The sequence below is a fragment of the Echiichthys vipera genome (assembly GCF_963691815.1).
Source record: "Echiichthys vipera genome assembly, chromosome: 10".
In the NCBI taxonomy this organism is placed as follows: domain Eukaryota; kingdom Metazoa; phylum Chordata; class Actinopteri; order Perciformes; family Trachinidae; genus Echiichthys; species Echiichthys vipera.
Window position 1 is genome coordinate 14811982 of NC_139835.1, and position 144179 is coordinate 14956160.

The following is a 144179-nucleotide window of genomic DNA, read 5'->3' on the forward strand; positions in this document are numbered from 1 at the left end:
TGAATATCCTAAAATGTAGACTGTTCAGCACATGTTATCAATCTTTCGTCATTCATAGACATTTTAAAAGTAGTCGATGTAGCACTTTAATAGCATCAGTGCACAAACACTGCCGTTTAAAATCAGGGGGAATGTGAATATTTAAAGTTAGCCTTTTTAATGGTGCTCATACTTGTAATATGAGTATAGATATTTAACAATTTGAGAGGTTAATATATTTTTGGATCTTGATTTATTTAGCACAACTTTTCAAAACACGAAGATTACATTCAAGAGACATTAAGTTAAAAAAAGGACATGCAAAGGAAACCCAGAAAACAAAGAGGGGGCTTGGCATGTTGGGTTCCCTGCAGTTATTTAACATAAAGGAAAACACACACACACACACACACACACACACACACACACACACACACACACACACACACACACACACTCACACTCACACTCACACTCACACTCACACTCACACTCACACTCACACTCACACTCACACACACACACACACACACACACACACACACACACACACACACACACACACACACACACACACACACACACACACACTAAATAGAAACCTATGCAGAACACTTCACTGTTCCACTATCATGTGTTTAGGAATTCACCAGATGTGAATCCCTGGTTCATTCCTCTCCTATGAAAAACAGTGTAGGCGTTTTCCTGGGGACCAATCTAAACGACGCGCGCTTCATGCGTTGAGCAAAACAACGCTACGACGGCCAATCCCGAACAACCTGTCTGTAATGACACGAGGAGCAATCCCAAACTCGTTCATTCAACTATTTCCTAAAAGAAAATGCACACGTAACTGTAGATCACAATTGCACATATTGAATCTTTTTCTTATATCTGGAAACGTATCATTCACGTCTGTGCTACTTTACCAAAGCAGTAATTGAAGATAATATGACAAAAATCCTGCTCGCTCACAGCGTTGTTAAATCCCTGAGACAAGGATGTGTGGTTGGCAGAAGAGTGGGAAACACGTCGGCATGGCTGAGACTCCAAACTGCTAAACATTTTAGTGTGAAGGTAAGAAAACACGAGTGAGTGAACAAGAAAAAAAACGTCGTTGTCAACTGTAAATGCACGAAACAAACTTTCTTAAAGGCTTCCTCTGAAGTGCCGCAGTATGCCTCTGGACGTCAGGCCGACCTCCATAGAAAAATCTGCAGAGTCTGCAATTCCTTGCCTATACACACATGTACAAACATATAAAACGTTGTTAAAGCATTTTTTTTTAAACAGCAAGAGCTACTCTTTCATTCGGCATATACCCATGACAACGAACCACAGTTATTTTAACGTAATCACAACTTTACCAGTTATGGTTAAAAAGGCTCTCACATCAGAAACAGCATGGGGGACGGGAGCAGTGTGAAGCAGTTGGAAAAAGTTGGAACTCAACTGTATTGAAATATAAGTTGGTGTCCGTTGGGCTTTCATTACCCCGAATTGACAGTTGGCACTATGTGATTCAATAAAACATATAAAGTTACTTGTCTTAACTCTGTGCTTGTTTCGTTTAGAAAGACTGCGATAAACGTCCTGATTTTTGAATGCAGTTTTGGGCGGTGACAGACAAGTTAAAGTTAATGCGTAGCAACTCACAAAACATAGAGAACAAAGCCTGTCGATCACTGGTACAATTGCATCATGTCTGAGGTGCGCCCTGATTGCAACATCTGACTTTGAGTGAGGTGCACTTCCACAGAATATAACTGTCTACATCAATGTGTCAGCATTTTCTGTGATTCATTTAAGGGTATGGGTGAGAGAGAAAGTGGTCTAATTACAGACAGACGGACCATATACTGTCATCACAGCAACATTCACATTGTCCTGCGGTTTCTGCATGAAGACCCAGAGGTCTCACTGGTTGCCATCACTCAAAAGTCAAAAAACACATCTATTGCCTTTGGTCTTTTCAAACTTGGGGGAGATTTATCTTGTCTTCTATTTTTTTTTTAATCTCCCAGGCTCAGACTGCCCACCTGGTGTTGGAGGATGGCACCAGGATGAAAGGCTTTTCCTTTGGGCATGAGGGCTCTGTACCCGGGGAACTGGTCTTCAATACTGGCCTGGTGGGGTAAGAAGGAGACATGCTGACATAAGTAGAACTACATCATAAAAAGACAAACTTGAGCAAGTTAGATACCAAATATAAAAATATCACCATCATCATCATGACAACCTTGCATAATAATTTTATTCATTTAGTTTTAAGGTTTTCATAAAGTTTAAACTGCATTATCTCACCTCATAGAGGACTACGAGTTGACATGACAGTGGGCTTCGTCATCACCACATCATGGTATCCTGCTGTTTCCCTGCTTTAGGTATCCTGAGGCCCTGACTGACCCTAGCTACAGAGGTCAGATCCTGACCCTGACCTACCCTATTGTGGGAAACTATGGAGTACCAAACAGCCAGGAGATGGATGAGCTGGGCCTGAGAAAACATTTAGAGTCAGAGCGCATCCAGGTAGGAAACTCTGAAGGCCTTAGTGCTGCAATGTATTGATTACAAATTCCTGCTTTAATCTTGTCAGTCAGTCAGTGCTCCACTCTGGTCCAGACTGAAATATCTCAGGAATTGAGATGCATTGCCATGCCATTTTTACAGACACTCATGAGCCCCAGAGGATGAAACCCGCTGACTTTTGTGACAGCCTTACTTTTCCTCTACCTCCACAATGAGGTTGACATTTATGGTTTTAGGTGAAATGTCTCAACAACTTTTGGCTGCATTGCCATGAACTTTGTTTTAGACATTCATGTCCCCCTGAGGATGAATTATAATCACTTTGACTACGTAATTTTTCATCAACAGTGTCTCCATCCAATTGCCCAGCAGTACTTTGGTTAAACCTGGAGAAAGCAAATTACCTTTGGCAGAACTAGAGAGTATTTCTTTACGGCACTTTTTTACATGAACAAATACTCGTTAGCATGTTGACATAGCTCAAAGCACTGCTAAGCCTCACAGAGTTACCAGCATGGCTGTAGACTCTTGGTTTCGTTGATAGTATGACTCATATAATTATGCAGTCAAAAATGCTCAAACTTCACTGGATTCAGTTTTTCAGTCAAATATTTGCTAGCTTTCTTAAGGGATGGATATATTCTAAATACAGACATGGACTCACTGCTGGTCAGCGTCCAATGGCGTGTTCACACATGTTTAACGGCACAAATTGTATGCTCACCCTCACGCCAATGCGGATGTAAAGAGTAGAAATTGGATCTCAGTCTCCGATGATTTTAAACTGACCTTTTGGGTTTTTGACAACAATATGTGATCTGATTGGCATTTTTTAACTATTCTGCAAACTTTTATAGGCTAAACATTGAATCAAATAATGTCAGATTAATTGATTATGGAAATAATTGTTAGTTGCATGCGTGCGCATAATAACACAAGTTTCTCTGTGTTTAAGTGTTACAGTGAGTATGACACAAAGCTTAGTTCTGAACCAGTGCAGAGATACTTTTAGTTAAACCTTATGTTTAAGGTTGGTGTTGTGCTTTGGTGTTTCTAGGTATCTGGGCTTCTTGTTCAAGACTACAGTCACGAGTACAGCCACTGGAACTCTGTCAAGTCTTTGGGACAATGGCTAAAAGAAGAGAAGGTTTGGATTGAGATGACCGAGTATCTGGTGTTATCTCAGAAAGGAGCGTAGGACTCTGCTGCTGGTGTATTTACAAATGATACTTTCTTCCTTTTTAAAGGTCCCTGCACTGTTTGGAATAGACACCAGAATGCTGACCAAGATAATCAGGGATAAGGTACTGTGCAAGCAAAGGTCTGAACTGCTACATCTTGGATTGGTTGGTGAACTGCTATTTTGCTTGTGGTTGCTCCTCAGGGCACAGCTTTGGGGAAGATCGAATTTGATGGGCAGCCTATTGAGATATCTGACCCCAACCAGAGAAACCTGGTAGCAGAGGTTTCAACTAAGGTAAAAGCTACTAATCATTGTATGTAACATCCCAAAACAGTTGTTCTGCCCATTACACCAGCAGGACCTGATGCACGAGACCCACTCAGATCATATTTGTTATGTCGTCAAATGTTGTTGACTATTACTAGCCTCTCTTTTCTGTGTCCTCATACCTATTAGGAAACCAAAGTTTTTGGAAAAGGAAACCTCATAAAAGTGGTGGCTGTTGATTGCGGTATTAAACATAACATCATTCGCCTGCTTGTTAAGGTAAGAAAAATATAAGAACCAAATAAAAAACATCCTTGTTGTTGAGCGTGCATCCTCATTAGTTAACGCACTTAAAATTATGTTTTTATGATGTGGACCCAAATCACATTTTCTGAGCAGAAAAGAAATCAAGATTGGTTCACATTTTTTTCTGTAACTGAAAAAAGAACGAGTTGGTAATGTTAGTTCTTACAAGCTCCAGAAATTAAAAAAAAAAACATAATTTAGCTTTCCTTTGTCATCAAGCTGAAAGAGTTTCCAGCCTTCTTTATGCTCTGTTTAATGGTTTATTGCAATTTATTTTCATATTAGCTTGTAATTAGTTGTAATACTAAGTCAGGAAAAGCAGCCTGCATACTTCTAATGCAGTAGTCTGTTTTTATTTCTGTTTATAAATTAAATGTTCCCTTCCTTAATTTGCCTTTTTATTGCTCTGTTGATGAGTGTCTGGTCGTCTCATTAGTCAAAATAATTGGTAGTGTAAATAATAGGTAAATTGCATTGGTAACCTTGATTTCTCGCGTGTTGGTCCATAAAAAGTATAAGTAATGATGATGTTGCTTTTTTATGGAGGCTGATGATGGACTTTGTAGGACGAAATGAGACAACTTTTTTACTGCTCTAATTGAATCAAAAATATAATAACCAATATAGCCGTTGTTGTAGAGCTTTTGAGTTTTTAGACTTTTCTAGACTGTTATATTTAGTGAATGTATAGAGATGTTGGCTAGACGGAGCACTACATTCATTGAAACATGGGTTTATTTCATAACACGTGTAACAGCTGTGTTTACAACTTATTTCGGAAGACTTCACATTAACAAGACCATTAAGCAATACATAAGATTACAGACAGTCTCTATATGTTCTAAATGTCTTTAGAGGGGTGCAGAGGTCCACCTCGTACCGTGGGATCAGGACTTGATGAGTCTAGACTACGATGGGCTTTTTATCTCCAATGGACCAGGAGATCCGTCTCTGGCCAAGGAACTCATCCATAATGTCCGCAAGGTAGAACATGATGCTTTTTAAATATTTTGTTGTAGTTTCACAGTGCTGCATGTTGTAGTCTTCTTTGCGACAAAGACCCAGCTAAAATATTACATCCATACGCAGTGTTTTAACAGTAATCTAAATGATTAATTTTCATTTACAGCAAGTACACTTTAGAGAGCCATAGTATTGAAGGACTTTGTTTATTCTTCAAGTTACAATATTGTAGTACACAGCTATCCACAAAATTTCTTTTTTTTTTGTTCCATGACGTATAAATTAAATTTACATTATGATCTACACTGGACCTTACTAAATATTGTTTTAATGTGTTTTGTCCTGTGAAGGTGCTGGACAGTGATCGTCCCCAGCCAGTGTTTGGGATCTGTATGGGTAACCAGATCACTGCTCTGGCTGCAGGAGCTCAGTCATATAAGCTACCTATGGGCAACAGGTGAACTCTTTAATAGCTAAGCATAATTAAGGCACAATATGGACGCTGTTAAAGAAATCCTCGTAAAGATTTAAAGGTGCCCTGTGGGCTTTTTGTGTAAACAAACAAAAGGTATGTTTACATTCAGGGTTATACACCAAACTACATTGTGTGTATCCTTGTGGTGTAACAAACGTGCCGAGTGCATTTCCTTCCTCAGAAAAAATCTCTAAAGTATTTTAAATCAAGCATTGTTTAAAGCCATGTTTAAAAGCTTTCAGTTTTTTCCATGTCTTTGTTGGTGCATTGTAGCATATCTTGGTGTTACTGCCACCAATTGATCAGTGGAGAAGTTTGAAACCATTGGTAGGACTGTGTATCCTATCACCCACATGCTCATGCATGGGATAAAAAACATTAAAATACTATGTTTTCTGCACGCCTGTGGTTCCCCAGAGGCCAGAACCAGCCGGTACTGAATGTGATGACGGCCCAGGCCTTCATTACAGCGCAGAACCACGGCTACGGCATCGACAGCGAGTCCCTGCCTCCAGGGTGGAGCCCGCTTTTCATCAACGCTAATGATGGCACCAATGAGGTTGGTTTCACACTCTAAGAACAACTTGGCATTTAGATATTTTTGTTCTATTGCTTTTGGATAAAAGCATGAGTTTCTGAAACAGACTAAATGTAGTCAAGCAAATAAGATATGCCTATGGTAGACTACAAAGTCTAAAGACCTTAGTTTATAAAACAACAATATATTATAAAATAGACTCAGCAATTTCAGAAATACTAACATGAAATTCAGAATACTGTTGTTTTTAGTTTTCTTATAACTTTGCCTATTTTCCAGGGCATCATGCACGACACTAAACCTGTTTTCACGGCCCAGTTCCACCCGGAGGCTAAAGGCGGTCCCACAGACACAGAGGTAATTAAAGACTTTGATAGTGCTGCATAAAGTACCTGAATGCAAGACTAAAGTTAAGTAAATGTATCTTTAGAGGATGCTACTGTTTCCATTGAAACAGGAAAACATAATTTGTTTATACAACAATAAGTTGGAAGGTATGTCAACCAGATATAGTGGTAAGAAATAATGGAATATATAAGCAGTTACTGCATCACTGGCAATGAAAAGTGTAATAATCTGTGGTCCCAGATGTTTGACTGCACAAGAGCCACAGGTGCCTTTCCTCTTCGCTACAATAAAGCATTGATGGTTCTTTGCGACAGTTCTCGTCTCCAACATGACGGGTAAAGACTGCAGTTCAAGTCCTGGTCAAAGTATGTTGTAACCTCTGTCATATTAACGCACAGTAATAAGACCTGTCCTCTCCACCGAAACATGCCGTTGACAGCTCTGCTGGAGAATTCTTGCCTTCCTCCTGGGTTGCCTTTTGGGGGCATCACAGAAATCTTGCACTGTGCGCATGACAATTATAGCATGGACTTGACTGACGGGAAGAGCAGTACACATATAAAATTAAAAAATCTTTTTTTTTACCTATTTTACTTTTAACACAAAAAAGGGTGCCAGATTGACAACCCAGAAACAAAGAATTGAGTTTTTTGTCATTAAGAAAATAAAGTGTCATATCTGCTTTTCTAAAACTTTACCTTCCGTTGCACCAAAAAATAAAATGTTTCAAATTATAACTATTCAAGTAATATATAAATAACAAAAAAGTAAGTAAAAAAATCTATTCTTACTTCCTTTATAATAACATTTATAAGATGCCATTTTATTTCTCTGTGATTTTTCTGCACATTTTAAAGCAGACACATTCTACAGAAAGTTTCCTAAAAGTGGCAAAGCGACGCCTGAGGGTACAAGGATCTGGTTTTGTTCCAGAAGCCGTTCCACTCTCAAAACCTCGTACCCTCAGGCCTTGGCATTTCTCTTTGTGTTTACAGTTCCTCTTTGATGCCTTCATGTCCCTGATCAAGAAAGGAAAAGATGCAAATATAGTGTCAGTCATGCCTAAGAAACCAAGCACTCCTCCCAGAGCCAAGGTAATGTAAATCACACTGGTTCAGCAGGTTTACGTTTACCTATATAAGCAGCATGTGATATAAGGACTAACACTTTGAGGGTGTAAAATGTTGTCAGAGAATTGATCAAATGGGTAACATTACAAGAAAATACCAGGATGTAATATTTCACACACACCAGACTGCATAAAATCATTATAATGATTTGTAGCGTAAATGACATTGAAAAAACACAGGAAGGAATATTTTTTTCAAGTAGCTAAACAGCTGTTTATTAGTTACTTTTCGAGGAGTTTGACATCAGGGTCACCATATTGAAGACCGTTATGTTCAATGCAAGTCATCCTTTTTGTGTACTGCAGGTGTCAAAGGTGCTCGTACTGGGTTCTGGTGGTCTGTCAATTGGTCAAGCTGGAGAGTTTGACTACTCTGGATCTCAGGCCATCAAGGCCATGAAGGTAAGAGATAACAAGTGTTAATGTATGGTCCAAAAAAGAATATACTATTTAACCATCGTTTAAACTGAAGTATCCAGCTGTTTTAGAAGATTACTGATTTAAAATATTAAACCGTTTTTGACCTGTTTTTTTTTTTTTAAAGACTGTATACAACAATGGACAATAAGGCTCTACCAGTTTCCACTGTACCAGTGAAACCAAAATATCCATACTTAAAATACAGGCGCCATTATTTGACCAAACCAGAGTCTGCACAGTAGGTATCGGGTGGTAGTGTCACGCCATCAAAGTGACTTCCATTCATCTGCTTGACCAGTCGTGAGTCGATCATGGCTGTAGATCATGATGCTTCACCCTTTTTTTATAGCATTGAATAACTAGTTAAAACCAAACTTATGAAAGAAAAATGAACACATATACAAACATCAGCGTGATTTAAAAACTACCTACATCGAAAGAAACCATCTTTGGGAAAAATGTATTTGATTTGTATTTCGACTTTTACATTTTTTTTTAGTTTAGCCCATGTCCCACCCGCTAACATGGAGGGGGCGGGACTTATGACCTATACTGCAGCCAGCCACCAGAGGGTGATCCAGATGCTTTGGTTTCAGTTTTTTGGGAGCCGTCAAGCCGTCTATCGTTGTATACAGTCTATGCTTGCCACTTTGTGACAGTGACAGTTTTGGTCTTTTCATAGATTATTTTACATTTAGAACAAACTTCTTCTTTTATTTTTAAAGAAGAAATTTCATGCATGAACAGATTTGAATAATTTGATATGCATACTGTATGGTACCCATTGTAGTCCATATGGAATTAATAGGCCATTTTCACAGAGGACATTTTGACATGTGCATGTAGAAAAATCTTGGATGTGAACAATAAATTTAGGGTGGCTGAATTCCATTTAGCTGCTTTGGTTTCAGTGCCCTGTGAATGCTTGCTCACTTTCATGGCTTACTGGGATACTTGAATTGAAAAGAGCCATTGTTAATAACACCTGTGCTTTCTCTTCTCTACTGACAAGTCTAAATGTCTACTGTGAAAAAGGTCTTTTGTCAAAAGTAGTATTTTAACGAACAGAATTAAATGCCGGGCAGAACAACCATAGTAGCACATTTAAAATGAAAGACATAGATGTAGTAAAAGTGATACATTTTCTTTATAATGATAATAAACCTTGTGGACATGTTGTAGGAGGAAAACCTGAAGACAGTGCTCATGAACCCAAACATAGCCTCGGTTCAGACCAATGAAGTGGGCACAAAGCAGGCGGACTCGGTCTACTTCCTGCCTGTAACGCCACAATTTGTAACTGAAGTCATCAAAACCGAGCGTCCAGATGGCATACTGCTCTCCATGGGTGGACAGACTGCACTCAACTGCGGTGAGATGTGGGCCAATGTTTGCATCAATGTTCTGTGGGAGGCACTTACACTCGCAGGATTGGAAATAACTTACACCAAAAATGTGAAACTCATGTCACTGTAGGGCTCTTAGGATAAAAGTCATTCACTAAATGGCATTAGCAATCCATGAGACTTATTCCTCTTTTCAACCAACTTGAGATGCTGTTTTGTTTAACACCGGTGTGTTTAACCATGCATATGTGGATTTGTGTCTTGTTCTGTGTTCAGGAGTTGAATTATTCCAGCGTGGTGTCCTGGAGCAGTACGGGGTGAAGGTCCTTGGAACCCCAGTGGAGTCCATCATGGCCACAGAGGACAGACAGCTTTTTGCTGACAAACTGATGGAGATTAATGAGAAGATTGCACCCAGTTTTGCTGTGAAGTCGGTAAGGTCTCGATAACAAGAAAAAACATCTTCCTTTTGTAAACATTGTAAGAAAAATAGCCTGCATTTATATTGTGCATTTCAAGTCTACTGACCACGTAAAGTGATTTTCAAGACATGCCAACATTCACCCATTCACACACACATACTGATGGCAGAGACGACCATGACGTACAGTTTGACACTTTGGAGGAGCCAAGGGTCAAACCAGGAACCTTCCATTACTAGATAGCTGCTCTACATCCTGAGCCATGTTGCTGTGTTGATGTATTCAGTCCATTTTTTTGTGTTTTAAAGTAGTTTTTTAGTGTTCACTAGGGGAAATACAGTATACTATTTCTGTGCATCTTTCAGTTGTCTGATGCCTTGAAAGCGGCAGAGCAGATTGGCTACCCAGTGATGTTACGATCGGCCTATGCCCTTGGAGGTCTGGGATCTGGTCTGTGTGCCAACAAAGAAATTCTGGAGGAAACTGCCCTAAAGGTCAGAATAAATTGTGCAGGAATGGTGGATGCATCTGGGAAAATGTATAATTGTTAATCTTGGTAATTTATTTTCTTTACATTTGATTGATTATGCAGATTAAATCAGTAATTAAAGCATTTTACCCAGACTGTTTCTGACAAACTCTTTTAGATGGATACCTTTACCCATGTTTACAGCATTTACCTGCACAAAGATAAAAGCTTTGAAATTGTTCAGGTATTTTTCTTTGGTGCTCTGCCAAGAGGGGAATAGTTTGCTGTTGCTTAGCAACATTCTCTTTGTGCATGTCCGGTAACCGTCTGAATTGGTTATAATCTGTGATCACAGGCTGCACAATGAGCAGGCTGTGCCAGACTGTTTTGGATTGGCATATTTTCCTTGCTGCTGTTTTCCTCATCTTTCATTCAAAAGTATTTATTTTTTGTCTAATTTGGAAGATTCAGCAGCAAATGTTTCTTCACCCGTTGTGCTCGGCGGCTGTTCCACTGTTTTGTATCAAGTACAGAGCAAATATATATTCCCAAGGTCTTTGTCTTGTCATCTTTGATAAAGATGCACGTATTCCTTTAACCCCATGTCCTCCTTTTCAAAAAGAGTATTATGTTTATCCATTGCCTGTGATCAATCTGAAGGTACATGTTCTTGTTACTGAGTGTTCCAGCAATCCATGTCTCAACAAATTAAAATACACAGTATATGTTGTTCCATAAATTTCTGATTTCAAAGCAAGGGAAGCTGCAAATGAATTGTTTCAGTAAAATTAACAAACACAAAGCACTTTTTTTGTAGTTTATTCAGTGGATTGTAGTTGTTGTGTTTAAAGATCAAACACTGAAAGAATAGCCTGGACAAAATCTATGCAGGCACAAGAACAAACATAACATATTAACACATGTAATTTGATGCAATCCAATACAGTGAACCTGGAAATAAATTCTGCAGCATATGTAACTATGAGCTTTAATGTGTTTTTCATGAGACTGTGAGATATGTTTGTTCAACTTTATGCTAATTGTTAAGGCTGTAATTCATGCATACTTGCATTATATTGTTAAGTATGCTAAAGTTATTTGTCTCTTGGCCATCTGCTTGACTGTCGACATGAAAAATAGTTTCCTTCCTTTGATGACAATTGGGTTTACATTAAGATTCATGGGGGTGGTATGCCACATACTGTATTTTCTGCCGGAAAGAAAATAATGTATTTATTATGTTAAATCATTGGAAAATTGTTTATTAGTTTACATAAACTCACAACAAAATCTTTATTATTTCTACTGAATAATACGCCGTCATTGCCAGAATGTATCACCCAATCAGTTTAAATGCCATTCTATGTGTGTTTTTGAGTACATTCAAACGATGGCTCAATATCAGTCAGTGGGGTGGTGGTGGTGGGGGGGGGGATTTAACGTGCAATGTTTCCCTTACAGCTCATATAGTTTTTTATTGCAGTTACATAATGATTAAGCACACCAATAAGTAGATAGTAATCAAGTGCTCAAATTACACTGACTGTAAGCTTTCCAAATGTAGCACTTACATCACACAGCTATTGTATTAACTTATATTGTACATGTCTTCATGTTATTGTGTCTATTAGCTGTGTAAAGGCTAATGTTGACACACAGCACCTAAACTTGCAATATTCTGTGAATATTGTGCTTTAGGCCCTGGCTATGAGCAGTCAGATCCTGGTGGAGAAGTCTTTGCTGGGCTGGAAGGAGGTGGAGTACGAGGTGGTGAGAGACGTGGCTGATAACTGCGTCACTGTCTGCAACATGGAGAACTTCGATCCACTGGGCATTCACACAGGTACTAAAACATGCACTACATACTGATGTGTTTGCTTCCGACTACCGTGCTATGTTTTGTAGTATGTATCTTGTTTTTTTATTCAGCTGTTTGCTATTCTGTTTTCCTCAATAAAACATACATTCTCTCTCTCTCTCTGCTGAGGCTACTTCAGGGTGAGTATGTTTTCTACCTAGTCTGTTCAGAAGCAGGTTGTTCACGGCCATATTTACACTCCATCCAACAAGGTGTTTTTGACAGCCGTTGTCCTTGTGTTATTTCTTTGTCTTGTTCAAGACTTTAGTGTTTAGTTTTTATAGCAAACACCCATTGTACGGACTGAGACATTTGAAGTTCACCTAAAGGTGGTTTGAGTTGTCTTTACAAACCCAAATGGATAAACAAACAAGTGGGTTTTTTCACAACTTTATGTGACGTTTAAGCTCAAGCCAATTTCAAAGACGGTTAATACCGTTTAAAGGCTCTAAATCCTTCCTCTTCTTCAGGTGACTCCATAGTGGTGGCACCAAGCCAGACATTGTCCAACGAGGAGTACCACATGCTCCGTGAGACAGCCATCAAAGTGGTTCGTCACCTTGGCATTGTAGGCGAATGCAACATCCAATATGCCCTACACCCATCGTCCCTGGAGTACTGCATCATTGAAGTTAATGCCAGGCTCTCCAGGAGCTCCGCTCTGGCATCCAAAGCCACCGGGTGAGAGAATACCTGTATATAAAAGTACAGAATGTGCACACCACTAGTAGGCTGGTAATACAACATGTTGGACAGCAGAATATGCGTTTGATTTTCTTCAATTTTATCAAAATGTTCTTGGAGCTTTTCTGTAGGACAAATCATAGGAGTCAATACAACATCACACCTTTGATCAATATCCTCACTGTGTGATCATCCTAATAATAATCACAAATCATGTTATTTGTTGCATAAACTTCAAACACTAGTTGATTTTGGTCTCCCTGACCCTTGGTCCATATCTCACAGATATCCCTTGGCTTTTGTTGCTGCTAAGCTGGCTTTGGGTATCCCCCTACCGGAGATCAAGAACGCTGTATCAGAAAAGACAACAGCCTGCTTTGAACCAAGTCTAGACTACATCGTAACCAAGATCCCCCGCTGGGACCTCGACCGCTTTCAGGGCATGTCTCATGAAATAGGCAGTGCCATGAAGAGTGTCGGAGAGGTGGGGGAAGGATCCACGGATAAACACTCACTCATTCACTCAGTGTCTCACTCACTCATCCAGTTGCTTAGTGTCTACACTCACACACCCATATTATTTTGTCGCGTATTTCCCTCTTCTGGGTTCAGGTGATGGCAGTTGGTCGGACCTTTGAGGAGAGTGTCCAGAAGGCCCTGAGGATGTGTCATCCTTCAGTGGATGGCTTTGTGCCCCGGCTGCCACTCAAGAAAGCCTGGGCCGACACCCAGGACCTGCAACAGGAGCTGGCTGTGCCCTCCATCACTCGCATCTTCTCCCTTGCCAAGGTAGACTTATCTTTTTATAAAGTAAATAATAAATGACTCATTAAAATCACATTTTGAAGATTGACAGAAATTATCATGAAAAAAACATGAAATGGCCTACCTGCATGCCTAGTTATGAATGCCTAATTGTGTGGGGATTATTGCCCTTTTTAATTAAATAGTTACACAGGAGTTTTAATACTTGAAAAACACACATTGTATAAACTGTGTTTGAGTATCTAACTGACAGAGTGGGCTTTTTAAACATGTGTGGTAGGATGCTTCAAAATCACATCATCTGAAGGGTATTCTTCTAAATCTGTTTTTCTGCTTGTCCAATACAGTCCATTTAGCCTTTCTTTTCCCTCACAGAATTACATATATAGTAGACACTAGACACAGGGTCAAGCTCCATCATCCAGACACAGTAATGCTGCATGAACCATCGCAAGGTCAAAAACATCCAAGTCTAGCACTTACATCCTTTTATCACCAGCTGAAAGAAAAGCAGAATGAGGTCATGTCGATGTCTAAACCTCCAACTGTATGAGCTCGGTGTCCTGACAGTGGAGATGTATTTGTCCCCTTGAATATGGAGTGAGATCACTTAAGACGGCGACAGTATTAGGGAGATTAATGCTCCACATCATATCTCCAAGCATTCAAACGCCAGCTATAATGCCTTAAGGTGGTCAGCACAGTTACTGCTACTGTTAGCTAACCCCTCTGTTTGATTTTTAAACCTTCATGTCTTAGGTACAGGCCATTTGAGACAATATGTTATACTTATGGTGGGACAAAGCATAAAAATGAAGCCAGCCAAGACCATTACACAAACACAACAACAGTTATTCTGACATAAGCTATGATAAGTGTAATTCTCGGGTATGATTTTGTTCTTATATTTTGCAGCTCAGACATCTTCAACACTAGCAAACATCTTGCATAGTGTTTTTTCCCAGCATGTGGAAATGTTGCATCTGGATTTGCTGCTTTAATCACAGAAGACACTGAAACTCTACTGAAAGTCACAGTAATACGCACCTGCAGCTTTGTTAGATGCTCCTTGTTTACAGGGCAAAGTAGGTTTTGCTTCAAGTTTTACAGACCGCTGTGTAAAATCCTTCCACATTACCCTGCAATGATTTCTCTGGTCAGCAATCTAATACAGAAATAATAAAACATATTTACAAGCTGTTGTCAGGGCAGAACCTGTCATATCACAGGTTAATGACACAGACTGGCTTGATGTAATTTTTTTCATAAAAGGCCTATATTTGCAAAGTCATATATTGTCCGTGCAATAGATTTTACTTAAAGGAGTCCTTGAAATGGTAAAGGATGAAAACATTTTTTTTACAGTGACTATTCTGAATGACTGTTCCTATCCACTGTGAAACCTATTGGATGTCCACTTTAAGAATGCTCCGATGAATGACGGTGATGAATAATAAATACAATACTGAGTCTATACCCTGTCTCCACCTATAAGGCCCTCCACAGTGGAATGAGTGTCGATCAGATTCACCAATTGACGGCCATAGACAAGTGGTTCCTCCACAAACTCAACAGGATAACACAGCTGGAGCAGCACCTGGCAAACTTCAACAGGTAACTTTCTGTTACTTTTATAACTCTGTAATGTTCCTGTCGATTCATCTGCCGTTGAATTAAGAATTCAAGTGACGCACATCATTTTTAGCTTTTGCTTAAATGGTACCCCGCCTCCCGTCCAATGTCAGCTGGGATTGGCTCAAGCCCCCTCATGAACCCTGTCGGGGACTAGCGGTTGCAGATGATGGATGGATGGATGGTTTAATGGTAATAATATACTGGTGTGTGTATGTCTTCGTGTTCTATTGTGAGTGTATGCAATGTGTAAAAGTCCCACTTACTATATTGTGTCTGTCTGACTTTCTCCTTCTCTTTGATAATTGAAAAATTTTTGGTCAAGTGGAACTATCTCTTCCAAAATACAGTACATGCATCCCTCCATCCCTCTCTCCATCCATAAAGTTGCAGTCTATTGCGCCACAAGCAAGCTCATGGAGTATTATCATTTTATGGAATATATTGTAATTCTTTTCCCAGTTCCCAAGACTGCTCAGTCACTCACTATTACCTCTTTGCCATGAACAATACATTCTTCTCCTGGTTATCCGTTTCATTAGTTCTGCCTTAGACTTTGTTGGTTTGCAGATTGGTATTATAAATTTGCTACGGATGAATGATTGAATATTTTCTGTAAAGCCTGCAGGGAAATTCTATTCTTATTTTTTGTATTACTGGCAAGTTATGTCAACCATGATTACTAGTTCTTTCTTGAAATGATGGAATATTCTTCAGTAGGAAAATGTTGGTCCTCAAAATGAGATGGACCCCAGTCTCTTCACGTCTCTCTTTCTCTCTCTCGTGGTTCGCCTCCTCTCAGCTGCCTCTCTCACTCTCTCTCTGCCCTCGGGCTCTTATACCTGGGTAGCCACTGTGAATTTTCATGGCTCAGCCACAGGTTACCTGCTGCTTCCTTCTGACTCTGCTGTTTAATAATTAATGGCCGGCCGTCTGGTGGGCGCCCAGCGCATCGCGCTGACACGTGGAAGGCTGTCGTAGTTCCCGCTGTCTTTGGGGCAGGGGACATTGGGATGGGCACACAACAATAGTCTGCTGCCAAACTGCTGGGGCGTAGAGTAGAGTACAGGTGGGCTGCAGTCTCTACTGGTTGGCAGACTCCTTGCTTGTGTGCATAAGAATGTTAGCTCTCCTATGGCTGTAGTAGTTAAGATTTGAGGATATTTATGATGGAGGAGAAAAATCCTTCAAAGTCAGGACATTTTATTTTTCTTCATCTGTACTAGAGTAACATGTACTGTTAGGATTTCTTTTCTTTTTTTCTTTGCAGAAAAAGGTCAAGCTAAGGACAAAACATGTAGGTATGAAGTTTGCTGTTGAGTATTACTAGTATTATTACGTCAATACGTATGTGCATGTTTTTATGTTAGCACAAACAACAATTATTGTTATTGTTGATTGATTTGACAATTTTTCATTCCATTAAGCACATGTGAAGGAGATGGCAAATAAAAAAAAATGCCACTGAGTTTCTGAAGTCCAACATGACTTCTTCCCAAAGATGCAACTACACATGACAAAGAAAAGCTGCAAATCCTCTCATTGATAGAACCAGAGGATGTTTTGTTTTTACATGACTGAAACCGTAGAATGGTTATCAAAATAGATATGACACGATATTCCATATTCTACATTGACACTTTGCTTTAAAATACAGTTCGATTGAATGAATGGACTCACTCTGTTTAAGGACATCCAAAAGTGTCATTCTAATACTTTGGAGCTTCAAAGTTGATTAAGTGGGAAAATTAAGTTTACTTTTAGTATGTGCGTGTGTTTTTGTAATCATATGTGATATCTGTCCCTTTTCTTCACTCTTAATGCAAACACACACACACACACACACACACACACACACACACACACACACACACACACACACACACACACACACACACACACACACACACACACACACACACACACACACACACACACACACACACACACACACACACACACACACACACACACACACGCGTGTGTCTTTCTGGAGTTGCTCGCCAGTTCAGTGCAGAGCAGTGCAAGGATCTGTCTCGGCACACAGTGTCTCGTCATTTAATCCCAGTCTGGGATCATTAAAGTAATTCTATTCTATTCTATTAAGACAATTTGGACTTAAACCCCACTCTGCAGTGACCAAACATCTCATCAGCAGAAAGAATAAAAAGGCTAGACTTGCCTTTGCTGAGGAGCAAGTTGTGATGACAGAGGAGAACTGGTCCAGAGTGCACTTCAGTGATGAGAGTACCTTCAATTTATTTGGGTCTGATGGGAAACCTTATTCTCTGTGTAAGACTGGGGAAAGACTGTACCCAAAGTGTGTAAAGAAGTCTGTTAAATATGTAGGAAGAAGTGTCATGGTTTGGGGGATGTTTTCTGACCCTCTTGTACAGCTACATGGCAGGGGGAATGCATATGTTTGTGAACCTCCTTCGGAAACATGCAATACCTTCACTGCAGTTGTCTCCCAATAAGCTGCAATTTTCATGCAAGTCAATGCCCCTCCCCGTCACATTGCAAAACCAGTTAAGCAGTTCCTTGAAGCTAAGAATATTGAAACAATGAAATGTCCAGCCCAGAGTCAGGATCTAAACCCCATAGAGAATCTCTGGAAAGTCCTTGGCAACAAAGTAATGGCTAAGAAACGCACTACAGTTACTGAAGTGTTGAAGAGACTGCTAGAAGAATGGACCAAGATCAAACCAGAGCAGTGTGAGAAACTGGTGATGCCCTGAGGGCGCAGATATGTTGAAGTCATTTAACACACAAGCCTCTACACTTCCTATTCATTTTTTAACCATATAGCCCTAAGAAAACATTGTTTAAATTTTCTCTTCCCATATAATGGTTACTGTTCTTTAATTTTGCTCACTGTTTTTTTCATAAAATAAAGGTTTTTGTTGAAGCGCCTTGGTTATTTAAAAAAAGAAAAGCCTGCTAGTACTGCAGTGGTATAGCCACGGTGGATATTCTATAAAATTCTGGACAATAAAAAATGACAGTATTTTTAAGAAAAAATCAAGTATTTATTAATCTAATTTTGATCTCCACTGTATGTACATACGTTCATGGCATGCAAGTGATCCCCCTGGCTTTAAACTGGTCTTCCAGAGCAGATCATTGTACGCAAGATGACTAAGCTCTCAGATGAAATGTCTTTCCTTCCTGGGATTTTGACTCAGCTGCTCTCTTCTTTCTTTGTTTCTCGGTTCGCTATTTCACAGCCCGGCCATGTGCAGTGGGAGTTGAAACACACTTGACATTTCCAATATTGTTACGCTACAAGGTCATAAATAATTCAGATGAGCGGGGAGAGCAAGTTCTGGTTTACCAGTAATAAGAATTCATCATTTTGTTTTTTACCTAGCAGTAAAAGAATACTGTGACATTATTGGAAATATGCTTGTTGCTTTCTTAATGGGAGTTACAAGAGGAGATCATTATCAGTTTTATCTTGCATTCATGCGTTTCATTTTAACTTGGCACAAAAACACATAGCAAAGGGAGACATTTAGCTGAGCTCTGTCAAAAGAGCCTTTCACCAACTCCATAAGCTGTCGTATTTACACACTATCCTGTTATTTTAAAGATATAATATGTAATAAGCAAACACACAGCATTCAGAATCGGCCCCTCCTCTCCTCCGGGCTCAGCGCCCAGAGAGAGCGATGGTCGAGTGAGAGAGGACAGAGCAGTGAATCAGAGGAATAAAACTGTATTTTTTTTTAGTGTTACACGGCAGTTACTGTACAATCAAATCCCAGGTGACTTTTGGAAATTTTATCAGTTGGCTTTCAAGAAAACATCAAACAACATGTAACCCATCTTTGTGCTAAACTCAGACTAAAATTTTCTGGAGAAATCCCAAAACACAACGCACTTGATATCGGTCCTTTGTTCTAACTTCTTGTAAAACAGCAAACAAACATATTTCCAAAGATGATCTGAACCTGTTGTATCATTCTGATGTCATGTCATAATTAATTTTCAGCAGATTAACACAAGCAGTGTAGTAAATTGTTGATAAGGCATGTTGTTGATAATTGGTAAAAATAGGCATAAAGGCATAAATCTAAACAAAAAAAAGGATACACGTTTCTTCTGTTCTGTAAGAGGAAATAATCAGAGTTTACTACAGATGGCATATCCCTAATCTGGATTTCTCCCTCGTGCCTTACTCCTTCCGGTCTCATATTTCTCTGCAATAAGCTTGTATTTGCTTTATTTTTTTAGCTACATTAGATACATGTATTTAAAAGAATAACTACTACATAAAAAGCTGTATAATTAATTCGTAGTATTAGAAATAAGTATAATTTAAGCATTTTAAAAAAATTCTCTCTCACTGCCTTCTTTTGCTTATATCAGAGAGTCATACTGTCCCTGTCCCATCATTTTCTGTAAACTACACTTTGCAGTAAGATAAAATGGCATAAAAGGTGACTCTAGGTATTAGAAGTATTTTGTATGGAAACATAAGCTAAGTAAATGTAAATGCAGCAGGTCTAAAATTGTTTGAATGTAAGTAGGAAGCAAATTCAAGTTTTTTGTGTAATAAATTGTTCCAGGTCTAAATTGCCTCTTGATACCTAACTCTATTTCTGCCACCATTTTTCTGTTTAACCTCACAGTTGGCTTTTAGGTTTCATCAATGAAAGTGTGTTTTTAAATGGCTGCACTTGTCAACCTGGTGCTTTGGCACCTCGGTGCCTTGCTTGTCGATGTGTTATTGATCAGTGTGAGGTGATCTGTACTCTGCTGTTCACATTGCTGGGTAGACGAGCCGGTCATGACACACTTCCTGGAATTACCCTCTTACTTCAGTGAACTTGAAAATACACAGATATACGAGAGGGGCCACAGACAGAAAATATTCAATTATAATCTTACCTATCTGTCTTGTCATCTACCTCTCCTTCTTTTTCCTCACTACCACATTCATGTTGGGCATACTGTGCATTAAACTTTAAGCTTAGGGATGATTGACAGACTCTGCTAACCTCTACTTTGCATAATGAATCAAACAGAAAATCTGGCGCTTTTCTTTTGGCATAAAGGAGGATTTGCTTGTTCCAATGCAAATAGTCCTTTTTAAAAACTCCCCTGATTGAACCCCACTTAAAAACCTGACTGTTGGTAAAGTATAGGCTACTGAATGGCGTAGTGAAATCGCTGTATAATTCCCATTACTTATTGTCTTTTCCTGCAGTGGCACAGTACCTAAGGGGTTGCTGCTGAAGGCCAAGCAGGACGGCTTTTCAGACCGGCAGGTTGGTCAGATACTGGGCTCCAGTGAGACAGCAGCCAGAGAGCTGAGACTCACTCACGGCATCAAACCCTGGGTCAAACAGGTGAGCATCACTTGTTGGATTCTTGCAGCTTCCAGCGTAGGCCAGATATCAATGAGCAATATACACACGCTCCTTTGGCCACAAATGTAAAAGAGAGGAGTAAGAATGTATGTAGGGGGCATAAAGGTCAAAGCTACCATCGACTGTGTTTTCACCCTATACAGTATTGACGTGTGTTTGAGGAAATAACGAACAGTCTATCAGTACTGACGTCCTGTAGAATTAAAACAATTTTTTCACCTATTAAAGAAATATTTAGATAATTAACTCAATCATAAAATTGAATTATTTTATATCGGTATATGTATCGACAATGCACTGAGCGACCATTACTTATGCTTTGAAACATTTAAATTTTTTCCCAATTATTTCTTTTTTTTCCCCATTTTTTTTTTTTTACCGGGAGATGCAGATTGGGGTGCAGCTATATCAGGATTTGATGCATTCATTGTTGGTTTTGATCTTTTCCTGAGATATTTATGCTTTATTTAAAAGTAGTAATCCCACAATGGAATATCCATCACAAGTAATAGTGAAATTTACTGTAAACCTGATCATTGCTGTTACTTTGTAAGGGTGTGACGGACAGAGTCACTTTAGTTTTTCACCTTTGACCCAATTTAAACTCTATTTTCTCTGATCCTTCTTCTCAGATTGACACTTTAGCAGCAGAGTATCCAGCCATGACCAACTACCTGTATTGTACCTATCATGGCCAGGTATGTTTTGAGATTTTAATTTTAAAATTATAAATTGTAAGATGGGTGTTTTTGCTTATGGATTATTTATATCCACAAGAGTGCATCATCAGCAATAGATAGTGTAAATTTATCCAATCCATCAGGAGAACGATCTGGACTTTAAAGACCAGGGAATTATGGTCCTTGGTTGTGGGCCCTACCACATTGGTGAGTTCAACAATAACCTTTCATATAATTTCATGCAGTTCAATTCTATTTGTTATGCTGAATTTGGGAAGTCCTTTTTATGGCCAACATACTCAAAGATATCAATTGTTTGATCCACAAGGGAGCAGTGTTGAGTTTGACTGGTGTGCGGTGTCTAGCATCAGAGCTTTGAGACAGATGGGCAAGAAGACAGTGGTGGTCAACCACAACCCTGAGACGGTCAGCACTGACTTTGATGAGTGTGACCGTCTCTACTTTGAGGAGCTGACCCTGGAACGCATCCTGGACATCACCCACCAAGAGGTTAGGGCACACATGTAAACACTGCATTTCTCATTTAGGAAAATTCAAACCAACTATATAAATGACCTATTTACCTCTTACTTTAAAAAAAAATCAGAAATCATTTTGAATTGGTAGAATCCTTGTATGTTTCTACTGAATACCCAATACTGTACAACTAACATTGTTGCACCACTGATATTATCAATGTTCTATACCTACTTTGCTTACACACCGGATTTGTTTGGTTGAATCCAGTCCTGGTGCTGTTTATTTCGGTTGGTGTGAACAAAGCAATCGCACTTGAGTGTGGACCAAAACAACCGGACCAAGAGTCTTTGAGGAGGTGGTATTTCCCCTTAAACCTCTATGTTGATTTATATTAATATATAAACTCATATGTGAACTCAGAAATTGGCTAAGTGTACAACTTTTTCTGCCTTATCGTCTAGGATGGTCTTGGCCACTAAAAGCAGCTAAACAAAGTGGGTGACTTATTATGCAGCTCTATAGGCTTTCCTAGGATTTAAGATCTTATGTTTCTGTATATGTGGGTTTTTATGGTTTTCAAGGTTTGCTGACCACTCTGTAACCCTTGTGGTTGTGCTTGCTAAAGAGGTTTTTGGGGCATGTGTCATCATGTGAGGCTTTTGTGTCATTTTATGAGTGTATTGGGATGTTCTTTAAAAAAAAAAAACCAAGCTTTTCAGTGACAAACTGTGGAAAAGCATTCTACATGCTGTTTTAAAAATACTCATTTGGCAGTTACCATCTGCCAAGTCTGCTAGTATAATGCAGAAACATTATAATACAGTATAATACACAATTCTCCCCTCTAAATTAATGATAATACCAGTGCAAGCTCACATTTCTACCTAAATAACTATTTGTGGTAATTATCATTTGAGATACATGAAACTTGACATTAGACAACCATGATGTATATTTAACCTAATTATATCTAAGATGTAATTTCATATGCATGATAAGACTTTTAAATTATGTATATAATGATACATACCAACTTATTGCCCAATGCTACTCAGTGGTGTGCATGGCACCGAGCTGACGCTTAAGATTGCAAAACATGCTCAAGGGCATGATCGGTGACTATTTCCCTGTTGTTTTCTGTGTATATTTTTGTTGGTATCTGTGTGTTTATGTTTTGTGTTCGCGTACTAATGTCTATTGACTCTACCTGGCAGAGGAATTGTAATCCAGTTAAAGTTGTGATAGGATCAGTGTGATTAAGTGTTTGTTTGTTCAGGATGATAACACCCAAATCAATTTGTGCGTGTGCACGTGCGTGTGCACGTGCGTGTGTGTGTGTGTGTGTGTGTGTGTGGACACTAGAGCTTGGAGATAAACCCTGGACAAGAGCATGCCCATGAATAGTGACTAGATACAACCTGGCATTGCCATGGAAACAGCATAACCTAGACAGGGATACACGCTGTTATTAAAAGAAGCGCACACACACTGTCCCTAGTGATAACTAATCTCATGGCATGACCGAGATCAACTGTTTTTGTCATATTTCACTATGTGATCAGTTGCCAGAATAATTGGATGCAGCCAGAGTTTTCAAGCCTGATAGGCCTGTGGCAGGATGTCCAAGTCTTGAATGATTACCTCCCCTACTCCTCACCCTTTTTCCTGTTTCTATTTCTTATTCTTTTATTTTACCTGCTTTTCAATCCTTTTTTTATCTCACACATTTTGTTTCATCCTCTGCCCTCCAGGTTTGCTCTGGCTGCATTGTGTCAGTCGGCGGCCAGATCCCCAACAACCTGGCTATCCCATTGCACCTCAACGGGGTGAAGATTCTGGGGACGAGCCCCCTGCAGATCGACCGTGCTGAGGAACGTTCCGTCTTCTCCAGCATATTGGATGACCTCAGAGTGGCCCAGGCCCCATGGAGGGCCCTCAGCTCCCTGGTGAGTGGAAACAAATATACAATGGATGGTAAGGGTATTAATTATATATAGTAGCATGATATTTTGTGCTATGTATTGTGACAATATGCTTAAAAAATTATGTGGTACCAAAGTGAGTCAAGTCAAGCCACATCATGCAGCAGAAAAGAGGCAAACGCGTCATAGTATTTCTCTAGTCTCAATACTCTAGATTACTTTAAGCTAAATTCAGTTGCTCTTACCACTCAGGCTTTTGCAGGCTGCTTTTTGGTAATAAACAGTAAAGGCATCACTTCCCTGAGTAACAGTGGGGTTACCAGAGGCCTTATGCTCAGGGTGTTTGGAGAGTGTTAGTTCAGGCAAACAACAGTTGCTTTTAAAATCAAGTCATTTGTGCATATGTATCTACTTTAAGAAAATATGAAGTCTGTACCCTGTCAAAGATGGTACCTTGACATTTTTTGGCAAATGTTATGCCTATGTAGAGTTTTTTGCCCTTACATTTCCATTCAAACTCTGTTAAAATATACACAGAGCATTGAACAAACAATAAAATACAGCAATCATACCAAAACATCTCATGAAGGTATCACGATATCACTGTTAATTGAACAACACAGACGGATTCCTATTGCATGTATTGTGTGCAAAATGGCTTTTTTTGTTTGTTTAATAAAGTAGCTGTACTAGAAATACTGAAAAAAAGCTATTGAGTGGGGTTGCCTCAACGCAGTTCTCACAGACTGCTCCACAATGCATGCGATACCAACTTTTTTTCATGGCCATATGCATTAAAATGCATGCACAGCCGGACCCACTATAAGAACAAACCAAGAAACTCGGATAACAACACACACAGTGGAGTAATGGAGTCCTGAGCAGAAGATTAAGTCACTCTCCCTTTATGTCTTTACATAGCAAATATTTGTTTGCTGCTATTTCAGTGCTCTGAATATTTGGTAAAGCTCATTTGATTCACATTAATTTTATACATATATTAACCAGCCAAGATAGCAACACTAGTGTGGTTATGAATATTTTTCTAGGTGTTTGTGTGGACAGACTTTGTTGCCATCATAGCACCCCAACGGTGCAAGATACAGTTATGAAACTGCATGGTTTGTAGTAGATCAAAATTAAGGCCAAGTTTGAAAATGGGTGTCCAAGCAAGAGGGCTGGAAGTAGGTTGATAAGAAGTAGGAAAGGGGCCATTGCCCCACCACTTTACCCCCCTGGACCGAAATGGTGCCATGGCTGGTCATATCCCATCGCAAGATGGCCTCTAGTTACAAAAATGTATCTTGATTTAATTGTGACCACCTCACATTGATGCCAAACACATATAACACTTTATTAAGTTACAGTCCTAAAACACCTTTCCCTACAGACAAACTTGTATCTTTATCTGGTAGAACTTTTTTTCCCAAAGGGGCATTGTGCATTGTGCCCCATGACCTACTGTCTTGTTTGAGATTTCTCCTGTGTTAAGCCCTCTCAAATAGCTGGGGGCTATATCAGAATGAAGCACTATCAGCTCTGTGTGAACACGTGGAGCACTAAAATGTGTCTCCAGTCAGCGCTGAAATGTCTCTCTTCCATTACCGATTCCCATGTATTCAGTTACCGCTGTGGAGCGAGTAGCCGTTACACACAGATAAGTTCTGTGAGTCTCCAGGGTTTACCTGCGTATTCTATTTCCCTCCTGATCTTTGAGGAAACAGTTTGTTTTTTTATTGGGCTGGAACAACTCAAGTAGAGCCGTTGGGAGATAGCTCTCCGTCTCTGGGAAGCTATTTTGTTTTTGTTCGTGGTATCACACCTGGCGAGTGAACAGTGGGTAATGATAGAAAGAAAGAGACCAGACCTACAGAGAGATGGAGAGGAGAGAAGAGCGATGATGATAATAATGATGATGATGATAAGGAGGACATACAGCCTCTCACTGCTAGACTCCTTCCTCTTTCTTTTCTCAGCTGAATGGAAGAAAAGAAAATCAAAAGGAGATGAATTGAAGTCACTGACCGTTGGAGCACTTATACTATCTTTTTTTCTCTTTTGATTAGTCCTGTTCTTGGAATACATGAGAAAAGTACCCCTTTCATTCTTGAAGCCTTTTTAATGTGTGTAGTTCAATTAAGAATGGGTAAAATGGGCCTTGCTATTTGAGAGGGTTTGTTACAAGGAACAGCAAAAACACACCCTTGATGTGATATTGATTTTTAGTTTTCTGTCTCTAATCATACAGAGTTTACCTTCTGTGATAAATACACGGAGAATTACATACAAATTGAAATCCAGAACAAAGCTCAGGTTAAGCCATTTTTACCGTTATTTTACTATATGTTTTTTAATTTTACTAAATTAGTTTTGCAACTTTTCTGTTACTTCTTGTGTTTGTTAGAATGCTTTTTCTTCTTTATCTACCTCAGTGGTTTGTACTTCAGTAACTTGGAGTCTTGGAGCAATTAAATGTGTTTATATTTCAAAACTTCCCTACTTCTTTGACAGTTTAAAACTTTTTCAATATTTGTCTTGCTTTTACCAAAATTTTAACCACATCATAGTTCTAGTATATTTAAACTGATAATTGTAAAACTGTTGCATAAAACGAAGGTTACGATATTGTTACTCTAATTCCGTAAGCACAGTTGGAGCCCTCTACTGGACTCCAATGCCAATACTCATTCAGCCACTGAAATTTGCATATAGCAAGCAAATCAGGACGTACCGATGTAAGTACAGACCCCAAAGTATATAAGGCAGCACACACCACTGTCTGTTATCCTAGACCCTTTTTTAATGACTGGCACAAGAGCGACAGGGCCCCTCGATAGAGGGCTCTGCCTGTGCTAATAGGAATAGGGTTACACTATCGTAACCTTTGATTTATCTCACACAGGCTCCACCTCTACTGGACTCTATGGGTACAGTGGATGGAGCGTGATGAATGAGTGCCCTGTCACGACATAACATTGACCCAACCACACTGGCTCTGACCGGCTAAAGGCCAGACACATTGGCCCACCTACCCCTGCAGTTGAAGAGCAAGTTACTTGTGTTTTATCTGCCTACCCTATCTGATGGACCAATCACTGCTGAGTGCACGCTTCACTAACTGTAGTGCTTGTGATTTTTCCCGGGAATGTCGCCACAGACACCCAGTTCGTAATACTGCGAATGCAGTTCAAGATTATTACTTTGAAGCCAAAGTGAGACAACACAGTTTAATGCCAAGAGCTCAATGCCACATCATCCAAACTAAACATGCGTGTTATTAAGTGGCATTACTATCATGGTATGACGTACTGTCTTCGTTGATCAAAATTATAAATTAAGCTTACAACATCTGTGCTTTTCTCTCCCTTCACAGGAAGAAGCCTTTGCCTTTGCCAACAAAGTGGGCTATCCCTGTCTCCTACGCCCCTCCTATGTTCTCAGGTAAGTTTTAATACACGTCAGCCAACACACTCTGAAAATGCATTAGAAAAGACTATCATATCGGTAGGCTCTTAATCATGAATGTAGTTGCTGTCTCAGACTATAACATCTTAATCAAAAACAAGCACAAGGTTTTTGTCAAACATTGGTATGAGTTTAATTTGTTCAAATATAGTGCATTAACAAATATAGGAAAAACAGTGCAGGCCTGAATGGCTGAAAGAAAAAAAAAAGCCCTTCTTAATAACTAATTCACAGACTTATTGCTAACTGAGTAAAATACAATGTTAGTTCTGATGATTAATGAACTTTACTCACATTACAACTAATTCGCTCTTACAGTTACACTTATGTCCAGCAGATGTCGTGATGAGACCCTGAATTCAGCAGGGCTTTGTCACTAAATGTAAACTTGTGTATGAGGGAGTTTGGACTCCTATGATTTTTATGCAAGTTGTGGTGTTGTTTTAAAAATGATCATGTCTGTGCTTGTTAGACACTGGGTGTCATGCACTAGGTCACATGAAATTACCAAATATCAAAGAATTTTAATTGAGCAAATGGATATCCATCAGTATTTAAATTTCCCACTTGATTTTGAAGTTGCTATAATCATCCCATTAATAATAGAGTATCTGTAATACAGATTTTATTATTTCATATTTTAATTTCTTTCACTATACACAATACTCAAAACCTCATCCTTCCAAACTATTTAACACACAAGGACTAAGGACTACAGTAGAATAAACTTCTGTAAGATACAACCATCACAGTACATGTTAACTTACACATCATTAGTTATGCAATTCACGTTATCTGAAGAAAAAATGCCACATCGGGTACCTGTGTCAGCTGCATCCGTCTTTCTTCTTCAAAATGAATGACAGAGTTCCCCTAACCCCTCTTGATAATTTGTGGTACTGTGAATTAGGACCCATCTCTTTGTTATATTTTATCTATTAAAACTTCATAGATGGAATTGGGTGGTTTGACCAGGGTCCAGCATGACCCCGATACATTTGTATTTTCAAAAAGCACTAAATTAAACATGAAGAGAAAACAAAGTCATCAAAAACTTGAATGATAGAACACAGCATGTGAGATATGACAAAAAGTATACCTCTGGGGTCTGTGGGTAGCCCAGTCCTTAGCATGAGGGTTAATGAGGAAGATGATCCTCTCCTCTCCTCTGCCTAGGGTGAACTCCCACTGATCTCCCAAAAGCATTTTCTCTTTTCTCGTTTGACATACTTGTTAATGGTTTTTCAATGTTCTTCTCGGCCAACATTATTTTAGACATATGCACAAACTCACACATTTCTACAAACTTCCTAAACCATACAATGCACACACCCAGACACACACCAAAACTATATATTTGCACAAGCAGTCAGACAGTCTTCAAACTCGTTTTTAGTTTTCCCATTTCATGTAAGAAACTCCTTTTAGACGTGAAACGGCTTTTATAATATCAATCCATTGCTTGAACAATTAGAAAGTGTCTAATTTCTTCACAGTTTATAAACGCCGAGTGAAATGCAAAGGCAAAGTACTTCTGAGGAATTCCTGTGCTTGTGAAAATAAGCCTGTGTGGGTGAGAAATTTTCTCATTCGACTGAAGTAATCAACCCAAACATGAAATTACCTCACTCACTTTAATAAATATCAATTCAGTGAATTTATTGTGATCCCATTGTTGTAACTGCTAATACTTTTGCTACTACTACTGCTCTCCTCAAAGCAATTTCAGTCAAGGCTGGGACTGGTCAGGACCAGTCCCAGCCTGGTCAGATGCGTACATGAACTGATGAAGCCTCTTGGATGAGAGGTGAAACGTCTTCCTAGACAAACAACCAGTCCAGTTATTTTTGACTGAAATTGCTTTGAGGATAACTATGACCTGGACGAATGAGAACATTCACAGGCCTACTACTACTGCTGTTTTTTTTTTAACATGGTTGTTTTTGTGTTGGAAGTTGAAATGAAAACAGGATTTGGTGGTGAACAAATGTCACTTCTACTCTTCACTCAAGAAGCTAAATGTGGCCGGCTCCGGCTGTCGCCATCTTGGCAGTGCCTGACTCCACCTAACATCCGGCTAATCTGAAAATGGGAAAAGAGGTTGAGCTTGGATGGAGTTGAGGCGGACCGAATGAAGGCTACAACCTATGCTAGGATGGCAGTCACTTATTATTACCAACACTAGTGCAAAATAAAAACGTTTTACTTTTTAAGCACATCGCATGCAGAATTGTACTAAATACATTTTGTCTAAATGATTGGATTAATTCAAAAATTCAGAGTACTGTCATGCAGAACCTAGGTGGAATCAGAGTCAAGGATTACCTGAATGTAAATGCAACATCAAATGAAGGGTCAGTATACATTTGGGGGTTGGACCTATGTCTGCTCGAAGCAACAGCAGCTAAGCATTAAAGATCCGACCCAAGCCTGTGGCCTTTCTCTGTCCTGTTTCTCTCAACCCCTCATTTTCCAACAGGATAGCACAGCTACCAGTCTTAACTCAAAAACAACAACAACCACAACAAAACTAGCCTAAATCTGTTGTTTTTTTAATGACTATGTTCTGAACTCGTTTTCAGGAGCCTGCAGTGCTTTTCGACCTAAATAGCTGTTTTCTTTCTCTCTCTCGCTCCTTATTTTGACTATTTCTAGGCCCTGTTCCCCGATGGTAATAGTGATGCAACGGGAGAGATAATGAGTGTTTTGAACGATCATTTGAAGCTTGTATGTTGTACTGTTTGCTTGCTTCTCTTCCTCTCATGTGGCCTTTTGTTTTCTCTCTCTCTCTCTCTCTCTCTCTCTTTCTCTCTCTCTTCCTCTCTCCCTCTCTCTCCTGTTTGCATCTTACCAGCGGCTCTGCAATGAACGTTGCGTACGGTGAAGAGGAGATGAAACGCTTCTTGAAGGAGGCCACTCAGGTGTCCCAGGTGAGATCAGTTTTAACTTTGCATGTGCATGACTCCACGTGTAAGAGGCATACAGTATATTGCCTCCATAATCCCATACTGACTTGTAATTTTTACATTTTGTCTTAACATGTTTTGCAGCATGTTAGGACAAGTAAACAATCTCTATCACACTCAATCTTAAGACTCTTTTTCTTGTTGTGTTCTCCCTCTGCTTTCAATTAACTGTTGCTGCCAGCTGTGTTGGCTGTTATTGTGTGTGAATCTTTACTTCACGGAACCCCCGTGAGGCTTTGGGGCATCTGGCCCCTCCAAGGGCCCCTTCCTGGGACTAGAGGCATGCACACACATGCTCAAATCGCACCTTTAAAGCACCAAAGCAAGCCTGTCGATAGTGGTGAATAGTGGTTTTACAGGTTTTAAGTGGTAATGAGGAAATTGTTTTGTGTCACACTCAACTCCTACAACATAAGCACATGGTAATGTCTTTAAAGTATTTGAATAGTGACACATTATTGTTCTTAATTTTTTTTTGGCTCAGTGTTAAAGAAAGTTGGATTCAAAATGACCATCAGATTAAATTGATGACCTTCAGCTTTAATTTAACGCTAAAAATATAATGTCCATGTCAGATGTGCAGGGTAGGAATTGTAGAAATTTTATTAATTAAGGGCATTTAATCTAATTTGACAAATTACAAAAAGTTATCATCATTAAGATATTGTCAAATCCTTTGCAGTAGATGTCAGTTTAAATCCTGTGAACAATAAACATCTACAGGCACTTCCCTTGAGGTGCTTTTCCAGGCCTTGAGCAAGTGAGTCACAGACAGAGTTGGACTGGGTTCAGGTAACAAACCAGGGGAGAATGTTAAACCATTTGCAGGGTTCGTTTGGGTGCTTGAAATCTTTGAAAATGCTTGAGTTTTAATGTTTTGTTTTTAAGGTTTGAAAAGTGTTCGAATTTTTAATAAAGTGCTTGCAAATGTTTGAAATTGTATCTTCAGTTCTTTCACAACAAATAGCTATTAAGTAGAAATTCAATAGGTCAGTGCCTGTAATGAAAAACTTGAAATAATCATTATCAGTATGTATGTATTCATAGAAATGTTATTTTACCGCAGCTGTAATGTGCTGGAAAAGCTTGAAAATGGACCTGAAAAGTGCTTGAATTTGTGCTTGGAAAAGGTGTACGAACCCCGCATTTGATCCTAAACAAAAAGTTGACTTTGAGTCTTTGCTTCATTTCAAATCCATTGTGTTGGAGCACAGAGCCAAGATAACAAGATCTTCCCCAACTAACATTTTCCATCGCTTAAAGACTTCAATACACATAAAAGGCAACCTCCATGTTTTAGGCTAGGTTTATTTTTATTTTGATTCATTGACAGAGCAACATCTGGCTGTCTTTTCCTCCAGGAGCATCCAGTGGTCATCACCAAGTTCATCCGTGGTGCCAGGGAGGTAGAGGTGGATGCTGTGGCCAGATGTGGCAAGGTGATTCTTCACATTTTATTTAGTTATATAAGCTTTTGTCTTACTCTTCTAAATGTCACTGTTTTGCCATCCTGTGTATGTGAAAAACCCTTGCCACTTCAGGTTAATATACAACATGGGCCTGACATATTATTTTCTGCCTGTGAAAATCGTCCAAAGCACAACAAGTAAAAGAGAGTGTGGTTTTATTTAAAATATGACTTGCTAGGAGAGTATACATCTTCTACAAAATGTGACATAATGTTTCACAGGAACTGGAAATCATTATTTGTAGTCTGCTTTTATTCATATTTACACCCTGTTTGACCATATTTTCAAATATATAACAGTAGCATTCTTATTCATCTCTGTAGCCCGGTATTATTCAGTTCTCCATTATTTTTCACTTTAAATGGAGAGGTAGGACAGATATTGAGCCCAGTAGATGAATAAAGTGGAAGTAATCTCATTCATCTTCGGTGAAAAGACATTACTGCCCAGACAGATCTGATTGGGAAAATGGAATACATTAAAACCAAAATGCAGCAAAGTGGTGATACTAAATGAATTTTTCTTTTTAGATTAGATCAGTTCAGGGCATATTAAAATGATTCTTGTTTAACCAACTGTTTTCATATCTGATTGACGTGCACCAGAGATTTGTCTTTTTCTTTGATTTCCATGTCTCGGTGTTCGTCTCTCTCTGTGTTGCTCTTTTATACACACTGTGCATACTGTATAATGCCATATTGTTTAAATCCCAGAGAATTATTAGTAAATGTCAAAATAAAACACAAGAGTGCAGGTTTTGTATTGTCAATTGTTGACACATGAAACCTCCAGTGCACATACACTGACCATGGAAGTGGGAGACATAATGAACAAAATATCGCTCTATCATACAGTAGTCAAAAAAACATTATTATTGTTATATGATTATCATACCTCTTGGAGAGGATCTTAAAACTAGTCTTATTTTACTTCTTTAACACATAGTATTGTGAGTTTTAAATGAAAAACTGCAAGTTACTCATTATAAAGATGCACACAATATTGTATATGTATGTGTACCTTCTCTTTCTCTTTTTTCTGTGGGGTGTTGAAAGGCTTTTTGGGAAAACGTAGGAAATCTGCAAAATAAATAAATGGGACACATGCAGCGGGGATACAGAAAAAGTAAATTGAAAAATTAGTTTTTAACATGATTCCTGAGACACACTAAACCTAGAAGACTGATGAGTCCTGTAAACATTTTCCAGTAACAGTCCCTTAACATGCTGGTTTTGAAAACTTATATAACTGTATAGTTGTTAGCAAGTTGCATTAGGCAACAGAGGTACTTGTACTAGGTACTTGTCCTGAACTCACTGTCTGTTTTTCTATTGTTTAGGCTGTGGGAGTCATTTCAAGGGTGTCGGTTGAAACGTGGGCAAATCCAGTTGTATGGTAGATTTTCTCTCTCGCCTTTCCCTGAATACAGCCCCTTCTTTATCTTCAGTATCACATTAACAAGCTGTCCGTTTATTGAATACCAAACAGGCCTCATTATTCCTGGCTGTGTGTGTGTGTGTGTGTGTGTGTGTGTGTGTGTGTGTGTGTGTGTGTGTGTGTGTGTGTGTGTGTGTGTGTGTGTGTGTGTGTGTGTGTGTGTGTGTGTGTGTGTGTGTGTGTGTGTGTGTGTGTGTGTGTGTGTGTGTGTGTGTGTGTGTGTGTGTGTGTGTGTGTGTGTGTGTGTGTGTGTGTGTGTGTGTGTGTGTGTGTGTGTGTGTGTGTGTGTGTAAAAGTCAGAGATAATACGTATTAATTACAGGCTCTATCTGAAGAGTGCTAATGAATAGCGTGGTTAGCAGCAGTTTAAATGAGCTAATGACACGCCGGCTCATTTACAGACACACATAATCGCACAGAGTTGCTTGGTGATACAAATTTTGACACTGCATATCTGTGTACGTTGTTTCTTTCCTAGTCTGTCAACTAATGCATTGACTTTGTCCCAAACAGGTTTTTAGTCTGACCTGACTGAATTTATTCATTTCCTCCAAACATACAATTCAGCACTTACTGAATAGCACTTAATGTTGACACTGCATTTTTGTAAACTCCTTTTGCACTGTAAAATACTGTAGGTAACGCATCAAGTCTGGAGGAAATTTGCCTCTTAGTCTGAAAAATTCTTATCAGAGAACAGACTGAGGCCACAAAAGTTGAGTTGGCTTGAGTAGGGATTTCTGTCGCTTATTGGAGCTATGACCTGCATGCAAATGCTGTAGGAGTGACATAATCGCTGTGTGTCTTTTTCCAGGTTCTGGTCCATGCCATAACGGAGCATGTGGAAGATGCAGGGGTACACTCAGGAGATGCCACTCTTATGCTGCCTACCCAGACTATTAGCCAGGGAGCACTAGAAAAGGTCAGTTAAGTCACACTCAAACCATACCAATTAAACCATCTTTTTTTAAATATATATAACCCAAGTGATACCAGACTGGAAACAGCAGTTTCACTCATACAGTATGCTGTGTGCATTTTAACGACAATGTACATTATGCAAAACATTGCTCTCCATTTGTGTATATAGAGATATTATGGGATGAAACTGTTCAAGACTGCCTCAAATATTTGATCTGTATGTTCTTTTTTCCATTGCTCTCAGGTTAAGATTGCCACCCAGAAAATTGCGCAAGCATTTGAAATTTCGGGGCCCTTTAACACTCAATTTCTAGTTAAAGGCAATGATGTCATGGTAGGTAATATTTCTCAGGGTATGACTAAATGATAGATGGACATTTTCACACCTGGTTGCAGCAAATGCAATTCACTCACAAATTGAAATTGTTCAGATTTATTTGCAAAGTTGGATGAATTTTATGATCTTATGATTTTAGGCCTTCAGTTTTGATGTTCCAGCTACAGCACACATGTAGGAAATGTGCGTTTATATACTCTGGCCACAGAATGTTTCTGCATTGTTAATTTACATATGCAGAGTGTATGTCTTTAGCCAATGTGTACATTAATTAGCCTGGAAAAATGGATGTCTTTCCGCTTTTTTGAAATGACAGTGTTTGTGTTGCGTGTTCTTTTAGGTGATAGAGTGTAATCTGCGGGCATCACGCTCATTCCCTTTTGTATCAAAAACTATTGGTGTGGACTTTATCAACGTGGCGACCAAAGTAATGGTGGGTGAGCCTTTGGAGGAGGCCAGCCTGCCCTCGCTGGATCAACCCATCATCCCTGTAGACTACGTTGGCATCAAGGTGAGAAGGGAAACTAATAATAATTTAAGCTGAGAACTGAGTAAATAGCTTTCTTCAATATGTATTCATTTTATTTTAATAACTAAATAAAACTTTATTTATAGAGCACATTTTTAAACTCAGGTTACACAGTGCATTACATCAACATAACATTACATTTCAATTGTTTTAGAGCACAGAGAGTGAATGGAATAATTTGATATCCTTATAAATAAGTAAGGACTTTTCTGACTTGTGGCTTAAATTCAAGCATGCTATACAATGGGTTATACCAGTGCAAGCAGCCCTTCCATGCAGTTATAAGATAGAGATAATAATCATGCTGGTCCTTTTCCACAGAAGACATTTTGACGTGTCACAGTAGTACAGTACAGTACAAAAAGGTTTTGCATACCCAAAATCAATTAAATTTTCCCTTTTATTCAGTTTTCAATGTCAGAAGCACCAGTGTAAATAGTAAATTGAATGATGGCTGAACTCAATTTAGTTGCTTCAGTTTCAGGGTCTTGGTATTGTGCATGCTGGCTCACTGCTCACCGAAAAGTCTTACTGGGACATTTCTCTAATGAAAGTACGTTTTCAACCAGAAGTTAGTGAATCAGCACTATGTCAGACTTGGCAGAGCAATAACTATTCGACAATTGTTTTGTGTCTGTGTACGTTCAAACTTTTGCTTCAGGTTTCAAGAGCCACATTATTATTTATTTTTTTCTGAACAGCACTCAAGTTTGCTCGCACTCAGCTTTTGCACTTTTGCACACCAAACATAACGATTCTGAACTCTGGGAAAACAGCCTCACGTCCAGAAAAAAAATCTAGATAACTGGCTGTTGAAGTGTGAAAGCTCTTTAATTATATATATATGTGATAACACTTGTCATTTATATGGTTTCAAAATAAACCACTGTGTATTAAATTTCAATTCAATTCAATTTTATTTATAGTGCCAAATCATATCAAAAGTTATCTCAGGACACTTTACAGAGTAGGTAAAGACCACACTCTATGACTTATTTATGATTTACATAGACCCAACAATTCCCCCATAGAGTACGGTGGAAACGAAAACCTTCCCTATTACAGGCAGGAAGGTCAGACAGACCCAGCTCTATGGAGGACGGACATCTGTCTGCACCGGTTGGGGAGGAAGAGAAAGAGAGAAAAGAAGGACAGATGTAGAGAGAGAGACAAAGACAGACAGACAGACTTCCAGGGATGCAAGCAACCAAAGAGTAACAGTAACTATAATAATATCTATAGTAATGTGAATGTGACTTAAATGTTATGGCAGTTAATACAGAAGAATAGTAGAAACAAGCACAGCTAAGGTGATAGGATATGAAAATGATAAGAATTATGGTGGCAAACATGATCAATGATGAGTAGTGGCAATAGCTACAAAGCATTTTCTTTCTTCTGTCAAGACAATTAAGAAATGCCTCCATAGGGAAAACACCTCTTTAATGTTGCTGTCTATAGTAGGTTAAACATGAAAAATAACACTTAATCACACAGGGCATTTATGGGATTCTCTTAAAGATAAAACAGGTATTTCCTACTGGCCTTACAAGTAAAACATCCATTGATGATAGGATAATAGTCTTATAACATACAATGTGTTTTAAGGGTTTTTTATATGGTGATTCGTTTACAAAATGTTCTCAGTTAATACAGGATCATGTCATTATTAAAGATTTAAGAATAAGAATTAATTGCAACAAACACAATAGCAGGTTAAAAGTAATAGCTGCTTATTATATAAAAGTGACTTTAAAAGGTGTCTTACATGTGCTAATTACCCTGTCTTTGAACTTGTTACTGTGTGATGTATTGGGTACGGTTGAAAAAGAGTTCCTATGTAAAGAGCCCTACATGTATGATATCTAAATAGATACTGCAGAGTTCTTTAGTAAGGCTTCCATCGGATAACATAACAAAGACATTATAGTGGGTGCAGCAGGTTCTTTCTCATACAGGCCGGGGGGCTTACTTCTTAGATTGGGTATGAGAGAGTTTAGGTGTCGCCAGCTGTTCCAAAGCTATTTTTTTCTGAAGTAATTTCCCCCTCTAATTACAACAGAGCTGCTGTAACAATGGTTGTAGTTTGGAGCCAATCACGCAGGTATAATCCCCCACTCTTCCCCACCACCTAAAGTTTTCAATTTCTAGTCTGCAGAGTGGCGAGGAATATTAATCAGAGCTCTGAATACTCCAGGCACAAGACTTAAAAGGCTTCCGGAGTTTACTTGGAGTCTATGATACAGACTTCATAAATTGCCACAGTACATGAAAATTGTTTATCGAAGTGGTGCCAGTTTCTTTCTTTCTGTTTGACACATTATTGCTGCCTCAATCAAGTTCCCACTGTAAAAACACTGTGACATCTGAAACCATTATCCAGCCGTAGTAGCCTAAAGTGTGTGCCATCAAAATATACTCTCTCAGCCTTCATTCACAATGTCCTCACTGTATCATCGCAAGGCACAAGTCATCCAGAGACCATCTTCATTTGTCTCTCGCTCCCTCTCATCCTCACTCTGTTGCTCTTGCTGTCTTTTCTCTCTCCCTGACAGTCTCTCATTTGAGGCCATGTTTTCTTTTCACTAACAAGTCCCTATTGTGTAATTTCCATCTCCATATACAAACTCATAGGAACAATATCCGTTGTATTAATGATACTAAAAGGAAGAGCAGCATGAAAACAGCATTTGAAGTAGGAGGAAGAGTATTTGGAGGTTTGGTATCAGAAGTGCTCATTTATTGGCTGACGTGTTGCATGATTTGTCTTCTTGACCATGGCATGCAGGATATCATGGTGACTTCTGAGACACATTCCTGTGAGCCCAATTTATAGAGAAAACGTTCATGTTAACGGCACCCAAGTGTTACCTTAACAAAAACTTGTTGACATAGAAATATCCGTTAGTTAATATGTTCATTGACTTAATGTACTGGTTAATGTTAAATATTGTCACTGCATTTGAGTGTGGTTACTGACCATTGTGCACTATTACCATATCTCACGTAGTTTTCTCAGCACACGTCTGCTCCAACAATTTTTTTTGACATGATGTACTGAGAAACGTTGCTCGCATGTGCGCCTCGAATTTAGGTAGCAATCTTCGATAACACTCTTCTTCTCCAAGGAGAATAATCGGAGTCATTTGACAGAATAACTTTTTTCCATCTTTAAATGGGTCACTACATAAAAAAATGTCTTTGCTTTAATCCAGTTTTGACATCTGTTCAACTTTTTGAGGTATTGGTTAAAGTCTTAGCCTTTTTTCAAACTTATTTCAGATGTTCAGCCTGCTACTGTACAGTGGGAATGCTCATAGTGGAGTCACCCTCTCTATCCACTTTGTGTGGTTATGTGAACAAAAAAAGAGAAACACTTAAAATGCTCTCCATTACGATTTCCACTCTTTACTCGTAAATTAAAAATTAAAACACTACTACTAACTAAGTAACCAACTTTACTAGTACTAGCTCTAATTCCAGCTTCAGTTCTACTGTTCGTCTTTGACACTAATGCAACTGCTGCAAGTACTAGGGCTGAGTATTCAACCAAAAAACATCTTTATCCACTGCAATTCTACCAAATCTTCAACTGGAAGTGGTTGATGGGAAAAAATCTCTTAAATTATCTTAAGTTATCTTAGATTATCCAAATGGTCCACAGTGCCCTAATTTCACTTTACCTGATAGCATTGTGTGTACATTAGAGCGTGTTGTCCACAGGGCAGTGTTTTTTTTTTTTAATCATTATTCTTTGCAACGAGAGAGTAGTGTATTTACACTCTGCTTCTGTACAAATACCACCAGTGACATGGCGCTCAGCGTCTATTCTGCGCTCCTCACGGTCACTGTTTTTACCCAGCTACCCAATCACAGTCGATAAGGGGGAGGACAAATAGGCTACCACAAAGACAAACTGTCACATCCTACATTAACAAGTGCTGAACACAAACAACAACTATTGAGGAGAAATGCTAGCTGCTGGACAGTATATATCTTTATATACTGTATATCTGTTCTCTTTCACTACGTGCTTCAGCCTTCCCCTTCATCCAGAGAAGGCACTTAACCTTGTACCAAAATGTATACATCCGTGGATATTCTAATTACCTTGCACAGCAGCGGCATTCTTGTGATATCACAAGATCACATGAGAATTGCCGGATCAAGGCATCTTAGCTGAAAAAAAAATGCTGCTCCTCGAAAGCTCTCTGGGAATCTCTGCTGGGCTTTTTCAGCTGGGATGAAATGCGTTATTGGACACAGCCTTATGAATGTAACACTAGCGACCAACTAATCGACCAGAAGACCTCAGCCCTACCAAGTACAAAAGATATTTTTGGCTATTTCATCACTACTAGAAATGCAGTCAAGTACAGAGAGTTGTTGTTAGGTAGACAATATACTGTCTTGTATCATCGCATTGGTGTAAACTGGCAGCTTTCTGAACAGACAGGCTTTATCGGTGCCAAAGGAACCTACATGATGCACACTAGCAACTTACCAAGCTGAACTTCCTATCCACTAGCTATTTACACCCTCGAATACACGCCAAAAACACTAGCAACCACATAGCATTGAGTACATAGAAACTTGACAGTAATCACCCAGCAATATCTTAGTAATGACCTACAGCAGCCCTATCAAATCTCTTGTAATGCCCTGCAACACCATTTAGCACTTTATAGCACACATATTCCACGTGAGTTCTTAGATAACCAGCCTTTCGCATTTGTTGTCATCAGTAAAAAAAAAAAAAAAAACGTGTGAATTGTCATTCAAAAATCTGTAAGTACTAATGTAGCTTTTCATTTCTATTTAGCTGATAAAGGCATTTACACAGGTGCCAGTTCGGCCACTAACAAGGTCCGTAGTGAGCGACTATGGTGTGTGGAAATGTCTTACTATATTCATTTCCTTCTCCACTGGAGCTCAGCTGGTACCCCAAGATAATATTGTTCATGTTGTGGAGCTTCACAATTCTACTGTGTGTGTGTCTGTGTGTGTGTGTGTGTGTGTGTGTGTGTGTGTGTGTGTGTGTGTGTGTGTGTGTGTGTGTGTGTGTGTGTGTGTGTGTGTGTGTGTGTGTGTGTGTGTGTGTGTGTGTGTGTGTGTGTGTGTGTGTGTGTGTGTGTGTGTGTGTGTGTGTGTGTGTGTGTGTGTGTGTGTGTGTGTGTGTGTGTGTGTGTGTGTGTGTGTGTGTGTGTGTGTGTGTGTGTGTGTGTGTGTGTGTGTGTGTGTGTGTGTGTGTGTGTGTGTGTGTGTGTGTGTGTGTGTGTGTGTGTGTGTGTGTGTGTGTCCACAAAGCATTATAACTACAGACCCCAGAGGTTGGTTTTCATAATTCTGTTCATGAAGCCTCGTGTATGGTTTCTCATTTTCAGACCATTTAAATCTCCACTGGTGTTAGTGATGCCATTTTTCTAACGGCTCTTGTTTGTAGTTATATTTCTGTTGGCTTCTTAGTTTTAAGTGTTTGCTGCAGATGTGGTTCTACAGTTGGTATGCTTGGTCCCTTCTTTATTGAAATTACAAATCCCACATTCTTGCCCACAAACAAATATCTTTGTAGCACACTTTCGCTATTTCACAGATTCTGCTCTTTTTTTATTATAGTTTCTTGTCTCATTTATTGCACTATTAAAATTTCCCTCGCATTGTCATTCCCTCTCTTTATGTGTTCCCCTCCGTCTATTTCATTTTCTTTCTTGGTTACATTCTGCTATGTTATCTAAGGATACTTCACTTTCTCTGAGTCTTTGAACAAAGCCAACGATAATAAGCGATGCTGCATCCCTGTCTGCATTCACTTCTCTATGTTCCTTCTTACATTAGTATGCTAACATTACATTCAGCTGATTAGATGGTCTGCTTCAAGGATGAATCCCCCCCCAGAGGCGCGTGTGTATGTGTGTGTGCGTGTGTGTGTGTGAACCACACAACGCCACACCACCTCTCTCTTCAAGGTAATGGGGGGTGTCTTCTTTTAAATAGAGAAATAAGAATGGCTTCCCACTTGCCACCCCACTACATTTAATTTGCCCGTAATACAGTAACAAGAAACTACAGTTTTCTGCTTGTTTCCACACTTTCATCTCAATCATTTGTTCCTCTCTATCTCGTCTTAAAATATATAGTTTTATCTTTCCCTTTCCATTTCACTTCCCCAATTCCAATCTTTTCATCTTCCTTTATTTAAGTTTATTGCTGCAGTCTTAACATTAATGCATTTTGTTCTCTCCTTTTATTCCATCTTGTCATCTCTAAGGTCTTCTCATTCACCCTCTTTACTTGAGTCAATTTTCTCTCTCTCTCCTCACTGTCTTCTCCTCCTCTCCTGTCCTCTGTCGTCTTTCTGTTTCTCTTCCCCTCCACACTCCCTTTCCTCTTCTGACTCACCCTGCTGTTGCTCTATCACTCAGGCCACCTACCTTTTTCCCCAGTGTGGAGACGTCGTGTGTAACAGGTTGTAAACGTTGGCCTGCAGTTTGAGAACTCTCTATTCTTTTCAGATTTCCCCTTTTTTAGACATTTTAGTCTTCACCAGCAGTTTTAGCACTAATCTCTTTAATTTTTCTCTGTGTTACCATGCCTCTACCTTCTTTGATGTGCCCTTAATGTTTCATAGTTGAGGCATAAGTGGTGACTTGCATGAGACATAATGAAATATTTAATACTTTTTTGGGGGAAAACCCTTTTGTTAGTTTGTATGTACCTTTCCTCATTATTAACCTGACATTATTTGCCATGAGCAACTGCCACATGCTTGGCTCACCTGTTAAAAGGGAATGCAAGCTTGGTTTGAGCTGTAGGTGGCAGCAGCGGCTTGAAATCCCTGAAATGATTTCTAATGGACTGATGCCATTAAAGTGGGAAATGATTTTCTATTGATTGCCACTTCTGTAGTATTTATTAGTTTATAATACCTCCACTGTTGTTGTTAAACAATCATGGTTAATCAACAGGAACTTGTATAACAGTCATAGCCAGTGGTTAACTGTCATGAGAACAGGCTTTTTGGTAAACTGATCCAACTGACCAAATGACGAAACTTATAGTAACTACTGGTTTACAGCTGAACAAGAAGACTTTTCAAAGGAAGTACTGTAATGTGGTGACTTTTAATATATGTCCCCCCCCCCCCTCCACCAGGCACCCATGTTCTCCTGGCCACGGCTGAGGGATGCAGACCCTGTGCTTCGCTGTGAGATGGCCTCTACTGGAGAAGTAAGCAATTTCAATATTAATATAATATTTAAAACAAAATATATATATTTTTTTCCCTCACATCTAATTTCAGGATTTAGAGTTACTAGTTACTCATTTGTATCTGCTTGTGTGTTTTATTGCAGGTAGCTTGTTTTGGACCAAACATTTATTCAGCCTTCCTGAAGGCTATGCTCTCCACAGGATTTAAGCTACCGCAGAAAGGCATCCTGATTGGGATTCAGGTAAGACTAGAGCCATCTGGAAGTCCACTTGCCTCCTGTTTGTGTTTCCTTTTGGTGCCTCCTGCTCATAAGACACCAAAAGCAAAGTGTTTTCTGAACAGGTGGCATAAATCTTTTATAATGCCAGCCTGGCACTCCTTAGTTTGTTGCACACCGTATTTGGGCAGCCACTAACAACTTTTTTGTATGTAAAGGAGGTTTCATTTATGTTGATTTTATATTGACAAACCTAATGCTGCACATAGCAAGATGTTAACAATCATTTAAATATTAAAGTGCTATAACTGTAGGTTGACACTGACAACAGCAGCATGATAATAAAGAAATTAGCTAAGATAACAAAAAGAGGATTTATTATGTAGTTTTTGGTGAACCAAACCTATCCCATTCTACCACCAAACCAAACACTCTTCTCAGTTTAAAGTTTATTTAAATATTTTAGTTGATTATCAGATACTTTTTCGAAATCCACATGAACAACTCTGCACATCAGCATAAATTAGATCTACAACACTTATTTATAAGGAAAATATGTTACTTTTAAAGCTGGTTCCCGTTATTAAATTCTTCTAAAACAATCTGTCAGCACTTGTTTGATTTACTACCAAGCCTGTTAACCAGTACCTGCAATGTTATGTTCACTTCACCTGTCCCTCCTCTCCTCTGCTCACTGACTGTATGTCCGTGGTCGGTATAGCAGCTGTTTATTATAATGAAAGCACTGTAACAGGCATGCAGCCAGGTGTCCGTGGACGTGACCATGTATTTCGCCACTTGGTTAAACAGGAGAGCAGAGGATATAAATGCACCGCGGCTGCAGAATGAATAGAAGAGATACAATGCGAATGTATTGAAGTGAAGAATTTTTTTTAAAATGATGAGTCTATTAAAAACAAAGATGTTGACATATTTTAAGCTTCAACGTCATCCATTATGAAGACAAATAGGAGCTGCCCTAAACCGCATTACACCTTGATTTGTGCAATGTGAAGAACTCTCATATGATTTAAAAACAACAGCGCACACAACTGGGACTGAATGACCCAGAGAGGTTTAAATACCTATCACTCAGAAGAATTGGTGATGTAAACCTGATGCTTTCATACAACAGTTATACAGTGAGATGAACTACTCTCGATAAGCTTTTGCTTCTCCCGCTTTCCCTTTCGGTCATGCGAATTGTAAACCAAGATAATGTGTGATGATGATTTATCTAACTGGCATGCCTGAAATAAACAAATAAATAAATGAATATTACTCAATAAGTATTAAAATGATTCTCATTATAAAAAATCACGCATTGAAGAGAAGTCTCACAAAAAATTTAAACCTAGTTAAGTACTGTACAACAACAGTGCTCTGTCAAAAAAGTCTTTAATAATCATTGCTGAATAAATTTCCTTAGCTGCAAAAGCTGTCAGCTGCAGAAAACAACAAAATGTAAGCCTGAACACTGTACTTTTTAATGACACCGCATTACATAAGATTTGGTAATTAAGTATTGCTGCCACCCTGGGTTGCCGAACTGCAAGTTTGACTAATGCAGCGTTAACAAAACACTTGCAACACTAGCTGTATAATTGGTGCTCTTGGGGAACAGGTTCACTTCAAGGCAAGTACCTGGGGTCACATATGCACCGTTACAAGCCTGACAAGCAGTAACACTTTAGGCTGACCAATCCAGGACACACAGCAACAAAGATGTGATTTACAAGTAGTTTTGAGAAGGATAATACAGTCTTTATTCCATTCACTTTGGTAAATTTCAGTTTCACATCAGTAAAATGTTCCTGATGTGGGTATGTTTGTTTTTTTCTGCTGACAATGTGTTAATTTGACTAATGCATTGAAAGCCGTGCTGCAGCAAGATTATTCAAGTAGTAAACTCAAACACTTGTTGGTGTGGATATCCAACATGTATTTAACCAGGCATCAAATTCAAATGTAAATGCGTATTAGTCATTTACGATTAGTCTGAAACCTCTCTGTTCATTTTCAGTTGCCAAAGGGCATTATTTATTATTATCCGTGAAGACAAAAATACCCCTGGATGCAGTTGGACAGACCTACAACCAATCCGGGGCCTCATTTATAAAGATGGTGTATGCACAGAAGAGGGTGCACGCCACTTTCTAAGCCCTTCCCTCTCATTAATCATATGAAGAATTCACAAAAGCCATTCTTACAATTAATACACAAACCGCTGTTTAATCGATTCTCTCTGCAGTGAAAAAAACAACACGATGTAGGTAAATTCAAATGAAGAAATCTCTGAAAAAAAACCTCATAACTCTTAAATATGTTCTGTAATTATCAAACAAGACTTGCATGATGCAAGTCCTGTTTGATAATTAATGGAGATTGTTAATATGATTGTTAATACGTTGAACAGGACAAATAATGTTAACACACTGATGCTGTTATCGGTGCCTCTGTCTGTCAGATAAGAGCACAGTTTCAATATGGTTTTCATACTTTATATCCTAATGTAATACAGTTTTTATTTGTATGGCTTTAGTTTGTCGGTTTCTTCTTGTTTTTGTTTCTTTTTCCAATTAGATTAGATTGATCTAAAAAGTTACAGATGTGGGGATTAAACAAATCAAATGGATAAGTATAAAAAGTCATGCCATCACCATGCGTAATGACGTACACTCGCTGATTTACTGACAAATGGGGATGAGTGGCTTATGAGCCGGCACTGACTGCCACGCACTGATCTCATGATTCATCTGGAAATCAGCAATGTCCTGTATCCCAAATGTAATCGGTACTGTTGACTGCACTCATGTTGATATAAGGGCACCGAGTGAGAATGCCAATGCTTTCATTAATCTCTTTTTTAATTTCGGTGACAGTCCAACCTTTTGACGCTGCATTACCTGTATCCGCAACATGTTGCTACTTTTTGGCCGTTTTGTCATTAGTAATGCCCACATTGTGCCCTCCAAACAACATTTTTTTTCCTTTTTTCAACCTCTCTAACAAGAACATCAACTTTACATTGTCTTTTTTTTTTTTCCTTTCTGCGTTTGACATGATGCTCGGTATGAATGAATATTAATTTGAGGTGTTTCATTGACTATTTATAGGCATCTATGAGCGTGACATGAAGCCACAAAAGCTGGTCCACATTTAGAGTTGATTGAAATTTATAAAGGAAAACCGGCGTAGGACATGAGTGCACACTGTTTTATAAATCCCAATATTCATCCTATGTTTCATCCATAGGCCTCCTTGGAGGTAAATCCTATAAAACTCACAGTTTTATAACTTAGGCCTCTGAGCAGTTCTTTGAATACAAAGTAAGGGTCATTTGTGTTGCTTGACCTACTCTTGGAATTCAATGTCAAAAGCCTGCTGTTGGCAACAGTTATGATTTTTTTGTCTTCACTTATTCACTACCTGTGCAGCACCAAAGTGCAGATGTACAAAGTTAATAACTTGCCAGGGTAGCATTATACAATACATATGTAAACAGAGTAGCAGCCAGCTGTTTCATCGGGAGATTGTTGAGAGCAAAATAGAGCTAAAAGGAGTGTGAATATTGGACTTGCAGTTTGTTGGACCTGAATTGCGTTTATTAACAGCAGCATTCATTTAGAGTTATATTTCTCGTTACCAATGTAAATATGCAACTGTTTGCCAACAAATAAACCATATCAACTCAATAAGTTATACATTAGTTGTGTTTTTGGCTGATTTCAGCTGTGCTGTTAGATCCCATCCCCCAACTGGACAAAAAGATGAATGCAGGTTTTTAAAGCTACACACGTTAGTTGCTTTGTTCTAGTTAACAGAAGTACCTCCAGTAGCTGCAATGTGCTACCGTAGAGAATGAATGTGATAAAACTCCTTTTCTGGAAAGTTGACACACAACATTGAAAAATAGGACAGTGGTTTATCCTGATGACGAACCTGCATAGTCTCTGTCATTTCCTCTCCAAATCCCACTGTTTGCCTCCTTTTTAATTACCCGTACTTTTTTTTTTTTTTTTTTTTTTTACCAATACAGAGGCTGTGTGTCAAAATTGCAAACCAAATTAGAAACCTGTACCTAAGGTAGGCTGCAAAATATACAAAGCATTTCAAACCATATCACAGGGGTTTTGGTGAGCCAGCAGTCATTTTAGCAAGCATTTTGTTTACTAATCAGAAGGGCACACAGTTTGAGCACAACCGGTTGCAAATTAGTGGCAAAAGCTCACAAAGGGGTCAGCACTTTCAGAATATTTGGCGGAATCTATTAAGTAGGTAATTTGAAGCTTATGTCTAATATCATACATGCATTACATTATTTTCCTTTATATTCTGTGTTTTTTGCGTGGATTTTTTTGTAAAAGTATGACATTTGACATAATGCTAACAATTTGGTACAATACAGACATCACAGTTTGATGCACATCATATTTTTGAAAAGTTTGACTAAAAACTTACAGGATTCTTTAATTATGTCACCTTATGTCTAAAATACACTGGTTGGTCTACAACACATATCAAAACTTCAACGATTTGCCGGTTGCTGTGGGTAGTGTTGAAGCTAAAAGCTAAATCTTGTTGCTGTTCGATCTCTAAGTCAAGGAATCAATGACACTATGAGACTCAAAGATTAACACAGTTGAAGGACTTTATTGGCTTCCCGGGATCTTGCAATCATCATTGCCAAAAACAATAATAATGCACGTGCCTTGTTTTGTACTGTCGACAGGTTAACAAAACCCTTATGTGTTAATAGCCCCTGAACTCCTTAAAACTAGGGCCTGCAATGAATGTGTCTCCCATTTCAATGACAATATTAAACAAATTAGCCAGTCATTTCCTCCACACCAGTTGCAGGACATGTGCTGTCCATGTGTCCACCAAATACCAGGGCACATTTTCTAGTGATTGACCATAGGACCTTGGAGGACATTATACAACATCTGAAATCCTCCTCTTGCTGCCTCGATATTCTCCCAACAACCTTTCAAACATGTATCAAACTGCATGTCCTCCGATCTTCTACAAATTGTAAATATGTCTCTTCTCTCAGGTGTCTTCCCACAGGCCCTGGAAACCGCTGTTATCAAGCCTCTCCTAAAAAAGAACAATTTAGACACCTCACTAATGAACAATTATAGACCAATATTAAACCTTGCATTTCTCTGCAAAATCATTGAAAAAGCCAGTTTTATACAGCTGAACAACTTTATGATAATGAACAGCTGTTTTGATGTCTTCCAGTCAGGTTTTAGACCACACCACAGCACAGACGGCTCTTGTTAAGGTCTTCAATGACATCCCTTTAAACACGGACAATGGCAAAATTGCAGTCTTACTATTATTGGATCTCAGTGCTGCATTCGACACAGTCGATCACAACATATTACTTGACCGTCTGGAAAACTGGGCAGGACTATCTGGCACAGTATTAAAATGGTTTGAATCCTACTTGAAGGATGTCAAAAATGACATACGGAGTTCCCCAAGGCTCAATTCTGGGGCCTCTTCTGTTTAATATCTACATGCTTCCACTGGCTCAGATCATGAAAAACAACAACATACGTTACCACAGCTACGCAGAGTGCACACAAATTTACATAATATCACCAGGTGTCTATAGTCCAATACAAGCACTGAGCAGATGCATCAAGCAAATCAACGATTGGATGGAACAAAATTTTCTCCAAATAAACCAAAAAAAAATTATTGTTTTTGGAGCCAAGGAAGAACGCTTAATTAATTAACATTAATTTCACTAAACAGACAGGCTTCAGAGTGACAGTTATAAACAAATACTGTATTTCTCTGCTGAGTTGCCAGTTTTCTGTCTCAACCTTTCGTTTTTTCAAAGTAGAAAGAAATATCGTGGTGGTGATTTAACCATGGATTTAACCAAACTGAAACAATTACAAGAGCAGCGTGAGGGGAGCTGTTGTGGAGAAGATGGAAGAGCAAGTCTCTCCGTGCGCCAGTATTTGACGTGCTGAGACCATGGCTAAGACAGTTGCACTTAGATGCAAGAGTGGACTAGCCTTGTGAGACCGTCCTGATCTTGTGAGCTCCATTGTATTTTACTCGCAGATCAGTTTGGTAACGTGCGGCAGAGAAAAATTGGAGAAGTTTGCCCAAGCGACCGAACCAATCAGCTTGGTTTTGAGGCGGATTTAAGTGTGGCAAAACGAGGAGCGACTGTTCAGTGTACAACATGGTGGCTTCCGAGGATGAGATGAGCGCAGCTATCGAGTAAGCCGCTTGCTAAGGCTTTTTTCTCTTGGATCCTTCTGTTAGAATATGGACAGGGCACCTGTAATTGTGCCTCTTATCCATAAATTTGCATTAAACAAACAGCAAATATCCTTTACCAACATGTTGTTTACTGTCTGAGCTTTGCCAAGTCGCTGTTAGTACATCATAAGCTTTGTTGATCTGGTTGATTTAGCCCGTATGTTGGTGATTGACAGATGGTTTATCTAATCAGCAACCAATATTTTTGCCCCTTCCCAAAAGATCTCCAAACAAGAGTTCGAAGTTCCCAGATGGATATGCTGAGCAAATGCGAATCAAATCTATCTGGCGAAGTCAGAGTCAACATCGGCCACTATGACAAGGAATTACTTTTATATACTGTTTATATTGTATACCCCTAATACACACTAATTTTTATAAGCCTGCACAAACAACCTTGACGTCTGTACTTATGGCACCATTTTTTTTGCAAACAATATTTTCCTGGCATATAATATGTTATTCAGTTCTTGGCTATTGGATTGTACAGTGTCCTAGTACTGTACATGTTATTGTTATTCTCTCAAGTAGAACTGTTCAGACAGAGATCATGACCTTTCCCATTGATACAGAGATACAGTATATGTGACTATTTCTGTATCTACGTGTCCGTGGCGACATGTGCAGGCTAGATGTAAATACGCCGCCATGTTAGGTTTGTGGTTGGTTATGCTGTGTTCAATTGTAATCAGAAATCGGCAACTTAAGACTTCCATCAGGCTTGTAGTAAGGAAAAGTGTAATAGGAACTTGTGTGTATGGATTTAAGAAGCTAGCATATAGGGGATGGACTGGAAGTAGAGACGGGACTATGTTTCAGTAAAGTTTACAAAAGAGCAAAAAAAAGTCAACACGGTGACCATGAATGTCACAAGATGGAGGGCTCTACAAGAAAAGGCTTGCCTGAAATGACATCCTACTGCCAAAGAGGCCACTAGAAACAAGGTATCTCAAATGTTATGGACTACATCTTTGATAACAATGGCAGCATCTTAAAGCTAAACCACAAATACCAAAACTTGATTCTTCAGAAACTATAGACACCAAACCCAGATTATTATTCGTATTTGGAGGCAAAAATGCATTCAGCCAACTACTGTTAAAACAAAAACTTCTTCTTTTCTTTTGGCTGAAAAAGAAAGACTGCAAAACCAAGCCAGCAGAGTGAGAGAGAAAATAGACAGTCACATTTGAAAATGCTGCTCCATAGCACTCCACATCACACATCTGTTCATTTTTTGGCTCTGCAATGTTTCATCACATTTCGTATCATAAAATATTTTGTTAAACTCTTTAATTTCGAAGATGAATTGTACATCATTGACTTTTTCTCCTACACTCGCTTTGAACCATTTTGTAAGAGTAGTGAAATCAACATAAAAAATCCCTTATTTTCTCTGTATCTCTAATGATGTGTCTTTCTTTTTTTCTTTTTCCTCACATCCAGCATTCGTTCCGACCAAATTTCCTGGCTACAGCCCATCAGCTAAAAGAGGAAGGATTCAAGGTGAGTAAAGAAATCTTGTCGGACTCAAACACTACAGACCAGACTTCTCATTGAAAATCAGGCATATTTTTACCCTGAAATTTAAATACTGTCTGATAAAGCCTCCTTCTTCTTATGCTTTTGCTCTTATTAAATGATTAAAATGACTTACCTCAGTCCTCTCAATTTGTTTAAAAAATTCTGTATTGCCTTATTTCTGCCCTCTAGCTCTATGCTACTGAAGCCACTTCTGCCTGGCTGTCTGCCAATGATGTGCCTGCCACTCCAGTTGCCTGGCCCTCTGATAAGGGAGAAGATACTAGTTTGCCCAGTATTAAGAGGTTGGGATATACTCATTTTGAACATTAAACTGATGTTTTAATTATTTTTGACACATTCAAGGAAACATGGAAAACAAAGCCAGCTGATGTGAAACTGAATCCAAATGCAGATGCTAAGACTTACTTAAGGTTTCTTCAGGCAGTGCTTAAGCAATACATAAATGGTGATTCATTAGATTCAAAATCGTGAGCCTAATCTAATATCTAATCAGATACTGCCTTAAGATCTAAGGGCATAGCCCCTTCATTATCTTGGTTATATGCTGACAAGATCAAAGATGTAGCAGACTGACGTCCAGAAGCATTGCATTAGCCATAATTAAGGCTTGAATAGGAAGGGTGAGGAAAATTGTCTGAGCACTTTCAAGTCAAGTCTGGGAAATGAAAGAAGGAGCTAAAGCATTTTGGATTTAATTCGCCCATGTCCAACAATAAAGCAAAAATGAATACTTTTATGTCATTCAAATAAGCTGTAATTGACATTTTAGTTGACTGCACTTAAAGTGAAGCTGCATTTCTTCCAGTCATTTTTCAGTTTTCAAAAGTACAAAGCAACATAGAATAATTGTAGCAGGCAGGCTGACTGACTGACTGCAACTTTCATGTAATGATTCCACAAACAAGTCATGATCAAACTACAATGAAACCATTTGGACTATATGTTTTTAAATGAGGTGATGAAGAAGAATATCTAAAAGAAATGTAATAGGCCAAAACAACACACACACACACACACACACATGTAAGGCTGGCAAGATGGCAAGCATCAGCTGTGCAAGATGGCATAGAGGCCAAATCTTTATAGAGAAGAACATGACCTTTGTTGTTACTGTTTTCCGTCCTTCATGTTTTCTTTTAGAATGCTGCCCTAAGTGAATGCTGTCCGTCATAGGCCTTCACAGCCAGGGCTATGCTGTGCTGTGCTGTGCTGTGCTGTGCTGTGCTGTGCTGTGCTGTGCTGTGCTGTGCTGTGCCGTGCCGTGCTGTGCTGTGTTGCGTTGCTACACTAGGGGTTAATATATGGTGTGCTCTACAAAGTTAAATGAAATATCCTGGTCACTTTAGCTTACTATATATTGAGATGATTTACTTAATCAGTTACTAGTTGACTTTTGCTCACTATCATTTTAATGCTGTGCAGGTCGTGTACAATCAGCTTGCCTAAGCTAGTTTGCTGGAAGCAGTTTACAGTTTTATATAAGGGGCACAGTAAGAGCCATAGGCACACAATTGTGTGGACAGCAGAATCAAATCAATGCACTGAAAGTGGCTAAAAGCTGCAAAGAGCCACAGAGTTGATTTTTTTTAATGGAATCAAAAATATAAATGACTTATTACAGGAAACCGATCAAATAGTGCATTGGGTGCAAAATTACATTTGTTTGATGATATTATCTCTCACACTAAGTTTTTTTTTTTTTAAATAGACTCATCAGCGACGGTCATATTGACCTGGTGGTCAACTTGCCCAATAACAACTCTCGCCAACTGAAGGACAACTTTGTCATCCGTAGAATGGCTATCGACCACGGTGTTCCCCTCATCACCAATTATCAGGTCAGTTAATGTCACTTGTCATTTACATACACATGTATGTCTCTCTCTGTCATGGGCTATCTTTCCAATCAGTTCAAACACTCCCATAAAACTCCAGGACACAGGGATTCATCTCCAGAAGGTTTATTGGGAATCTTGTGAAACTGTAATCAAAATACATCCAACAGTGTATGCATTATTAAACAAATTAACATACAGTACAATGCAGTCAGTATAATGCAGTATCCAGGGAAGTAGCAAGACCAAGCTAGCCTAGCGGTGTAGCTAATATAACCAAAACACAGCTAACCTAGTCAAATGACATATAACAATGGATTCTTGAGCTAGCTCTGCTTAGCAACATAATAAGTATACAGCTGCATTTATATTCACACAACAAAAAATAACTTGACAGTCTTATGTTGTTAGATGTATAATACTCACAGACGTTGCCTTATCAAAGAGGCGAAATGAAGAATAACGCCAATAACGAGGAGCTGATGACTGCTAACAGACTTGCCATGGTCACACTAACGATAGAAGAGTCTAACCCTACGTCACGTAAAAGGCCAGTCCCCCTCGCCGGTGAAAACAAAGGAGAAGACCTCAGTGCGCTAATACGAAAAACAGTAGTGAGTACTCAGTTTATAAAAATAAATTCAATTACATTTGAGGAAATACAAATAACATTTACATATTTATTGATGGAATGATGACAGAATGATGTCAAAAAGATGGCAGTGAGTGTGTGTGTATAAGATCGAGAGACTACATTTTCACCCCCATTTAACCTTAGGTGGACAAAGCCTTGGCTGTTGGTTTTGTTAACTAAAACAGTATATTAACGACAGAGAAAGTGGTTGTTGTCATAGGCCTGCATTACCTGGTGATTCAATGAGGTAGGAACATAAATGTCTGGGTATGTCACCTCTGGCCACTGTGTGGACTCGTTTACCCACTTCTCCTCCGGTAAGCTGTATGGACAAACATTACCCAACTCTTTCATTTTTTTTTTTATTTATTTATTTTTTTTTTTACATCTAACCGATCATCTCTCTGCAACGACGTAATATAGCTGTCTGCCTTACTAACATTAGCCATTGCAGGAGGTTTCAGATCACGGCAGGATTTGTTTTTACCGCCAGTCAACCACCGGAATGGGGGCGTGGCCTTGTGTTACTCTCATCATTCAAGGCTTGCTGATCTGCATCCCTAGTGACGAACCTATCTCTGGGGGTATAACACTCTTACTTAATGTACTTCCCCTAATGTTATCTCTGTGTGTCTTAGGTGGTGAAGCTGTTTGCAGAGGCTATCCACCATGCAGGTGAGCTTGACACTACCAGTCTCTTCCACTACCGACAGAAAGAAAGCCAACAAAGAGTGGCGAAGCAGCAGGGCTGAAGCTTCCTTCAATTCCCCTTGGTTTCCTTTGTAAAACTGCAGTCTTAAGCAAGTGCAAATGTTCCTAATATGGTTTCTTCAAAAGTCCTTCTGTTTTACCATCCCATGGTATAAAGAAGGAGTAGACTTATTTAGGGGGTAGGAGTTTCAATCTGTCAGGAATTATCTAGATTCTGTTAATGTGTTGCAATGACATTTTTCCATCTTCTTCCTGTGCTCATTTTAATACCAATGGCTTGGCTCGATTACATTGTTATGCATTTGGTCGCATTCATAAATTTTACTTTTAGACCTCAAATGATGTTGGAATGATATTATATAGTAAACATGTACTATATGCATGCATTTTAAAGAGCTGTAAATGAGGTAGCTGTAACAAAGGTATTTTTTTTAATAAGAAGGAACTTCTATTTTTCAAGAACGCCAGCCTTGAACCCCAAACTTTAAAGTTTGAAGTTGATGACGACTGATCTGTTTATATTTGGATTTTTGTGTCTATATACTGTATGTTTCAAACTGAAGCTGGGTTTGAACCTGCTCTTTATTTTTAAACATCAAACTTTAAGAGCATTTTATCTACTATATAGCAATAATCACCAACAAGATGTACTGTTATGCATCAAGTCAAAGAACAGTTTGATATAAGTGGTTCATTGAAAATACAGCGTACTGACACTGAAACAGGGCATAGTGTAGATCAAAAATACTTGTCAAGGTTTCTATCAGTAAAGTCTGTAAAGTCCAACAATAGCACAACCCTCTAACAGCTGAATATGACAGAAATGTGGAGTAACCTTGTAAATTCTTAAGCTTATTTTTCCTTTAGTGGGGCATCTGTGTAGATGCATGAAAATAAAAAAAACACAAATCAAAGCGTTAAGTCCATACATTCTAACAAAGTCCAGAATGTCATTGGTGCTGCTCTTTGTAAGATAAAACCATCACAAATGTACAAGTTTCAATACCAATCCACTGAGAAGCAGTGCCAATATTTATAATTAGAAATAGCCAGTAAAACTGAACCAACATCTCCATTGACCCCTCACTCTCAACATTCTTTAAAGAGGTCCATGAAACCACGTTAAAATAGTATTAAAGCATATTAAAATCATTCATACACATCAAGGGCATGATCGTGGCGTTGGGGGAAGTGATAGAACGAGGTTAAACACCGGGAAAAACAACAAATTGATTCCAATACACTTTCCACCTAACACAAGGCTAATGTTATTATAAGGCTATGTTGTCAAGATAAGTTATTTTGTACCTCTGCTAGCATACCTGCTTCAGATTCCATTTACAAACATACAGCTCTCCAAAGAGTGCAAGTATCGATCTGCCTGCAAATCCTTGGCAATCTTCCTCCAGCTATTTAACATGAGTTTATCAGCTTCACACCTCTGCCTTAGCTGGTGCAGGTAACTGAGGATGTTAAGGGGATACATTATACTGGGGAATAGGGTAAAAAACTAAATATACCACCATGAAAGTTAAGTTATTAATTATATGTATTAAACGGTTTCTGAAATGGAATGTTTTTATGGAAATGAAGCATTATCTAATGCTAACTTGGTGAGTTTAGGAGAAATATACCGACACAAATAAACTCAGAGTAAACACCTTTTTGTTGTTTTTCTTTTACCAGTCTAAAAAGCCCAAAATTTCAAAGTTGACCAGTACATGTATAAACAATGTCTCCATGTTGCCTTAAAGGGCCCATATTATGTTAATTTTCAGGTTTGTACTCCTATTTTGTAGCCTGGCATCACCAGAATAATTTGCACATACTAGTCTGGAACCTCTTGGTTAATTTTCATTTTGTAATTTTTATGTTTCCAAAGGGCCCCAAATGCCTCTGGACGCTATTAGATACTGTCCTGGTATCGGTACTGGTCATTTCCTGGTCACAATCTTACAGGTTAACAGTACACCAAGATGTTTTTTTGATAACATGTTGGCAATAAATAGGCAATACAGTAACAAGGTGGTTCCCAAACTGGCGGGCTACATTATTATTCTACAAAAGGGGGGCCCTGCGGAAAAGGTTTGCAGAGAATCTGGATATTTTGACAGTATTTGTACAGCTATATAATACAAAAAAATATATGGAAATGGGACCTTTAAGCTACATCCACTATAAACCAGAAGTGGCAGTTAGTATCTTCACAGTAAATGGAGTCTCATTATTAGTTTAAGCTAACATCTCTACTGCTTTGTTCTCATTTCAAATTCAGTGATAAACTGAGCTCATTACCGCAACTCAGTGGTAGTGATGATGTGTCTAATACAGGAGCCCTAAGGATTGTCATTATTCAGAAACGGATATTACGGTAAGAGTTGTAGCTTTGGGACTGCAAAGTCATGACTTTGCTTAAAACAGCAAACTGCTACTTTCTGTCCGTGAAGGTGCGAACTAGTCCAATCCACTAGGGGCTTCATCACTGGATTAAAACAGAAATATACGTAAAGCTACTGATTAAATGTACTATACAAGAGTATCCATGTGGGGTCAGATGGTTGCCTGCGTGCATGCTGTACAGGAGCATCATCTGACCTAAAGCATACACTTCTTACAGTATTTCTGTAGGAATTAAATTAATTAATTTACAGCCAATAAGTGTTGTCTGTTCAAAGTCAAGAAGTAAAAGGTTCCACTACTGACAAATCAATGTGGAAAATAAGTAGAAAATGAGCAGCTAGTCCATGAATAATCCACAGCTTATTTTACCATTGACTGCTGATGAGAAAGCACAACTATGATGTGACATGTGTGGGCTGACATGCTTTAGAGTTTCACCCTATAGTAAATGTTTTGATAGTTATTAGTTTAGTGTAATATTTATGGTATAACTGCAGTTTTTTTGGCTTTGGTTTTGGCCTGGGATGCGAGAGGACGGGGTGAGAGAGAAAGATAATTTGTGAGTAATCTAAATATATTCACAAGTCCTTATAATGCCAGACAGAATTTGGAAAATCATACTTTTGATTGCTTTCGACTGGCTCTTGCACACAGAAAATATAAAATTCAGTAAAAAGCAAAGTCTCAAATCCTGTTCAGTTGAGATAATTCTACCCTAGCAGCCCAAGGCCACCAGAGTCACAATTCACTGCAGGTACAGTAACCAAGCAACAGGGCGGCTTGTGGTGTTCATGGCTGACAATAACTCCCAGGTAGACCCCTTTTTGTCTTGAGCAGTACAGTATATCTGCAAATCCCGCTTTGATTAAAGTGTAGTGCTGTTAAATATAACCCTTCTTCCGTATGAGCCTTCCTTAGGCAGGTAAAATGAAAGAAATTACTGCAAACTAACAACTGACAAAACATCTCTGTTTTTGGTTAAGCTGAAAATGTTTCAAGTCTAGTGAAAGATTTTCACTTCATCAAAGCTGTATAACTACTGTATATCCATGACATTTCAGATACAGGAAAAAGGAGAAGATTTGTGGGGGAATATAGAAACGGGAATTCCTGGTAAGATTTGAAATTATTGACTGGGATCTATGGACTACAAACACAAAAACTCTGCAGTGGTTACATTTACAAAATAAAAAGATGAACATTTCTGTGGACTGCAGTAAGGCAAAAACAATGGAGGCTTTTAGGGTTGTAATTAGTGCACGTGCTCCTGTCTGTCACACATGTGGGATAAGAGCGTCAATAAAAGCGTGTTTGGTGTGTTTCCAATCTGACAGCTGTCTGTGCACCCTACTGCCTGCTCTTACTGCTGCTGCTACTGTCAAAATAGTCTTCCATTGCACACCGGCTTATCACTCTGGGATGGGAAAAAAAAACACTCTGGCTTGTTTGTATTTTGTATAAACCAATCGCACACTTCTTGGGTGGCGCTAAGCTAACAGTGCCCTTGCAAAATAGATAGAGATAGCGGAAAGCCTGACATCCGGCGTGTGAGAGGCAGACAACCACAGGAGGAGGCTGAAGTAATGTGAAGCGCTTGTGTGAGTATGAACCTGGCACTGCGGATCTACAGTAGGGCAGGCAGTGAAATTTGGGCTGCTTTTAAGTACGACTCAGATCCCTTCGTTCATACCAAAGAGCTGCTTACGAGAACCGGATCGTTCGCGAACATCGAATACAGAAGAATTGTGACTCCAGGAGGAAACCAGAAGAGGGCAATGGAAAACAGGAGTCTCCTGGGAAAATCAGGTGGTTTGGTAAGACAGTCAATACCATTAGTATATTAAAGGAATTCACTGCTCAGTCTGAGCACAAGAGCAACATTCTGAAGAACCAGACACTGTACACCTTTTATGTGAATTGATATTAAAACATATTACATTAGGTATATAACTAATTTGTATTTTTTTATTAAAAGTTTGATTTAATTTAAAATTCATATGAAACAAAATAGTGAAAGTACACCACCTGTACATCCTTTTTATCACTGTGCCACAGACAATTTTTATCAGTATTTTACTGCTATAGTATAGTCATAAAAATGTAATACATTCATAGTGTAGTATAGTAAAGTACGTCATAAAAATTAATTCAAGAAGTGATAGTATACCATATCAAATAAAATAAATCTTTATTGGGATCACAACGTCAAATCAGCATAAAGTGGTGGGGCAATGGTCCCTTCCCTACTACCTTACAGCCCTACTTCCAATAACAGTGTCACTGTAACGGCTGGTAACAAAAAAATGTCATGCCATACAAATGTAACAAACAATCTTTTGTCATTTGTCATCATTTTTTTCTTTTATTATATAAGGGGTTTCTATGTCAAGCTTGGTTACCACATTTGCTTTTTGAGAAATGTCTTAATTCCTGTGTTGATTGAAGAACCGTATTTTCGGCACTAAGACAAAATATATATATAACAAAATATAAGGCGCACCTTCAATAAATGGCTTATTTTGAAACTTTTTTCACATATAAGGCGCACCGCATTATAAGGCGCATAGAATAATCGCCTTGAGTTTAAACTCTGCGTCGTAAGCGTGTCTCTTAATAGGAGCCATTTTGGGGTCTTTACACAAACATACAAATGGAAATGAAACAGCACGCTTCGTGCAGTCATATATCTCAACATGCACCGCGCGTTACTTCTTCTAAGGGTGAAAATAGAGTCGGCGGCTGTTTACCGTAATTGCGAGACCTGTTGTGACTCAATATTGGTCCATATATAAGGCGCACCGGATTATAAGGCGCACTGTCTGCTTTTGAGAAATTTGAAGGTTTTGCGGTGCGCCTTATAGTGCGGAAAATACGGTAAATGTGTTGCCTGTTGACGTTATTGTTAATGTGATTACTGACCTAGAGTGAGCCAGTCCCTTGAAGAGCTTCAGTCATTAAATTCAGCAGTTTGTACATAGATCAGGAGGCCTTGTAAAGGAGTAATAAAACCAAAAACCATTTTCAACACAGCAAGCAAATTTAGAATCTATCTCCAGTTAGAAACAAAGATATGCCTGCTCAAAGCAAACAGAACAATTGACAATGTCAGACTTTGTTCGAGAATGAGGACATGCAGTCTGAGCAGCCATGTCCAGAAATGCTAAATAATGTACTGATTCACTATATTCCTCAAACTGGCATGAGGAGAGACCTGCTGTTTTTCATTGGAGGAAAAAAAATGAAGCTGGCTAATTCACATGCGATTTTCATGCTTTGCTAAATGGATTATGTATGGAGGTGAGGAGCAATCAGGGCATAGAACACAGCGCATCCCTTTGGGATGGGTCTCGTAGTTGATGGAGGCTGATTTTCCATGTGAGGACAATGGGTTGTTGAAGGGCCCAATAAGCTTTTTGATCATATAACAGGTATATTAAATTAAGTGTTATTTATAATTGTTTTTTCAATTAAACAGCAGTACAAATGTACATAAAATGTTTTGTTGTAGTCTCAGTGTATATCAGATGTACCAAGTAATAACAGCATATGTTGCCCACCTTGATGATCACACACGCACACGCACACGCACACGCACACGCACACGCACAAATGAACCCATACTTTCAAATACTGTTGGATCAGTCCAGGAAGCGTTCTTAATGCTTCACAGAGCCTCAGCTCATCGCCTGCCCTGTTCCAGTTTGTGGTAAATACCATTCTAACAGCAAGACACCATCCCATTAGCTTTAGTAGTATCTCATTCAAATAGTGGCTGTGCAGCTTAATTGTTTCCAAGGCCATCAAACGGTTTGAAATGCCATCTGTAAAAAATAGTGAATGCCATAATGTATTTTCCTGCTGCTACAACACAGTCACCTATTGTTTGACAGCCTCTATTCACCTCATGAGTTTTAGAATCATTTACAGGGAATTATCCCGTCTCCAATAGCAGCTAGACTTCACACACACATGTAAGCCTGTCTATAAAGCTATAAGGAAAAAGCATTGCCACTGTCATCCAATTGAAAAAATAATGATTTTCCAGCCAGTCAGTTGGCTCATTAGCCTACTGCTGATGACCAGAAGTCTGACATACTGTGCTTGATGGACCGAGTATATATATATATTTTTTACTGGTTGTTAAAAACTAGTCGTTACTGATGTAACTTAGCTGTATTTAAGTCTTCATTTTTAGGATTTAACTGCACGTCTACATTATAGCTTGCATTTGTTCCACCTCTGCCAGCTACAACATGGAAATGCTGCTTAGGCGTTTATGCATCAAATAAATGATAAATTACGTAATGAAACACTGAACAATTGCTTGAATAAAAATGTATAGTTTTTCCTTTTTATTTTTATAATAACTTATATTTTTAAAAACTGGATAAATGTAACCACTTAAGTGCTTAAAGTGTAAATCCCGCGAAAAACAAACCCAGTCTTTTTCAGCATATACATCAAATTAGCCAATGAGAGTTTTTTTCCATTTAGCACCTATTTACAGAAAAATCCTGGAGAATTGCTAGCAGCCAGACATGGCTGAACAGTGAAGTTCAATATAACTGAACTCGGTACAGGACTTGTTTGAGCTGCCTCGATGGCTTATTTGACGTATATTCATGCCAAAAAAGACTGTGGGTTCTGTTTTCGCAGAAGTTCCACTTCAAGGCACCACAGGTTCAGGGTCTATTCTGTCTCTTAAATCCTGATTATCTGTTTATGTCTTAACAATGAAGAATTTTAGCCTCACACACTAATTAATCTACCCATGAATCACATTAAATCCCTATATATGTAAGCTTGATTGATGAGCCCAATTACATTACACCTTCTGAATTACTTCCTTGTTAACATACAAACAGGAATACGTTCCAATGCAGTGGAAAGCATGGCAGTGATGGACAATTCTCTTTTGTTTGCAATCAGTATAACAAAACTTTCACCATAGGCTTAATCATGCCCCCCTCAGGATATTATGTATATTAGGGAAAAAACCTGGATAGACTCTTAAATCTCACAGCAAAGCTCTGAAACATGCAACTAGGAAAAGCTCGACTCACAGTATCATAGGATTATGTTTAAAGTCTCTAACCATTCTGCACTTCAGTAGGAGTTTATTTGTACATTAAGAAATTAGAGTAGAATGTGATAAATTGAGCAATCACAGAGCTGGTAGGGGTTGTTCTATAACAGCTTTAGTCGACTGATATTCTAAATGAACAGTTGTTTTGTAAAACCATTATTCAGTTAGTCTTTGCCTTATCTATAGCCATTTTTAGGGGGGTAATTTTTCTTTTACCAATCACTAGTATCTGACTGTTCAGACATCACACGACATTTGCACTTTGTATGCTTTATTCAGTGATCAGTCTGTTTAGAGATAGTTAAAACCATTATGTTCTTAACATAAAACCTGTTCAATTTGTATTTATTCAATGATTCAAGATGTCATGAGTATCATGGAAAGCCAGTGACAGATCATCTGGGATCACATATCTGGGATGGGAAGTTTAAATGGAACATACGTAGTCTGGTTATTCATACTCATGATTATTCTATTATTTCTATCCAAGTTCCAACTGTCAGAAGGCATCGCAACAGTGTTTTGGCCCATCCACATCTAGCCTCTCATTGTGCTGACCCAGTTACCTCAGCAGTAGAAGATAAACCCAGTTTGGCTGAGGGTTGCAAGAACACAGCTGCTGTTACCATTGCTGAATTTAGCTTCTCCATCTGATCACCACTTATGAAAGAAAATATCTTTGATTACAGTAAATTAATCAATATTATACCTTGTAGCCTACCATCACATTTTTTTTGTTTCACTATTTGGGTTGGGACGCACCTACCTACAGTATGCACATGGCAAACACTGGATAAGGTCTTAACATCCCACAGCATCCCAGTTGAGGTTTAAATATGCTCAAACACATCACTTGCACACTGGATAAAGCTTGGTATTCTAAATTGGAGAATGCAGCAGAAGAAAATGGAAAAGAAAAACGCAAAAGTTGAGCTATCCTATAATGTCTCATAATATTGTTTTTTTCCCTACATAAGTACTTTTAGATGTACTTTGTAGTACCTCGGTCCTATTACATTTCACAGGGTAATACATGGCTCCAGACTAACGTTTTCCACTAGGAGTACTGTGGCCTTCAACTGGAAATTTTAGGGGCGCAACCAGAAATTTTAGGGGCACAACCCGTAAATCAATAATAGATGTAAAAATTACAAAGTGAGGTTTCAAATTCAGTGTCACATTTTTATTGTGCTCTTTTGAAGATGCAACATAGAAGGTAAACCGACAGCACCATCACTGTGACAGTACAATATTAAAAAATGATATACCATACTTTCAGAATACGGGGTGTGGCGAGACCCTTAGCTCACGAGACGAGACGTATGATACACGATAGAGTCCATGAGATGTGACAATATTTTAGGACTATTTTAAAATTTCAGTATTTTCTTTACAAGGGGGTTGATTTTAGCAGAGAGCTGTGGTGGTGCTGCAGGTGTCTTTGCATAGTACCTTTGTTAGCTGTGGTGTAGCCTACGGTACTCAGGGCTGTAAAGTATAACACCCCGTATGTACATTGACTGATCAGATCAGTCTGTATATGTGTTTTAAACATATGAACCGTATCTACACTGACTGATAAGATCAGTCTGTGTGTATCACCTGCTGCCTCACTCGCTGAACTGAGCGGAGAGTAAAGTCAATGAATCATTTAAACACTGTTGATTTTGCCCCATAGAGCCGACATGAAAACTATTTTGGTTTAGTTAATTTCTGCTGTCACTTGGCTCGGGAGCTCGTCACATACAGAACTGTGACTAGTTGCGGGAGCTCACATGTTTCATGTTTGTGTTACGATGCTGATGGCACTATCTTCTTACACTGCTTACATATTGTTCCTGTCTTATCCGTCAGTCTGTAGCTGTTTAGCCTTTTACATATTAATATGGCGAGACATCTGGTTGTGCATGTGCTACTAGACGTAAAATTCAGTTGCACATTTAAATTTTCATCCCAAAATGCGGCCATTTGGTTGCAATCTGGAGCCGTCTAATATAGCACTTTTTTCCTTCACTACCTTCATTTGACAGTTACCTAATCATTACTTGGTAGTGGTATTACTGATTGGGGCAGGGTAAGAGATAAATTGTTGATAATTGTGAGTAAATTCTAACATCAGGGGCCACATTTTGCATAGCAAAATCACTTAAACCTTATACCTTAAAACTTATTAGTGTCAAAGTCACTCATTATGTGCCACTTTGCCTTTAGTGATACAGACACATTGCAGAGGCAAAAAAAAAAAGTCCTCAAAATCAGAATCAAAAAGGCCTTTCATGAGAAAATTACAGATTTTCCTGGATCATTAAGCAAATCAAAAACTCACCCACTAAGACGGTTGGGTCAGTTTTATCCTTGTCCCCCTACCTCTCCGGCCCTGGGGTACAGTTCTGCATGAGTGCTGTGTAGGTTCCCTTAAAATGTAGGACTTTAAGACAAGCTGCATGAATAGAGCTGGCATACTCACAGCTAATTAGAGACGTGCAGGAACAATGGTTCAGTGCTGCTCATATCACCAAACAGCTCCCACCAAGACAGGCCTGGCAGACACATGGAGGAAAACTTCTGACTTATCAGGCAGCTGTAGAAGTCAGACTCACACTGCATAATTAATAAAAGCAACATTGTAAAACATTCAAAGTCAACCAGCAGATGACATATTGAAGGATAAGCCTGAGCCTGGTCTGACGTGACTCTGAAATTGATTGGTTCAGTCGGTTTATATTCAGAGGACAACTAGGAGAGGATTGCATAGGAACAAAGCTAAAAGAGCTAATTCTAAACACTGCAAAGGCTTTGCATGAGGCAAGCAAAATGAACTAATTTATAGAAGAGCGTAGGCCTCTCCAGTGTGTTCACAACAACACAACATTAAACATTTAACTTTGGCCCTGTTGCATAACTGGGCTTCTTTAAGCTCATTAGATATGAATTTAGGCCGAGTAAATATTTCACCATAGGCTACTGTTAAGTCTGATCCCTAGCTTCTCTGTTTTGGAGCCAAATTGAAACTATCCTACTACCTCTGTTGGTAAGGCTTACACTGCTTAAAAAAGCCAAAATCCAAGATGCATTGCCGTTTTTGAATCAGTCCATGCTAAGCATATTTGTTATAGCCGATTTATAGCATCAGCCAATTTAAGCCCTTTTCTTACCTCTGATATTCATGTGCCTTAATAAAAAACAATGCCATCTTCCTTTGCTGTCCACCACTTGATCATAGAAGTGTTTGGGCTAAATAGTGAAGGGGGTTGTAGTGTTCTCTGATACAATGCCAGGTAGCTTGTGTCCAGCCATTTCCAATTAAACAATCCCTGACAAAGGGGGGCGATAACATTTATGATGTCTGGCAAAGTGGGGGAGCACAACAGGTATGACAGGTTAGTAGTGCAATGGCAACAATGCCCACAGAGGTAATGGTTTTGGGTAATGGAACAAATACCATAATGAGATGCTCATTGATTACCCCTTGTTACAATACAGATGATCCCTATCTTTAATAATAATTAGCGGAGGCGGCATCCCTCCTAACCACTGTTTTCAGGATTGAACCGTGGCGAACACCAAAGCTGATTTCTGTGGATTCAGTTATTACACTATCCTAATAACAATTCATGGGCAAAAAAGTGACATCAAAGCAGTCATACAGGCAGTCTAATAAAATAGAGTGGTTGATGGTGTCAAAAGCCACAGGATAGAATAAAACCAACAATGAACAGTTCCCTGCATCTGCTGATAATACACGTTTTCTTTTCTAGGTGATGTTTGCTGTGAATGCGTCTAAAACTACATAGAAAGGTATCAGCATGTAATTCAAAGCGTTCCTTTTTTCCTGCAACATTTGTTTTCTAAAAGTTATGGTAGAGGATCAACATTTGTTGTTTTCTTAGGATGTATGTGATTACTTCCTGTTTAAAGTTCCACAGACAATTTCAAATGATACGCAGGGCCCTTAAGACACTTGCAACCAGCTCTAATGAAAAAGTGGCAACGTTTGTATTTGGAAATTCAGTTTATTGAGTTACTAAGTGAGAGATGATCAAGGCAGTCTTTGCCACATTGATTGGAGAGAAAATATCCAGTTTGTGTTAATGTGTTCTGCAGTTGTACAAGCTTGACCTTGAACCACTTCTATTTCCGAGTGGGTTCTTTGACAGGGAGAGGATGAGGGTCAATGACAGAATTAAAGACCATGAATAAAACTCTTGACATCAGTTTTGTGTGATGTGGCATGCTCATATTTCTTCACAAGGTCAGTTTGTCTTTTATAGATTTACTTTGTTTGGTGAAGTTTCCACTTTCCACTTGTCTTCTCTCTTCAGGGTTGTTCCTGTGTCTCAGCTCTTTCAAACCACGCTGGTAACCCGTGCTGTCAGACTACAACGTGCTCCAGCTGTGAACGCTTGTTTGAGAGCAGAACATCAAAGCTGACACTTAGCTGACAGAAAGCAGGAAAGACTGTGTTTTTAGGCTGTGCTTTTGGCAGTTTAACACAGTATACTGTTTACAGTATATTACACATTGAAATGTGCTTCAGTACTAAATATTCTTTTCAAATGTAAAAGGTTGGATGGTGGCATTAAATTAAACAAAAATACATCATTTTATGAATAACTATCTGCATCTGTTCTGTGTATAAAAGTAAAGATATTATACGAGAAATCAGAAAGAGTATGTTTGAAATGACCTTTTATGCATTTTAAATCATTATGTTTTAAATGACCTTTTATTTGTTTAAAACTTATATGTTTTATGTAATATTTTACTTGCCTTTCCTAACAGAGCGTCTTGTACAGCCACATAGATGAATTGTGTGAGCAGCTTATTACGACCCACATTTACGCTTGTTGTTCAATCATATTATTTGTGATGCATTGTTAAATAAATTCCTACTTTCACATCTAAAACGAAATCATAAAATCTTCCTGACTGAACTGAATCCTCTTGTGCTAATCTCAGCACCTCTCGCTAACAGCAGACAGCAAAAAGTTTCCAGGCGGAACCCTCACTTGTAAATTTTGGTTCTGCATTATGGGACCATAATCTTGACCTCATTGAAAATAAAGGTTTTGGTCTACCTAAAATTTTGGTCTACCTATTTCACAACTACTACTCCATAAATGCATTATTATTACTTTTATTTTCTTTGGAATATCTCTCTCCGATATCGTTGAAAAAGCCATATTGACATGTTGGGTGCGAGAGCTTGCCAGGCCGAGCAACAGTAACCAAGGGAGGCAGGACCTTTCAAAGGGTGATTCTGTAATCATGACCTCTGGAACAAAAGGAGTGAGCCATGAGCATTTTTCTGTCCCTGGAGACAGAGACCTGCGGATATGAGCTGAGTTTATTTAAGAGAAGATCGACCCACTTCCTGACTACAGGCCATTATAAACACAAAAGAACTTTGTGGTAGAAAGTACAGTATATCCTATTTAATAGCCTCAATTAGAACTTCAGGGTCATGCAAAGAGATATGCTGCAGTTTTGGCTTAGGAAAATGAATGCAAACCAGAGAGTTCAGTCTGAGAGCCTGCAGCCTTCATACATGAAGTTTCAGTTGTTTCAGATCACCTTGATGTTCCAGCATCCCTGCCACACGGAAGGCACTCAGCCGTTCTGTAAAAGCTCAGATATTCTGACTTTACCAAGACCTCAGAAGTTCATTTTTCAGATTATAGGACCTGGACTGTGGAAATAAACATGAAAGGCAGTTTCCTGTTGTGTGAGCACTTTAAAGATGGAACATACTTTATTGCTTTGGCACATTGTTCACCTTGTAAAGCACTTTGTTATGTATTATTGTGAGTTCTTGTTTTCATTCCAAAAAGCTTAGAGGCACTGACAGAGGGAGTGTTCAGAACATTTACTTAAGCAAAAGTAGGGTGCACAACTACTCCACAACTAAAAGCATGCATGCCACTATCTTTATTTATATGAATTGATGATTAATCATCCTCATTCATCAATAGAAGCCTAATTCTACAAATGATCCATGATGATGAAGATTCAAAAAAATGGAAATGCACGATTAATATTTTGGACACCCCCCAAATTCACGTCACGTTTTCAGGGGAGTTGATGGAGGTTTTGTGTGGCAACTGATTATTATACATCAGATTACATGCTTGCACCTATGAATGTTTCTGTGCAACAAGAGTCACAGTCAGTCCCTTCTTTGGGGACCAAGACCAAGACCAAGCAAGGATATATTTTGTTTAATCTTTGCAGTAAGATTAGGCGTAAAAAGTAGCATGAAATGGAAATACTCAAGTAAAGTACTTGTACTCGACATGTAGAGAGGAGGAGCCGAGGAAAGGCAGTACTTGTACTTTACAACCCACTAGTGCAAAAAGGGTAAATGTGACAATATACACACTAATATATGTCTGTTAGTAACAAAGTCATATATGTTTTTTGCTACTCTCTAATGCTGATTGACACTGTATAATTATTGTATCACCCTATTCCTACAGAAACTTAGTTAGCATCAACAGCAGCACCCATACTATATTTAATGTGTGGTCCCAGTGCTGATCAAATTACTTTACCCAAATGTTATAACATCATCATTGTTATCATCATCATTTTTATCATCATCATCATCATCATCATCATCATCATCATCATCATCATCATCGCCTCATCGGGCTCAGATAGAGGTAGAGCCAGTTCACTGATAACAAAGTCGGTGGTTCAATCCCCAACTTTTCCTCTCTACATGTCAAAGGGTCAAACCTAAATTGCTCTCGATGGATGGCCAGCACCTAACATGGTTGTCCATCGGTGTATGAGTGTGAGTGTGAGTGTGTGTATGGGTGAATGGGAGGCTTAATTGTAGAGTGCTTTGGATAAAAGTACTACATAAATGCAATCCATATACCAGTATATACCAGCAGCAGAACCTCAACAAAGAGGTCACAGGTCAGCTTCAGAATAAAATTTAGCAATACAGCATGGCAGGTCTGCCACCATTGGTGTATAAATGTAGTTGTGAGTGAATGATAAAAGTTAAGGGCTCACAATAAAGGTGCTATATAAATGCAGTCCATAAAATATTTCTTAATTTTAAGTAGTTTTTTTTACCCAATTCTTCTCAGAAAATCACATAAATACCAAATTTGCACATTTTACACCCAACACCCACTGAATGAACAGCATTATTAGACAGTTCTAAATTCTCTAACTAATCACAAACCTGCCATTAGGGTTGTCTGGGTTGTGAATGAAAGAGTTATTCATTGTGTTCCTCATTAAATTGTGAAAATTACAGCCTAATGTGTTTAGGTCCATGCCACACACTCCACCTATCATTTAAAAGGAGTGCTCAGGCACGGGCTCGTTGTTTATGGTTTTGTATATCCCTCTAAAAGCTAGTCAAGCACAGCTAAAGGTGGGCCTGTACTCCATATTTATGAAATTGGCTCTGTGTGAAATTGGTTTTTGCCTAATGGATCCCTGCATGGGTGCGCCGCCTGATACCTCTGCCTCAGCTTATCGGCACCAGAGTCACACTGAGGACAGAGCAGGAAAAGGGACAAATAAAAAGAAACAAAGCTTTACAAAAAAGAGATGTATGTGAGAATCAACCAACTTTATTGATAGGAAAAAAACTACAATGAATAAATGAGCTTCTTACAATTTCTGTGCATTACATCTAGTTTGTAGAGAATTAAAGTTGCAAGTGATTACAGAATATACTGTAATAATAATAATAATAATAATAATAATAATAATAATAATAATAATAATAATAATAACAATAATATCATATAATATACATTATTGCCTCAGTGTTGCATGTGTCTGGAGCATAATATCCAAAGCATAGCCCACTTTTCCCATTTAGACTTAAACCACAGTGCAGGGATCCATACTCTCTCACTCTATCGCTCCTGAAGACCAATCAGATGGCAAGGCTCAGGCCTCTCTCTGTCTTTGTTTGACACTGAAGAAAAGAAAGTTCCAGGAATTTCTGGATGAGCTCTGTAAAGCTACAGTATGCAACATTAAACAAGAAATGGAAGAATTTCAACATTGTTCAGTAACCAACCACCTCAAAAGGTCATAACTTGGATTCGAACCAGGGGTAAGATCTATGGATAGGATGCATGTACTGTATCAGTGTCTGAATATTGGTCTAAAAATACATGTTATTCTTTCTGTCTTGTCCACCCCCTGGCTCAGCTTGGTGGCAGCAGCTGTTTCCTCCACCAATTTCCTCAAAATCCTTCATGCTCCCTGACTGGATTGGAGATGTAAACCCTTCACAGTGTATACTGGAGTCTGTTTCGGGGTCTGTAGAAAGTGATAAAGGCTAACAAGAGCAGACACAATGAGAGTACCACAGAATTCTTGTAAAATGTTGGGAAATGCAATGCTGTTACAGATTGATGTCTACTGTGTTGCATCAACAACTGGCAAATGTTTGCATCATTTAGTTGCTTACCAGTCAAGCAAACCTATGATAGTTTTTTTAGACAGGTCTTTTTTTTCTGTGGCTAAAATACATTCACCTGCTGCCCTGTCCATAGCAGGACATTGTTTAAAGCTTCCATGCCTGTCCTCCTCCCTGCATCTCCAAACTGGGAGTGTGCCGATTGATAATACACTGACTAGGGATAATACTGCATACAAACCCACTTCAAAACATTTTAACTATCCGTTTAAAGTATAAACACCCATACCAATTGGTATGCAATAAGGCAAGCCCGGTTAATAAACAGTATGATCATTCAAGTTAGACTGTACCTTATAGTTACAGTAGCAACACAAGTTAGAAGCTGAGCATGGAGCCTCTGTAACATTTTTAAAAGCCAAATGCATATTTTTTCTAAATTATATTTTCAAGTTTCTTACTTAAATTTGTTTAATTTCTTTCAGTGGAGTTTGCATTTTATAGGTAGCATGTTGCAAGTAGTAGTTAGAATCTGATGTTTTCCCATGAGACGCGATAGCCTTGCTGTTCTATTTTGAGCCAGAAAAGTGGTGGAAAAGATCTCTTTGTGCCCGCTCTCAGGAACAAGACCAAGGATTTCAGGGGAGGCATGAGGGATGGTGAGAGTGAGACAGAGAGAGAGAGAGAGAAACAGAGAGAGAGAGAGAGAGAGACAGACAGAGACAGAGAGAAAGAGAGAGAGACAGAGAGAAAGAGAGGGAGGGGTGGATGGATGGATGGATGAAGGTTGGCTGGAGCTGTCAGTCTCATCTCTCTCCTGTCTCTCCTCATCCATCCTCACTATACTGACAGCAGTCTTCCAAGCAGAACACCGCCTGCCTGCCAGGTAATTCATATTCCCTACCTACACAGCCACCACCACCACCACCACCACCACCACCATCAAGGAGACAGACATGCAGGGAGGGGACTAGAGGGAGAATAGAAACGCAATGAGAAGGATGATGGGAAATGATGGAAAGAGGAGAGAGAGAGAGAGAGAGAGAGAGAGAGAGAGAGAGAGAGAGAGAGAGAGAGAGAGAGAGAGACAGAGAGAGAGAGAGAGAGAGAGAGAGAGAGAGCAATTTGGATGGTTACGTAATAGTGAAGATGTTGGATAATTAATATTACGAGACCATTTAAGGTATTTTTAGCAGCTAAATTTTGATTTGAAATTTTTGATTTGATAATACCTTTCATGTTGAGACAGAGACAGATTATGATTCATATACAAGTGGAGGATAGCAGTAGTTCATTTGGTGGTACAGTCCTGCATTGCCAAGCAACATCCACAGTTCCATCCTTTCTATCTACTTAATCACTAAACAACAAAAACATTATTATTATTTTTTTAAAAACATACAAAACATCCTTGTTCAAGCACTTTTTTCTTGTACAATACAATTCTGAACTCTACCTTCCAACTCCAGAATACTGTATATCCCACCATTTATGCAACATGTTCTGAACATGCAGCAGCAGCTTGCGTGGTCATTAGAGCTCTAAAGCCCCACGGTGGAGCTGTAGTCTGTCAGTGCCAAATTTAATTAATTCTGTTCTAGAATATATATATATATATATATTTTAATAAAGTGCAGTATGAATTGAGTGCTAACTTGGAAACAGGTCTACAGTTTTTGGTATGATGCCTTTCATTGCAAGTGGTTTTTGGCAAATTGTCTGCCATGTGATGTATACGATATCCTGAATTCCTATAAGTCATTGATGGAACAACAATGAAATTCCAGAAGTTGAGTAGGTAATGAGTAAATCAAAATATGCTAAAATAAAGGCTTTTCACACAGATACAAAATACAATAATTACTCTAGGTACACAGGTGTCGTGCAAATTTACACTGAGGCCACTTAGTATCAGCCACTAGTGGTGCTACTTCTTAAAATTTGTTTTGGATCACTGGCACTGCTCCAGAGCTATTTGTCTATGAGTGGGCCTGGTTTGTTTGTCTCACAATAAACAGTCCAGCCAATAGTCAAGGAAACACACAAAGTGTTCTTGTATGTATCACTGAATATAAATACACTTTAATCAAAATTAAAGAACAAATTATTGGGGTCCCCTGCTAGAGCTGCTGCCCCTGTGACCCGATCCCGGATAAGCGGCTGAAGATGAGTGAGTGAGTGAATGAGTGATTATTAATACTTGATTTATATTGAAATACTGTTATTTTTTATGGTACTTGATAGAATATCCACTGTGGCTATACCACTGCTGTACTAGCATGTTTTTTTAAATCACAACACTAGTTTCTCACTCAGCTCTGGTTTAACCTTGGTCCATTCTTCTTGCAGTCTCTTCCATAGTTCAGTAACTGTAGTGGGTTCTTAGCTTCAAGGAACTGCGTTACCCATTTTGCATTGTGACAGGGGACATTTTCTTGTATGAAAATTGCAGGCCGATTGGAAGACAATTGCAATGAACGTACTGCATGTTGCCAAAGGAGGTTCACATAAACATTTACACTCACCCTGCCATGTAGCTGTACAAGAGGTCCAACACCTGCTTCAAAAAACATCTCCCAAACTACGACATGACAAAGTTCAATTTATTTGAGTCTGATGGGAAACATTATTATTAAAACCAAAGTGTCTAAAAAAGTCAGTTAAATTTGTCCAGAGTCCAGATTTAAACCCCATAGAGAATCTCTGGGAAACAAAGTAATGGCTAAGAAACCCACTACAGTTACCAAACTGTGAAAGAGACTGTATGAAGATTGAACAAAGATTAAACCAGAGCAGTGAGAGAAACTAGTGATGTCCTGTGGGCGCAGATGTGCTGAAGTCATTTAAAGCTGTGGCCTCTACACTTCCTATTCATTTTTTAATCCTATAGCCCTAACATTGTTTAAATCTTCTCTTCTGACAATAATGGTTACTGTTACAGTGGATATTCTATCAAATTCTAAACAATAAAAAACAACAATATTTCATAATAAATCAAGTATTTATAATTTTTGTGTTGTTGCTATGAAAAAAAACATTTTCTCTTCACAGCATGACAGGATGGAATGACACCTGTACTCCAAACTGACCAACTCCTTTTGTGCGTCTGTCTTGCTCTCATTCTTTTTCTGTCTGCTCTTCCTGTTACTCTTCTTGTCACACCATTTGTCCTTTGCAATTCAGGAGACATCAAAAAGAAATCTCAGCCATCGTATGAGGACAGATTGTGGGCCTCTGTAGCGTAGCGTAACCGATAGGTGATTGGATTGAGAATGATTCCCTCTAATGACGAGGCCGGCTCAAGGCTGTTAGTGGTAATGAGAACACGGTACGTGCACAGAACCAGACGCTGCTTTGCCTCCCAATGCACAACTGGAGGTCAGGAAACACACATACACACACCATGACACACAAATAGAGGCAAGAATGGACCCTGATACAAGGACGAGCACACTCTGGCATAACACTAGTGAGCTGCACCTTGCCAGGAAAACACACGTGCATACACACTTGTGCACTCGCACTCGCACATGCGCACTCGCACAAACACACACACACGCACACACACACACACACAAACACACACACACACACACACACACACACACACACACACACACACACACACACACACACACACACACACACACACACACACAAAGGGCTCAAGAACATGTTTAATACAGAAACCAATAAAAAAATAAAGAGCATTATGTTTCTGTTTTTGCTTGATTTGCTGTGAATACTGTAAAAGATTGTTTGGATTAGTGAAGGATGTTCACTTCTACCTACTAGTGGCTGTTTCTCTGCCCTGAATGAGCCCCATGTTGCTGGCAGCACATTGGCATGTCTCCACTATGGTGCCTGTTGCTACTAACTGGCACATATCATTGGTGTGTTGCAAGCCACCTACAAGGCACACATGTTACATATAAGTTGCCAAGAACGACATTTCCGCACCCCTGGCGCACTTAGCTTGAGCACAGCAGGGCATCCCTCTGTCTACCTGTGTTCCGATCCACACTTACTCACACACGAGGAAACCCATCCAAATCTGAGTCCAGACACATGCAGGTATAGCAGGCCACTTCAAAACAAACAGATGCTGGTACACACAAGAGGGCACATACACACAAGAGGGCAGGCAAAGAAGCAGTCACTCGCCCACACACACACACACACACACACACACACACACACACACACACACACACACACACACACACACACACACACACACACACAACAGAACAGCAGGCCAATTGTTTACCATAGTATTGGGAGCCGAACCAAATGATGCATGGCTGTGGTTCTGTAATCATAAAACTCATCCCCTGTCCCTTGTGCTGGAGTCACAGCAGAGTATGTGAAATAGTAGCACTTCAGATGCAGTGCGTAATGACGGACTGCCAGATGCTCAATGGAATGCTCAATGGAGCTGATTACTGCTGAGTGTGATCATGAAGCTCCCTGTATACCTACTATACCCACCTCCACGGGTAGGGAGACGACCGCTGGTGGCAGTCAAGCAGGTCGTTCTAGCCTCTAGAGACGAGCAAGAGGACAGATGCTGATCTCTTTATAACCACATTGATGTTAGCTTTGTTTTCAGGGAATAGGATTTCATGTTCACTCTTGTTCCACAGTTTAGGTCCTTAGACCGTATGCGCTCGGGGAGTTGCCTAGTGAAGTTGTCTTGTCATGACCTAAATTTTAGATTTATGTGTCATTCTGATTACTTACTTGGTTACTTACTTTATTAGTGTTGTCAAATTAGTGAGAGCTCTTGTGTTATTTTTATTTTATTTTTTTCTTTAAATCCTGATTTTGGTCTCTATTTATATTAGTGGCATCAGGTTTTACCTATTTTTGGAATGTACCACAACTGCTAAAACTCTAACCTCACCATGATCATCATTGGACAGGGAAGATTTGAATGTGCCTTAAATCCAGCAGGGGGAGCTATTGCAGCTCACCTTGATTAAAAAGAGCCAATTGGACCAGGGGTTGTGTAAAATAATCACCTGAGTAAAAAAGGTAATACTAAATATACAAAATAAAAAACATTGAGAAATATCAGATCGATCCAAAATGTGCTTTCATTTTTAATAAATTAACTTGGAGAGGCATGAAAATGCAGATGCTGTGAATTGGATTGAACTCAGTTTCAGGTTTTTAAATTTTCATACTGCTTTTAAAAACAATATTTGACCCGTCTTGCTTCAAGGCACCTTTGAAATCTGTGCATTGATAGATTGGCATCTAATGTGTTGCAAAGGTCATGACTATATCATCTATAGCATGTTGTTATACAGAGAGTGTCTTCAAAATGTTCATTAGCCTAGAATATTCATGAACATACATACACATAAGATGTAGGTGACGCCAATTACCTCTGAAGAGATGAAGATGCATGAAGGATTTCTAAAGATGCAGATTTGTATATGGAAACCAAGTGAGCAACAGTCAGAACCTCCACACTGACATATAAGCACGCACACAGAAAGGTAAAGTCATTTGAATAATTTATTATGTATCAATGGCATCTGAAAAAGAGTGATTCAAAGAAAAAACGAAAGACGAACAGTCTCACAACATCAGTCTCAGTTGTGCCTTGTTCCACAAGTCAGCTCTGGGTGTCCGCCACAGATGATAGAATTAATTCACAATTATGAGCACTCCTCATCATCCATCTACCTGCTGTTACAGAGATGAGCAGGGGGTAATACTATAGTCATATTTAGTAAACAAATGGTGAATGCATAATTGGGAGACAAGCTGCTACAATATGATCTCAGCTTGTCGCCTTCCTAATTCTTACACCTGCATTACAACAAGTAATAGCCACCTAATAATATTATGTTGTCTCGACGTGATCCTGTTCTCATTGACTTCTTTAGTAAAAATTACACAACTGAAAAAATACGAATAACATATATTTTTGTTGCAGCAATTTCTGTAAAGCACTGACATCTATTACCCACTGGCTTCACTTCAGTCAACAGAAATCTCCTTATCAAGTCTTAGTTACAAAACTGTCATAACTGACTACATATTATAATATTGCTGAGGCAGTACTTGCGATTCTCCCTGTACGTACGGAGAGAAGGCCATATTCCACACCCACTGTCTGCTTTAAAAGACAGTCACATGTCTGACTGGACTGACATCACATTAAAGACCAAACTTTTGGACAATGAAGGATGACTAATAGAGCAGTTCTCAGGTTAGATTTGAAAAGAAAAAGACAAACCGCTCCTGTCTGGTATTACCCAGCAGGCTGCATGCCAAGTTTCTGACAGGTCTGAAACCAGCAGTTTGGGAGCAACAGACAGACCTTTCTAATGCAGTTGTATACACTGTGTGTACAACTGCTATTTCCAGTAGCACGCTAGCTCTGACCAGAGTCAAAATTATAGTCATTAGCTTTAACTTGAAGCCTTTACAAAGGCAAGTATTACTCATATAAAAATGAAAAGCAAAGTAAGGCTGTATCTTACAAAGTAAATGAATGAAAAATTAAATGAATGAACATGTCCTGACTTGAATGAACCTCACACATTAGTCGGTGCTAAATCAGTTCCATAAAGGAACCTTCAAGCTCACACAATTAGACTAATGCGAGACAGCTTAAAGTGGTGTGTGTACATGCTTAAGCAGCCTAAGGGGGGTGTATGGACGAGTGTTGTTAAGCAGCATGTACTGCCTCCCATGTAGGCTTTTTGACATATAAGCTACAAACCAATACCATTTTAAACATGGTTTCCTATTGGGAAAGTAGAGGACCAAGGCATACAGTAGGCCTTATGGATAGAGATTTCAAATGAATATAATTTTTTTCAATTATATATATTTTTTTATTAAGCTATTTATGCATCATTAGGCAAAAGCTATTTACACCCGGTTACAATCATATAATTTTTTATATTTTTTTTAGCCTAACCCTAACAAACAAGTTTTGTCAAATTTTTAACTGTGTCTTAGGATGAATTCGGACCACAGTCTCGGATCAAAATACAATGCCACTCACCCACAGCTAACTACGACAATACCACACTTTGTTGCTCTTTGAGGCGGTGGATTTTCACCTGGGTGTAATAGACTGTTTTAATTATTTGGGTAATTTAAACGTTCAAAATATGATACCATATAATTAAACACGTAAACACATATATCTTATATTTTTTTTAATAATCAATTTTCTATGCTATTAACGATGGTAAATCAAATAATATGGCGACATGACAAACAAGTCATGTCACGTAAAATCATCACCTTCCCTTCAGTTCTAATACTATTTACCTATTACTGTTCACATGCAGCCGTGGTAATATTGGACAGAAACATACAGCCAAACAACAACACATTTTGTAGACGCACTAAAATTCAAAGCCCCAAGGGACCAGAGGGGGCCTATATTTAATTTTTGCCGCAGAGCATCTTACTTATTAATTCAGCCACTGTTGATTTTGGTTTGAACTTTCTTTTTGCACTCCTATAAGACCCTACAAAAGGTGCAAAAAAAAAAAATTGTACCATTTGAAGTTTTCATACTCAGAATGCAATTCAACACATAATGGCTCGGGGCTGTTTGATAAGTTGTGCGCATACAAATGCGTGCATTTTAAACAAACAAAAGAGGAGAGAAAGGCACCTCACAGCCAATCATTAATAACAAAAATTCACAACTTGACAATAAAAAGAGCTGTATTGAAGATGCTTGCCGATCAGGCTCTATAGTCTGCCTGTTCTCTGAGCTGTCAACAATGACAACTGACGGCAGCCAAACCCTGTCTGGTCCAGTGTGTGTGTGTGTGTGCGCGTGCGTGCGTATGTGTGTGTGTGTGTACTGGAAACAATTTCCACTAAGTTTGAATCGATGGATGTATGCATATGTATGCATGTCATTAGTTCATCTATTCAGTCATTCTAATATTCATCAACTCACCTATTCTCTAGTCTTGGGACTTTGTCATAGCTGAGTGTTTAATAAATAGGCACCCTGCTGTAGCTCATTAGATTTTCTGATCAGATGTGCTTGAGTTTTATGACAGATGTCTAGGGCAAGCAATAACTTAATCCATGGCCAGAGGCAATGCATTAAAAAGCAACTACTATGATAATAAATATTTATAAATGAATGAGCTGGGATCTCATTTCTGCCCTAAAAATGTCTTTGTTTTTCTGTATTCATCTGGGGTAAATGAGAGACACGATCATGAGATGATAACATATAAGTTTAAACTAAAGCCTTTCACTAAGCACATTTGTGTTTATAGTGTGGAACAGCTCCTCTGACATGGGAACATGTTATTAAGCACATGCTCATCAGACAACTGTGGATGAAGTTCCTCAGTGGGTTTATTAAATGATGAGCAACCGTCAATCTTAAGGAAGATGTTGAATAACATCAACACAAACAGAAATGGCAAACCAACAGTCCATAGCACATAGTCCATAGACATTGTTAAACACCTGAAAACACATTAAGGATTTACTTAAAGGTCACATATTTTGCAAATTTTCAGGTTCATACATACATACTTATTTGGTTTTCTACTCAAACATCTCAACATGCTTATATGTTTTAAAAAAAATTCTCATACTGTCTGTCTGAATATACCTGTATCATTCTTTGTCTGAAACACTTCAGCTGTCAACTGTCTCTTTAAGACCCACTGCCCACTTTAAAGCCCACTCTGTCTTGATTGGTCAACATTCAGTTTTTTCCACATCTGCACTCTCTCTGCACCGTCATCGAATGACTGTAATACCACTAGTGGCACAGTGACATCACAACCGTACAGAAGTCCTGAGTTCGTTTAAAGGCACAGTTTCTGAATACAGCTGTGTGTATTTCTCTGTGGATTGAGCACTTTGATACGATCACAGTATTTATATAGCACCTCGACCTGCTTTATAGAGATGGGCTAACGGCTCTGATATTGACTAATTACCTGGCTCCCATATCAGATGAATGAGGCGAATCCAGCATTCTGATCCAGTCATTTCTTTTTTTTTATCAATATCATATACAGCAATGCAGTTACAGCAATCTAGTCACTTCAATTCTATGTTTTCAACACTGGTTATTTCATCAAGCAGAGCATGCACAACAGGCACAGCAGCTAGTGATGAGCAAACACAGAGCGATATGGACCAAGCACTGGACTGAGCCAAGTCTGCTATTTGGAACCATTTCAAACGTGATATGGCAACAAGTTCGACTGCAACATGCAATATCTGCAACGCGACAGTTGCGAGGGGTAGTGATAAAGCTGGTAAATTCAACACCACAAAATTAAATAAGCACCTCCAAAAGCACCAGCTAAAGTGCACACAGAGCTCAGAGCGAAGCCGGCAGAAAGAACAACGAAGAAGCGGATGGATGCAATGCAAAGACAGGAGAAACTGCCAGCCGGCAGCATGAAAGCAACCAGCTTAATAGAGAAGGTTATGGAGTTTATTGTTTTGGATTGGAATGTATATGGTTCATTAATTCAGCAGTAGTATCAGATCGCTCAGCCTAGGTATCGGTATCGGATTGGATCAGAAAACAATGGATCTATGCATCTCAAACGCAACTGCTTTCTAATAAAAAACATGGGAATGGGAATCTTTTTTAATTTTTTTTACAAAATGGGACCTTTAAATTATTTGAGCAATTACATGCTACCATGGTTGTTGAGAATGACTTTCAAAGTTAGGTTCATAAAAGAGGAAGTGTGTTTTACACCCAATGGTAAAAGCTTTTTTCTTTCTTTCTAAAAAAGCAAACCTTTTGAGATGCATTTTCTCTGCATTGTGGATGTGCTTTTTAAAAAAGTGTCAAACAAAGATAAGGGGGCTGTGGGGACTAAGATGAGGGACAAACTGAAGAAGTGTGTCCTCGTCAGTGAAACAAGAGAGATAATGAACATTTGTTGGTAAACATGCACCCACACACACGCACAAGCACACGCGCACACACACACACACACACACACACACAAACACACACAAACACACACAAACACACACGCCTCAACTTCAGGTGTTAGTCAGCATAGCCTTGCTGCTGAGTCTCTTTTTCTAGGCTCAGCTAAAGAGGGTATTTTTATGTTAATTGCCCACTTTCTGCTGCACTGGTTATTCTCTGAATGCTCTGTTAAAATCGCTTGTTTCTCTCTCAACCACCTGTCACACAGAAGAAGATGAAAAGATGAGCAGGGGGATAATGGGAACGAGTGAGAACGGGGCAGCTGTACTCTCTGCCTCTTTTTTCTGTTTTTGTCTTTTTGATGAGAAATACAGGAGTCCCCTTAGCTGTCTCCTCCATCTTGGCACATAGGCCTCCCTGTCCGCCGCTATCACTTTACCTAAGCGGAGATTATTAGCAAAAGCTGCGATTGGCCTCCAATTCAATCTCTGAAGATGTCCCTTTTGGTGCACCATGCAAGAGCACAAATAGGAAGGGGACCGTGAGAGTCGTTGCAAGAAAAGCGGAAACGACCCTATCTTCTATTTGAAATGAACCCTTATTAATATTTCAAAAGGTTGGATATGCATGGGGCTTTGAAGAAATGAGCAGTCTTTTTTTTTTACAGTCATTTGCTATTGGAAAAGAGGGACCATGATTGGGAGCTATGGCAAAAAAAAGGGGAATTCAACAAGAATGTGGAAAATGGCTCAGAATGGAGCCCTCTTTCATACTCAGCAGCCCAGAAGCATTGTGCTTGCACCAAGGAGAGGCAGCAGAACATATATGTGAAGTGGTTAAAAAGACATGGTAGAGGACGATAGAGAGAGGAAGGCACTCGTTCTACTGTGTGTCAATACCCCTTCACTTTGCACACTGCCATGCCCATTACTTAATTTCCCTTGCTACCCTTCCTCTATGACAGAAGTTTAAGTGCGTTAAAAGCAAACCTGAGGAGGCACACTGCCTCAGAGAACTGTGATGAAAAAGTCAAATCAAACGATGTCAATTTTGAAATATAGTCAGAAATGCTGCACGGTTGTTGTATGTTATCAGCCAAGAGCCCAAAGGATTCTACTTATAATACATCAAACAGATAGTTAGTCACATTTTAGATCTTGACGCCGTGGAGACACACCATGTATATGCATACAGTACATTTATACACTCATAGACAATCACATACAGGAACAATTTCTCTGCTATCTCACAGATTCAGTACTATGGCCTAAGAGATTTGTGAGCTCATTTGCAGGCACATTAAAGCACCAGCCACTTGAAAAAAAATGACTTTCCCTTTTGAATTTTTTTTTATTGTGGAAGTGCAAAACTCATTTCAGCAGTTGACACTTGCACAGATATCAGAGATACATGTATTTTTTTTGGAGAGGAGCTAGTGCGTAGAAGCAAGGTATGTCTGTAAATTGGATGTGCAAGCATTTTTGGTGCAGGATGTGTAGGGTGGAAAATAAGCATGCCATTTTGCTATAATGATGTAAATGTGTGTATGTCATCTGTAAATGCAAGTGAGAAAATCTTCGAAGGAGATTTATCTGATAGAAGTCTAAGTAGATGCTTAGGTACAAGTCAAGACACACATTAAACTTTTTTTGAGGCTCGATCTCTCCTCACTGATGAAAACTGGCAAAAAAACATAAAAAAGTGCTGTTTCTGGGTAAAAAATGATCTGTTTTAAATGTGCAGGATGTGTGTATTTCACACATCAACAGAGACACTATGGGAGCTTTTGGATTAAGTCTTTTTGCTCCCATGCTTTGTTCAACCTACGACAGCCGCATTCTGAATTTATATGCTTTAAAAGCCCCTCTTTTGCCAAGCAGCCAACAAATGATTAGCAGGGACAATTACCCAGGAAAGGCTTGCCAACCAAATAGGGTAAACAAAAAAGGCCCATTAGCTTGTGGAGTGCACCTCAGTTCCACTGGGGACCCGTTGTACTGGGCTGCTGGCAGACGTATACAGACGTAATGGGATGTTTTCATGTAGCCCCACATGTAAATGCAGTACCTTGACGTGTTAACAGCCAAGTGGGCTGACATGCTTGCTAATTAGCTAAAATCAAACAACCCTACAAAGAAGCATGATCCTATGAACAGGACTTGCATGATGTTGAAAGAAAAAGCGGAGAATTGTTAAGAGGTTCCACCTGCTGTTTGATGGAAAGTGAATGGAAAATGAAAACATTTTTCTCAAGAGGTGGTTCAACTCATTGTCATACTTAAAAGGCAGAGCAGGGTGATAGCTATTGACTCCAAAAGCATCATACTGTATAAGACCATACTATTTAACGCTGTGGAATAGCCGCATGGTGTCAATTAAAAATATGTGACCGCGCGGATCATGTGACTGTTACACGTAACCATATGAAACTTTTTGAAACAGGACTACTTAAGTTTAGGCTAAAAGTTAGTTTAAAATATTTAGATAGAATTTTTTTGTTTGGTTAGGGTTTGACTCAGATCTAATTATGTCACAGACAAAAGTTGGTTAACTTGAAAAATATCACCACTGACTTTCAGGACACAAACTCCGACCTCCTGGGGGAAAGTCCTGTATTTGTTTGAGCCATCCATTACCACAATGCTGCTTGCACATTCAACCATACGGATGTATTTGGGTGAGCCCAGTCTAGGTTGAAAGTAAACCAAAATGTATTGAGCTTTTCCGCTTAGATTCAGACATGTGAAAAATTAAAGGATGCATCTCACTATTTTTTCTATATGACTCCAGGAAGCTGAGTCAATGCTTACCTTACAGAGAGTTACTCACTCCTGTCACCACCCAAACAACCCCACCTCCCAATTGAACCTTATTGGCTTCGAGGCCCCAAGAGTGCTGCGTGTGTAAAGTCACACAGCCATATTTTATTCATGTAGATGGAGTGTTTGGGTCGCCCTGCTTGAGACTGGGACACAATCCCTGCTGCCGGTAAACACCAATTTAATGGGCTCGACTAGCTGCGAAGAGCTGCAGCAGCTGGGGGAAGATGGCATGTATAAGAAATGAACAACAAGGATGTGTCTGACACGAAGAAAAAGCAACGAGAGGGAAAAAGTGGCATTGCAGCAAATGTCTCTGACTAGAAAAAGACTAAGGAGGATGGCAATGTGCTGGCGTGAGCTCTTGCAGCTCCCCCAGGGTGTAGGTACTGTATGCTGAAATGCTCAGAAATGTGAGTGCTAGCCCACTTTGCCTGTCTGGAGTTAAGCATTCCAACATGATGCTCTGTCTGTATCAATGTGCCAAAGTGACATACACGTCCGTGTTAGAGAAGGTCCTAGGGGGAGATACATAAACATACAGTAAGTGTGCACACTGAAGAGAGAGATGAAGACAACTGATCATCCGAGGCATCACAAGGCAGAGATAAAATTAAAAATTGATCATTTGTCAGGATTATGTTTGGACAGAATCTGGATTGCTCTCAAGTTTCAACTGGCAAGTCTTTCTAGGGGTTTCAAATTTAAGAATATCTCAAGATTATCTACAAAAGGGATGAACCTCCAATGAACTATGAGATAGACGCAAGCATTCGCAATATTCATTAAGCACGTTTACTTACAAAAATAATACCAGTGGGTGGTTAGGTCAGCGAGTGCAGAGAAAAAGATGTCTAAATAATCAAGTCTGTGTGCTGTGTCTGTGTTCCACGGAAGCTTCATTAGTGCAAACCTATCATAGTTAAAGACAGAGGAATGGATTTGGGGAATGAGGATAAGACAGCAGTTTGAGCTGAGCAGCTGAGCTAAGTCAGCGGAGCACAGCAGATCCGACAGTAGCCTAACTCCCCACACAATTCAGAAAAGAAATGTCCACGAATATATATATAAAAAAAGCTTTGACACATACAGTTTTACAGCAACTGAAAAAAGCCGAAAGAGCTTCCCCTCCACCTTTTGTTCTGTCATGTTATGATGGTTTAAAGAAACATGCCCAAGCATGGTGCACCCTTCTTTCGTAGAGCTTAACCACATTTGTTAGCTTATGTCTCAGCATGACATGTGACATATTACTGTAGCAGGCGCTGGCACTGCACTGATACTGGGATGTTAGCGTCTCTTTTCTCCTTCACTTTTCCCGTTAATTGTTTCACAAAACTGATGTCAACCTCTAGCCTTATCCTGAACCTTACAGGTTTTCACAGCCCTATGAAAAAAACAATCTTACGATGTGTTGAGGGGGTAGTAGAAATTGAATCAAAGTGAACAAAGCCAAATAAATTGGCTTGGTGGCATTTGTTATTTAGAGAGTGTTAATCCAGAGCTGTGCTGTCCAAATAAAAGCAAGGGCAGAATGAGCTGTTGCCTTAAGCTAATGAGATATTAGCCAAATCCTCTTAGCACAACTATTTTGTGAGGGTTCAGTGAGCAATTGCCTTGCTGGCACTAATATGAATGAAGAACTGTGGTATGGTTGAGTGCCAGGTAAAAAGGGACTCAAGATGAGAGACATCTCTAACATGCATAAATGGAGAAGCAAAAGTTTCTAGCTTGAAGGGAGAGCATAATTGTCTTTGTCAAGAATCTACAGAAACAGTTGTCTGATAAACCTTATTATTTCATTTTACTGTGAAAGTAGAGATGAGTATATTCAATGATTAAAGTGTTATCTATTATTTAAGTAAACATGTCAAATGCAAATGCTTCACTGTGAATTAGATACTACAATGGGAGACATGCAAACAAAGCAGAAATACATAAAAGGAGAAATAAATCATTGAATTGTAATGGCTTGCATTCAGGTACTAGCATATATTTTGAAGATCTCTATTTTGAACCCTACTCATGAAGGTAATGATAATTGATAATAACATATCTGATTATCAGTTTCTTTCTATTTCTATTTCTATTAATACTTTTTAGTTCAACCACTGGGATATTTTCACATATTGGACCAATGTGTCCATGCTGTTCTTATTGATACTTGTATTAGCTGTTAATACTCACTTTTTAAATACTTTTTGCATGTTTTCTTGGCTGCTGATTAACTTGAATGCCAGATGACAGATTTTAGGCATGATAGTTGAAAATACATTGAAATATAAACCAAATGATCTATTTGAAATCAAACCAATGGGGTATTGTAACAGAAGTCTTCACAATAGAGTCAGTGGGAGTGTGAAAGAGTGGGGTACCAGCCAACACTTGATCCAAGATGCAATGCTTAGAATAGACACACATGTGCAGACTAATTTCCTTTGTCAAATAAATTTCTTTTCGACACTGTAGTAGGCTTTAGGGTTGCAAAAGGGACTTGACTTTTTTAAGTTAGTTGAACAAGGGAAAACATCTCCTACATACTGTGATACCATGTTATAAACAGGAATAGAGTGTTCCTACTTTAGGTAAAAGGAGCACAAATTACCTAAAATGTTAATAATGTGCTCCATGCATTTACTCTTAGTTGTCACCAAAGCCAACTTAAACCAAGGCATTTTCTTCTGTAAATGAAGGTTTATTCTCTTGCGTAAAGATGAAACCTTAAAGAGAATGTACTCGACAATCAGAACATTAATAAAGTAGCAAACAAATATTTGCCACGTAGTGGAGTAATAGCAAACTGAGAATAAATTCAATCTCCCTCTGTGTGTGTTGTAATAGCAGTTAATCTGTTTAATTCTATACAATACATGCCAGTGCATGTGGACGTGAAAATAACATTGTTAGTTCATGTTATGGGGTGAAAGCTGTGTGGATCCCAGCCCTTTTTTTTTCTTTGAGTATTTCGAGGAGCCTACTTTCAATCTCAGAACCCATCTGCTATCTGTCTGATGACAATTTAGCCCCCGGGGGTAACGGCTAATATTTCTGGCTTTCCGGTGTAGCTAGCCGATATCCTTGCCAAGATTTTCTATTCTCATTTACGGTCCGATTAGCAACTTGAGATGCAATAACGGAGTTAAGAGACGGCATCTCAATAAACAGATATTTGATGAATGCAGATAAATAACAACAAAAATCTAATAAAAGGCTAAATCATTGTCCAAATCTAACTGCTAAATACTACTCAGACTCCAGAAAGCTTCCACTACCCAAATTTATTCCCGTTGCCTACAGATTATACATTCCTATGCAGAAACTGACAACATCTTATGGTCTCAACAAAGCCACCAGAGTCCATTGACAAAACCAGTAATTTTACAGTGCAGAACACGGGAGTAGCTGATCTACCACTGCCTTAATCTGTTAGTTTGATTGTGTCATTGTAAGACTTTGGTGTTTTAAAGGGTTAGGAACTAACTAAACTAAAGACCAAACTAGGAGTGTGCTGACTGACATCTACTGAAGGTAATACACTGAATACGGATAAGTACCTCATGCATCCCCACTTCAAAAAGTCCATAGGTGATTGGCTGGGAACCGGAGGGTCGCCAGTTCGAGTTCCTTGGTGGACCATGAATGGAGTGCGGACTGGTGGCTGGAGAGGTGCCAGTTCATCTCCTGGGCACTGCCGAGGTGCTGTTGAGCAAGGCACCTAACCCCCAATTGCTCAGGGCGCCCATCCATTGGCAGCCCCCTCGCTCTGACATCTCTCCATTAATTGCATGTACTGTATATAGGTCCTGTTTGTGCATGTGTGTGTATTTCGGCCTGTGTGTGTGTAACATGTATAATAACAGAGTGAAAAAATTGAATTTCCCCTTGCGGGAATAATTAAGTAATTCTTCTTATTCTTAACTCAAGTGGCTCAGCTTACTTAAACCTATAGAATTCTTGCTAATTTCAGAAGTTTATGAGAGGTGGCAAATGGATCTCACATTCTCAGTTAAGTGTCTTGTTACAGCCTCTTACAGATTTTCAGCTCCAAGGCATTTTCTTACCTTTATGATAAATTGCTTGATATAGAGTTATGGTGTGTTGAAGAATTACACAGCTTGCCAGTGCTGGTAGAAGCCTATTCTCTGAAGGGAACGGTTTCTTTGCTCTGTATGCTAATGAATATTAAGGGCAAAAAAACAGATTGATTTACAAGTTGACCCTTACCCCCCAAACAGTATTACAAACAGCTCTGATTTTCTTGCACCCAGGCATCAGGGAAAACAGAGGGCAATCATATTCATCTGTAGCCGCCCTCACTCTGCATTTCCCAGGTCTGACAGAGAAACCGCGGGGGTTGTATGCTCACTGAATGAAATGTGAATATATAACAGAGAGAGAGAGAGAGAGAGAGAGAGAGAGAGAGAGAGAGAGAGGAAGAGAGAGAGAGAGAGAGAGAGAGAGAGAGAGAGAGAGAGAGAGAGAGAGAGAGAGAGAGAGAGAGAGAGAGAGAGAGAGAGAGAGAGAGAGCGAGGCAATAGCATTAATTTCCTTCCTTCATTCATATTCACACGATGGGGACATCACGCTCCGACGTGTGATCTGAAACAGATTTCTTGGCGTTCAATCCCATCAGCGTATTTTCTACGTCATGTATCAAAGACATCATATGTATGTGAAAAACAACCCAAAAGCTAAAGCAATATTCAGGACACAAATGGGAGTTGGGGTTGGGCGCAAGGCAGCAGGGACCCCGGTGCACATTGCAGGGATCGTGGCGGGAGAAGACACCATACATCAGTGGGGACATGGCTGTCAGAGTGTGAATGGGTTTTGCCATGAATGAATAACTACCAGAAATGTGCGGTGAGGGGAAAGAGAGAGCTTTACTTGCCTAAGCCTTTTCATCTCCTGTGATCCACACTTCAGGGTTCGAGTGAAGAAGGGGGGTGGGGGGTTGTTGAAATAAACAGAGTCCTCAGTGGGAGAAGATGAGGAAGAAGAGCCTCTCCTCCACACTGAAAGGCTGGGGGAAGAACAAGAATACGGATAAAGTCTGTGACAGAAGGTGCAGCCAAGCCAATCCGACAGCGTACACAGTGCGTGTGCTGTCTGTGCGAGCATTGTGTTGTATACTCATGTGAACTGTCCCCTCAGGCTTGTGTCATCTGAGCACTATTGTTTCGGAGTGTAGAACTAATTTCCCACCCAAAGGGAACTCTCTCACAAGGAATATACAATGAGGAAAAGGCTCACCGTCACTGTCATTATTTCAGTCCCTGGGGATTTTCTCCAGAGTGCTGTAACTATTAGGACTTAAACGGCAGAGCTGTATATGCAGTGTAAGCACACGGGAACAAAAAACTTAAGAAAACTGTAACAGAAATGGGGTCCTCTCCTGTTAGCGATAAAGGAGATGGGGGAAAAAATGCATAAATGAGGATGGACAAAAAAAGATGTAGATCCTCCTATGGGATAAAACAGTCCATACTGTGAGGAGGTGGGTGAAACTAGGAAGGTGAGGGAGCTGGGCTGACGTGGGAAGGGGAAGAGGGGGAGGGGATACCAAGTCTTGCCTGCCACACTGTGCTTGTACTTTACCCTCACTATCCTAGAATGCCACCTGCTGATTTCCCGTCTGCCCTGGCACTGCTTCTCATGGCAGCTGCCGTTCCTTTTCCCCGTCCGTCCCTTCTGAGAATGGCAACAATGGATCAGAGGTATGAGACGCAGCCAGTGTCAGAGATGCGCTCCACCTTTTACTTCCATGGCTTTGCACTCCTGTCACCTTTTCATCTTTTTCGCCACTTTCACACGAAGGCATGATATACTGATGATTGTACGTTCACATGCATGTGCACACCTATATCGGCTGGAATATTCACAAACATGTATGCCGCCTCAGAAACACCCCTCGCGGGGAAGCACGGCTAAGACAGATTGTCGGATACCAAACCGTTATGAAAAGATACAGTAGTATTTTTCATTTTTGTATTGTTTAATTTCTTTTATCTCGTGTAATTGATTGTTAGGTGTCGTACTGAGACGAGCTGGAGTGTAGCAGTAAGTCTGTCTCCTTCGTACGGTAGTGATACGTCAGTGCTCTTTCACACACACACACACAGACACACAGACACAGACACAGACACACACAGACACACACAGACACACACACACACACACACACACACACACACACACACACACACACACACACACACACACACACACACACACACACACACACACACACACACACACACAATGCTCCACTGTACCCTTGGCCATATAAGCTGGGGGTGATTTATGTATTTACGGGGACAGTGAACAATGAAAAACACTTATTAGGTGTCATGTTCTTCATCGTTCACGATCAAGGTTAAAGGAGGCTTTTTAACATGTGCTGCAAAATAGTAGTGTGAGTGTGTGTCTGTGTGTGTGTGTCTGCCGGTCCCCAAAGGCCCAGTGGTTTCCCCCTGACTGACTGTGTAATCGATCATAAAATATGCTGAATAGCGCAGTCTGGGCAAGAGACAGTGTACAAGGGACATTGACTGAGTTAATGGTGGTTAATGTGATGGGAGTTGTCGTGATGGTCACTGGAATGAACTCAGTTGCACTCTGATCTTTTACAGGATAGAGTTGTAATTTGTATTTGTCCAAAAAAGTATGGCCATGGGTGAGCAGTCAAGAATCTTTGGTCAAATTTATATAATTTGAATACTTGATGATTTATTGCTTTATCGGAATAAAAATGCAGTCCCTTTGCACACACACACACACACACACACACACACACACACACACACACACACACACACACACACACACACACACACACACACACACACACACACATACACACACACACACACACACACACTAGTACAATTAGGAACTTGGGAAATATTTTTTTGCTGGCTTACTAAAAGTATGATAAGGACATTATTATTACTATTCTGCAGGACAGCTATCTGGTGTGGGATGTAAGGAAACTAGCTTGAATTTGAAACAGTGAAATAAACATCCTGCGACACCAGATCGGACAAGGTGACACATGATGCCCAGCTATTGGGTAGAGTGACTACACTGATTGGCCTCCCTGGATTGGAATGCAAATCAGCAATAAAAAACTTCTTGTGTTTCTCTCCCAGGGTGCTAAAACCTACAGAAAATAAGCTTGTAAACATGCTTTAAACTTTTTAACTACATTGTAGTAGTAGTATTTAAATGTCTTGTTTTGTCAGTCTAAACACAAAGATATTCAGTTTAACATGATATAAAACAGAGAAAAATAGGAAATCATTATAATAAATGATTTTTCTGTCGATCAACTAATGGATCAGTTTGTCTAAGTAGCCTAACATAGTTAAACTAAGATCAAAGGTGAATGTCTTAAAACCAAGATACATAATACAGGTTAAATAGTAATGGGTAAAATGTGTGTCAAAGAACATAAACATGAACATTTCTTAGACATTAAAACCACACATTCCATTTTTTTCCATAGGTGAAAGCTCTTCTGTAGATAAGCAGTGGAAGTCCTGTACCTCAGAATTATAACCGGCAACACTACCAGAAACAAAACTCTTTGATAGCAATCATGTCAAATGTGAGTAATGCAAAGTTGCATGTGCTTAAACAACACAATTATTTGACAACCATTTTCATGAAGCTGGGAAGCCAAACTGGACATTGAGAGCCACATCAGCATCTGCTTGTTATCAGCAAACATGTATTATTTCTTTTTTATTATCAAAAGGCGAACATGGTGTTATGCATCTTAAAAATTGAGGCCTGCCCTTACTTTCTCGGTTGCTTACAACAGCCTATAGACTGACTTCTATGAAAAGGTCTCAGGGTGGATTTTCCGGGAAATTCCAAAATAATGTGCGCTTCCTCACTGCTCTTCAGCTCGCCTACAGCAAACAGTAATAAATAAATGGAGTTTATTAACAGCAACTAAACTAGTTTGCTAGTTTGTGCTGGGGTTTACGCTCGCTGGGGGTATGTGGGTTGCTGGCCGCTGCAGTGTGTGTAGCATGTGTGCTGTGGTGGTGTACCAAAACTATTTTCCCCTGGTGCCGGGAGAAAACAAAGAGAAAACACTGATGTGAAATGGTGTGGCTTTAGCTGGCTAAAATCGCTGAATTGCTAGCTAGCTGACGTAGCAAAATACCGCCTTGAGAGGATAACGTCAGTGCTTTCCAGACTCCCAGGGCTGATCTGGCTGGCCACATTGCAGATTATCTTAGCAGCTAACACTATGAAGAAAACTTTGACAGGTCCATGCAGCGTAGCGAGTTACAGCTAACTGACTAATAACAACTTGCTTGCTAATAATCACTCACAAAACCTAAGTTGGCTGTGGCTTGTCATGGATCTGCCATCTGTTACTTCTAAAGTGAAGATAATGCAAAGTACGTTAATTTAACTGACTAAATTTGGTGGAATAATGACACACAAAAAAAAAGCAAGGACCAAGAAACTCACAGAAATACGAAGACACACATGGACACATACACACAAACACACACACACACACACACACACACCCTCACACACACACACACACACACACACACACACACACACACACACACACACACACACACACACACACACACACACACACACACACACACACACACACACACACACACACACACACACTGCGCATCCCTCCAATCCTCTAATCCAGGCTGGATGGGGCCTGTAATACAGCGACTCATCCCTCCTGGTAGATCCTGGTTGGTCTTTTATCTCCCAGGGACTGTTTACCTCAAGTAATTAGGCCATTCATCACCCTAATGGGAACATCCCCTCTACTAAATAACTTCTCTTTTCTCTGAGCAGGCTTAAAATCTTGGCACAGCGTCTTGGGAGGAAGGTGGCACTCCTCTTAGGCACTTTGCCAAAGGGTGGGGGCAGGATGTCCAATCTGTCAACCTTTCTTATCAGAAAGCCATTCATGGCTCAGGATGCACTGGGGCGGGATACAGCAGGTAATGTCTGGCATGTCTGGCATATCATGGTGTATCAATATAAAGTCAAAAAAGCCAAGTTCATTAATTTCTCTCTGCCCTTCACCTCCTCATCAAACAGTGCAAACAGCCCACTACAGACTTGTTTAGCTCGAGAGACTCAAGTTTACTAATAAGCCACAAGTTTTCTTTAGCGATCCTATCAAATACCATTTGAAATAATAATACATGAGCGAATAATGCTTTTAACTATTGTATTTGGATACAGTGTGTCAGAATCAGCCTTGCTGCAGAGATGCAACAAAAATACATCCCTAATCTCCAATAGCACAATGTTATTTATTTCTATTAAGAATTGGTGAGACAAAAATATGTATTTCATGACAACTGGCACAACTTGTGCCCGCCTGAAGGGAGACTTGAATTTGATAAAAACATTCATTCTACAAGAGCAAGAGCAAGAAATATTAGTGCGAAGGGCCTTGCATCACCAGTTTTTCTCTCTGGGAAGGAAGGGGAATACTGGTACCTGATTGGTTTGTAAAGTGTACGAGCAGTACGCTCGTGCAGACCAAAGCACTCGGTAGCTGAAGAGAAGACGCCTTGTCAATTTGGAAAGTGGAATACCTAACGTTAGTTATCTGACTGAATTTTGTGAGTGATCGTTTCAATAATTACAATATTTCTGGTAAGTTACCCAGGAGCTCTGTTGAAACAGGCTTACTGTCAGTTACAGGTAATACACACTAGAAGAATTAAAGCTGCTGAAAGAGGCATCATGTCATTGAAGCATAACGTAAGCCAACACAGCAAGAGAGATAACGTAGCTAACAAGCCTCTGCTGGAAATTCTATGGCAGATGACTGTTGTTGTCAGTCTGATTTCTTATATAGCATAATGTGACCATGTATAGATAGATACTTTATTATACAGTACATTCACACTGTATTGTAATTCTGCTTGAGTTTTCTCTCAAAATACATCAGATTAATGCTTCTATATACGAAATATTCAAAATTTTTCTTTTGGGGAACTCCCGGACCCCCTAGAGGGGTCGTATCCTTCTCACCTTTTTCACCCCTGACCCATTTCATGCCTGATTTTTAAATGTTGAACCCAACTTGGAACATCTACATTGGTATCCATCCATACTACACTTTAAGAGTCTTGAATATGCTTTCTGAAGCACTATAATGTATGCATATTCTTGCATCTGTGTTCATTTCTTAAACAATCAAGCAGCAACTATTGTACCTATAAAAACAGCTGTTTTACCATAGAGGTTAACATGTCTGATGGTGCAAGTGTTTTGTCTTTGACAGGCTTGTTGTCAGGAAGAACAACTTGGGAAAACCTCATCTTGAGCGGAGGTCAGTAAAACCAAATCATTACTCATTACTTCCCCTTCAAGCAGCTCTAACTCTACTTCAGAATGAACAATAGCTATTGTGGCATGGACAGACACCCTAGACAATGCCATGGGAAGAGAAGGAGAGTTTATTAATGAAACACCGCTGGGAGCAGTGCTGATGAGAGATTGGTGAGTTGATGGGTCCGGCAGTAGCGCCTTTCCATTAATTTCCCTGTCCTGCTGTATCGGCACTAGCCGAAGTCCAAAGCCCTGTCTCGTCCACTGGGGAATGAGTGGAGGAGCTGGACTCTGATCACTACTCACCTCTCTGAGTGTGCCATTGTGTCCTGTCTCTCTTCATTAAGATAGGCCTTAATGGACTTTTTTTCCATGCCTCTGTGCTTGCAGAGAGAGATAGAGACTAGGGAGACGTAAAAGAGGCTGTGAATGAATGTGCTCCCCTTCTCTTGTCACCTACACAACAGGTTTGACCCGTTAAAAGAGTGTCCCTTTCAATAAAGAAAGGGTTTCCCTTTCAATATTCGGTTTAACAGAGAGAGAAATGGAAAGATCGGAAAAATGAAGGTGCGGTGTAACGCTCTTTCAGAGGTCCTTCCATGAAGGGTTGTGATTCGGGCCAGCGTTCTTATCTTTTTTGTATTGTAAAATTATTTCTATTTGTGAACTGGGCCAAGGTAAAATCTTGATCGACCGAACATGTTTGAATGTATTTTAACAAGACATTTATACAGTTTGACCTGTTTAGGTATATGTTAGTGAAATTATTTTCAAAAGCCTGTTTTTTCTCTGAACTTTGAATAGACCATACTCCAGTACTGCAATTTTGTCTGGCAGTTTTAAGGAATCACAATCGTCTTGGGCTAAGCCCCAGATTAGGGAATGGTGTCAGGTTTTATACTGTCACTTTAGCTCTGGTAAACCAGAATAGTTTGACCTATCCACCACCCTAGCCTCTTCCCTACACAGAGTTTGTAACTTATTACTTTACAACTTCGGTGAAAAGTGAAAGTAATCTAATTACTTTTTCAATTATTAATACTTAATGGAGTAACTAATTACATTTTTTAAATAACTTGCCCAACACTGGTTGCAAGTAGATATTGCTTCATTTTAAGGGGTCACAAGCAAATAAAATCTGGAAACCACTGCATTTTTTACTTGTTCATGTATGCTTTATAAAATAAACTACTACATTCTTTCATTTATTACTTTACAAGCTTAGCCTTTGTTATTTAGTGGGATTAAATATTAGAGTAAAGTCAGTGCAAGTTACCAATTAGTAATGTACTTTGTTAATATAATGATATGATGTTGTTTGATACTATTCCGTACATACAGGTATGATGTAATCTAATCGTATGCACCTATCGTTAAGCCCAATATCTTTATCTGACTGACATGACGAATACAGCACAGCGACGAAAAACACACCTGATTTTGTGTCTCACAAACAGAGAGCTATCTCACTCCTCGCCATCCCCGACAGCTACCATTAGATGAAGGTTTTGTATTCAGCAAAGGGTCACTCTCATTAGTCAAACCCTTCTATGGCACTGTAATTAATTAAATTAGGTAGCTCATTAGCCATTGATAGGCAAACTCATTTTAAGTGCATGGGCCTTCTCTGGTTCCAACACTGATGAGGATGTTATTTCAATAGAAAGGCATGTTTCACTGGTAGGTTGTTTTGCGGCTCACCTTTCAGGGTTTTACACAAGGCAGGGAAATGAAAACACTATTCATGCACCTGATCCTAATTACTGGAAAAACTGGTTGTACAGTTAACAATGCAGATAAAAGGTCTAACTAGTCAACATATGGTCTGGGCAGGGCCACCTTAATACATTGTTGTTATACTAGTCATTGGTATTGTCAGTTTATTAGGTAGGAATATAATCAGGCAGATATTTCGTATGATATAAGGTTGGCAGTGTTTTGACACATTTGAGTATAGTAGTTTAGAATAGTAAAGTATAGAAGTATGACTTTTTTTTTCTTGAGCCTTAAATCATATCACTTGTTGATTAGCATTTGCAGTTAGTTCAATTTGTTTGGACAATTCGTTGTCATTGTTACAGTCCATTTTACATTGCTTTAGTTTGACTGTATGAAGGACACAAAATTCAATATTTGAGTAGTGGGGCGTGCAAAAAGCACAGCTGAGGCCCTGTGTACTACATAATCGAGAAAGAAGGGGAGAGAGAGAGAGAGAGAGAGAGAGACTTGCATTCATGAAGAGAGACATTTCTTTACACCTTGTTTACTATTTCTTATGAAAAATCCATATATATTTTTTCTCTCTCTCTCTCTCTCTCTCTCTCTCTCTCTCTCTCTCACACACACACACACACACACACACACACACAAAAGAAGGACAAAACGCACTGTAATCAGAACTGTAGTTTCCAGTATCCATTATGTTATAAAAGGGGAAAAATGATTGATGCACATATAAATTAAAGTTCAATTGAAGGACGCAGCTCCCAGTTATGGCTGCTATTCATCAATTAGATCCTGAAACACCCCCTTCCAAAGAGAAAAAAAAGGTAATACAGAGTGTCCTTCCTTACTTTTATATTTTCCTCTGGATGGACACGGCAGAACCCATTGGCTATTTTAAATTTGAGGGGGGAAGGACAACCCCTCTTCAAATAATTTCCATGTAGAGGAAGGTTTCTAAACAAAAAAAGTGTTAGAGAGAGGCTGGCCGAAAATATATTTGAATATCTGCCTTCAGACACAAAGTCTGCTTTTCAGTTATTTATTTTGCAAAAACATTAACCTATCTCTGGCTTCTTGAATATGAGGATATTCCGCTCTGTTTAATATCAATTTAAATGAAGGGTCTACTCACACTACACTATCCATTCGTACCGCGCCCAAGCACGATTCACTGCTAACGTCTAGTTCGTTTGGCCAGTGTGTGTACAACTGTTCCATGCTTAAGCACGGCACACTTCCTGGCCGTGGCCTGGTTGACAGTGGTGGGCTTAAGTAAAGCATGATTGCACATGTACGAGCACGAGCATGCGCACATGTACGAGCACAAGCATTGACGGCGGTCCTGATGTCTGTTTGTATATGACTGTTCCCCGCAACTGACATTTAAAAAGATGCAGCCGAAGGGTTCCTAATCTGATGCGGAGGTGGAGTGTTTACTGCAGATTTGGCATAAAAATATTTAAAAACAGTTGGACAAAACAAAATCTGTGAGGGGTGATGACATAGTAGAGGCTGATCGTTTCAAGTAGTTTAAGTGCAAGCTGGCCTGGGCCGCAGCGGAAGAGGGAGAGGGGACAATCACGCTAAAGCATGGAATGGATTATCTAGGCCAAGTGTGAGTGCGCCCTAAATATCTGTGGATTTGGACTGTGACAATATAAGTAATTTGACTACATCATCCTGGTTTTCTTGAAATGAAACAGGTTATTTTTTGAATTATCTGTTATTTAATAAAATTAATGATTAATCGGAAGAAAATTGACTATAAAATAAGATAGTCCTTATAATTGTAATATCATTTTTAAAAGGCTATGATTGTGTATCTCTAGTTCCATTAGCACAGGCAGAGCCCTCTACAATGAGTAATACTATGAGCGGCTGCTGCCAGTATGCCCGGACACACTGCCAGATGTCTGGGAGAAGGGCAATTTCAACTGCTTTTTGTTCCTGTTTAGCAATGTGCCGTCTTACCACTTTTTCACTTCACTTCTATTTCTATCACTTCTATCCTTACCTTCAGGATGGCTGGAAATCAAACTTTGCAGAAAGGTGACAGGTTTTCAGCAATGATGTGTTCACAGCTGCTTTTCCTGGACAAAAATGAGATGCTGATGAGACAAAGCCAGGAATTTTTTTTCTTTATAATTTTCTAATCTGTAAAATACTGTTATCGGAAAAAGAAATTGCCCTCACTTTTGCTGCAGAGAGAAACACTAGAAGGGTCGAGAGCAAAGCGCTGTGGCTGTGAGAGAAGTGATCAATGATGTGATGTTTCTTCACTGTATTTCCCAGAAATAACTTTTAACCAAAAAGTGTGAGCTGAGAGAGTGACTTTTCTGCATGTCTGTCAGCTAGTAAAATAGCAGCTTGTAGGGTTCACATTTGTGAATCTGTCAGTAACAGCAGACAACATCCCCTAAGCTTTTTTGAAACCCTAACACGTTTTTCTACCGGCGCTGTTGATGCTTTCTTTCAAATACCAGACAATGTCTCTCACACTTTTATACTACAATTGAGTTGAAAACCAATAAAGAACCAAGCTTCCTTGACATTTTGCAGCTTTACCTGTGTCAATTCTACCATACCTTGTTTCTAATCCGTGACACAGAGCCTTGATCAGGTACTTGTTTATGGTGCTGCAAACTAAAGCCTTAATCTGCTAGGGAGATATCAGATAGTGTCATCCCTGGGTGGTGTTGAGTGGATGGGAGACTGTCTGGTCGTGACTTTGTGTGCAAAGGAGGGGATTAACTGAGAACAAAACAGAGTAGAGGAGAAAAGTAGTGAAACAGAGAGAGACTATATAGAAGTAGGATGATGACTAGGTCTCATTATATATAAGGAATAAACAAATGAAATGACATGCCACAACCAGAATTAACAAAGTACTCTTGATAGTTATTCTGTTAAAGTGCACCATTAGCGTAATACACTCCACTTAGAGGGGCGCCAAAATGGACTACCTAAACATCAGGAACTCTGCAATTAAAGATCATTGATTGTACCAGTGGTGATTGCTCTAAGACTGCAAGGGAAGCTCAGCTTCCCCTAAAATGTCACAAACAACAAAAAAAAGTGGTGGAATATGTACCGCTGTGTGTTCATTTCATTGACTAAATATGAGCTAGAAACCTTCATCTTTTGTTCAGAATCAGCTACTTATCACAGGTAACCGGCACAACTTCCTTCTCATTCATCCCTGCAGTGCTACAATGATTTAGTCGGACGCTCAGCTTCTACTGACTTCAGTGGGGAAGCGTAGAGCGGGTTGTTCCACAGCAGCGAAACTAGACAGGCTGCTGGGCTTTGTCCCGCCCATCTGATGCTCAGTGGGCTGGCCCGAACGTACGGCTTCTGCATGATGATTGGATCAGCTGCCTGAGGCGGAGTCCTTTTTTGATTGACAGCTAAATGTGCGAATCAGCGATCTTTAAGAATAAACAGCCATTAGAGCATTTTCCAAGTTTTTCATTCCATTGTTCTGAACTGATCTGGAGACATTACCGATCCCCAGCGACTTTGGCTTTGTTAAAAACAACTTGTGTTTAGCGACTCTGTTCTGTCACTCTGCGGTTTCTTTCCCCAACGACCAGCAGCAGCTGCGGAGCTTCTCCCCCTGTCACGATAACTCAAACTCACAGGTGGTCATACTTCACAGTAGCCGGGCGCTGCAGCTAGTATTAGCAAGCTGCACATCATGGAAGATAATATGAATGTTGTCTTCTGGATTTTGGCAAAGCCATTGGATAGTCTTCCTTACGAAGAGAAAATTAGAGTTAAACAGCAGGTCAACTCCTAAGATTGATTTAGTGCAAAAGGTGGGGAAAAGTAACAGGTCTTTTCAGGTGTCCTGGTATGACAAGGTGAGCTGGCTGACTGGAAGGGCTGTCACAAATAAAATGTACTGTTGGCCATGCCTCTTGATGAAACCATCTCAGGGATGTGTTGTCTGGTCAATTTAAATGTGAGTTCATGTGCAAGGTTAAGTTGCCTGGGCAGAGTCAGGGTTGATTATTCAATAAACAAAAGTGTTCGTAAGAAAATAATTGAATCTCTTCTTGCTTATGTTAAAGAGAAGAGGGCAGAGGGGGCTTTCCAGGCCGTCTATGCCAAAGCAGATGATCTCACATCAGACCCGCAAACTGAGCCCCTGAGAAAGCGCTGTCTGTCACAACTGCAGGATCCCAAGGAGTGCTACAGAAATCTTTCAGAGCAGATACCTCTGCCTTTTCCAAATTTGGAAAACATGCACTTCTTATGAGTCGGTGGAGAAACATGTTTCCATTTAAGGACAATGTTATGTCTGGGAAGCAGGGTGGTAAAGGCCACGACACGTTGTGTAGTAATGGGCAGATTTTTGGTGGAAGCCCAAAAAGAGCAGTTAGGGGATTTGGTTCCAAGTAAGCCTGTTTGAGGCTTAATATATCAGACCAAAATTTAGCAAGCTTTGGGCACGTCAAGACCATGTGTGTGTAGTTGGCTGTGGACTGCTTACAGTGGTTACAAGCGTCACTGTGACTAGGTCATATCTTAGCCAATTTAGCATTGGTGAAATAGGCTCTATGAAGCACCCTTCACTGTAAATGGCCGCGCCTGGCACAAATCGAAGATTTTAGGCCCTTATTCGACCATATGTGGAATGCAGGGTTGGTACAGGAAGGGAGAAACGCATGGTTTTTAAAAACTGGGGCAAGGACCGAAGCCCTTTGCAAGCCGTACTGCTTCCTGAACTGGATCCAAATTTTAATGCCATTAACGACAACCGGATTGGATGAGACCTTGTGGGCAGTCATGGGGAACTGAGAGCAAATCCCAGAGTGCAAAGAGCAAGAGGAAGATGTTATCTCAGTATGAGATAGGCATCTGCAACTTCACCCTGGAGCCAATATAAAAGCTTATTAATGTTGCATGCCCAGAAGTAGTGGTGGAAATTAGGGAGTGCTAGTCCCCCTTCAGGTTCAGGGAGTTGAAGAATATGTTCTTGATACGGGCTGGTTTATTTGACCAAAAAAGGCGTCAAGTTGTTGGTCTAGGTTTGTGAAGAACGATTTGTTAAGACAAATTGGGAGGTGTTGAAAAAGGTACAGAAACTTTGGTAAAATTACCATCTTAATAAGATTAACCTGGCCTGCAAGGGACAGTGGGAGGCTCGCCCATCTAGACAAGTCTCACTTGCATTTATCCAATAGCGGCAGGAAGTTCTTTTGAAAAAGGTCCCTTAAGGAGCTGGTGACAAACACCGCCAAATACTTGAACCTCTCGTCAGCTGTTTTAAAGGGGAATATGGATTGTGGGAGTGATCTCGCCAAGTTGTTGACAAAGATTAACTCACTTTTCTGAATATTCAATTTATATCCCCATAGGTGTCCAAACTGATTCAGGATTGATAAAACTGGTTTTAAATAAATAAGATAAGGTCATCAGCATATAAGGAGAGTTTGTGGACCAGGCCAAAACGAGTGATGCCTTCAAACTCATTCTGGTTTCTAAGCCAGATGGCTAATGGCTCAATGGCTATGCTGAACAACAAGTGTGAGAGCGGGCAGCCCTGCCGGGTCCCATGCCTGAGAGGGAAACATGCTAACGGACGCCGTTAGTGTTTACAAATTAGGAGGGGGTTACATACAGAAGCTTAAACCAAGAAATAAAACTAGAATTAAAGCCAAATATCTCCAAAATAAAAAATAGGAAGCCCCATTAGTAATAATTTGTTCATTTTTATCAATTTTCAAATTATCATAAGCATCCAGACTTTGAAGAGACATTGCTATGAATTGGAAAACAACTGTCTACTGATTTGGATGACATGAGTGCATCCGTAACTAATACACAATGGACTGATGCAAGGATATCACAGGTTACATCTATGGGGGAGTTCAAAAAATGTATGACTTAAAGTTGTACTCCATAAGTCTTTGAAGTAACTATCTATCAAAGAGTGAGTTAAAACAATGGTGATTGATCATATGAACCAATAATGAAAGCACTTCTACTTGCCTTTTTGCTTAGTATTCCAATATTTGTGTGGCGTCATTCCCGGGCTAGATGTAAAGAAGGTGCCATGTTAGTGACACTGCTGACAGTGGTTGGTCTACTGGCCCAGATTGTCACTAACCACCGTTATGCTGCGTTCACTTGTAATCGGAAATCAGGAACTTCCGACTTAAATCAGGCTTGTAGTAAAGAGAGAAGTGTGTTAGGAACATGTTTGTATGTATGGATTCAAGAGGGTAACATATAGGGAACAGACAGGAAGTAGAGAGAGCAATGTGTGTCAATAAGGTTTACAAAAGAGCAAAAAAAAAAAAGTCAACACACACATAGTGACTTTGAGCGTGACAAGATAGAGGGCTCTGAAAGAAGAGGCTTTGCTTTATCTTACAGAGTACAACTTTGAGAATGCCAGAGAATGTAGAACAATGCCGAATTCTCAGAAATGTATCCATCGTACACACCATGAGGCTGAAAACAAAAGTTACTTCAACATGACTGTGTATATATTCAAACAGTGGGTGGGGGAAGAACAACACATTTACAGTCTCTCACACATACACCCTGCATCCACTGCCTTCATCTTTTGGTACAGCAGTATATGAACGTTAGTAGCAACTATTGTATTGTGGGTTCACATTCACATTGCTCATTATGCACCACCATGCCAAGTGGAAGAGAGATTAGAGTGCAGATTACAGAGACTCCATTATTTTATGTCCCAAATGGTCTTGAAATCAATGGTCCAACCCAAGAGCGTGATATTCATTTCAATGTTGGCACAGCCCCCTAGAATTGCAGTTATTACTAACAGACGTGACAATTTCTTAATGGAATACTATTCAGGTGGAATATATATATATATATACAGTATATATATATATATATATGTACATACATGTATACACATAGACACTGCACATATAAAACAAGCTTTTGGCACTTCACACTAAATCCACGACAAATTGTTGGTCCTACAAGCAATGGATATATTGTAGCTTTCTGTCCAGAATTGTTAAAAAGCGTGTTAAAGATTAATTTTGTTGCATTGGGTGACATATTCTTATCATTATGATGAACATGGTCAATATTATATATATACATATATATATATATATATATATATATATATATATATATATATATATATATATATTAGCTACGGCTTTGGACTGTCAACTATGATATGTTTCGGCAAATCACAGACAACTGAATTTATGGATCAGCTGAGTGGCCATACAGTCTGTCTGTGAATAAACATGCCCTTTCTTTCCCTTATTTGTTTGATATTAGGGTTATTTCAGGGGGGCAGATGGGTTATATGAAAATATAAATGAGACAAGATTCAATAACACTTTTAGTCCAAACACATCTTATAACTGCACTGTTGAGATAGGAGAGTAAGTGCCTTGAAGAATAGACAGAAAAGAGGCAGATCATTTTTCAAACTGATGTTTTCCTCGGGACAAGGCTGGGAGGAGGACGGAAACACAACAAAAAAATGGGGGAAAATCACAATAAGAAATGCTAATATACACTGAAATTAATTAAATGATGTTGAGTCTGATTTTATCTGACAGTGAGGTAATTTGTCTCTCTTTGGCTGCCTGCGGACTATGTCTTTGTGTGTGTGTGTACGTGGGTTGGTTTTGTAATTGCTTTGCGGCGAAGGGGCTCTGCATTGTATGTGACTGTAATGTGAGCATTTTTACCTGCCAAGACAGTGACGCTGTGTTTGTGTGTTAACATGGCAAAATGTGGTCCTGGAGAGATATACTGTAGTGCTGAACTACCACAGAGGTGGTTTTGAGTATTTTGCTAGTTTTTTATGTCTCTTGTCATGTGCAAGATACAGTACAGCCCAATTTGGCATCACGGCTGATGTGAACCCGTTGCAAGATGGTCTCTAGTTGATTTTGCATGTGTCTTCCAATGATTTTCACATGAAGTGTAATATGACCTCCGAATCACACAGGTGAAGGACATACAACCCCATTTCCCAAAAAGTTGGCAAGTTGTGTAAAATATAAATAAACACATAACGCAATGATTTGCAAATCATTGAAACACCGTATGTAATTGAAAATAGCCCAAAGACAACATTTTTAACAATGCTTGAGTCTCCTTTGTTTTATTTTAAGTTTCATAATGCACCACATATTTTCAATGGGTGACACTTTGGGACTGCAGACAGGTCAGTTTACTGCCTGGACTCTTTTACTACAGAGCCATGCTGTTGTAGTACGTGCAGAATGTGGTTTGTCGTTGTCTTGCTGAAATAAGCGAGGCCTTCCCTGAAAAAGACGTTGTCTACTTGGCAGCAGTTGTTGGTCCAAAACCCTGTACAGCTTATATCATCCAGCATTACTGGTGCCTTCACAAATGTGCAGGTTACATATGCAGTGTGCACTAATGATCCACCATACCATCGCAGATGCTGGCTTTTGAACTGGGTGTTGATTAAAAGCCGGATGGTTTTACGTCGATAATCATTATTTCTAATTATTCCACTATTTGCCAACGCAGTCATTCACTGAGTGGCAAACCCCTCCCCATCTTTACTTCAGATAGACAACTTTTCCAGTCTTTTGCCTCCGTCCCAACTTTTTTGCTGGCATCAAATTCAAAATGGGCATATCATTTTCAAATAACGACTATTAAATAATAAAATAGGGGGTTGCAATGTTTTGCAACTCATCACATTCTGATTCTATTTACATTTTACAATGACGTCCCTGATGAATTCTGAGATCAGAGTCTGTACTGTCACACATTGCCACCTTCCACACATGGTTGATGCATACACTGCTAGCCTGTCACAGCTTTGTATGTAACATCTGTGGTATTTGCATGCACAATATGTCTTATGTTAATGTCATGCTCGCTTATGATATGAGACACATGGGGAAAATATTGTAGTTCCTTGCTGAATAAATCAACAAATCCTCATACCTTCACAACAAAAGCCTTTCCATACTAGCTATTTATATGAACCGATGGACTATTGAGGCCTTTACTATGGTTATGGCTTGATTATCTTAGGTAACTAAAACTACTTGGTTAAGGTAATGGACAAATTGTGGTCATGGGTAAAAGAAACCAACATGACTGATAATAGGAGACCAAATGCAAAACATGGTCTCTATACCCAGCCATCCACCTGAACCTTTTTCCCAAGGACTTTTGCAGTGTTAAAATATCTTCTTTTCTTTTGAGAGAGGACAAGGTATATTCAGACTGACCCAAAATACAATATGAACCTTTAAGCTAGGGCTGCAACTAACGATTATTGTTGTAGGCAATAAAAGGAAATGGTGAAATATCAGTGTTTCCCAAAGCCCAAGATGCTATCCTCAAATGTGCTCAAAGATATCCGTTTACTCTCATAGAGCAGTAAAGACAGAGAATATACACATTTACAAAGCTAGAAACAAAGAATTTTGACATTTGTTCTTGAAAATGACTCAAAATGAGTAATCGGTTATCAATACAGTGGATGGAGCGGGTGCCGCATATACAGAGGCTGAAAGCCCTTTCTGTAGCAGCCCAGGTTCAACTACGACCAGTGGCCCTTTGTCACCCCCCCCCCCCCCCCCCCCGCCATCCCCTTTTTCCTGTCAATCTTAAGCAGTACTTTACATGTTTTCCCATGGAACTGTAAGCCTATGTTCTGGTAAAAAACAAAAGCAACTGACTGACTAGGTGATGGGCCAAGAGGTGTCAAAGATCCTGGCCTAACTTGTTTAGATGACCTGCCATTCTCCTTAGGTCTCCCACCAGGCTCCTCTACAACCATCTACTACACATCTTCAGCCTCTAGTGGCCCTTGTGGTTTGAGTGTGTGAAGGGCTAAATGAGAGTGGGATGGCTTGTGGTAAGATCTAAAAGCTTTATAAATTCTACTGGTATAATATGAAGCAAAGTGCTGCAAAGGCAAGGCCAGGAGGGGGCTCTGCATCTGCTTAGTTTTAGCAACTTCTTAGATTTGTGAAAAGAAAACACAATCATCCTTTTTTGGTGAAGGAAGATGGGGACATGGGAAATGAAACTCTTCAAGATATCAAGAATTAATGTATTTTTCCTCCAGCAGCAAAAAAAACTTGTGTGGGAGCAATCCTCGACTCTTCTTTTGACAAAGTGATGAAACATGTAGAAAGTCTATATGACCAATCAGTGCAGACTGTCCATTTTCAAGCTGTAATCTGTAACTGTGTGCTCCCAATCATAGCAAACACAATGACACTACACTTACTGTGGGAGGCCTTGTTTTCTGCCAGTGACCATGCTGAACTGATTGTTATTTTGTCATTTTAAAGGAGATTAAGTTTCCAATGAAGACACTCATACATGGTGATACATAATGGCTGTAATCAGCATTGCTTTATCGTGTTCTTGTTTTCTTGTCCTCACATCACTCTGTGTATGATGGGGTGAAGCAAAATGAGAAATACATTTTGATATCCAACAAAGAGGGACACACACATACACACATGCACACACACACACACACACACAAACACACACACACACACACACACACACACACACACACACACACACACACACACACACACACACACACACACACACCAACAAAGTATCTTCCCGTTAACTATGTCTGTTCCTCCCCACAAATAGACAGTCTGCACACATTCTTCTGAGGGGTTGAGGTCTCTGGGCTCTTTATTTGTCTCTCACGCTAGGTGGACGGAGGAAAGGGAAAGCAGTCAATAGAGTGGAGATCTTCACCAAGGCCAAATAATCCCCCCAGGTGCCTGTTGCTTTCACAGTCAACATTTTTGCCATATAGCAGGCAGAATAAACCAAAGTTTATTCTGATATGGTCTCCAAAATCAATAGGTTTCTCCTTGTTGGGTGAACTGCAAAAACTATGTGTGAGTGTCCGTTTTTTGAATACTTTCATTAACAAACAAAAGAAAGTTAAAAAAGTTTGAAAAGTTTGATCCAATGCTAATGGAAAGGTCATTGGATAAACAAAATCCTTATATCCATTCAACTTGAGACTATGTGGACAGCAAATCTTATCCCAATTGGCTTATCTGTTTTTCGCCATGCTAGCAGAAAGGCTGATAGTTTATCAAGAGCTGCCGTTCCAGACTATCCCTGCATTGCCAGGCCTCAGTGTTGGAGTATCTGGTCTGGCTGCACAAGTTAACATTCTGGAGATGGAGTCAATCAAAAAGAGGTTGTTTGGAGAGGCACGCTTGAGCATGAGTGGCGAGTAGACTTGTCTTCTGCAGCTCCCGCAGAAATCTATCAAATTTATACATTTTGGACCTTGTAACCGGTCAAACTCCATTGGAAACACACGCTAAGGTACTTAACGACCTTAAGAGTGGATGAATGCCTCCCAAACCGTCCAAACAACAAAGTGGGAAAGCCACAACACGAGGCGACTAGGACTCCTCGGCTAGCGTTGGCGCAGGTGCTAATGTTAGCAACATGGACGCGCTGGCTAATGCAGTCACCACTGTGCAAGCCTCTATCAACTCGTTTCGGGAGGAGAACCGGGCATCTATTGCTTCTCTATATTCGATCCTGAGTGTGTATGGCCAACGAATTACTGATGTGGAGGAAGGGCGCAATGAGTTCGAGAAGAGACTGAGCAGCGTGGAAACTTCTCAAACTTTGTTGGCTAAAGAGAACGATGCTTTGTTGTGATATCCGAAAATGCGGAGGGCCCACGACCAATAGAATTCATCACCAAACTACTCATCGATGTGCTTGGGGAAGACAGTTTTGAGAAGCCGCCGTCGGTGGATAGAGCCCACAGGAGTTTGGCCCCAAAACCAGCAGACGCCGACAATAGACCACGACCTTTCATTGTCAAGCTCCACCTTTTTTAAACCAAAGAGCTGATTCTACACCTCGCCAGACAGAAGGGCCCGCTCTCCTTCAATGGATCAAGATTTAACATCTTTCCTGATTACAGCCCGGATGACAACAAATGACGCTCAGTCCAAAAAGAAGCTCCACGCCGCAAAGATCCGGTTTGGCCTCTACTACCCAGCCACTGTGCAGTTCATACACAAAAGGAAACATGTTAAGTTTACCGACCCTGCGGAGGCGCTGACCTACATTGACAACAAGATCACTGTTGATACTGCACACGCTGCAGATACTGGTAACTGAGGTAACGTAACCGAATTAATGACGCTAACAAACAATTAAAGGAGACAGCAGCATCATTAGACATGGTTATTCTTTCATATTTTCTGACAGTATTTTTTTGTTTTTTATAGTATTATTTTATTAGCATTATTCATAGCGGCAGTGTGTGTGAAGGTATGTACATATCACGCGTAACGCTACATTGACTCTCTATGGTTATCACGGTTTCAATAATGTGAAATGAAGTCACAGGTCATTTAATACATTGATGGTTGAAAAAGGTATCCAACATTGCGGGTAGCATGTAAATGCAGGTTTGCAGTAGTTCAGAGTTTTCTGGGGGGGGGGGGGGTTGCCTACTTAAGGCTTATTTATGTGTTAAATGTATTTGTTTTGATGTGGTATTTGTTTTATATACGGTTTGTGCACCTACCTGTTTTCTTTTTTTTCCATCCAAATGGGCTAGAAGCAGATATCTTTGAATTGAGTGGTTCCACAGAGTAATTCACATCTTGTCCCAGGTAAATATGACATGGAAATTATAAGCTGGAATGTGAAGGGTTTGAATCAGGCAATCAAAAGAAAAAGGGTTCTCTCTCACTTACAATATCTTGGGGTTGGTATTGCCTTTTTTTTACAGGAAACCCACCTTCAAAATCGAGACCAGTCTAAATTTCACAAAGAATGGGTGGGGCAAATGTTTCATTCACAATTTAACTGTAGAGGTAGAGGAGTAGCTATACTCATTCACAAAAAATTCCTTTCATTGTATCAGATACTGTCTCGGACCCAAATGGCAGATACGTGATGGTTGTGGGAGAGCTGTTTCAACTTCGCCTATTATTGGTCAATATTTACGGCCAAAACTATGACGATGATGTTTTTTTTTAAAAAGTGCTGAGTTCCATCCCTAATATGGATAGTTATCACTTAATTATGTCTGGGGATTACAATCTGGTGATGGATTCTGTCTGGGATCGCTCCACTTAGTCTGTACTAAGACCGTCTAAATCTGTGCAAACAATCCAGTCGTTCATAGACTTACATGAACTTATAGACCCATGGAGATTTAAACATCCCACCAAAAGGGAGTATTAATTTTTCTCTTAGTCATTTTCCAGGATAGATCTTTTCTTGGTCGACCCCTATTTGCTTAGTGTTATTACAGATTGTAACTATGATCCAATCATTATTTCTGATCAGTTACCTGTTAGTATTAAGGTAACTCTTCCAACTCCAAAATCAAAACGGACATGGCAGCTTGGCACACTTCTGCTGGCTGATTTAGATTTTGTGAAGTTCATCACAGAGCAAATAGATTTTTTACCATCATCACATCTAGAACTATATGAGATCAAACCTGGCTCATCTCTCTCTATAAATGCAAGGAAATGATCCTGTAAACCACCAATCTAAGTTAAGTTGGCTATTTTAACACAATATTTTTTAACATTTTTTTTAATGTTTGCAAGACCTGTTGCAGATGATGGTTTATATACACAGTAAAACTTTCCCACATGAGCATAGCATTACTAATATTATATTTACATTCAACCCTCAAGTAAGGATTATCACATTGGTGGTCCTTTTTCTTTTTTCTTAGAAGAGGAATTTTAACATTTGCCTGTGTAACTGTGCATTACAAATACTAATCCAAATGATTAGGCCTATGCATATTCTGTATGCATGCAATGTTAAACGGCACTACATTTATATATCAAAAACTCAAGAAAGTCTTATAGAAAGGACTAGTATATTTGGACTATAGAAGATCTTTCTGTAATTTGAAGAACCTCGATTTACCCAAAAATTAGAGCAAATTAGTTCAACTCAAGAAGTTGGGCCATCACTCTCACAACGGCTGTTGGAGGGAGGACTCTGTGGTACTGGAGACCAAGTTTAATTAACAAAAATAATTACCTGAAGAAATGCAAGGACATCAGATTATATTTGCAAGATAATTAAAAAAAAAAAATTAATAATGTCGAGGCGAACCAGCCAAAAAAAGGTATTTACGTCTATTTATAAAAATGAACTGTCTTCTCAAAACAACAAAGTCAGTTTTTCATGATCAACATCCATAAGGAGGTCAGTCTCTTTAAAAAAAAAATGACCAGCAGCATAGTGTAAGCACAATAGTAATCCACTGACAGGAGAATGTACCTTCTTTTACCTTACTTATTGTTAAATGAGTGTTATGTAAGAGTAAAAATTGAGATGTGACACTTTTTATGTCTCAAAAGACACAATTATGTTTCCACTGTAAGCCAACAAAGAACGGTCTTCAAGCCATTATGTTACACATGAATAGAGCAGCATAACAGCAATGTTCAGTTGACTTTAACAATGGCGCCTGTTCGATTAAGACTGCTGCCTAATTAAAATGCAGCGTTGCCCACAATTAGTCTCATTTATCACTGCGCTCACATGTTGGTAATATATTCTATGAGTGGAAGTCATTTTAAAATCTTACTTCATTGCCATTAACTTTGAAAGACACATGAAAATACTAGTTTGCCTTCTGTATCTTTGCTCTGTAAAGTAAATACGATTTGCTCCAGGGCAAGTTTCTGCTCAGTTTTCAAAGAAAACTTGCCTCTGAAAGGGTAACGGTAAGCAGTTGCTGTGCTCCGGTGGCCGCCTTGTAAAATGTAACACAAAATAGCTTGAAACGCTTCTCTGTCGTCATTTTGTTTAACAAACCAATAGTGCACCTGGTGAAAAAAGCCAGCTTGGTGATTGGATCCAAAAAACGGGATAGGAAATGAAAAGAACGGATATGCTCTTTTACAGACCCAGGTGAAGGGCAAATTCAAATCGCCTGCAGATGGAGATGGGGATACCCAGTCTAAGATTACCCAGCACTACTGCTTGTCAGACTACTTTGACCCCCGGTGCTGTGGTTTGAATTCTAGTTACTACAGCCGCTAAGTCTGTCTTCAGGCTACCGCCGTCCCCTCCCTACAAAGTTGTGTAGCCAGCTTCTTAGCCTAACTCCTTAGCCTTTCTTAGCTTTCTGAGCCAGGCTTCATTTGGACCGCCTCAGTTACACCACGTTTCCCTTTTATCTATTTTAGGATTAGCCGAGAATCAGTGGAGTCAGGCACTGCCAAGATGGCAACCGCCGAAGCCACAGGGAGTGGCGACTTTGAGCTTTATATTGGCTCTTTAGAAATCACAAACACTACGTCCATATTTTATACAGTATATGAACCCAAGCCACGCCATGTCTTGTCCCTCCCCTGCTTTTGGCAACACCACAAATACATTTTGCCAGGCAAATTTCGGTCTGCATAAACTTCCCATATGCGCAGAAAACAGGCAGTCATCATTCACAGGTACGACATTTAAATTATTTCACTTCAGTCCATTTAGTCAGTTCCAGTTCAGGGAAAACATGGGGAAGTCTTTGTCACCACTGATGCTCTGATGCCTTTATTCGGTTGACGGTTGAGACAAGTGATCACTGTACTGATCACTGGTGATGTGGGATGTAGGACACCATTCATTTTGGGGGAATTTGTCACTAGGACTTAACTTTATGTCGAGTAGGTCTACTTTGTCAAGTCTCCACTGCTGGAGGAAAAAGCTGGTGGCCGGCTGATATGGAGATCACTAACATCCACATCCGTCTACTTGAGCTAATAACTGTCTGTCAGGGAAAGTAGTGTGGGCCATGGCGCAGCTTTGGGAATGAAAGCTGACTTTGGACTTTCTATTTCTGTTGTCAAACATAAAAAACTTCTGAACGCACCCATGCAGGTGCTTTCGGTTATTCTGGCTGATTAGATCTTGGCTCAGGTTGAAGAGTGGCCAGAGGTTTGATGGGATTTTTTTAGGTTACAAATCTTCATCCACCAATAAAAAGACAAAGGTGTTATAATATTTCCTGCTCTAACAGGTGCAGCACAGCTATCAATCAGTCTATACACACCTACACAGTCCTAAGAAGAGGTCTAGTCAGCCAGATTAACTTTTAACACCTGTGTGGGTGTTTAGAGCTTTTAAGCAAAGTGCCCTGTTTTGCTGTTATTTGAACTTGAGGGGAAATAAAGGCAGCCAGCCAAGAATCCAACTCCTGTCCTCCTTACCTTATCATTAAGAGTTAAACCCAAAGATCCAAAAACATTAACTATTTTATTTACAGTGTTCTAATAACAAAGAGGATATTAAAAAAATAGTAAGCGAGTGGGAAAAGTATTTAGAAACAGTGTTTACTAAAGGTTTACCTTAATATCTGGAAATTCTAACTTCTAAAGCATAAAATGCATTTGAGCAAAATTGTGCTAACCAAGTCACATCAGTTTTGAATTAACATCACTCCCAGACTTAACGTCTGTGAACACAAGGGGTCATGATGGCGACTGTTACCCTGTGAACAGATGATAACAGCCTTCTGAACTTACTGGTAGGTACAGCAGGTACCTTCTAAACCATATATATGAGGTTGATAACCACTGATTGCGGTCATTTAATGGAAGTGATAACGTCCATAGCAGTTGTGTAATTCCTATGTCCAAAAATCTAAGTAAACATGAACAACTCTCTCCTAAATCCAAGAATTAGAGTTCTAAAACTGAAATTTGGGATGTCATCAAGTATATGTTGTAATTTGATGTTACAGATGACAACAAGGAGAGCACCCATGATCTTAGTATATGGGGACATATTCTGTTTCAGAACTGAGAACAGTATCATAGAATAAAGCTTATTTGAGTATAAAAAGACTTACAAATATAGATTGGTTGAACTGTCCTAGGCCAAATTAATTTTGAAAATGGGCCATTTAAGCTTTTGGACAAGACGCAACAGAAGATCATTCCTAGAAATAGCAAAAGGGCACTTCCAATAAATAGCAACTATAGGCCGCTAAATATCTTATTCCTTAAACATTGATATGAGGGAAGTATCTCAAAGTTGGCATGGACTTGAAACAGTAACTCAGAAAAGGAGCCCTGTTTGAAAAGACATATATAGTCATCACAATGTATCTTTCATTATTGGAAGTGAAGGGAAATATAAATGAGCTATAATGACGACTTCCTCATTCAAAATACCAATTTGATTTCAATGGCAGCATCTCTGCCTAACAAAGCGAGTGATAACATGAAATGCTTATCAGTTCATATTCAACAGTAATCAGATGAGCTGTTCTTCATAAGCACTATGCAAATGACCAGTGGGATTACTTAATTAATCTTAATGTATGTGTTGACAACCACTACTTAGTAAACTCCTAGACAATGCTAGATCTTCCCAAACTTGAAATGACAATATTTGATTGTAGCCAAAATGATGTAGCTTCTGCAAATCTTTTACAGCCGCTGATTCAATTGTAATGTGCCCATAAATCATTAAACTTAAATGGATTTGGGGTAGTTCAATTTATGCTATGAAACTATTTAAGCGTTTAGTCTCTTGATTTAATTGTGCAATTGTATACTTTGCCTCTCATATCATTGCAGGGAGCAAGTGAATGTCATATGACCCTGATATAGCCCTCTTAGTAGCCTCTGCTATTGGGTGTTTTATTTCACGCCACTGTCCCTGCACAGTTGGCCCCCTGAGGTTTGCATCGATGGTATATAACATCTGCAAGACCAGAGATCTTAGATCCTAAGACCCAGATGTTAGAGGGCAATGCCTTTATACCAAAAACAACAACTGCAGTTTCAATGAAAGGCTCTGTGCCACAGACTCCCCTCTTAGCCTTGTGTGTGGATGTTCAGAGAGAAGCATTCCATTACATTCACACGACACACTCGCTACTGTGGATAGAGGGGACAACAGTTAGGCATCATAAACAGTCCCAGGCAAATAAGGGCAGACAGCACACTCATCCATAATGATGATGAGAAGGGTTCCAACAGGACACTCTGGAGCATATGGATGCTTACTCAAATGTATGTTGCGAAACATGCAGGGATGGCTGTTACGCACTGTGACAGTCCCAGAGGCTCATATTAAAAATTAAAAGGAAGTTAGAGCATACGCCCGCTTACAATGCATATAAGGGTACACAGCATGCTGTGTGCCCTCACTTTGTCCACTTCCTGGATGTGTTTGATGGTCCAGCAAGCCTATTAGGGCTAGAAAGAGAGTCTCGCTAACTTGGCAACTTGTGCTGTCAAAATGGCGGCAGAGAAATTTTTAAATCAAAATTTTGTCAAAAAGTTTTCACACCTAATAAAATGGGAGCATTGTAACCTGCCTCTCTCTGTTTTCTTTATTTTTGTGATTTGAATTGTCATTGAAAAAGTCTCACACAAGTATCACAGATAGAGGGTTTTCTTTGAAGCAATACCGCCTATGGAATAACATGTGGCAAGACTGACCCACTGCACAGTATGTTTCTTTTTACGTGTGTGTGTGTGTGTGTGCGTGTGCGTGCGTGTGTGTGTTAGAGTATGCAAATAACCGAGCACTTTCACCCATGCTTCTTGGCCGATCCATCATGTCTGAGAATCAGGCAGCATTTATTAACATGTTGTCTACATCTTGTCTAGTGTGATGCTTTGTGTGTTTGTGTGTATGCATTCCTGAGGAGATAGTAGCCTACACAGGAAGACAGCCTGTGAAGAGAATCCAATATGCTGTTCCATAATGAAAGCTCTCAAGGGGGATCACAACACTGCTTAGTGGGCTTTGTACGGTCCATTCAATCAGAGGCTGCCAACATGCTGGGATTTAGAGGCAGCCGCCTTTGCCACTGGCTCTCTGAGAGAAAAAGATAGCAATGCCAAAACAGTGGGATAACTTTTTGGTGTGTTGGAGTTACACTCTTCTGTCGTTTTAATCATGACATTACAGTATGAATGCATCAGGTGAGGTTGAGATTGTCTGAAACTTCTGCGCAACGACTAACCATCTGTTCTGGAGAAACTTCCACAGCGTGTCACGTCTGTGTCAAAGGTTGTACAGTTTAGTTGCTGTGACAACCGGTTCACTAATCTGGGAAAATACAGAAAAAAGTCTTGCAGTAGACAACATGACATCCATTGGCATTTTGTTTAAAAAAATCTTCTTGTTGTGGCAAGCTTCTGGCTCACAGTCAGTTCCTAAACCTGTCTTTGGAAGCGTTTATATCGACACATATTAAAATAGGTACACATGGAAACAGACAGTTACAGGGCTTTGCAGTGCTGTAGAGGTGTCGTGGTATGGACTGATGCACTGTCAAATCCAGCCTTCACTTTTATTTGCTGGGGAGTGTCAGTCAATGGATTCACCTTAAGACATTTAAGCTAATTTACATTCCACTGTGCCGATCATCACTCATATCAGTTAAAAATCTATACACATTGTCAAGGGGGGCTGGCGTGTGAGAGTGAAGAAGAGAGGCAGAGACAGATTGTTTCGATCACACTCTATCACCATCTTAGGGCAAGTGATTCAACTTTGCATGGGGCAGAGGCTCCAAAATGCCGATCTCATTATTGGATTTCCTATGATAATGCCATAAAATGTCATCAGCTGGAAAAGAGATGCATCTGTCTTGCACGAGCAAGTGTCAGAAGCAATGACACTTTATTATTAGTGCTCCTGTTTGATTTTCCTGCAAGTGTAAAAGTTTGTGTGTGAGTAGCTTTTAATATGAAAAAAAAAATGGCTGAAGAACAGAGGTTGTGGTGAGGGGAGTGGAGCTACGTTACTGTCTGACTTCTTTCTCACCTAAGGGCATAATCTGCTGAATGGCGAGAGATGTCTGCAGCTCGGCCTCGTCTTAGCGGAATGAAGATGTCGTGCTGTGACTACAGGCTACACTAAACCTCTGATGTGTCTCGCAGAACTACTCGAGAATGAGCTGACATTTGAAGTAAGGAGGTGTAAAGGGCCTTCAAAACTATAAGGGCTGAATTGAAAGTAACACTAGACCCCATCTAGAGGGGGATAAAGACGGATGGCCACAGTGAAGCCACTGACACTTTGAGAGAAACATTGAATGATTAATGGGCTCAAAAATACAGACACAGTTGAGTGGACAATTTGTCAGAAAATATTATTATTCTGTTTCATATGCAACACACACAATAATGTTACTATTGTTACAGGCAACCCCTCCCACAGGTTTCCCCTCAAGCCCTATTGCGCTCTTATTAGCTGTAGTTCCCGATAAACTCCCTGGCATGTTCACAGATAGCCCTTGAACGCTGATTTCCGAGTACCAAGTCAACGCCAATTTGTCTCTAATTTTGGGCTTTTGTCGGGGAGCGGCAGAAACTGTCGGCGGGTGAACTTGGCAGAAGAAGTGATAATGATGGCTGACATTAGGATCCCTTGGGAAATGCAAACCTAATGGATTTCCATTGTGGTCCAATTGGGGTATGCCCCCAGTGTACAATACTTTGGGACATTGGGAGTAGCCAAAAGGGGCATACCCCAATGCTATGGACAAGTTTTACCGCTTCATAATAACCAGTACTAGAAAATGAGCACAATCCAACTTTAAATATTGACTGATCTTTATTCATATTGAATTAAAAATATAGTTTTGACAGATTCATGTAACAAAACAGAGGGAATACGTCTTTAAATGTTCGAGCTTGGGAAATGTGTAAATTAACCAGTGAAGAGAATCACTTAATATGTGTCGAGGTATGGCCTATAAAACTTACTTCTCAATCATTCTGATGAGTCAATACAAAGCAATGAAAATGTATGATCATTTTGATGATAGAATATTCTTTCTTCCAAACTTCAACCCTTTGTAACTTCAAGCAAACACATGGACTTTTGAAAAGTTCCCCACTTTACCAAATGTAAATGAAAATGCTGATTTTAAAATGACAGGATTGCTACCAAAATCATCTGCTCAAATCCCTGTATACTTCCCTAGTGGTTAGTGTACAGCAGGTCTATATGAATCTGTAATTATAAGCAATATACAAAAAAAATTTGATATTGAAGTGATCCAACATCAGTGCTGGTTAAAATACTACCTTTTGAAAACAAAATTGCAGTATTTGTCTCCAGTACAGTCTATAACATTTCTGTTCTTCCTGGAACCATTCAGGCTCAGCTAATGAGCAACAGTACTGTGATGCACTGCTTAATCACAAGCCACAAAGAAAATAGTTGCTGATGATTTTGGTGCCAGTCCTCACATTTGATATAAGGTAAGGTGACACATGTTCTAACTCCCAAAAAATCCTGTAATTTCATGTAATATTGAAATATTCACTTTCTGGAAAATAGTTAACATTTTAAGTCCTGATGAAGCCAAAAAAGTTAATGCACTAATCCTCCATATAAGCGAATATCAGTCATTTAAATGATCAGTCCAAGGAATGCAAGCTATCTTCCATGCTGTCTCACATTAAATCACTCTGACGGCTGTAACATGATACTGCTACACCATTCAACCAATATTGCTCCAAATGGATGAAGAGCTGAATATAATATTAAAGTAAACAATGACTGAGCTAAGTACATATGGAAATAAACTACTCAAGGAAATACAGTATAGGTCCTTTAAACACAGGGTGTAAAGTGACAAGGGTGGATTAATAACACTGGTTAGGAAAAGACAGAGAAAAGGGGAGAAAATATCGAATGGTCATTAGTATTGCAACATCATCTTAAGAGTGTATAAAATCTTTTTTTTTAAAAATCTCAAGAGTTAGATAATACTGAAAGAAGTGTGGAGGATAGTAGATGTATAATACACTCCGTAAAAACAAAAAATATATATTTTCACTCCTACAAAGAGAGAGAGAGCAGAGGTTGAAACACAAAATCCACCAAGTTGTGCTGAAAACACAATCACATAATCACAGGGGAGAATTATGGGGTGGGTGTGACAAGAGACCCTGCAAGCGTTTTTAAAATCGGAGTTCACGTTCAAATTACATTTACAGAATTTATATATATATATACCTACCGTATATATATTTTTATACATACAGAAAAGATATCCCCTGAAAACAAAATCAGATACAGTAGATCACTTAAATTGCAATAATGCAAGGAGAAATAAAAACAAACAAAAGAAAGTATCTTAAGCTGGAAAAAGAAGCATCATTGCCTTATTTACAGATGCACTTGGCCACCTTTTACCTACCTAAAAAAATACTATCCATTTTTTTAATTTATTTTTTTAATTTTTTCTAACAATGGTAAAACTGCAGTGACCCATTATCAGAGTGTCTTTGTCATTTGGTTAAAAGACAATCATAAATTTAATTTTACAGTTTTACCATCAAGTCAATACAATGTAAACTGTGCTTACTCAACCGCTACCACCCATCTACCCCAGTTATCATATGGTAGAATATACGCATATGAATCAGTGTAAAGTCAAGAGTATGACAGCCATTAACAGTTTATTTCTATTACAATGAATGTTTGTCAGCTGCTTTATGATTTCCCTTTAAACGCACAGTCATTTGTGTGCTAATCAGTTTTTAACCTGTTAATCACAATGGGTTAAGGTGGAAGTAACTTGAGCCAATCAGGAATAATCAGTTACAGGACACAACACAGTCTATGCTGCAGTGACGGAGCGGGTTCGTATTTGCCGCCCGTTGAATTTGTCTTACAATGTTCCAGAAAGTTCCAGAATTTCGTTGTCCCTCCAGTTAGATATTTTTGTTGCCGTCTTTATGTAAATCACCCTTCTTTCATTCTCTGAGTTCTGTTTTCCTCCAGAACTGACAGGCCCCGTGGTAGAAATGCCATCAACATGCCCACTTGTTCACTGTGAATACTCCGCACAATGAGCTTCGCTACTCACATGGCCTCATTTGGACATTTAAAGATCTATGTACTAGGGAACTGGGAGGGTGAAGTCCATTTGAAGTCTGATCCAACTAATTGGGACATTCTCACATACAGCTCCTCCGGGTCATGTCTAGATCATCTCAGGTTTGCAGTGCATGTGTCAAATTTGCACCATTACCCTGGTCTAACCAGACAAACCTCTCCGCATTAACCATGGATATTTAAATATCATACATAGTCTGAGGGCAACTGCTTGGTGAGAAACTTGCAAAAACTTAATGAGTTGACGAGGAGCACCTGACCACATAACTTTTGGTCTTTGTTAATCTAGTGTCATTTGGCAACAATATGCAGAATCAGCCTGGACTTCTGTTACTCTGAAGGGCAAACATACAGCCCCTTTATTGGGACATAGCTTTTAATTGCTTCAAAGTTGTGTAGAGAACATGACAGACATAAGATGATGAAGCGATCTAGCGGCATATAAAAAAACAACGACTTTCTGTTGCCACAATGACACCCTGAAGAGCAAAAATTTGAGTAAAAACATAATATACAATATTTATAACATTAGTTTAAAATACATTAAACCCCAAAAGTAGATGCACAAAATAAATATGACAGTTAATATAAGGCCGGTTTACTGGCTGAGCAGTCAGTATTGAGAGTATGTTATTGTGCTCCTTTAGAGGCTTACCTTGACACAGAACTCCTTTTAACATGAAACTATGACTCATGTTTACATTTGACCACTGTCTCTTCTCTTTACCTTAGGTTTAGTCTTTGTTCCTATTCATTCCAGACATAGCTGCTTTTCTGCTTTCACTGATTTGGCTGCAGAACAGTGTTTGCTACATACAATTCAACAGTCACCTCAGAGGAGAAAGACAGAATGGCAATCTACTCTGGTCTCCTCTGTCAGTTACAGTGCACTCGCACCTTCTCCCCTGTTAGCTTTTGTAACATTGATGCATTGGTCAGGTAACATTTCTGGAATGCTAATACCTAAATTTTAGCCCTACTGCAGGATTACAACCTATTGCCTGTCGTTCACGGTTTCTCAGCTGGTGCACTGGGTGAGATGTTGGGTAACATGATTTCCCCACAGAACAACAGGGGAAAGTGGATGAATTAGCATTCAAAAAGCTAAAAGCCCCTTGTGGTGCTTGGAGGCTGAGAGCACCAGCAGGTTTTCTCCTCCAGAAGATTGCCTTTATTTTTCCATAGAGATCCATTACCAAGCCTCTGGGTGACTCTCCACTGCTGTCATTGCACTTAAACACACAGCGATACAGTAGTCTACAAGCACTACAACTAATACCTTATGGGTGACGGCAAAAATACAACTCTAAAAACAAAGAGGATGCTTGCACACATTTACAAAGATAGTACACATGTGTGATAGAATAGATCCAACACGGCTAAATCAGGTCAGCAACAGTGTCAATGATACAGAACAAAGTGCCAACTTCAAGACTGACCATTGAAACCCTCCCCACCTATAAAATTCACATTTCTGTTGATTTGCACATTTCAGCAATGAGTCTTTTGTGGTATCATGGCACTTATCCGTCTTCCATTAAACTTTTCAACAGGGGTGACATCCCTTTTTAATGTGGTAACTTGTGCCTCAGCTGTAGCTTAACTGGATGATTATTATTCCCCATAAAACCTGAGAGAGGTGGAGAAAAACTCTGTGCCATGGCAACATCTGTGTTTTGGACAGTAAATCGTCAACACTGGTTGTATGAATCTTCCCTCTGCCTGGTATTTCAATGTAGAGGCACAAGGTTGTGTATTGCTATGTCAGCAGTGAGACATACACAGGAATTAGTCGATCTCCAAATTCATGACATTACCACCTATTACTCGGTGTGCGATATGGATAATATATTAAATCAGGGTATGCGTCGAATAATATTACTAGAAATAATAACATGCATTGTCAGGTATCATGATTTAGTTGATTTTCTGGAAATTCAATTAATAAATTGTTCATAGATTGAAATGTCTGTGTTTGGCTAAAGGGGCACTCCACCAATTTTACACATGAAGATCAGTTTACCCAGTAAAAGCTAATACCACTTATCCTGTGGATAAAACAGCTGTGTAATGTGCTCTGTAGCTCTGGAGGGAGCTTTCCAAAGTCAAAGAATATAACTCATATGATTACTAAAGAGTTTCCCTTACGTTGCAACGTCGGCTATTGCTATTTAGAAGCCGGCGAGTGTGTGGTCAGCTACTGCAAAGTGATAGATAAACACATTTAATTTCCTATAATATCATCATAATAAAAGTTATGTTGTTATTTAAAAGTTTTTGTTGTGAAACAGCAAAATCAGGAAATATTAACACGACTTTAATACAGCTGAACATGAACATAAACGTAAACTAAAACAGATATCTGCAAATACAAACAGGAGAGAAGTTAAGCTTCAAATCACAAAGATTCAGTTAGAAGCTAAGCGCTGACAGCTGAACACACAGAGTCAAGTCTCTCAACAAGGCTTTCTTTGAGGGGGAGAAGGGGGCCCTACTCCAGAGAAGGTCAATCTCAGGTGCGGCTCAGCGCAGTAAAACTGGTAATGGGAAAACAAATCAACGTGGGATGGTGTCGGTCAGGATATCTTAGCCTTTGCTCCTTCAAAAAAAGATGTGTCTTCTAATCTGTCTCTTGGGAGTCACCTAACTTTATGGAAGTGCAATGCTGAATCCCTGGAGTACCCCTTTAATCCAGTGAATTAAACATCTAAACAATCAAGGTATCTCATCACATTGATGCAAAAATCTTATCAATCAAATATTGTCAGCAGTGACTGCAATACTCAAGAAAAATAAAATATATCAAAGGTGTAGCTACCTGGGTATAAATGGTAGAATTGACAAATTAATTTCCCCTGATGTTGTACATCGTATATCGCCCAACAACTATTACTATCATGATATTCTTTAGTGGGGATGCTCCTTTGTTAGTAATATATTCACTGCACTCATAGTTGCAACATGATGAGAAACAATGAATGGATTGCCACTCAGTGGGAATAACAGCAAAGTAATTTGGCTGTGTCAGAGCATTAAGTGCTAATAAATTATCAACCTGGGCCTAGATTAGGCTTCAAAGTCATTTGCCGACAGATGCTAGTGGTCTCCAAAAGAGTTTACTGTGGCATCTGGCAGTATTGTATGAGTACAGAAAGCTAGCAAACAGTGAATTTGATGATAACTTATAATGCCTCATCATTAAATCAATCAAATACCCATAGAAAAGAAAGTGTCCTGTTTACTTGTAGTGACCCATGGTACAAATGTGGAGGCCTCCTTAGACAGTTTTGACAGTCTCTCCACCCTAACACCAATAGACAGTGCAAGGCCCGGTAGTCATGACTACATAGTCAAAGTTAATTTTCATTAAATATGATGCAGAGATGTGCAAAAAAAACAACTTTTACCCTCATCATTTAGATGTACTTCCAGACATAGCTTGGTCCACAGAGCCTTTTTCCGGGATTGCATCTGTCTGGTAATTACATGTAATTGGCTTATTTACAGCTCTGCAGAGTTAGCCTCTTTGCCACAACCAGAGTGTTCTTTCATGGCTGGGTGTCGGTCCTGTTTGCGTAAGACTAGGTGTAAGACAAGGTGACAAAGCAAACAGATCCCTGATGTCTAAAAATAATAATAAAATAATAATGATAATAATAATAATTAAAAAAAACGCTCTGATCTAAAATCGAATATTTTTTCCCCTCATGTTCGGTTTATATGCTCCATTCCCTGTTGAAAGATCTGTCCGTTCCCAGCACCAGTTCCATTGCAACAGTTGTCCTGGAGCAGTTACCATTGGTTATGTCAGTCACGATGCTGCTTACAATGATCTTATGATGGTAATATTGAAGTGGATGATTTGCTGGCTCTTTGGACCAGATTATTGTGGATGAAAGTGGCACAAGAGAGATAGAGACGTGGGAAGTTAACGGTCATCTTCTGAGCAGTCAAACTTTTATATCTCACCCTAGCCTTGCCAATAATTTGCTGAATGCTTTCCGCCAGGTACTGGGGGATATCAGAGCTTTCCATAAAACTGTGGTGACATTTACTTTTGTGTTGACCCTTTCTCTGCACTGCAACACTGACTGCCATTACCGGCACACTCTGTCTCCCAGCACAAGGTCAATTGAGCTTCTCCTCCAGAATATATTTCAAGTGGCAGCAAGCTTATCTGTCAGTGAGTGTGTGTATTTTCTTATGAATTAATGTATGGATATTATTGGTATGTCAAGGCTGCTGGCATGTTAACATGTTTTAGCTATGATATGTGCCGTGTGTGATAAATGTTTGAATTCCATTACTGGTGCAGCAACATGTAAAAGTCAAAGATGCATGTTGGCAGGCATGCAAGCTGCATCTGGGTTCTTCAGCATGACTGGGGGTTTGCTGGTAAGTCATGACACAACTCCATGTGCATGTGTCAGTTGATAGATTGCACACAAGCAGAAGCAATGTGTGCATACTGCAATGTGTACATCTATCTGGCTGGATAATGTGTTAAAAAAGACATGGTGAACTGTAATTGATGGGCATATGAAGAAAAGTATGAAAGGCCATGGCAATAATCCTCTCTTTGGGCTAAAATTAGTTTAATTCTCCTTTTTCTCTGAATAAACATCTCTTTTCTTGTGTTGTGTTGTTTTTGTGCCTTTCTGATACTTAATAAGGCAGGATAGTGTGCTCGGAATAGAACCAATCTCAAAGAGTTGTGTCTACTTGCTTTCATGGCCAAGAATGGAGCCAAAAACATGGTTTGAATGTCAAGTGTGCTGTCAGTGACTGTTACTGTAGTCCTGTCGAAGAAAAGGCAGAACCTTTAAGTGAAACTAAAATATTTGCAGTCATATATAACAGAGAGACGTGTTCAGGGAGGGTACAAGGAGAACCCAGGTTGAGAAGTACTAAATGGCAATAAGAGGACTATTTAAAATCCATTTGTCTCAACCTCTATCCCTTTATTCACCCCTCCATTGTGCTACAGGTTGGTCACTACACTACAGTGTTTCTCTGTCTGTATGGAGGGGGTGGCAACACATTGCCAGCTTTCATAGCAGCCTCAGACAAGTACTCCTGGTTTTCGGCCACTGCAGGGCGAATTCGTCCATTCTGCCGGTAAAAGAAGCGTGTGCTGCAGTCCTGCAGGTACTCAGGGTTGTGCAGCGAGGATTTAGGGGGTAGACTGTGCTGCCAGTATTCAGGATTGTCAAAAGTGGCCTTCTTGCCTTTTTTATCAAACATGATGGTGCTGCTGTTGATGCCTGAATGCAGAGCGTGTCCTGAATGCCCTGGATGCAGAGTGTGTGATGGATATGATGGGTGGGGGAGGTGGCCAGGAGGAATCACATATCCAGAGGAGGAGACCATGTGGCCTGATGTTGATGGGTTGACTGTTTGCGATACTGATTTGGCAGCAATGGACCCAGGGCCGGCGATGGAGACTGCACCAGCCAATCCGTTTTTGTCCCCTGGGCTAAGGAAGGTATTCAGGTACAGTGGCTCGTTGATATACTCGTCTTCCCTGTGGATGGGCTGGCTCTTGGGCGCAGCAGCGGCTCCGGCCATGTGCAGGGTGTGGCAAGCCGCTCCATCAATCACAGCATGGGCATCACCATTCCTGCGACGTGTGACAAAGGGGTTTTCCTCTACTGGGTTGAGATAGTATGGAAACAAAGAAAATAATATATATTCAGTACATACTTTCAATAGTTTTCATTTCAGGGGTATTTGGTTATCATATACTGTATATCAAAGTGCAATATATAAAACAACACATTATATTTCAGTTCTGTTACACAGGATCAGCCCTCTTATGGACTCCAATATAATGCACACATTCACCAACTGATACTTGCATAAACATAGACGCCTAATCAGGGCGTACCTGAATAGGTACAGATCCCACATTATATAACGCAGTACACACCACAACCTGCTATCCTTTTTCTCTTCAGTAAATGATTTGCCCACCGATAACTTTCCCCAAGGTTGGAGTCGCCGCTTCAGTAACCTCATCGGTGTCGTCGTTTTCCCGGCGTTATTAATTAATCTACCCCTTATGGTGGTTGCTGGTTGCGGACGTTGGTTTTAAGAGAAAGGACGGACAGAAGACTGGGCTATTTTCTCCAGTTCTACAGCATCCCTCCTCTGTTCATGGGCGTCAAGGAGGTGAAGCTAGTCTCTATGTCCTGACTGGCTGCATTTATGCAAATTTCAGTGGCTGAATATGTGCTTGGTATTGGAGGAGAGTATAACCCATAGAGTCCAGTAGAGGGATCCGCCTTTGCTCATAGAACTAGGGTTACAATATTGTTAACACTGTTCTATTAAGCTTAAGTAAAACATCTATTAACTTAATTGACAAAGTCAACAGTTCACAAAACTGTCAAAGTAACCTGAATTGTTCTTGTCCCTCATGGCAGTCATGTAGCCATCCTGCTCTTTGTCTCCTTTTGCTCCTCGTTCGGCCAAAAGACCAGTGGGATCGGCACTGTAACGCTGTCCACTGCTGTCCTCCCCTCCACCTTGGAAAGCAAAAAAAAGACAGGAAGGAAGCAAGAAAGAAATTTAGCAAATATGAAAAAAAACATTTTTCATAGAAAGTTACTGACTTTAAAAGTACTGAGTGAAACATTTTACATGTATTCAAGTTTTTTTTTATTGCTAATAGGCGAACGGTTGTTACGCAACTTAGAAATTGAGCATGATCACCGACTTTCTCAGTTGCCTATAACAGCCTGTGGACTGACTTCAATGTAAAGGTCTCAAGACGGATTTTCCGGGAAACTGGTGATAACTAAATGGAATCAGGTAACATCAAACAAATGAACTGGCAGAGTCCACACATGCTCTTCTTCAGTTATACATTCTGAGTCGCAGACATTTTTCATAAAAAGTCTTTGTCATAGATTACATTTGCAGAACCACACATATAAGATAAAAACCCATGTGCATGTATCTAGTTGACATGTAAGACCTTGTCAAAAGACCTTATTTTAATGCATTAAAAAAAGGCTAAGCGACAGAGCTCTCACTTATTACTTGACCAATTTAAAAAAATTGTTGTTCCTATTAGTCACTTTGACACAAATACATGGTTAAATAGGGTCCAGGGTGAAAATTTTTTCAACATACAAACTTTGGTCAGTTGTCTAAAATCAGTCTTATGCTGTCTTCTGTCTACCTGCTGGTTTGATTAAGGACCGGCAGGTAAACGCGCACATGCACACACACACACACACACACACACACACACACACACACACACACACACACACACACACACACACACACACACACACACACACACACACACACACACACACACACACACACACACACACACACACACACACACACACACACACACACACACACACACAAACACACAGTTTCTTAAACTTTTAGAAAACCGTTTGCTTTACCTTGTCCTGCAGCGAGAGCTGAGACAGGCCCAAGAGTACTTGACCTTGGGGAAGCCTGCTTCCTCAGGGTTCCATTGCAGCGAGGGTCGTCCTGGTTGCCACGGCCAAATCCACCACCAATTTGCCCTGCTGAGGACAGGTCCTGTGGTGGGAGGCAGACTCCAGATACGGGCGGAACAGAGACGACTCTAGGGAGGGTGACCAGCATGTCCTCCATGCTGAAACTGGGGTCCTGGTAACCATACTGGTTCTGGGTAGAACGACAGGAGGGAGAAGGTTAATTAAGGGCACAGTGGCAGCGATGGAGTATCAATTTACCAAGCCAAAGCAGACCCTGAGAGAAAATACAAGTGGGAAGCTATGGCAAAGTTTTTAATGCTCCTCTATGAGTCATTAAATGTCAGCACTTTCGCGTGTGTTTTCCACTCCTTGGCTATATACAGTAGCTCTGAAAGCAGATGATTTGATTTACTTATGAAGTAAAAATTATATATAAATATACAATATAAAACAATAAAATAAGCATTTAACAAGTAGCATACAAAGACAGTATGAATTATAAAATGTATTTGTAAATGTATTTTCCAAAAAAGAGCCAAGTTCTTTGTGACAAGCAGGGGAGACAAGCAGCAGTGCCAAACAATGATGTGGCAGCACGACTGCAAGGGACAATTTAATTAAAAGGATTTTAATTAAAAGGCTCCATTCAGCAAAGTCTTAAAGTAGCCATACAGGCCCGCTCTGCTGTGTGCATTTGTGTCTAGACTCAAAACAAAAAAGGGCTTTTTAAGAACCCATTGGGTGCTTTATTCTAACTGATCTTTTTTTCCCCAGGAATCCAGCAATTCCGCTTCACATTCCTTCACTTACTTCCCTTTGCATGGTCCCTGAGCAGTCTGTAATGATACTAATAAGATAGAAAATCAGTACCAGTAAAGTTTGTAGATTTCTGCATTTTGAATGTGACTGAAATCCAACTTATGATCAGTTGTTTTTATACTAAGACTCAGACCCAAATAGCCTTTTATTACTGATGGGATGAATACTGACTGCTTCTAGTTTGTGGAGTCTTTTGGCAGTAAAAATTTCAAGCAAGATATTAGCACAACGTTTCAACAAACAGCAAATTCAAACTGAAGTTTACTGGTATGTTCTGGTCAAACCCTTGTTGTGTGCTACTAGAAGATATTGCACAAAAGGCCCAAAACTAGCGGGCGACAGTAGCTCAGTCCATAGGTGACTTGGCTGGGAACCGGAGAGTTGCTGATTCGAGTGCTTGTGTGGACCCTGAATGGAGCGTGGGCTGGTGGCTGGAGAGGTGCCAGTTATTCTCCTGGGCAGTGCACTGCCCAGGTGCTGTTGAGCAAGGCACTAAACCCCCAACTGCTGGGGGCGCAGTGAAAATAAATAAATAAAAGGAATTCTTCTATCAATAACTTTAAGGGAACTTGCTTCATTACAAACCAGAGCTCACGCTGTGTTTTCATTCCCTTGTAACTACATCTATTAAACCACCCTCTCTCTGAGTCCTCATTTATCCCTCCTCACTCCTCTCAGTATTCTAACAGAATACCACCACTAACCTAAACACAAAAGTAACATCTCTTTAAATAATGCTTGTGGTCATTCAAGTGAAACAGCCAAGGTTACATTCACATTATTTTTGCAAATTCTTGTGATTTGGTCATTATTAAACTTATTTCATTGTAAGACATGTGTGGTCTGTCCCACCCGGATAGACCACACGGCATCGACGCATGGCAATGGACACTCGACTACGAATGCACAATGCATCCGCGGAAAAGTGTGTAAGAACTCACGTGGCCTCAAGATACAACTTGCCAGGATGAAATGTAGGGACCAGGGGAACATACTGCAATGCACAGGAACTGGTCCTGGTGAGACGCAGGAGGAGCCCGGCCAGGAAGCACCCCACAGTGCCCAGCCCCTCCAAGCAGTTCAGCCTCTGAACCCCTGCAGGTCATTCCATCAGAAGCAGATCAAGTGGCCTTCATCTAACAGCCAGGCAACATGGGCACAGTTCGATACAGACGTAAGCCAGATCTTGGAAACAACCGCCAAGGGGAAAGTGGACAGACGCCTCGAGACTATGACATCCATCATAGTCAGCTACGCAGCAGAGAGGTTAGGCCTCAGTGAGATCAAGAACCCATTGTAGGACCTCATGAGGAAGTGTTTAAGGAGTTTTTGTGTCTGGTTGTCTGCTCAGCGTCACAGTAAGGGAGCCCTAGATAAAGACATTTTTATACTGGTTTCGATAGGAGATAAGGTGTTTTACAACCTCAAACCCTCCTAGGGTAATAAAAATACAAGAACTCCAGGATGAAGGACCCCTTTTAACCTAAATCAGCGTCAAATTTGACCGCAATTCGAACCGGAGGACAGTCTCTGTTGGGAGACAGAGGGACTTTCAGTAATAAAATCTACACAACAGAACTTTGTGTTCGATGTTTCATCGCAACTGGCTGTTCAAAGACATTCTTGCAAGTGTGTAACAGTATATGCATTATTTGTATCTTGTTGTGATTATGTTTATGAGTGCAAAGTCTCTGTCAAATTCCTGAAATATTTTGTGTTTTAATAATAGGCCCGTCACTATATCTAGGAGAATGTGATGATGCGTAGTATCTGTATCTGTTAAAACTGTCTGCCTAAAGATTTTGGTTAAATTGGATATCAGAAAGCTTAATAATGGAAAATCAACCAAAGATAGTTTAATCTTAGAATTATAATTCTGGCGTAAAAAAAAGCAGTTGATTCTCTCAGAGTCAAAGGGATGGGTTAAACCGAGACACCCCCCTTTCTGAGTAGAAAAGGAAGAGACTGCTGTCTTTGCTTCTCTTCACCTCGCTCTCTTCACACCCCTCGCTCTCTACACCCCTCGCTCTCTACACCCCACGCTCTGCACCTCCTCTCCTGCATCTCTACCTTTTCGCACCTCTGACCCCCTCCCCTGCTGCTCATTTCTCTTGTTAACCCAAAGTTAGCAAGAGATGTTACTTTATATTTGGTTCCTTACTAAAGTATTTTCGTTTATTAATCTATTTTTATCGCGTGACTTTTTAAGTTTTCTAGGACATGTTTTTCTATCTTTTATAAGTATAGTTTAACCCCTCGTGCTGTCTTTGCCTTTTTGTCCGGCCGGCAAATTGCATCGAACCCGCAACTCCAGCCCCACAGAACCGATAAGAACCCTTTTGTCAACCCACAAACCACCTCCAGAGGCAAGCCACCTGAAGAGCCGCCAAACACCGGGACGCGGACCCGCGGGACCTGCATCGGTACTGTAAGACGCCAGGGAGATTGTAATATCAACGGCAAAGTAAGGTTGGCCTTTTAATGCAACTCTTGGTTAAACGTTGGTGACAAATAAATTCTGATCCGGGTTCTGTTGGCAGGCTGATTAGAGCTAGCTTCAGTCCGCAAGTGATATTATAAACCAGCCCCGTAGGTCTAAATCACTCTGGTCTTAAGCTTCTTATATCCACATTTAATCCTTTTCACTTGTCTATTCAGTGTTGCACTATCCTGTATTCTCCTAGTTAGGTAGTCAAATAAATGTTTATAACCTTACGTCGTTGTCAGAGTCTTCCGTTCTGTGCAGAAAGTGTTGGTCACTGATAAAGGCTGTGGTACGAATTAACACGTTCAAGACGAGACTGATAAAATTTAAACCATCAATTACTTTAAATTACTAACAGGTATTAAACCTTCACCAAAGTTTAATAAACATCCTGTCTTAATTTGGTGTGGTGCCCTACTTCGAGGAAAGATAAATCCTAAATTTTAACGAGTCGAGTTAATTCATAATTAATTCAGCGACTACTATATTCTAGCCATAAGAAAAGTAGCCTTAATCTCCTACACCCAGGACCAAATTCACACTGAACCGCCAGGCGACTCAGATACACAAACTGCGCCAAGAACTGCGGAGCCTCAAGAAGCAGTACAAGATGAGGTGAAGAGGAGAAATAACCCCTGGCAGAGCTTCGCAATATTCTGAGGAAAAAACTCATGATGCTGCGACGTGCAGAAGGGCACAGAAGGCGAAGAAAGGAGAGAGCAAGGAAGCGTGCTGCATTCATCTCCAACCCCTTCACCTTCACTAAGAAGCTGCTTGGAGACAAAAGGAGTGGCAACCTCATGTGCTCAATGGCAGAGGCAAACACCTTTCCGCACAACACCCTCAGCGACCCAGAGAGGGACCAGGAGCTTGGACCACAGAGGACCCTCATTAGCCCGCAAGCACCAACAGTGGAGTTTGTAATGAAGGAGCCCAGCTTGGCTGAAATACAGGGGGTTCTGAAGGCATCTGGATCAGCATCAGCCCCACGCCCCAGCAGTTTTCCATACACTGTGTACAAACGCTGTCCACAACTACTGCGACATCTGTGGAAGCTGTTGAGGGTGATTTGGCGCAGGGGACAAGTGGCAGGCCAGTGGAGATGTGCAGAGGGTGTGTGGATCCTGAAGGAAGAGGACTCAAAGGACATCAGTCAGTTTAGGACGATATCGCTGCTAAGCGTCGAAGACAAGATTTTCTTCAGCGTCTTGTCACGACGACTAACTGAGTTCCTCCTGAAGAACAGTTATATTGACACCTCTGTTCAGAAGGGTGGGATTCCTGGAGTGCCTGGAACAAACAGGAGTGGTAACTAATCAGAGAGGCTCGTGAAGGGAAAGGAGACTTGACCGTACTGTGGCTGGACCTAGCCAATGCGTATGGCTCCATACCTCACAAGCTGGTTGAAGTTGCCCTGCTGCAACATCACGTTCCCAAAAAAGTCATAGACCTTATCCTGGATTATTACAGCAACTTCAGGCTAAGAGTCACCGCCGGATCGAGCACATCGGACTGGCATCGACTTGAGAAGGGCATAATAACAGGCTGCACAATCTCAGTCATCCTGTTCGCACTCACCATGAACATGATCGTCAAGTCAGCAGAGGAGGAGTACAGGGGACCCCTGACAAAATCTGGAGTACGCCAGCCCCCTATAAGAGCATTCATGGACGACCTGACTGTCACCACCACATCTGTCCTGGGCTGCAGATGAATTCTGCAAGGGCTAGAGAAGCTCATCACATGGGCAAGGATGAGCTTTAAGCCAGTAAAATCAAGATCTCTGGTGCTCAAGAAGGGAAAGGTGACGCTTCTCTCTGGCTGGAGCCACCATCCCGTCCATTACATAACAGCCAGTCAAGAGTCTTGGAAAGCTCTTTGATTGCAGCCTCAAAGACTTGTCATCCATCCAGAGAACCAGCAAGGAGCTTGAGGGCTGGTTGAGATGAGTCGACCGATCTGGCTTGCCAAGGAGATTCAAGGCCTGGATTTACCAGCATTCCATCCTGCCCCGCATCCTGTGGCCTCTGCTAGTATACGCAGTACCCATTACAACAGTAGAGGCCATGGAGAGAAAGATCAGCAGCTACTTGCAAAGATGGCTCGGCCTACCCCGAAGTCTGAGCAGTGCTGCCCTGTATGGCAGTAGCAACACCTTGAAGCTTCCATTCAGTGGACTCACTGAAGAGTTCATGGTGACTAGAACTCGAGAAGCCCTGCAGTACAGGGAATCCAGGGATGAAAAGGTGGCATCGGCTGGCATCCAGGTGCGAACAGGCCGGAAATGGAGGGCAGACGAGGCTCTGGAAGTGGCAGAGTCGCGACTGAGGCAGAAGGTACTGGTGGGGTCCATAGCCTCAGGACGTGCAGGTATTGGCTATTTCCCATCACCCAGGGTGGACAAAGCCCAGGGAAAACAGCGGCAACATCTCATCCAGCTCGAAGTGCGGGCAGGCGTGGAGGAAGAACGAGCCAGCAGGATGGTGGGTATGCGACAACAGGGAGCTTGGACCAAATGGGAGAATCTTCTGCAACGGAAGATCACCTGGCCCAACATCTAGAGAGCAGACTCCCTTAACATCAGGTTCCTAGTCCAAGCTGTTTATGATGTCCTACCCAGTCCATCCAACCTCCATGTCTGGGGCAAATCAGAGACACCATCCTGCCCCCAGTGTCCAAGAAGGGGATCCCTGGAACACCTCCTCAGTAGCTGCACAAAAGCCCTTGGAGAGGGGCGCTATTGCTGGCGCCACGACCAGGTGCTGAAGGCGGTTGCTGAGAGTATAGCTAAGGCCAATAACACCACCAAGGGCCACAGCAAGCCTCAGCCAATCAGATTCCACAGAGCTGGAGAGAAGCCCACTATCCAAGCGAGGGCCAGGTTAGGTCTTCTCACTACCGCCACAGACTGGCAGCTAGAAGTGGACCTGGGCAAACAGCTGAAGATCCCAGCAAGAATAACAACAACACTGCTCCGACCAGATATGATCATTGTTTCTGATTCCACCAAACAATTGATCATTCTGGAACTGACAGTGCCCTGGGAAGAACGCATGAAGGAGGCTAATGAGCGGAAGCGTGCCAAGTACCAGGAGCTGGTGGAGGAGTGTAGGAGCCAAGGCTGAAGGACTTACTGTGAACCCCTGGAGGTGGGATGCCGAAGATTTGCAGGGCGGTCCCTCTGCAAAGTCCTCACTATGCTGGGCCTCACTGGTGAGGAAAAGAGGAAGGCCATCAGATCTGCAACTGAAGCCACAGAAAGAGCCACAAGATGGCTTTGGATCAAGAGGGCTGATCCGTGGAAGAATGCTGCTGGGACACAGGCGGGAGTCTGATCAACTCCGGTCGGGTCGCCTGGGCGAGGGTGTCTGATGTTGAAAGACCCGAAACACCCAGTGACCCCAGGTTACATCACTGATGATGTGTCCCAGCGCATCAGCAAGATGTATCTTTCAACTGATGACGCATATTGATAATGACAGTTAAGGGGTAAGTGTGTGTGTGTGTGTGAATTAAGGAACAACTCTTTCAGCCTTGCTGTACAACTATGCAAGTGAAGATTATATTTCTGTGTAAATGCATATTGCATTTTGTTGACTCCAATAATTGAGTTCATTACAATCATGTACATGATTTATGTGGATGAATGTAACTATGAAAGTCATCAAATTAAATCAGTTTCCACCCCAATAAGGAAGCCCAACAACAGTGAAAGATAACTTTACAAATATTATGCAAATAAATTATGTGTCAGCCCCTGAAATTCTCCAAACAGAGTTGGAAAAGGAGTCATGTCTATCATTGGCATTCAGCAAGCGTTTTTATCCTGACACAAACACAAGGGGTTTATTGGAATACAAAATGGCTGAGTTGCCTGGATGTGGGACTGGTTTTGTGACAGATTTAAGTCCAAAGATAGACAGTGAACATTTGAACAGTTGAAGAACTGAGGGAATTTGGCTGTTACCCCCAATTTAGAGGACGTTATTACCATAGCTTCACAATGGAGAAAGAGCAAGGAAAACAGACGACAAAAAAGAGGGAGATGAGAGTAACACTGAGAAAGCTGTTTGAGTTCTGTTCTAAGATCTCAATCTTTTGTGCTTGAACAGGAGAGTCCTGCAGTACATGCTGAGAAAATTCATACACACATCTCTTTAGGGACCATCTAAATGATCGCACTCTATATTGTCTCCCTTTCCATCATGGATGGATGCCCGTCACCCTGCTGCTACACACAAAATGAAATGGGAATGAGCCAAAGGTTCTGTAAAAGAAAACGTTAAGCGACTCAATTCTACTTTATTCTCCAAAGAAACAAGGAAACAAACCAAATATTAAGATGAGTCTTAAATAATACAAAGGGTTTCATTTTGTCTAAGTATTCATACTTCTGAGTGCCTATGTAATAAAGGAGAGACATGCCTGTCTGTGTGTATTGCTTTGCGGTATGATGTTAAGTTTATGTTTCATTATGCTGACAGAAATTCAAAAAATATATTTTGACCTATCATCTTTCATTTTTTTATGGACTGCAGAGGCGGAGTGGTCTGGGAGAGGGAATGACCCTTCCTCACTTATTCACGAAAATAAGTTGAAAGGATGGTGTTCTTTCCTAAAAAAATTCTGGAAATAGCAATATCAAAGTAACATGGACGAGTTGGGACTAATAACATCATGGTTTTTGTTAATGTTTCACAACTCAGCAGGACTACTGTTGTAAGGGCTAATCAAAACTCAGTTTGATGAGAGACTAATAAAATGACTGCAAAGTATCCACGATGGCATATATGAATAAGACATAGTTTACTCTTAATTTAGGTTGTGTTAGAAGCAACACACATGTTATTTCTAGAAGCAGACATCTGCCTATGAATGTAGGCAATGGGACAAGATTTGGGTAGCAGAAGTGGTCTGGTTTCCATTTGTAGCTTGAGTAGTATTCGTGTATACCACTATATTCTGACGACGATTTAGCTTTACATTTAGTTTAAAAAAAAAAAATTATTTATTGTCATTTATATGCATAAGACACGTCTCATTTCCAACTCCATTATCACATGTCACCGTTGTTTGGAAAAGGAAGTTTTGGCCAGGATATCTGCTGGCTACACCAGTAAGCCAGAGATATTGGCCGTTGCTAAATCATCTTCAGACTGATAGCTGAAGGGTTTTGAGATTGAAAGGGACACCATCACGCTAGAAAGCGGAAGAGTCATGTTGGCATACATTACACTCAAGTTTCTGCAAGCTCATTCAAGTTCCTAAAACTTGCCTAGAATGGAGATCACATTCAGTTTAGTGAATGCTTTTATTTAGAACATATTCTGACACGGTCTTCTGAGTTTCAGGAACACAAATCATTAAAACAGTTTAAACTTAATTTAGCCCCTGTGTTGGAAAAGTACAGAATAAGTACTTGACTCAACATTTGACAATAGTATCTGTGACATTAAAACCTTCCACTACCAGATGATGATTATCCAGTACGTAAGTATAAGAAATAGGTCAAAGATATGGCTTATTGGCCTTTTCAAACTTTTAAAAACACTGGCAAATATGGATGGGAGGAATGATTACAGCAAGCAAAACCTATTTCGATCTACATATGCCACTATTGTTAAGACAGACTTTGAAAACAGTGGAACAGATCCCTTAAAGTGTTTGGAGATTCTAAAAGGATACCTTGTTGGAGTCCATGTGTGTGCGGGGAGTGTATGCCAGTGGTGGAATGTTGAAGGAGTGGGGCACCAGGTACTCTTCAGCATCCATCAGGTCCTCCAGCTCCTCCTCATCCAGGAGGTTCTGGAAGAACTTGCTGTCATTGGGGCTTGGCAACTTCATGCGGTCGTCACCCTGAGTAAAGTTGTGCGTGTTCAGTAATTTATATAAGTAATAATTCTTAGTAATTACAGCACTATGAAGGTAGCTTACTTTTTCTGTATTTTTAGACAAATATAAAAAAAAATGTCATGTAATCCAGATCTTGTAGATATGTCACAAGATTGACTTACCTGGATGACCAGGTATCTTTGTGGATCACGAGCCATCCGAGTGAACTCTGCAGCCAGCTCCTTGAACTTGGGCCGACTGTCTGCATCAATCATCCAGCCTGAAAAATACATTTGTGTTACTATAGTTTCTGAGCAATATGAAGTTCAATATACATTGGTAGTTTTGCCAATACCATTGACTTTAAATGTGACCCTGTTCACTTGCAAGTTCTCCCACAGTATGCTATTACCTGCAATAAGCAAAAGCCTTAATTAATTAAAATTGAGAAAAATGGATCATAAAAAATGTCTCTATACTACCTAAGATCATATTATTAAAGACTGAGCTGAACTATAGTAACCCGCCAGTGCCACAGTGATGATACAATCCCCACTTCCAAAAGTCTAATTTTTTCATTGAAACCATTTTCCACTATATAAAACTTTCTTCTTTGTTCCATAATGAGCAATTACAGAATGTTTAATGAAGTTCTTTTGATTGTAATCACTTTTTCCAATCTAAAGATAAATACTGTTTCATCACTAGGATGGCCATATGGAGTAATGCACTCTTCTGCCAATTTCTCTGTGAACACATGGGTATGATGCCAAAGCAATCATGTGATCTGGCCCGGCGTAGAGCCAGTCTAGGTATCCAGGGAAATAACAGATAGAGATCGAAAGACAAAGAGATGTGGCTTTACACACAAGTACACATACAGATACAAGATATCAGTAAAAATGATCAGCTTTTATCTTGGTACCTACTGTAGTTTCATGTCAATAAAGCCCTTCAGGGAGTGTATTTCCACGTATGTGCAGTGCACCATGTGTCTGTGCACTTGGATGTAGGAGTTCTGCATGCATAGTGCAGGAAAAAAGGCAGATAACAGGCAGGTGGCAGTGACCTCTGCCTGCTGTGTGTGTGTGCCTGCTTGCCAGGTTGGCACAGGTTCAGGGTGTCACTAAGAGCCAAGGTGACAGTTAGGGCCAGAGGCTGTAGCTTGGAGACTATAGGACAACGCTGGTGTGGCGCTGGCACTAAGCATTTGTCCTGGCAGCAGTGGCCAGAGGTTACAATGCCACCTGTGACCTCAGTGCCTGCCAGCATGACTGACCAACGAGGCCAACATGTTGGTGGTTGGGGTTAAAGCCAGCCAGAAAAATCAGTTCCTACTGCAATTCATCTTCTATCGAACTCCTCCTAAACTTTTTGACAGAGGCGTTCATATGTTAATGCTTATTATAGCAATATTTCAGCTTTTACGTCACAATTGAGACCTCCTGGCACAAAATAGCTATTGTGTTATTTTGAAAATCACTCAGTAAAGCCTAATTAATTTGACGGCTTCAACTAACAAACAGCTGGCCCCCTTTTCACCCTTAAAATGCATTGGCTTTTCTACTATTTAAAATACAGTGGATAGAAACAAATACTGGAAATCATGTGCCATATACTTCAATCCAGCCCGTTCAAGGGCATCAAATACTGCACTTACTGCTTTGTCCCCTGCACTTTGGTCTCAAATATCGGAAGTAAGAGCGCCAAAGTGAAGGAGGTTGAGGTGGTACATGTCTCAAACATCACTTTAGTTGCATTACAAACATACTTATTTTAAACCCCACCCATGATCTTTTCCCAACCCTAACCCAGTAGTGTAGTTTAAAGTCACAACATTAACCACATGTTCCCCATGTTTAAAACACTGACTGTTATGAAGTGTCACAGTTTGATGGGTAGGACTACCCAGTGGGGCTGGGCGTTCTGACGATATATATATCATCAAAATGATATAAAATGACCATCATATATATTTTTCTATATAGTTTCTATTGGGATGTCGAAAAACCAGCGGCCGAGCTGCGTTAGGACAATATTTAAGTCATCTGGACTTTGTTTAAGTTATCATCCTTCACCCTATCATTTTGCATGTGAAAATGCCCAATACTTTTAATTTGTCAAGTATTTAATTCACACAGGAATACAGAAAATAGACTTTGATATGTGGTTATTATAGATTTTTATGTATTTATTTAATGACTACCAGAAAACATGATATATTGATAAGCCTCTGAATGTTCTCATTTGTCCAGGTCATGGTTATCCCCAAAGCAATTTCAGTCAAAAGCAACTGGACTTGGTTATTTGTCTAGGAAGCAGTTCACCTCTCATCCAAGAGGCTTCATCAGTTCATGTACGCAACTGACCAGGCTACAGTCCCAGCCTGGTCAGATGACAATGATGAGTCAGAAAGATGATGACTTAACAATGGCAATTTTTGAGGTGGCTTGTGGTTGTGTTACATTTGATTGTATTATACTTTTAGGAATTTCTGGTATTATGTCAACCTATCTACCTACATTTGACCATGACCATGTAGACGTCGATGGTGCAGATGGGCGGCTGAGGAAGACGCTCTCCTTTCTCAAGCAAGTCTGGAATATCTCTGGTGGAAATCCCATCATATGGCTTTCCTCCAAAGGTCATCACCTCCCAGATGGTTACACCTGAAACAAAGAGGAATGAAGTAGGAAGAGAGAAAAAATAACAAGAGAAGAGATGATGTAAATATAAGAGTACACAAAAAGATAGATCAACAAAGTAGAGCAGAAAGAAAGAAAGATGTTTATTAAGAGATGGAAAAGTGGAGAAAAGAGAAGTAGAGTCAAGATGAGAGGTTGTGAGTGAGTATAAAAGAGTAAAGAGTAGAGAACATTTAAGGGTTGAGAAGAGGGGGTTGTTACAGCAAGAGCAGAGCAGAGACAAGCAAAAAGATAGAAAGAGAAAGAAGTATAACGGATGAAAAGAGAAAGTTGGAGTAAACAAGTAAAAAAAGAAGAAGAAAGACGAGATGCAAAGATGTGAGAGAACAGAGATCAGAGGTATAGGGTGAAGACCCAGGCAAGATGAAAACGAGGAAACAACAAAACAAAGCGTACATAAGAGAGGACAATACTGTATAAAGGAACAAGTCAACAGAGGACAGGAAATTAGTGAAGAACAGAAACTAACCAGAGTCTTGAAAGTCATCAGTCAATCTGAACTTTCAGAACTCTTCAGATTTAATCACGTTAGTGTTAATGAGCTAATGAGTGGTAAGTAGAGTAAATGCATACTTTGAGATGGAAGTATAATAGCCCTCAGTCATAAAAAAAACACTGGGGACGTGGACGCACTTAACCATTCTGAAGCTTAATCAAACACACATTATTCTCTTTGATATGACCCGTCTTCCAATTCTTTAAAAATCCTTTAATGAGTTTAAGAGTCATTGTATGACTTAAACAGAAAATTGTTATTTGATATTTAGCAATATAAATTCCATATGACTGAAAGATAATGGAAGAGTTGGTCTCTAGATTTAAATGTTGCTGATGGCTGCTAAGACTGATTTTAATATTTGAGGATTTAGAGGAGTAGATCATCCAGTTTGCATTTTACAGTAAATGTGATTGCCACATGTCTCGGCAGTTAAATAGGTAGTAAGAAATCAACACTCTTCTCTTGTTCATCAGCTCTCTCTGCCCACAAAAGCAGCCTTAGGTCTATAAAGTACATGCCCGTCTAGCAAGCAGTCTTGAATTTATTGTACACACACAGCACAGCATATGCCTTTACAGGATTTACTTGAATCCACATCATTCCTGGTATCTTCTTTTCAATGTGTATAATCTATTCAGTCTTGTGTTTGTTTTTGTGTTTCTGCTGCAAACATTGCATCTCTGTCCGGGCGATTGGCGACCCTGCTACTCAGTGAACCCTGTGGTTGCTAATCGCAGTGAAAGCTCTCCTCTGTTTTGACTCCACAGTGGTGAAATTAACTCCACATTGAAGTCAGGACAGTAGAGTCACTGCCCATCTTCTAACTCAGGATGAAAACCCACCTTTTAAGACTACAGAGCACGTACACATGCCGCTAACACATACAATTTCCTTTAAAAAAGCTTAAGGCAAGTCAAATCTATAGTACACATTAATGTGTTATGCTTTACCAAAAATAAAAAAAAACAACAACAAAATAATCGAGATGCATGTAACATAGTATTAACATATTGAAAATACAGATCCAAAACAGTCAGGTGTAAAATGTAAGTAGAAACAGAAAGTCATGATTTGCAAAACGTTTCATTGTCATTTTATTGTCCGTCTGATATATGAAAATGTTGTGGCCCTAATGGTTTTATCTACTTCATGCAAGTTCCCTAATAGGAAATTTTGAAGCTTACCATAACTCCAAACGTCACTCTGATGAGTGAACTTCCTGTAATGGATACACTCCAGTGCCATCCATTTGATGGGCATCTGCCAGGTAGAAGGATAGCAAGTCAGTATTATGTACATGCAACATTTGCAATTTAAACCAGTTGATCTCTTGTCCTTACATTTTCTGAAATATAATTCATGAGGCAACTGACGCCTAATTTTGGGTTCAGACCACACGTGGATCATCTGTTGGTGAGGTGTTGGCATACAATAAACTGTATTGACAGAATTGACTGTGTAAACTACATTAGAGAGAGAAGACAGAATAAGGAAAAACTAAGTTTGATGAAAGAGAATACAAACACACATGCACACAAATTCCAGCTGTATTGGAATAAGGAGGGGCAAATAGCAATGGTATTGGGGATGCAGCTTAGATTTGAAGGCCAATTCTATTAATGACAGTGATGGAGGTTGAGGGGAGAGGTATGTCGAAGGTTAGAGTGTGTCTGTCTTTGTCTCAGTGGAGGGGATAATACCAGAAAGCTGAGCGTTGACACAAACAATGATGATCACACAAGAAAGGAGGGTGAGAAAGGATGAAGTAGGCTTTACTGAGAAGAAATGATTTGAAAACAAAACACAAAAGAGCAAACTGATGAACAAAGATTAAAAGGGGCCAGTAGCTCAGGTATAGAGAGCCCCAAGGACGTATTGTTTGCTACGTTTAAAGAGTTTTGAGATCTCCATTCCCCAGAAGTAAATAAAATGGTCCAATAGAGCAGAATAGTATCTCAATGACTCCAATAAAACTGTCCTTTGTGATAGGCTAAGTTCCTCCCTCAGGATATAAAAGCCTAATTAATGTTAATGTCTATTGTTTTCTTTTACAACATTTCGATGGTATGGTGCAAAATAGTAATTCAATAATATTGTATCTCAATGAGCCTCAAAAACCAAACACATCAAACAGATAACAAGGTCATCCATAGCCCGCTCAAACGTTAATGCGATATTAGTATGGTATCTACTATTCAACCACTAACAGTGCTACTACAAAACTGCTACAAACAATAGTACTTTTAAAATGACTGAGATTAATGAGTTGTTTGACATTTTGCCACTCTCATATACGTTTATTTAAAAAAAAAAAAAAAAAGGCTACAGCTAGCTAGCAGCTAACTTAGTTTAGTAGCTAACCTGACTATCAGAAAGTAACAAAATCCAACCAGCCCCCACAGAATAAAGCTCAGAGGGGATATATCTTGTTTCTTTGTTTCATACAAAGTCTTTAAACTGTGCTAAAATGCACAGATGAAACATTTTCACTCAAGCGGCAACTCGAGCCAATGCACCTGGTGTTTACTTGCTTTCCTTTCCATTGCCTTTGCATACAACTTAACCACCTCTAAACATCCCTTCACAGTCGGTCTGATCGGTCAGTCAAGAAATAGATAGATAAAGCTACGCGGCTGCTAGCCGTAGCTACATACCCAAAGGCATATTTAGAAAACATCTCAAACTATTCCTTTTTTACTAACTTTATTTGTATATATCAATGAATAAATAACAATTGGCCACTCAAAACATTAATCATTATTTCAGAGGCTTGTTCTTCCCTCCATAGTCTTGCACAGTACAGTGTGGGGCTGAAAGATGTAGACGTTCAAGTTATTTGTTTATTTGTGGAATTATTTGTTTAATAATGTAAATGAAATGTGTGTCTCACAAAGGGATGACAGGATTTACCTTTCCACCATCAGCATTATATTCTTTCTCATTGACATCCAGCAGGCGAGCCAGACCAAAGTCGGTGATCTTGATGTGGTTGGGAGACTTGACCAGGACATTTCGGGCTGCCAGATCCCTGTGGACCAGCCTACGCTCCTCCAGGTACATCATCCCCTGCAACACATGCAGCGTTTATGTTTTTTTAAGTTAATTTAATACACCTATGTGCAGGCATTAGTGTGCACTGGTATTCCGTAACCTGCATAAACACACAAATGCAAATCTTCAACATCACCATCTGTCTTCATCATCATCATCACTACCACCATCAAGACCCCATTAGAATTGCTAGAAGTATTTGTATCATCATCATTACCAGCACATTGTTATTTTTATGGTTATAATTGCCATCAATCAACAACTACATTGTGGACAAGCCCTTTTTATTGCTAAATGCTTGGCGATGCAATAACAACAGCATCCATAAGCATCAAGCCAGAGGCAGGTTTTCAATTAAAAACAGGACCCATAGGAGTGAGTCATGTTGGAGTAATACATTTCATTCAATACATTCACTGAACAATTAAGGGACCACCTCCTTGCTCATTCTTTCCTGTCTATACTTTAATTAAATGAAGCATTGTATTAGTTCATGCAGGACATGGAAGTCATAATAGGCTGACAGCCTGCGGATTAAAATATTTAAGTCACACACCAATCACAGCAGGTCCCCATACAAGGCGGTTAATTTAAATATGACTCACTCCCCACTGATCTCTGCTGCCTGCAAACTTCTGCCTCCTCCGCCCAAACTTCCACCTTTCTAGGTCAGAGTCCAAACATATCTCAAATATTTAAATTTCTATTAAATGTCTTGCTTTGGGCCCAATATTGTCTACCCATGGGAGATTTCTGCATTGCGCTCCCTGTCTTGCTGCTTGGCTAATACAGGGTGCATCAGTAAGTGCGAATCTATCAGCATCTGTATCTCCATTTGTTGCAATAAATGGTCAAATCTATGATGAGCGTTTTCCTGACTGAATAAAGATAAGCTGCCTCAAATAAAGACAAATACTTTTCTCTGACATTAGAAGGCTTGGGGAGTAACACGATAGATGGAAAGGCATTACGTAGTTATACAAAAAAAGATAAAGATTGACAGATGTAATCGCAGCACAGATTATGACCGAGATTACGATTTTAAAATAAATAACTATAGAACCATGCACATGCACACACATTGCACTTCCCGAGTCCTGCAAAACAGCACTCTGGTCTTGAGTGAAACTAGTGACAGGTGGTGCACTGGTATACTGGTTTTAATTTCCCTTAAGGTATTAATTTTTCACATACCACCACACCGGTGCAAACGGCAAGGAATGCTACGGTAGGACCAAGCTGTGTCAGTACTGAGAGGGGATCTAGCCACTGTTGTTGAAACATAATGTTAACATTATCCCGTCACCTCTGAAAGCAAACATTGGAGCAACACTAAACAATCCACCAATGCATTAACACACTGCAGGTAAAAGACGGGTTCAGACGTTTATTGAGGCGAAAATACTTAAGTCAAACTTCTATCCAAACAACAAACCCAAAACAACATGGAAGTGGAACTACATAAAGTCATATTGTATAATTGTATGGGCAAAGCCTATAGTAATCAAAGCCTGCAGTATACATGCTGACATTAAATGTTTTAATGTTTTTTTGTAATCTGACAGTAGAATAAGCCACTATAAACCTATATAAAGGCCCAGTCACTTAAAAGAAAAAAATATTGTGATATACTGTGAACCCGCCAGAATCTGAGGAAAATACTGTAACATAAATTGTCAGTGATACCACCCTGCGCGAAACTACAGGTAAGAGTTGCCAACTCATTATACTAAAGTAACAATAAAAAAAAAAAATGCTTGCACTGGTTTGGAATTTTGCATTTAAAGCAGAAAAGGGGAACAACATTACAGTGCAGTGCAAGTTATGCCTATATTTGGTATTGTGGTAATACAAAAGTAAAGGTTATGTTACTTTGACATTCTGACACAGAAAAAACACCAAGCAGCGGGTAAGTGCCGCTTTCTGCAATAATTACATTTTTCTGCGACTGGGAGGCGTGCTCATGTGTGTCAAGCAGGAAGAAACTTTTTGTCAACATGTCACAGGAGTCATGCAGGTTTTATCCGTAGTCACTTTTCTGCAAAAAGTTAACCTATCCCCAAGCATTTTTTTTTTTACGGAAAAGTAGTAATTGTATACATTACCATACATAAATGTTTACATTTTTATAGGTACCCTTCCAACCCTGCCTGCAATTAAGACAATAAAAACAGGCACTTTGAGGGTCATACCATGGTTTGTATTTTCTTCTGGAATGTTCGGATCCAATTAGTATATTTACTCATTTAAAAAGTATATTTTACTTGCAGCGTCAATCTAAAAGTCTCTGTCTGCGTTTGAAATTTGCATCACCACAATTATAGAAAAGTCCAGTCTGATTACAAAAGAACATATCTCTGAATAGTTGTGTAAAAATCTTATCAGTTCCTGCATCTTGTGATACACTATTACATCCTATTTTGGGTCATAGCAAGAGTGGACCTGAAGAAAAACAAAGAAGGGACCTGAAGGGAGGGAAAGATGAATAGGGGGGGGAGAAACTGTTTCAAATTGGATGAGCAATAACAGAAGCCACTTTGTTTGAAGTGGCGAGAGCACAGAAAAACAAGGCCTTATTTGAAACCATAACAAATTGGATTTAGCTGGAATGTGCCGGAATGAAAGGAGGAGTGGATGGAGGAGGAGAGAGGAGAAGAGGTGGGGTTGAGTGGGGACAGTCTAAGAGGTGAGATTACATCGGTAAGGCTATAATCACACTGCCTCATTTGGCTCCCTCCCAGGAGAGAACATGTGGTTTCAGCACACACTTGCGGAATTTACACACAAACTCACACCTGTATATCTGTAGACTAGCAACTCACATCGAGATACACCCACATGTGTGTGTGTGTGTGTGTGTGTGTGTGTGTGTGTGTGTGATGACGGGGGCTAAAAGAAGCTGACAGAAGTACTTCAAATCATCCATATTGAGCTGGTAGAGATTTAAAAAGACAGAAATTCCAGACTTTAGACTTCACACAACCTAAATGAAATAAAGTGACTGTCACACATACACAGAGTACAAATAGTCCTTTTTGGTTCAGATATCAGTTCAGTTTTATATCCTAGAAATACCTAATTGTGCTGGGTTTTTTTTTTCTTTCAAACGAACACTCACTGATCTTCAAGAATGACATCACTGATCTTCAAGAATGACATCACTGATCTTCAAGAATGACATCAAATTCACATTGTGTGATGTGGACTTGCCTCCCCAATGACAGGAGGTTTAGTCAGGATACATTCAAGATGCCTGAATCGTTCCTGATAATCAAACAGAATTGCCATTTCATTTCATTTTGTTATTCAATCTGACATCATGGACGTAGGAGTTGACAAAGATCCTGTTACAGTATGCTACGGGCCATTGTATGATTTTACAGACAGCAAGATGAATTTAGCAGTTTCATTAGTTCTTCAGTTCATGTAATGACACTGACGGATTTCAAGATGAGCTGCAGTGAAGAAACTTAATTGAAGGTGAGGATTTCTTTGTGCTTATTTTCTCCACCAAGGAAATCATGTTTTTGGTTTGGTTTGTTTGTTTGTCTATTTGTCAGCAGGTTACCGAAAAAAAAAAAAATTACAATCCCAAATTTAATTAATTTTTGCAGGTGGAGAATGGGCCAAGGAAGAACACATTCAACTTTGGAGCGGATCTGAATCAGGGGGCGGACGCACAAATTCATTTTCACTTTTGTTAACATTGTAAGATCGAGTGCGGCCTTGGATGAGATCTGAATCTTCCAAGTGCCCTTCTACTTTGTCTGGATTGAGTTTGCGGCACGTCTGAATGTAAGCTCTTAACTGTAACCAAAACTGTTGCATAGGCTACAGAGCAGTGATGTTGGTAGATCATTTCAGCAAGAAGTGACCCCATGAAGCTCTATACTGAAAAAAGCCACCTATGATTCACAGGATCAGGAAACAAGGTAAAATGCAGAGCCTTATCTCACTCTCATAGTATACAGTATAATGATCATTAACTGCAGTTCATGTTTGCTTGCAGGAATACCAATTGCCCCAATTCAATAAGCTCTCATGAGCCTAATGTTAACTCAGCTTCTAACAATTGTTGTCAAATATGTTATACCTATGATAGATTTATGAACTCCTGGCAGCTTCATTTAAGGGATTAATAAAATATAGTTTTGTGACAAAACAATGAGTCTGTGTTGATTGCCAAAACAGTTATTGATATATGTAAAGTATAACATCTGCAAATCCTGCTTATGTGTTTAATCCAAAGAGGTCACTCAATCTAAATGTAGCAACGACCTCACTGAGGTCACTGAGAGGTAAAGACATTTTGAGCAGACAATACCTAAGGTCCTTAGAAAATAGCCAATACTAATATCGCTAGAACTAACAGTAACATTGATG

At 39.7% G+C, this 144179-nt stretch overlaps 2 protein-coding genes across 5 annotated transcripts in view; one reads left to right on the forward strand and one right to left on the reverse strand.

Annotated features, from left to right (window-relative positions):
• Positions 1 to 828: 828 nt before the first annotated feature.
• On the forward strand, positions 829 to 54855 carry cps1 (carbamoyl-phosphate synthase 1, mitochondrial). Its single transcript, XM_083921490.1, has 38 exons — positions 829 to 1056; positions 2004 to 2113; positions 2364 to 2508; positions 3566 to 3655; positions 3756 to 3812; positions 3893 to 3985; positions 4148 to 4237; positions 5120 to 5248; positions 5578 to 5684; positions 6120 to 6261; positions 6520 to 6597; positions 7584 to 7682; positions 8024 to 8119; positions 9320 to 9509; positions 9760 to 9917; positions 10271 to 10399; positions 12073 to 12217; positions 12703 to 12913; positions 13202 to 13400; positions 13529 to 13705; positions 15177 to 15295; positions 20526 to 20667; positions 21321 to 21386; positions 21512 to 21575; positions 21697 to 21878; positions 23600 to 23794; positions 27144 to 27211; positions 30090 to 30165; positions 31563 to 31640; positions 33922 to 34029; positions 34273 to 34362; positions 34706 to 34876; positions 42047 to 42121; positions 42247 to 42345; positions 50059 to 50118; positions 50326 to 50438; positions 51866 to 51995; positions 53265 to 54855. Exons 1-38 carry the CDS (start codon positions 931 to 933, stop codon positions 53376 to 53378), a joined length of 4521 nt encoding a protein of 1506 aa, XP_083777616.1. The 5' UTR covers positions 829 to 930; the 3' UTR covers positions 53379 to 54855.
• Positions 54856 to 120320: 65465 nt separating this feature from the next.
• The window catches only part of erbb4b (erb-b2 receptor tyrosine kinase 4b), a 341421-nt gene continuing 317562 nt past the window's right edge, over positions 120321 to 144179 (reverse strand). The window contains exons 21-28 of one of the 4 annotated variants that reach the window (XM_083921859.1): positions 139656 to 139811; positions 137930 to 138005; positions 136064 to 136210; positions 133724 to 133821; positions 133395 to 133565; positions 124346 to 124595; positions 123315 to 123439; positions 120321 to 122582 (exon numbers count right to left, since the gene is read on the reverse strand). In XM_083921859.1, coding sequence (XP_083777985.1) covers positions 121914 to 122582; positions 123315 to 123439; positions 124346 to 124595; positions 133395 to 133565; positions 133724 to 133821; positions 136064 to 136210; positions 137930 to 138005; positions 139656 to 139811 — 1692 coding nt within the window. In that variant the 3' untranslated portion in view covers positions 120321 to 121913. Of the gene's footprint in view, positions 122583 to 123314; positions 123470 to 124333; positions 124596 to 133394; positions 133566 to 133723; positions 133822 to 136063; positions 136211 to 137929; positions 138006 to 139655; positions 139812 to 144179 lie in introns of all 4 variants that reach the window. The other 3 variants (XM_083921857.1, XM_083921858.1, XM_083921856.1) reach the window with 3 other exon arrangements.

Coding starts and splice junctions, on each gene's coding strand:
- cps1 (XM_083921490.1), top strand. CDS start 931: ATGACAAAAATCCTGCTCGCTCACAGCGTTGTTAAATCCCTGAGACAA. Junction 34,030..34,272: donor GCCAGGGAGCACTAGAAAAG/GTCAGTTAAGTC, acceptor CATTGCTCTCAG/GTTAAGATTGCCACCCAGAA. Junction 34,877..42,046: donor TAGACTACGTTGGCATCAAG/GTGAGAAGGGAA, acceptor CCCCTCCACCAG/GCACCCATGTTCTCCTGGCC.